Genomic DNA, 144,179 nt, shown 5'->3' on the forward strand with positions numbered 1-144,179 from the left:
AACATGGGTGCCATGCAGAGACCTCTAACATGGCCCAAATGCCCCCGACAACAAGGCCTCAGCCCCAGAAAAATCTCTTCGATATGCCCCTGACAGCATGGCCTCAGCCCTGGCACGGTTTCTGACTCTTCCTTGGACAGCCTAGTAACTCTTGCCCCAGGACAGTCTTTCATTACTTCACCCAGTTACCCCCAGTCCTGCCTCTGTCTCCCCCCTCCACTGCCGTGTTCCACAACCAACAGCCCCCACCCCCAGACTTGCCCACGTCTCACCCCTCCCCGCTGGTCTTGCCTCCCGTGCCCAGCTTTGATGCAGCTTGTGCTACAGGCATCTGATACCTCGCAACAGTGCTGTTAAAGTTAGGCGAAAGCAGGGCCTCCTGACCTCCAAGTCATTGGTAAACTTAAGCTCACCAGGTGCATGCCACTTACATACAGTCAGGAAACAGACCATTTTCTTTAACCACTAGTGAGGCACTTAATTTGGAGGGGTATTGGCCTTTTCATGAGCATTGACAAAATGCAAATGAATGCGAATTTGGTTCCCGACATAGATCAGCAGGGAACTCGGCTCGCCATCAAAGACAGGAGAACCAAATTTGAAACTAATTTCCCTCCAGCGAATCCCACCATAACAAACAGTAAATTCCTCCATCCAGAGTACATTTTGTGCCTTTGCTACTCTCTGTGCTTTTTCTAAGTGATGTTCAACATGGAGGAGCTGTGACTCATTTGTTGAGGGAGGTCAGTTTGTGGTAATTAATGGGGAGTTTCATTTTGATGTTTGACCTTATACCATGAGAAATCATGGGGCTTGGGGTCAGTGTTGAGGACTCTCAAGACCACACCCTCACATCTGTATAACATTGTGCCACCACTTCTGCCGGGTCTGTCCTGCCAGTGGTGCAGGACACACCCAGGGATGTGGATGAAATAGTCCGGGACTTTGGCTGTAAGGTATGCCTGTCAGTTTTGGTATAAGTTCCCAGATGGAAAGTGAGAAGGATTTTGCAGGGTCAACTGGGCAGCGATTGCTTTTGTCATTTTCGATGCCCAGGCCAATGCCAGTTGGTCTGTCCAGTTTTATTCTTCTTTGACCTTTCTGTAGCAATTCAATACAACTGAATGGATTCCTAGATTATTTCAAATGGCTGTTAAGAGTCAGCCAAAGTCTGGAGTCACATGTAGGCCTAACCGGTTAAGGACATTAGTGAACTAGATATGTTTTCACAACAAACCCTAGTTTCATGATCATAATTACTGATACTAGTTTTTTAATTTCAGATTTATTAATTGAATTGAATTTAAATTGATAAAATTTTTAATTGAATTTAAATTCCCCAACTGCTATGGTGGGATTTGAACTTGACTCCAGAGTAGTCCTGACCTCTGGATTGCTAGTTTAGTGGCATCACTGTGCCATTCCTAACAGCTTGCAGAGCAGGGAGAGGGGGAGGATGTGATGTTGGGTATTCAGGAGTTGTGGGAAGGAATTGTGGTAGCAATAGGTAGGTCTTGGGTGAAATTAATTTTGAAATGGGAAGAAACTAGAGAGAGAGGGCAGGGTTTAACATTAGGGTGGATGGGGAAAGCTAGGATTGGAATTAAAAGGAAGGGGTAGAGTAATTGCATCAATAGTTTTGGACTTGGGCCATTGAGCATTAAGAGTCATAAGAAACACAGTAATGATGCATAAGCACTTGGTGGTTTAGGTGAGGGTAGCTGAGAAGGATTGGAGGAGGAGGCTGATTGTAGAAAATAGCTTGGATGGAATGACCTAAAGAGCAGAGGATTGGACAACAACAGGTGGCATTGTATAGTAGTCCCAGTGAAGAATGCTGAGCAGAGCAAGAGAAAAGCTAAGTGTTAATTTTATGAATTCAAGTCTGGGATGGCATTAAGAGAAAATCTAAGAATAATTTACATTTACACAAAGTCTTAATGTAGAAAAATGACCCAAGGAGCTTCCTGGAAGCAGAAAAATGGAGGCTGAAGAAAGAAATAAGGAGTTAAGGGTATTAAATAAGGAGAGGAAGGTGGGATGTGGAAAGGATTTTTAGAATTTTGGGTTTAGGTGACTGACAACATTGCTGTATGTTGCGGTGGGGGGGGGGGGGGCAGTGGTAGAAGGAGGGGAAGGGTACAGACAGGCCAATTTGGTGGTGAGATGGGGTGTAGATTAGAGAGATGGGGTGGCTATGAGGCCATGAAGGGATTTAAGTACCATTGAAAATTTTAGATTTAAGGGATTTTGTAGGACCAAGAGCCACTGTAGGTCAGCAAAGGCCAAAGTCTGAACTCAGTAGGACTTGGTGTGGGATAAGGTTTGGACAGTAGAGTTTAAGATGAGATGAAGTTTATGGAGGATGGAAGGTCACCCAGAAAAGATTTGAAATAGCTGAGGCTGCAGGTAAAAAAAATGAATGAGTGTTTCAACAGCGGATGCACTGAGACAGAGGCAGATAATGATACAGGGTAGAAGTAAATAGTCTTTATGATGGAGAGGATTTGTGATCAGAAACCCAACGTATTACAAATATGCCAAGATTGTGAACAGTCTGGTTCAGCTGAGAAAGTGGCTAGGGAGAGAGATGATATCGGTGGTGAGGATACAGGATTGGTGGCAAAGATATTTGTTCATCATTGTTGGATGGTGGATCTACCTGGTTTTAAGAAGGAATTTGATAACATCATAAACTGATTTGTAAATTGTGTGTCTATTGGATAGATGACAAAGTATTAGGCTGGATCGTTGCATACCTGAAAGATGGGGACAGAAAAATCGGTGCACGGGGAGGTGTCAGTGGAAATGCTTTTTATTTGAAACGAATATATTACTTGGAATAATTATAGAAGTTACAAAAGTAAATTAATACTGTACAAAGTTGAGAGTTTGCATCATATATCTATTATTATATATGCTTCCTTGAGAATGCCAAATGCATCCGGCTTCAGGTAGGATGGTTTTCCATAATTCAGCAAGAATGTAGAAATACATGTATGAGCCCTTCTATCACTAAATCAAATCAAACTTTTTCAACAGAGGATGGAACAGGTGACAATATTAAAAATTACATCAGTAACAACTAAGTGAGTCAAACAAGATGTGTTTAACCTTTGATAAAAGTTCTGTTCTAGGGAATTGGAATGATAATGGACTTCATTTTGTTTTTTTAAATTCTCAACTGTCCATGATCCCACATTTATACGTTAAATAGCAATTTACTGTTAGAACCCAACGAGGGGCCATAAATAATGGAAACAGCAAGGCAGTGAGTAGATGTATGTTTCTAATATTAACTTTTAAAAGGTTTTTATTTTATGTGAAAATATGGGAAATCCCCAAAAGAAACAGTCCAAATAAATACATCATTTACAATCTTCACAGGTGAGTAGCTCATTGCTTGCTAAATTTTTAAAGGGAATACCATATCCAAAAAATTAACAAATCAAAACAACTCATGCCTGTTATGGATAAGCCTATTTCATTAATTAAATGCATAATTGATGAATTGTCCTCAAATCTTTTGATGTAATATATCCTGAATCCAAGATATGGAACAAAAAACACAAACATTATCAATATAAATGTTAATGACTTTAGTTGAGCCCGAAAGACTTGATGGGCATGTGTTTGTGAGCCATGCTTGATGGCCAGATTTAACATTATACTTATCTGCCAGATAAGCATAATAGTAACTGTACATATTGTTGTACAGATTAAAATGTAGTTGACTATCCTTACAGGTTTAGATGAAATTTCAGCCTCAAAGTGAAAACACTGACTTTCATTATATCTCTGCTTAACACCATAATTAATTAGAAATATTGGAAAAATAATCACAGTTGCCACAACCCAAAGGACTACACTAAGCACTAAAGCAATCCACGGTCTGCGAGTCTTTAGATTCTCCCTCTTTTGAAAGACATTACGAAATCTTGTGATGATGATGATCACATAAAGTACAAAGGTTAAGTATATGTGAATGTGTATAACAGCACTGACCAGCTTACAGAAAACTAACCCAAACTTCCATTGTTTAATTATATAGTAAGAAATGCGAAATGGCACAGTTATAAGAAAAATCACATGTGCTACTGAGAGATTGATAATGATAAATGACTTTGAATTCTTGTCATTCTTCAGTATCCGATATAGCATAGCACTGGCTCCAATAACCCCTCCCACAAACACAATAGAGTACAATGATATTAAAACAGACTTCTGCTCTTCATGTGAATCGTGCTGTGTTTCATTTATGCCTGAAGAGTTGGAAGGGCCTTCAATAGACATTGCAAGTTGTTCTGTCGTTTCTGTAGCTGATGAATTTAATTTGCTGTCCAGCCTTCATTAAAACAAAAGTTCTTAAGTTTAGCAACATAGTAATAATTTCACAGACAATTTACTTTCTCATACCAAGAAAAATTCAGTCATTACCCAAATGTGTAGTTTTAATTGAGGTTTTAATTCACCATCATGGCTCAATCTAATTGTAACACCTGAACACATCTTTTGGGAACATCTCAAAGCATTCTACATGTATTGGAATCCTTTGAAATGCAGTAACTGTTATTTAGCACTTCCAGCAGCCATTTTGTACAAGTTAAGATCTTATGGTTTTTTAAAAATGTGGTTATTCATCTCCAGTGTTTACTTGTAAATGCTGAAAACACTCAGCAGGTTAGTCAGCGGCAGGAGTGAGGACATAAGTTAGCAACTGAAACTTTAACTTTGCAGCATTTTCTCTATTTGTTTAGAATGGCCAAATTGTGTTGAAACTGGAAGCACTCCATGTTCTTTGGTGTAATGGGATTCTTGCCATCCACCTGAATCAATAGAGCAGGCAGGTAGGCTTTGCTTTTAGAGCCCCATGAATGACATTCCAGCATTCCCAGAGTATTGCCCTGGAGTTTCAGCATAGATTGTGTGCTAAATTACTGGATTAGGGTATTTACAACTATCTAAGTCAGAAGTGATGAGTTATTGATCAATCTTAGCCTCCTCTTGATGTCCCTAGCATCATAGCTACCAGTCTTCAGCTAATTCGATTTACTCCATGTGATATAAAGAAACATCTGAACACTTTAGATATCACCAAGGTTTTGGGTCCTGACAGCATGCTGGCTGTACTGAAGACTTGTGCTCCAGAACTAGCTGTGCCCCTAATCAAGTTGTTCCAAAATAGCTACCATACTGGCATCTTAGTAACAATGCTGAAAATTGCCCAGGTATGTCCTGTCCACAAAAAGCAAGACAAGCCCAATCCAGCCAATTACTGCCCCATCAGTCCACTCTTATTCATTAGCAAAGTAATGAAAGGTGTCATGGACAATGCTAGCAAGTGACATTTAGCAATAATCTGCTCACAGATGCTCAGTTTGAGTTCTGTCAGGACTACTTGGTTCTGGACCTCATTACAGCTTTGGTCCAAATAAGGATAAAAAAATTCAATTTCAGAGGGAGAGTGACTGCCCTTGACATCAAGCTGGTTTGAGATATTTTTCACCTTGGTGCAGGGTAGGCAACAAACCATGTGGGACTCTTGATCCTACTTAAAAATTATGCCATCTTCCCCCTTAAGTATTGAACCCCCTACCCTTACTACTTTAGGCCTTCCAAATTTGGGAGCCTCCTGCTTCAAGGTCTCATGTCTGCATTCTGGCTGTCTTCCCAACAATCTTTATACTTATTCTTACAGGTAGCAAGTATATTGTGCCTGTTGGATAAGACTAGTTTCTGGATGATTGACATTTTTATTAGTTTGCAGTCCAGACTTTTTTCAAGCATAGGAGAAAATTAATCTTGGATTACTTATATTCAAAGCTTTTATCTACAAATCTCACCATACATAATGGGGTTCATTGGTCCTTGAAAGTGTACAGTGGGTCAGTGGGCATGGAAGTGCCATAGCTTGGTATGGTGGTTAGAGGGGCATAGGGAACATAAGGGGACAAACAGGGTGGGTGGAAGAGCACAGCTTGGCATAGGGGGTATGAGGGAATGTAGGGGGTGGGTGGAAGGGCAGAGCATAGCATAGGGAGCATGAGGGGCCTGAGGGGGTGTGTGGAAGGGCAGAGCTTGACATAGGGGTGTGATGGGTCTGAGGGAGTTGGTGGGGGGGCATAGCTTGTCTTGGGGTCATGAGGGGGACTTTCCAAACTTACCTTTCAAAAGGTTCCCTCATGCATACTAGGGCTTACGACTCTTCTTGAGGGGCCGTGAACCACGACTCTTCAAAAAACTGGTCCAACTCCACGAAAATTGCGGAGGAATAGGACATGTCTATCTCCGCAGTACAGCAGGTCAGGTCAGGAGTGCCGGATGTGGACTTTCAACAGGAATCAGCCCGCACCCTTTGAAGACACTCCCTAAAATTAGATAGCCTGGGAATGCAGTTGGGAATCCCGGAATCAGGACCCGTCTGCCAGGGTCATGATTGATTGTGTAGGACCCCTCTCTAAGATGAAAAGTGAAAATCAGTATTTACTGACAATAATGGATGTGTCTGCCAGGCTTTCTGAAGCCATACTTTTAAGAAATATTACAACTAAGAAGATTGTGGAAGAGTTAATTAAATTTTTCACAATATATGGTTTTCCTAAGGAAATACAATCAGATCAGGGGTCAGATTTCATGTCACAGCTGTTTAAGGAAGTAATGAACAATTTGGGGATATAACAGTTTAAGTCAATAGCTTATCATCCAGAGTCACAAGTAGCTTTGGAAAGATGGCATCAAACTTTAAATACTATGATAAGAATGTACTGTCAGGATTATCCACAGGATTGGGATGGAGGAATTTCATTCTTGTTATTTGCTTACAAAGATGCCCCTATTGCATTGACTGGTTTCAGCCATTTTGAACTAGTTTATGGCCGTGAGATAAGGGGACCACTGAAAATAATTCATGAGAAATTGTTCAGTCAAAATTCAGAATCTATTCTTTTGGACTGTGTATCAAATTTCAGGGAAAGATTGAACAGAGCATGGTAGTTGGCTAGGGAACATTTAAAGATATCACAGTAAGTGATGAAAGTGAAGGCAGATAAGAAAGCTAAAGCTCGCAGTTTTGTTTCTGGAAAGTGTTAGTTTTGTTATCAGTACTAGGTGATTCATTAAATGCAAGGTTTAGTGGGCCTTACAGGATTGAAAAGTTCAGTGAAGTAAATTATTTAATAAATACTCCAGATTGAGGAAAGAAGCAGAGGGTATGTCATGTAAATATGCTTAAAAAATACTTTGACAGGGAAGAGGAACAAAAAGAGGTATTAGTGATGGTGGATGATGAGAAAGAGGTAGAAGTGCAGGACTCTGAAATTGATTTTCCTCTAATCAAATTGGATAATGACCATGTGCTTGAAAATTTAAAAGAAATATTGAATTACCTTCCAAGCAAGTATTAAAGTGATTTAGAAAAGCTGTTGCAGTCACACAAACCTATTTGTGGGAATAAATTAGGAAAAGCAGACTTAGCTGTACACAATGTCTCTGTACAAGTTTCATCTTCAATAAAGCAATACCCTTATAGATTAAATCCGGCAAAGTTATCACAAGTACAAAAAGAAATTGATTTCTTGCTTCAAAATAATATAATTGAGTCAAGCTGCAGTAATTGTGCTGGTACCAAAACCGGATGGAACACAAAGACTGTGTGTGTGGATTATTGAAAGGTGAATGCGGTGACAAAAGCGGATTCATATCCTTTACCACGGTTGGAGGATTGAGTTGAGAAAGTGGGACAATCGAAATTTATCACAAAGATTGACTTGCTAAAAGGATGTTGGCAGGTACCGTTGTCAGACAGAGCAAAGGAGATATTGGCTTTTGTAATGCCAATTTTGTAAAGTCATTCATTTGGCATGAAGAATGTACCTGCAAGATTTCAAAGACTGACAATCAGTGTAATTGCAAGTCTGAGCAATTGTGCTGTTTATATTGGTGATCTAATCATTTTCAGTCAATTGTGGGAGGAGCATTTACAGCATCTGGAAGGATTTTTTTTTGGTTACACAAAGCTAATTTGGTGATGAATTTGGCTAAAAGTGAATTTGCAAAAGCGTAAGTTACATATGTAGGCCATATCATTGGACATGGTAAGGTGGCTCCGAGAGATGTGAAAGTCAAGGCTATCGTGGATTTCCCAGTGCCGACAACAAAACAAGGAGTTTTGTGATTTCTGGGCATGAGTGAGTTTTACTGAAAATCTGTACTAAATTTTAGACAAATGGTTGCTCTACTGACTGAACGATTAAAAAAGAACAAGAAGTTTCAATGGACACTGGAGTGTCAGAAGGCATTTGATAGTTTGAAAACTGTATTAACTGTGACACCAGTATTGGCAGTACCCATTCTGCCAAGCAGTTCAAGTTGGCCGTTGACGCAAGTGACATAGACATTGGGGCCGTACTGTTACAAGAAGATGACACTGGAATTGAAAAACCGATAGGGTATTTTTCAGGGAAGTTGAATGTACAACAGAGAAGATATTCAATGATCGACAAAGAGACCTAGGGTTTGGTGTTAGCATTGCAGCATTTTGAAATTTATGTTGCCAACAATTCATCGGAAACCATTGTTTATGCAGACCACAATCCTTTGAAGTTTTTGTACAAATTTCGAGACAAAACTGCAAGACTTTACAGATAGAGTCTATTATTACAACCATTTAATCTGATTATACATGTTGCTGGCAGAGAGAAACTGTTCATGGATGCATTATCAAGAGTTTGAAGCTTAAAGGAACATTGGACATTAAAAAAGAACCTGGACACCGAATTGGATTCTGTTGATACCAAGGACTTGTATGTATGCATCTGGTAATGTAATCGTGTGAGACGGGTTATTAAAAAATGAAGCCGTCTTTTAGAATTATTACGATTCATTTTTTGATAGGGAGGGAGTTGCCGTGAAGATATTAATGTATATAATGTTATTAGAAATTATTTTAAATTGGACTTGTAGTAGGGTCTGTGGGTGTGTGTGTGTGTGTTTTAATTGGATTAAAACCAGCTAGTCTGGGTGCTTTGATGTATAGTAGTTTTGAGATGTTAACCAGTAAGATAGAGGGTACGTTTGCATTTTGTTGAATAAACCATTCTAAGACTGTGGTGAAATCTTGCACCCAGCTAGGAGACACTAAGCAATATGTTTATATTACTAGTAAAACTGGTACTATGAAAGGGGGTTTATTCTTAGAAGTGGTGGAATTCAAAGGACCTGGTGATACAATGATAATTTACATTCAAAGGGAAGATTAGGTATATACAAAAGAGTTTTGTGTGTGGAAGTCATAGGCATGTAAGATCTAACCCTGTAAGCCTACCATTGTGTCTTCAAAGGAACCAAATTGAAAGAAACCTCATTTTGAATTTGTAAGATAAAATGTGCTTTGCCTGGTGTCTGTTTAAGTCTATGGGTTATTGTTGCCGTGGGAGTGATTAATCACCTGGGAATGATTAAATTAGGGATTTATTTAATAGTAGTTATGGTAGTAATTTGTAGAATTGTGTATGTGTTTAAAATCTTGTTAACTTAATAAATGGATGAGGTTTCACAAAAAATCAAAGGCCGCTTGGCATTTTCACCTGCCCGCCAACTGTAAGGTTAGACACGCAGCAAAAAGATTAATTCAATAGATTCTTAATGGCCTTAATATGGCCTGTTAATTGTCGGCTGGTGCACTGCTAACTCCTGCGTGCGTCTGCTGACCAAAATATCCGTCAGAACACTCGCCCAACATCATTGTGCACGCCTGCCCAACAAGCAGAAGACTCTGCCCCATGATGTAGCTGAATTCCATCTCCCCACTCACAGTAGTCTAGGTACATCCCTTGGAGCTCAGTCAGTTAATCTAACCTCTATAATTGTAATAATGTCATCACCATAGCAGAGAGGAATTTAACTCTGACAACACAGGATAATCTGTGGAGTGTATGCATAGTTCCATATGGTTTTGGCAGCAGTGAAACAACGTAAAGATCATGTCAGGAGCTCCACTCAGCACTAATAGAGCAAACATTGGAAAGCACATGTCCAACTGCACTACTCATCACTGTGGATTCTGCTCAGAAACAATGGAAAGAATATTACAGCCCCTCACTGGCGTACTTGCAGATGGGGGGCCACATAGATAAAACTGTTGGATATTTCAGCCCCAGGACTTTACTCCAGAAACTCCTCGGGGTACTGTACCAGCTGCTTTATCAATGCCCCTTCTCCATCATATTTGTCAGAATTGGAAGTGTTCACTGCACATTGTTCAGATCCATTTGCAATTCCTCACATAATGAAGCAGCCACGTCCACATACAACAAGACCTGGACAACATTCAGGCTTGGGCTGATAAGTGGCAAGTAAAATACACACTACACAATTGCCAGACGATGACCATCTCCAAAAAGAGCCTAACCACCTTGCCTTGACATTCCATGGCGTTACCATTGCTAAATCCCCCATCATCAACATTCTGGATGTCACCATTGGTCAGAAACCTAACTGACCTAGCTGCAGAAATATTGTGGTGATAGGCGCAGGTCAGAGGTTGGGAATTCTGTGGGGAGTGACTCCACCTTCTGACTCCCAAAGCCTTTCTGTGATCTACAAGGCACAAATCAGGAATGTGATGGAATACTCTCCGCTTGCCTGGAAGAGTGCAGCTCTAACAACACTGAAGAAGCACAACACTGTTCAGGAGAAAGCAGCCTGTTAATTGACATCCCATCTAATAACTTAAAGGTCCCATGTGGCAAACTGGTTATATAAGTAAAAGCCTATGGTATCCAAGGGAAAGAGGCAAGTTAGATCCAAAATTGGCTCCGTGACAGGAAACAAAAGGTAATGATAGATGGGTATTTTTGTGACTAGATGATTGTTTACTGTGGGGTTCCAAAGAGCTCAGTACTAGGTCCCTTGCTTTTCATGATTTAATTCAGTGATTTAGATTTTAATGTAGGAGGTATGAATTAAAAGATTACAGATGACAAAATATGGCTGTAGGATTGATGGTGAGGAAGAAAGCTAAAGACTGCAGAAAGACATCAATGGACCGGTTAAGTGGTAGAAGGTAACAAATGGAATTCGACCTGGAGAAATGTGAGGTAATGCATTTGGGAAACATAATCAAGGCAAAGGAAAACACTGTAAATGACAGGATATAGAGAAGAGTAAAGGAACAGAGAGACACTGAAGTGCATTTAGAAACATAGAACGTAGGAGTAGCTCCACCATTCAGTATGATCATGGCTGTTCCTCTATCTCAACTCCGTAATACCGCGCATCAGAATCGGATGAGATGTATCCAAGGGTATTGAAGAAAGTGGAAATTGCAGGGACACTGGCCATAATCTTTCAGCCTTCCCTAGACTCGGGGGAGGTGCCAGAGGACTGGATAATTGCAAACATTACGCCCTTGTTCAAAAAGATTGTAAGGATAAGCCTAGCAATTACAGACCTGTCAGTTTAACTTCAGTGGTGGGGAAGCTCCTGGAAACAATTATTTGGGATAGAATTAGTAGTCTCATGGAAAAATGTGGGTTGATTAGGAAGAGCCAGTATGGATTTCTAAAGGGAAAATCATGTTTAACTAACTTGTTGGAGTTTTTTGAAGAGGTAATAGAAAGGGTAGATGAGGGTAATGCTGTTGATGTGGTGTACATGGCCTTAAAAAAGGCATTTGATACAGTGCCACACAACAGACTTGTGAGAAAAGTTATAGCTCATGGAATAAAAGGGACAGTAGCAACCTTGATAAAAAATTGGCTGAATGATAGGAAACAGTGGATAATGGTTAATGGATATTTTTCAGGCTGGAGGAAGGTTTGTAGTGGAGTTTCCCAGGGGTCGGTATTGGGACCCTTGCTTTTCCTGATATATATTAATGATCTAGATCTTGGTGTGCAGGAGACAATTTCAAAGTTTGTGGATGATACGAAACTTGGTAGCATTGTAACCTGTAAGGAGGACAATGCAGAACTTCAAAAGGATTTGGGAAGTTGGTGGAGTGGGCAGATAAGTGGTAGATGAAGCTCAATGTGGAGAAGTGTGAGGTGATGCATTTGGTAGGGAGAACATGGAGAGACAATATAAAATAAGGGGTACAATTCTTAAGGAGGTGCAAGATCAGAGGAATCCAGGTGTATGTGTGCATAGATCATGGAAGGTGGCAGGACAGGTGGAAAGAGCAATTAATAAAGCATACAGTATCATGGGCTTTATTAATAGGAGTATAGGTTACAAGAGCAAGGAGGTTATGCTGAGCTTATATAAGACATTAGTTAGACCTCAGCTGGAGTATTATGTGCAGTTCTGGGAGCCACACTTTAGAAAGGATGGGAATACATTGGAGAGCGCAGAAGAGATTTACAAGAATGGTTCCAGGGATGAGAAACTTCAGTTATGAAGATAAATTGGAGAGGTTGGAACTGTTCTGCTTGGAGAAGAGAAAGCTAAGAGGAGATTTGATAGAGGTGTTCAAAATCATGACGGGGCTGGATAGAGTAGGTAGGGAGAAACTGTTCCCGCTTGTAAAAGGATCAAAAACGAGAGGGCACAGCTTTAAAGTGATTTGCAAAAGAAGCAAATTTGATGGGAGAATTTTTTTTTCACAGAAGTAGTTTGGGTCCATTGGAATGCACTCCCTGGAAGTGTGGTGGAGACAGGTTCAATCAAGGCACTCAGGAGGGCATTAGATGATTATCTGAATAGGAACAATATGCAAGGGTATGGGGAAAAGGCAGGGCAATAGCACTAGGTCAAAATGCTCTTTTGGAGAGCCAGTGCTAACATGATGGGCCGAATGACCTCCTTCTGCACCATAACACTTCTGTGATTCTGTGAACTATGCAATTCTCTTGACTTTTATTATTTAGGACCATGTATTAATTGAATGTGTCTTATATTTTATAAGTGTATCTTGCTACCTCAACTTCAATACACCAATCATCTCTATGGACTGATTTTATATGTACTTTGTATGGATCTTATTTATGTAGTAACTAAGTTGTTTCTATATTAGTTTAAGGCTGTGTGCCACTCGTACTCTTTTACTATTTTTAATTAACTTGTACCAAGTACTAGCAGTCACTTTAGAAATTCACACCAACAAGCGATTCCTGTAACCAAAATATAGTGATAGGTACCTGCCCTAATGAGAATTCTACAGGATATCTATACACCAATTAGACTTTTGGGACGATGAGTCCAAATGTTAAATTACTGGAGCTTGACATCACACATTTTCTTATCTCAGATAAGCAGCCAATGGAAATATCTTAAGGTACTCCAGTATTTCAGTGGATAGCATAAAATTTAATGAAATAACAGGAAAGCTATGATGAGGGGGATGGGCACACAAGTAACTGATGCATTGGAGGGCCAGACAGGAGACAAGAAATTACATCAGTAGATGACCATCACCCTTAAGAAACCAATCAGAAACTGAGTACGAACCATCCAAACCAATCGGGGACCGATTATGCACTGCCCATGCCAATCAGAGGTCAGGAACGCAACTGATCATGCACATGAGCAGTGTCCAAGAAAGAGTTAAAAAGCACTAGCTTTCAGCTGCCAGGCGTGTGCTAAATTTGAAACTGAAGATGAGAGATTCTTTTCCATTTGGGAGCAGAAGACCACAGAACTGACCCAGAGAGAAAGAAAACCATTTGTCGCTTTGCGCCCTCGGCTGAATCGGGAAGCAAGAGCCACGTTGTGTCAGTAAAGTCACCCCTAGCTTTGTTAAGTATTATTTTTTGTTGCTTAATAAACAACAAGAAGTAATAGGGAGACAATGGCTTAGTGGTATTGTCGCTGGACTAGTAATTGTGGGACCCAGGGCAATGCTGTGGGAGCCATGGCAGATTGTGGAATTTGAAGTCTAATGATGACCATGAAACCATTGTCGATTGTTGTAAAAACCCATCTGGTTCACTAATGTCCTTTAGGGAAGGAAATCTGCTGTCCTTATCTGGCCTGGCCTACATGTGACTCCAGGCCCAAATCAATGTGGTTGACTTTTACATGTCTTTTTTAAAAATTCATTCACAGGATGTGGGCTTCACTGGCTGGGCCAGCATTTATTGCCCATCCCTAGTTGCCCTTGAGCAGGTGGTGGTGAGCTGCCTTCTTGAACCGCTGCAGTCCATGTGGTGTGGGTACACCCAAAGTGCTGTGAGGAAGGGAGTTCCAGGATTTTGACCCAGGGACAGTGAAGGAACGGCGATATATTTCCAAGTCAGGATGGTGAGTGACTTGGAAGGGAACTTCCAGGTGGTGGTGTTCCCATCTATTTGCTGGCCTTGTCCTTCTAGATGATAGTGGTCGTGGGTTGGAAGGTGCTGCCGAAGGAGCCTTGGTGAATTCCTGCAGTGCATCTTGTTAATGGTACACACTATTGCTACTGTGCGTTGGTGGTGGAGGGAATGAATGTTTACGGAAGTGGCACCAATCAAGTGGGCTGCTTTGTCCTGGACGATATCAAGCTTCTTGAGTGTTGTGGGAGCTGCACTCATCCAGGCAAGTGGAGAGTATTCCATCATAATCCTGATTTGTGCCTTGTAAATGGTGAACAGGCTTTGGGGAGTCAGAAAGTGAGTTACTTCCAACAGAATTTCTAGCCTCTGACCTGCTCTTGTAGCCACAGTATTTATATGCCTATTCCAATTCAGTTTCCGGTCAATGGTAACCCCCAGAATGTTGGTAGTGGGAGATTCAGTGTGGTAATGCCATTGAATGTCAAGGGGTGATGGTTAGATTCTGTCTTGTCAGAGATGGTCATTGCCTGGCACTTGCTGCATTCGGACATGGACTGCTTCAGTAACTGAGGAGTTGTGAATGGTGCTGAACATTGTGCAATCATCAGCGAACATCCCCACTTCTGATCTTATGATGGAAGGAAGGTCATTGTTGAAGCAGCTGAAGATGGTTGAGCTGAGGACACTACCCTGAGGAACTCCTACAGTGATGTCCTAGAGCTGAAATGACACACCTCTAACAACCACAATTATCTTCCTTTGTGCTAGGTATGACTCAACCAGCAAAGAGTTTTCCCCCTGATTCCCATTGACTCCAGTTTTGCTAGGGCTCCTTAATGCCACACTCGGTCAAATGCTGCCTTGATGTCAAGGACAGTCACAGTCAAGGAGAGTGTCCGACTAGGCACTTTACAGCCTTCCGGACTGAATATTGAGTTCAACAATTTTAGATCATGTCTCCTCCATCCCCACCCCATTTCCGATTCCCCCCCTTTTTTTTCCAATAATTTATATAGATTTTTCTTTTCTCACCTATTTCCATTATTTTTAATGTATTTCCATCCATTGTTTTATCTCTGCCTTTTAGCCTATTTCGATTCCTTCATCCCACCCCACCCCCACTAGGGCTATCTGTTCATCCTGCTTTCTACCCTTAATTAGCACGTTCCTTAGATAATATCACCACCTTCAACACCTCTTTGTCCTTTTGTCTGTGACATCTTTTGGTTATCTCCACCTATCACTGGCCCTCTATCCAGCTCTACCTGTTCCCCGCCCCCCCACCCCTTAAACCAGTTTATATTTCACCTCTTTTCTATTTTTACTTAGTTCTGTTGAAGAGTCATACAGACTCGAAACGTTAACTGTGTTCCTCTCTGCAGATGCTGCCAGACCTGCTGAGTTTTTCCAGGTATTTTTATTTTTGTTTTACAGTCACTCTCACTTCACCTTGGGTGTTCAGCTCTTTTGTCCATGTTTGAACTAAGGCTGTAATGAGGTCAGGAGCTGAGTGGACCTGGCGGAACCCAAACTGATTGTCAGTGAGCAGGTTATTGCTAAGCAAGTGCCTCATGACAGCACTGTTGATGACCCCTTCCATTACTTTCCTGATGATCAAGAGTAGACTGATGGTGCAGTAATTGGCCAGGTTGAATTTGTCCTGTTTTTTGTGTACAGGACATAACTGGGCAATTTGCACATAGCCGGGTAGATGCCAGTGTTGTAGCTGTACTGGAACAGCTTGGCTAGGGGCATGGCAAGTTCTGGAGTACAAGGGTTCAATACTACGGCCAGAATATTGTCAGGGTCCATAGCCTTTGCAGTATCTAATGCCTTCAGCTGTTTCTTGATATCAATTGGAGTGAGTCGAATTGTCTGAAGATTGGCATCTGTGATGCTGCGGACCTCCGGAGGTCCCCTAAATTGCGGTGTAACTGTCTCTCTGAATGTTCTATCCACGTAGTTCTCTGCCTCACAGATGCACCTCAGCTGCTGCTCAAGCTCTGAAATACAGAGCTCAAGCTTGAACGAGGGCAATTAGGGATGGGCAATAAATGCTGGCCTAGCCAATGATGCCCACATCCCATGAATGAATAAAAATAATTCCTGAGTTACATCATTAGATTGTCTCCTATTGCCTGAATTGTTAAAGTCTCAATAGAACAAATTAATATTGAGTTGAGTGCAGGCTCACAAATTTGGAGGTTAAACACCCCTAAAAAATCTTACACTGCTAAACACAAGCTGCAACTCAAAGCTCCAATTAGTTTGTCCGTTTTTTAAAGCTTTCATCCTCATAGCAACCTCAGCCAGAGTCTAACTTCTCAGATGTCTAATGACCTCATAGCCATGGATTCTAATTATCCCTTTTTCCACAAATCTCTAGTTTTACTTTGGATTTAAAGGAATATCTCAGTATAAGCTTTTTGTCAAGTACAGAGTTCATCATACCACCTCTAACAAGAGAGAATCTAACTATCTCCCCTTGACATTCAACAGTATTACCATCACTGAATCCTCAACCACCAACATGCTGTGGGTTACTGTTGACCAGAAACTTAATAGACCAGTTTTATAAATAAAGTGGCTACAAGAGCAGGTCATCTCTGCAATGTGATTAATGTCCTCCTGTAATTTTTTGCAGTCCTCCTCAGTATTGACCATCTTCTCAGTTTGGTGTCATCTGCAAATTTTGAAATTGTGTTTTTGATTCCAAAGTCTAAATCATTAATGTAAATTGTGAACACGAAAGTATGTCGCTTCTGGCAAGCAACTAGTTTAAGATGATGAGTCAAGCTCATTTACACTTTCTAGAAATGATATACATTCACATACAGGGCCCTGTTCACAGCAAACAAAAAGAATATGTTCAAGCCTTCACGTTTTTTGAATTAGGAGCCTGTAGAACCTGTGGCAATAACTTGGCCCATCAGAAAGGACTTGCCAACCAAACAGCCCCCTTTTCTCCTGTAATATAAATTGTGATTGTTTACAATTTTGCATTCTTGTGTCTGTCCTGATGAGTGTAAGAGGAAAGCTTTGGCAACATATATCTTTTTCTGCAATGTTCGAATATGAAACTGGGTAAATGAAGTTAAGATACGGAACAGCCTTGATCTAATTTAGTGGTGAAACAGACTCAAGGGACCAAATGGCTACCATCTTGTTCCTGAACTCACAAATATAAAAGTGAATCAGACTCTAGTTCCCAATAGCTCAATTTGGGAAGAACATTGCTGGTTGGATACTGAGCAAGAGCTGCCACTCTTGACCACTGTTTAGCAACCTCCACTGGGGAGCTTCATGTATGGATTGAGGGAAGGGTGGGGTCCAACATGGTTATAATTGAGTAGCAGAACATCATTCACTGTCCAAACTCTCACAAGAAGAATAGCTATTAGAATATCAGAGCCAGCTATGTCAATTTTTTTCATTAAACCAGAAGCAGAAGCAAATACAATTGCACAAGAGTGTGCAAGTTGTACATATAGGGAGCACAGGGCGAAACCACAGTAACAAGCACAGCAAAACATGACACTCTATTTGTCTGTTTAAGAATCTAATTCATCTGCACTGAAATCACAAAGTATTTATAATGAGTAAAGGTAAGTCAAATTCCAAATTAAAGTTTTTCTCGAAATACATTGATATAATTTAAAATAATTTATCCTACCAAAATTCTGTCAAAGAAGATCTTGGTACCTCAAATCCAAATGAGTTGATGCTGGTTTTTATCTGCGAATTAAAATATGCAGTGAAGAAAGTCAATGCTGAAATATGGAAGCAGCAGACTGAGGACATTCAGGAAGAGGTGGGGCAAACAATCACCGTACATCAGATAGTTCTTTTAGATTCATGCACCAAAATTACGTCTGTGACTACAGGCTAACAATCGAAGTTAAAAATAGAAACAACCCAGCAGGACATTCGGAGGTTAACCACAAGGTTTAACACTGAAATATACAGATGTACGTACCACTGAAAGCTTCTCAAAAACTTCTGCAAACCAGAAAACTTAAATATGACCTTTTAGGGGAGTATTTTGATTGCAAGCATACTTTAAGATCTTACACACTGGGTTGTATTTCTGAACAAAATATTAGAGTTAACTATCAGTTGAAAAAGAAAAAAAATACAAATGGTAGAAACTTTAAATAAAACCAGAAAATACTGGAAACACACAGAGGGTCAAATAGCATCTGAAAAGGGAAATGATAGCTTAACATTTTAATTTTTGGCCGTTCAAGACAACGAAAGTTAGATAAAAAGAACATTTTTAGGGGGAAATGTAGCAAAAGAAAAGGAACAACAACCAATGCAAGCAAAGTTGGGATTGCTGAGCTCTAGGAAGCTGTGAAAGGGCTGACAAGTTTTCAGGAACTGATGGATAATATGCAAACGTCATATGTTTCAGGAAGTGAAAAGAATAAATAGGAAGTTCACAGCAAAGGTGCCTGCAACAGACCCTCCAAAGTGGAGCTGAATAAAATTGGTTGAAAGAGGCAAGGGAAAGGGGGAATGTTTTGTTTATCAAACAAAGTGAGACAGCGATCTACATTCTCTCCAATGCAATATATTGCTCAGAATAGTAACAACTTTACTGAACCTCTCCACTCCATTTTCATTTGTTCAAGGATGTGGGCAGTGCTGACAAGGCCAGGATTTATTGTCAATCCTTAATTGCCCTTGAAAAGTTGGTGGTGAGCCACCTTTTATGTACAGTTGCAAGTTCATCTGGTGTAGGTATATCCACCGTGCTGTTGGGATGGGAGTTCCAGGATTTTAACTCAGCAACAGGATGGTGAGTCAGGATGGTGAATGACTTGCAGATATTGGTATTTGCATTTACTACCCTAATTCTTCTAGATGGTATACCATATGGGTTTGGAAGGTGCTGTTGAAGGAGCCTTGTTATTGCACTGCACCTTGCAGATGATATGTGGAGGGAGTGAATGTTTAAGGTCATGAAGCCAATCAAGTGGTCTGCTTTGTCTGGACGATGTCAAGCTTCTTCAGTGCTGTAGGAGCTATAGTCATCCAGACAAGTGGTAAGTGTTCCATCACACTCCTACCTTGCGTATGTAGATGGCGTATAGGCTTTGAGGAGTCAGTAGGTGAGTTGCTCACCCAAGAATTCCCAGCCTCTGAAGTGCCCTTGTAGCCATAGTATTTATGTGGCTAGTCCAGTTAAGTTTCTGAATATGTGACTCTGGGCACTGCTCCCACACCCCCTGCTGTGGAACACTCCACTTAACTTCCTTTTCCATTCCCACTCTTGGTTCCTCTGACTCCACCCTTTAATGCAACATCAAAATATTGGACCTGTTGCCTATTGGTAATCAACAGTAGAAGATCTGGCTTGAGCAAAGATATTAGGAAATCTGACCAAAGGTTTTGAGGAGTGTCTTAAAGGAGGAGGAACCAGGCAGAGTCCAGGAGATAAAGCAGTGAGGGAGAGAGTGCAAGACTCGAATGAGGGAGAGTCCAGGGGGTGAAAGAGTGAGAGACAACACGAGATTTGAACATGGGAGAGCCTGGGAGGTGAAACATCAAGAGAGAGCATGGGTGGAATGATCCCAGATTTGCACTAAGTGTGGTAGCGGGCATGAAAAGAGACACTTTACCTGCCGGCCACAATGGCGGTTTTTTGCACCTATTGTCTCCTTCCCGCTGCATCCCACCTTATTAACATGCATTCACAGGAAACACACCGGATCGCTGGCGGGCAGCTTCGGATTTGCCTGCCATGTTGTGATCTCAGAGCTTCCTCGCTCCGGGCACCATTTTTAAAGTGCAGCAGAGTGCTGCTTATTCCATGTCTACAGGCCAGGACTGCTCCAGGCGAAAGATGGCCCCCAAAGCAAAGAAGACAGCAGCCCCCAAATTTAGTGATGCCTCTCTGGGGCGGCTGCTGGATGCAGTGGAAGGCCCCCGCAATGTCTTCCACCCCGCAATGTCTCCTATCCCCGCTCTGGCCACAGGAGGTCCACCAGAGTGACCAATCCGGTCTGGGAGGCAGTGGCAGCAGCGATCAGCGCCACTGGAGCACAGAGGAGGTCAGCCATCCAGTGCAGGAAGAGGATGAATGATCTCATCCGTTCCCCAGGGTAAGTCAACCACCTCATCACTCTCAACTCATACACTCACAAACCCATCACACATCCACAGGGACCTCGCACCTCAAGGGACAACACCACTCACACACACACACCCTCACATCTCCATCTGGCTCATATCATCTCAAGCTCATCTCATCCATGGCTCCACTCACCACACAAACATTCCACACAGTGCCATGTGTCCTGCTCACACTCTCTCCATCTGTTTTCATGCAGGAGAAGCTGGCTCACGGCAGCAGGGAGAGGTCCCAGACCGGCAGGGGGTGGGGGAGGGCAATGTTGAGTGGCCCACATTAGGCGCCTCACTCACTTTGAGGAGTGTGCCATCGCACTGACTGGTGAGGTCCTGGCCTGTGCCGGCAGTGACGTTGAAGTCAGAGGTGAACACCCACGTGAGGATCCTGCACCACATTATCTCTCTCTCAATGCAACTGAGAGTGCTCTCTCTCCTGCTTTTGACTTTACAGCCATGCACTAATTATTTCTACTTTGGTTCACAAGGAGCTCTGCCAAGCAACCGATGCCCTCAGTCAGCCTGTCTCTCAGCTCCATCCAGGTCCTCACCTCCCACCAAGAGCTCTCCATTGAAGAGCTTGAAATAAGCAACCTGGAAGACCCATCACAGCACTTACCCACACCCTCCACCAGCGCAGAGACACACACCTCAATAGGACTTCGATCTAGAGCAGGCTCGGGTTCACAATCTGGTGGTCACCAAACAGACACGTCTGCAGCAGGAGAAGGCAGGTTCGGCTGAGCTCCCCGACATTCGGAGGACTGCTGGATAAGGGGCGTCTGTAAGGTCTAAAATGATGGTCCTCTGGATTCTGCCTTCCAACTCATCATGGAGAGTCAGCAGAAGGTGGGGAGAACATCATGCAGAGCTGTGGAAGCCCTCAACAGAGTGGCATGTGAGTGGAGGAGTGCATCTGCCTGCTCTCTGATGAAGTGGTGCCCACATGTGTGCGCATGGAGGTTTCCATGGGAAGATGGCAATCGCCATGGAGAGCCTAGTCCAGCAGAATGCAGAGATGCACACTGACTGACACTCCATCGCAGTAGCCATGGGTGAGTTCCTGCAGTGGCAACGCGAGAGGGAAACAGGGCACCTCGAAGTCCATCCAGGTGCTCCTTCCCCTCAAGCAGTCAGGCCGGTGTCCTTGGGCACCCAAAGAGAGGAGGAACGGCAGCTGTACACCCCTAGGTCATCCACTCAGGAATCTCAGGCTGTACATTCCCTCAGAGTCCGTTTGCCTGTGACCCCCTCAACCTCATCTTCCGTCATTGCAGAGGGAGCAGCTGGCCCACAAGAGGGCAGCCAGAGCAAGCCGGGGCCCTTCAAGGCCTCGGTCCTCCAGAGGACACACATGCCAAAGATATCAGAGGCAACAGGGCCAACCATTGTACAGGCTATTGCCACCCCTGCTACAGATATCAGGGCAGCACCTAGAAGAAGTAGTAGGCTTGGAAAAGTTAAGAAATTCTGATCACAAGTGGTTGCATCGGTGAACATGTTTTGTCACTTTTTAATCTGAAAATCTATTCACTTTCACTGATTAATATGCAATGTTGTCTTTCAGCTTTATTGACAGGCTAAGTCCTTCCATTGCATCTCCTGGCCCCTCCCAACCAACTATTAGCAGTTCAACTGCATGCAGCCATAACACAAATGATTGTGGAGGGAGAAATGTGGGTGTGGCAAAGCCTGTCAGAGCCTTGTGCAAGCACTCTCCAATATACACGGAGCCTTCATCCATCACACCCATCTTGCTGTCCTGAGCATTTTCAGTGCTGCCAGTTGAGATTCTCTTTCACTTGTCCATCTGAGCTGACCTGCATCTCCAACCACCCACTGATCGCATTCCCATGCAGAACCTGTGCTCATCCAGCAGGAGGCTCCACTCACGATCTTGACAACCATGATCGTAGTGAAGTTTTTGATCAGCTTCCCCATCCTTTCTCCACCCTCAGTCACTCATGCCCTTTTCCCCCATCACTTTCGACCCACCTGGCAACATCACCTTCCACTACTCTACCGTCACCTACCAACCCTTGTCTTTCCAAGATGTCCAGGTGAAAGTGCATGTTTCCTACATTCCTGAGGATCCCACCCCCCTCCACTTTGACCTCCCTGCCTTCCCCTTTCCCTAGTATTTGTGTCTGCTTCTGAATCCCCAACAACACACCCTCATCCTCCCACCCTGCCTGCTCCCTCTGCCCTCTCTCACACCATTCTCTCCTGCCTCGCCCACCCTCAGTTTTTGCTGTCTGCATTGGAGTTCTGCTTTGGGCTGCATTAGAGTGCTTCAGTTGGAGCTTGGTGAGTGAGGGAAGGAGATGATCCTTCCATTTTCTATCTTTTCTCAGTAAGAAGAGCAGTGGCCTTGGTAAGTCGGACCTGGTAAGTATTTCTTCTTCTGTCCTTCATATTCTCTAAACTGGAGGAAGTAAAAGTAAAGGGAGTAATTTAAGGGTAAGTCATGGCAGGGCAGCTCAGTCACATGGAACGCTCCTCCTGTGCAACGTGGGAAGTCAGGGATACGTCCAATCTACTTGAAATCTGCATTTCAGAGCTGGAACAGGGGCTGGAGTCATTGTAGAGCTGAGATTTGCAGCGCTGAGATCTTTGTGGATAGCACGTGCAGTAAGGTGATCACACCGCAGGTAAAGGGTGCACAGGCAGAAAGGGAATGGGTGACTGCCAGACAGAGTAAAAGCACTAGGCAGGTAGTGCAGGAGTCCCCTGAGGCCATCCCCCTCTCCAACAGATTTTCCGTTTTGGATACTGTTGGGGCAGATAGTTTCTCAGGGGAATGCGGCGAGAGCCAAGTCTGTGGCACCATGAGTGACTCAGCTGCATGGAATGAGGGAGAGAAAAAAGAGTGGGAGAGCAATAGTGATAAGGGATTCTATCGTAAAGGAAACAGAGGGACATTTCTGCAGTCGTTGATGTGACACCAGAATGGTATGAGGCCTCCCTGGTCAAGGATGTCATTGAGCGGCTGGAGGACATTATGAAGAGAGAGGGTGGTCCATATCAATACCAATGACATAGGTAAAAAGAGGGATGAGGTCCTGCAAGCAGAATATAAGAAGCTAGGAAATAAATTAAAAAGCAGAACCACAAAGGTAGTAATCTCAGGATTATTCCTAGTGCCACATGCTAGTGAGATCAGAAATAGAAGAATAGACCAGATGAATGCAAGGCTGGGAGATAGTGTAGGAGGGAGGGATTTCAATTCCTGAGGCATTGTGACCACTTCTGGGGAAAATGGGACCTGTACAAGCTCGACAGGTTGCACCCCAGCAGGACCGAGACCAACATCCTCGCAGGGGTATTCACTAGTACTGTGGGGGAGAGTTTAAACTAGAGCGGCAGAGGAACCTGAGTAAGGAGACACAAAAGAGGGAAACAAAGATAGAAATGTAAGTCAGAAAAGTAAAAAGCAGAAGTGGAAGGCAGAGGAAATAGGGCCATTGGACAAAAACATGTGTAAAAATGTTAAAAAGACAAATCTAAAGGCACTGTATCTGAATGCACAGAGCATTTGCAAAAGGCAGCTGAATTAACAGTGTAAATAGATGTAAATTGGTATTGCAATTACGGAGACATGGCCACAGGGTGACCTAGGCTGGAAACAATATTCAAGGCTATTCGATATTTAGGAAGGACAGGCAAAAAGGAAAAGGAGGTGCCAGTGGCATTGTTAGTTAAGGATGAAATCAGTGCGATAGTGAGAGAGGATATTGGCTCAGAAAATCTAGATGTAGAATCAGTCTGGGTGGAGCTAAGAAGCAACAAGGGGCGGAAAACATTAGTGGGAGTTATATAGGCCACCAAACAGTAATGGTAAGGTAGGAGACAATATTAAGCTGGAAATTAGAGATGCATGTAACAAGGTAGCTCCAGGAATCATGGGTGACTTTAATCTACATATAGACTGAGCAAACCAAATGGGCAATAATACTGTGGCGGATGAATTCCTGGAGTGTGTAGATGCTTTTTTAGACTAGTACTTCGAGGAACCAACTAGGGAGCAAGCTATCCTAGATTTGGTTTTGTGCAATGAGAAGGGGTTAATTAATAATCATGTTGTGCGGGGTCCTTTAGGGAACAGTGACCATAACATGATAGAATTCTTCCTTAGGCTGGCAAGTGAAGTAGTCCAATCCAAAACTAGAGTCCTAAATCTAAGCAAAGGGAATTGTGAAGCTATGAGGCGTGAGTTGGCTAAGATAGATTGGGGAACTTCATTAAAAGGCACAAAAACAGAAAATGCTGGAAAAAATCAGCAGGTCTGACAGCATCTGTGGAGAGAGAAAAGCAAAGTTAATGTTTCAAGTCCGAATGACCCTTCTTCATAGTTTTTCCAGCATTTTCTGTTTTTGTTTCAGGTTTCCAGCATCTGCAGTATTTTGCTTCTAACTTCATTAGAAGGCATGATGGTGGATAGGCAATGGCTAATATTTAAGTAACGAATGTATGCATTTCAACAGTTGTATATTCCTTTCTGGTGCAAAAACGCAACAGGAAAAGTGGCCCAACCACAGCAATCAGAAGAACTTGAGGATAGCATTAGATCCTAAGGGGAATAAAGGTGCTGGAAAAAGTAGCAAGCCTGAGGATTGGGAGCAGTTTAGAATTCAGTAAAGGAGGACCAAGACATTGTTTGAGGGGAAAAATAAAATATGAGATTAAACTTGCAAGGAACATAAAAGAGGACTGTAAAAGCTTCTATAAGTATGTAAGATGAAAAAGATTAGTCAAGACAAATGTAGGTCCCTTACAGTCCAAAACAGGAGAATTTATAATTCAGAACAAGAATATGGCAGAGTAATTAAACAACTATTTTAGTTTTGCCTTCACAGAGCAAGACATAGATAACTTCCCAGAAATACTAGGGAGCCAAAGGTCTAGTGAAAAGGAGGAATTGAAGGAAATTAGTATTACTGAAAAAACAGTGCTGGAGAAATTAATGGGATTGAAAGCTGATAAATCCCGATGGCTTGATAATCTACATCCCAGGGTACTAAAGGAGTTGGCCATGAAAATAGTGGATGTGTTGGTTGTCATCTTCCAAAATTCTGTAGATTCTGGAACAGCCCCAGCAGATTGGAGGGTGGCAGATGTAACCCCACTATTTAAAAAAGGAGGGAGAGAAAAAAAAAAACAGGGAATTACAGAGAGGTTCACCTAACATCAGTGGTAGGGAAAATGTTAGATTCTGTTATAAAGGATGTGATAACAGGACACTTAGAAAATATCAATGGGATTAGACAAAGTCAGCATGGATTTATGAAAGGGAAATCATGTTTGACAAACCTACTGGAGTTTTTTGAGGACATAACTAGCAGAATAGATAAGGGAGAACTAGTGGATATGGTGTATTTGGATTTTCAGAAAGTTTCTTAAGAGGTCAGTGTGCAAAATTAAAGCACATGAGATTGGGGGCAATATATTGGCATGGACTGAGAATTGGTTAGCAGACAGGAAACAAAGGGTGGGAATAAATGGGTCTTTTTTGGAGTGGCAGGCACTGGCTAGTGGGGTACTGCAGGGATCAGTGCATGGGCCCAGGTATTCACAATATATATCAATGATTTAGATGAGGGAATCAAACGTAATATTTCCAAGTTTGCTGATGACTCAAAACTAGGGTGGGAATGTGAGTAGTGAGTAGGATGTTAAGAGGCTTCAAGGTGATTTAGACAAGTTAGTGAGTGGGCAAATACATGGCAGATGCAGTGTAATGTGGATAAGTGTGAAGTTATCCACTTTGGAAGGAAAAGCAGAATGGCAGAGTATTATTTAAATGATGATTGACTGGGAAATGTTGATATACAAAGGAGCTTGGGTGTCCTTGTACACCAATCACTGAAAGCAAGCATGCAGGTACATCAAGCAGTTAATAAGGCAAATGGTATGCTGGTCTTCATTGTGAGAGGACTGAGTACGGGAGCAAGGATGTCTTACTGCAGCTGTACAGGGCCTTGGTGAGACCACACCTGGAGCATTGTGTGCAGTTTTGCTCTCCTAACCTAAGAAAGGATATACTTGCCGTAGAGAGATTACAGCGAAGTTTCACCAGACTGATTCCTGAGATGGCAGAATTGTTGTATGAGAAGAGATTGGGCCTACCAGGGCTGTATCCACTGGAGTTTAGAAGAATGAGAGGGGATCTCATTGAAACATATAAAATTCTGACAGGGCTGGACAGACTGGATGCAGGGATGATGTTTCCTCTGGCTGGAGGGGGTGTCTAGAAAAAATGGTCACAGTCTCAGGATATAAGGAAGGCCATTCAGGACTGAGATGAGGAGAAACTTCTTCACTCAGAGGATGGTGAACATGCGGAATTCTCTATCACAGAAGGCTGTGGAGGCCAAGTCCCTGAATATATATAAGGAGGAAATAGATAAGATTTCTAGACTCTAAAGGCGTCAAGGGATAAAGGGAGAGAGCGGGAGTATGGCATTGAGATAGAGGATCAGCCATGCTGATATTAAATAGCAGAGCAGGCTCGAAGGGCTGAATGACTTATTTCTGCTTCTATTTTTCTATGGCCAAGATTTTGCCCTCATTGGGCAGGCTTGGCCGGGGGCGAGTGGGAACAGTCAGGAAGCCGACCACCACCCGCTATTGGGCTGCAACCGTGATTTCACGCTGCAGACCAATTAAGGCTTGCCCGGCATGAAATGCCCGCGGCAGCACTCAGCGCTGCCTATGTGGGGGGGGTTGGAGGACGAGTGGGGAACTTTGCACATGCATGCAGGTGCACGGAGGAGAAACTCCCTGAGGTACAGAGCTGCCTCAGTGAGATGAAGATTTTCAAAAATTAAAAATATAGAATTTAAAAATGCTAAGAAACATGTCCCCTCACGTGACTCTGTCACATGAGTATGGACATGTTATTAATGAAATGTTAAATTTTATATTTAACTTTTAATTGATGTTAGAAACCTAAACATGTCCGTGGATGAGATTTCCTAAAAAATCCAAAGGCCTCTTGGTCTTTTTGCCTGTCCACAAGCCATAAGGTTGGATGGGCAGCGAAACATTGACCTTAATAATTTCTTTAATGACCTTAATAGGCCTTTTAGTTCTCGGTGGGCGCGCTGCCGACTCCCATGTGCACCCGCCAACCAAAATATTGCACAAGTGCACAATGATGTCAGGACGCTTGCTTGACATCATTCCACCTAATTTTACGCTCGTTGGGGTCAGGCACACACCCAACCGACAAGTGAAAAATTCTGGCCTATGTTTCTATGCTCCCCAGGATGCAGTCATTGAGTCTATAGACTCCTCCCTTGTACATTCACTTGCACATCCCCAACCCCCGTACTCCCTCCTACCCCTGGACAGCTTCCCCCCCTCCAAACCCCTTCCTCCCCCATACAGCTGCCTTACTCCGAACCCCCTTCTCCCCGGACACCTCCCCCCTCCATAATCCCTCCTCCCACGGACACCACCCCCCTCCGTACTCCCTCCTCCCTCGGACACCTTCCTTCCCTCTGAATTCTCTCCCTTACACCTTCCTTCCCCTTTACATCTACCTCCCCACTTGCTGCATTCTCCCTGTTACATTCTGCTCCCCCATACTCCCGCCTCCCAACCTCACCTCCCAACACCTTTGTGGCCCCCCCACCAACTTCACCCCCGATACCTTTGTCCCCCACCTCTCAACCTCAGCCCCTGGTACACCTTCCTCTCTCAGTCACTGCTGGACCTTCCTCTCCCCATCCACCACCCCTCCCCAATCATCTGTAGCAGCCCATGGCCGAGACCATGATGTTTAGAAGCAGACCCGAAGCATCAACAGAGACTTTCCACGTTCTGAGAGCTGCTTGGTGGCAGAGCCATGTTCATGAGGATCCACCCAACATTCGATGCACACGTTCCTCCAAAGTCCAGTAACTGTAGTCCGCGATCTGAGCGAGGCCCTAACGTTAAGCCCTGACTTCTGCATGTCACACTTGTTCAGACGTGTTCTGGGAAGGCGTGTTTTCCCACCAGCATAATGGTGGATAGGGCGTGGAGGGCCCATTCCAGTCAGGCCTCATTTTGCATCCCATTAGCAGGCTGACGCTGGCCTCCAGAAAGATTTGCATTCTGCCATGGCGGACACCATTGGATGACCCCGCTATAATTTCATGTCAGCGTGAATCAATTTCTGCCTCTCACGCCAAATTGTCCCACCTCCCCCACCCGCCATGACTTCTGGCGCCAACAGGACTGGACGATTCAGCCCCACGAGACTCAAATCAGGGAGACTCCAGGAATCAAACCAGCGAGAGTCTGGGAGCCAGTCAGAGCTGCGTTTGGAATCAAAAATCAATGTGTGATATCACAAGGAAAAAGGTAAATGATTGGCTGGTGAGCATTTCCTATTTTTCCTATTGATTTTAACGAGTGAATTTCAATCAGGGTAAATAGAACATTTATTAAATTAATTAGAATATAAGCACAGGCAGAGCTAGAGACATTATATGTATTCCATATATGAAGCTACATATATTATACACAGGGCCCTGTTTATTGTAGACAGAAAGAACATGTACACACATTGCGCCTATTTCGTCTAAACAAAATAAATGGCAGCCATTTGCTAACTCATTCCTCAGGGCAGTGTCTTGACCAATCAGGGTCAAGCTGCCTGGTTTAACTTCCAAACAATGCTTGGCAGTTAACTGGCAGTCACCATCACTGTGCATTCTCCATGGCAACACCTCTACCAATCAGACTCCACTTGCCAACCAACCAGCACTCTCTTCTCACCAAGGCGCCTTATATAGCATCTTCCAAACCCACGACCACTACCATCTAGAAGGACAAGGGCAGCAGATAGATGAGAACACCACCACCTGGAAGTTCCCCTCTAAGTCACTCGCCATCCTGACTTGGAAATATATCGCCGTTCTTTCACTGTCGCTGGGTCAAAATCCTGGAACTTCCTCCCTAACAGCACTGTGGCTTTGACTCACCTGCGGGAAGAGCAGTCAGAAAGGCAGACATGTGGAAGATACGTGGAGCGGGGAGAGAATACATGCAGCCCAGGGAGCGCGGCCTACATCACTCACCTGCAGGAAGAGCAGTCGGCGAGACGGACCTGCCAGCTACCCAGAACTGGATCACACTAAGTTCGAAAGGAGAGTGCAAGAAAAACAAATTGTCACATCATAGGAAAGAAGCAATTTGATTGGTTGGAGAAGATACCTGGTGAGTATCTCGTAAGTGTTTAACGTTTATTCTGTTCATAAGGTTTAGAATAAAGTACAAACTGTACTTTTTGGTAAGGTTAATTAAGTAGGGCCAACTAAAATAATTTTCGACTTGGATAAAACAGCGAGAGTTCGGGGGATAAAACAGCGAGAGTTCGGGAGATAAAACAACGAGAGTTCGGGAGATAAAACAGCGAGAGTTCGGGAGGGAAAACAGCGAGAGTTCGGGAGGGAAAACAGCGAGAGTTCGGGAGGTAAAACAGCAAGAGTGGAGAAACAGTTGGGAATTGAAAACAGTGCGAGCATAGAACCATAAACAAGCACACACAAAGTAAGAATTTATAGGCACAGGAGAGGGAGCTGATTTGTGAGTAAGGGCTGCACAAGCTTGAGCTCCATGTTTCAGAGCTTCAGCGGCAGCTGGAGTCACTGAGGTGCATCTGTGAGGCAGAGAACTATGTGGATAGTACATTCAGAGAGGTGGTCACACTGCAATTTAGAGGCAAGGAGGCAGATAGGGAATGGGTGACCACTGACAGTCCAAGAGAAATAGGCAGGTAGTGCAGGAGTCCCCAGAGGTCCTGTTTACTAACCGGTTTTCCATTCTGGATATCAGTGAGGGCATTAGATCCTTGGAGGAGTGCAGCAAGAGCCAAACCCGTGGCACCACGAGTAGCCCAGCTATACAGGAGGGGAGGAAGAAGAGTGGAAGGGCAGTACTGATAGCGGATTCTTTAGTTAGGGGAGCAGACAGGCGCTTCTGTGGCTGTCAATGTGACTCCAGGATGGTTTGTTGCCTCCCTGGTGCTCGGGTCAAGGATGTCACAGAACAGCTGCAGGACGTTCTTGTGGGGAGGACAAACAGCCAGAGGTCATGGTCCACATTGGTACTAACGACATAGGTAGGAAGGGGGAATGTGGTCCTGCAACCGGAATTTAGGGAGCTAGGTAGAAAATTAGCAAGCAGGACCCCTAATGTTGTAATCTCTGGGTTACTCCCAGTGCCATGTGCAAGTGAGTACAGAAATAGGAAGATAAGACAGATGAATCCTTGACTGGAAAGATGGTAGAGAAGGGAGGGCTTTAGATTCCTGGGATACTGGGACTGGCTCTGGGGGAGATGGCACCTGTACAAGCCGAACGGGTTGCATCTGAACATAGCCAGGACTGATTTCCTTGCGGGTCGTTTTGCCAGTGCTGTTGGGGAAGATTTAAACTAACTCAGCAGGGGTGTTGGAACCAGGAGAGAGTATTATAAAGTAATACCAGGGTGCACAGAATGTTGGGAGAGGCAGATAGCACTAAAATAGAGCATAGTAAGTTAATAGATGGAGTCGGATTAAGGGAGCAAGTGCCTGCAAAACACATTCAATTTAGCGGCTGGGGCAGCTTTACATTAGTGAAACCCATCATCAGCAGACAATGCTGCATCTACAGGCGGCCTATTAAAGAGCTTCCTGGTTAAACAGGAAGGCTGGGTATCATGGCCACAACTTTCCCATTCAACTCCATTTCCATTAGCGTAAGACTTGAGAGCACAAAGTGGGCACGGGTGTTTTTCAAAATGATATTTCACTTGTAAATGTTTTATGTTACATTGGTGTTATTTTATTCATGTGTGCATCATTGTTATTTGTTGAGGCTCGCTTAACCAGAGAGCTAAATGTACTGGCATGCAACATGGCTGGCACACATTGATGGTTGCAGGGGTGTCAGGGACATTTCCTTTATTGTGAGTATTGTGTTTTTGCATTCACTCTTTATGAAATGTTCATATTAGTGTCCAGTGTTGTACTTGCCACTGGGACATGGGACAGCTTCGCCTGCCCTGCTATGCATTGTAAAGGACATTGTCCAAGATCAATCATAGCAAGGGTATTTGAAATGTTATAGGTGACCTCAAAGCCTTTTAAAGACTCTGCCAGACAACACCCTGAGATGGACACATTTGGGTAGTACTGCCATCACCCTTTAGGCTCCTCATTTTCTTACCTTGACTGACTGTCCCCCACCACATCCAGGATCCCAGGCCCTTCCCACTTCACTCCTCCATGCCCTTGACCCCACCCTCTGTGGTTCCCTGGATCCCTCTTCCAATCATGCCCCTGATCCCACTCCACAAACCCCCTCACCACTGACTCACCCTTGCCAGCTCCGAGCCTCCATACAAGTGTACATTCTCCTGCTCCCCTCTCTTGTGCTGTAGAGTTAAACAAGGAGAGCCGCTGACTTTACACACAATTGCACAAAGCCGATAGGTACACACCACCTTTAAACAATTGGTGAATCCGGTACCACAAGATTCTCATGTGCCACTGACTTTATCTTGAAGGCAGGAATTTATTGAAAATTGTTTCACGTTAATAAGTATTCATGGCGTGCGAGTGTATTACAAGAATGAAACCAGCGCAGGCCAGCCTAATGCTCAATACACTGCAAAAACATAGCTGACTTTATATCTATCTCAACCTGCTGTCAGGAAATCAAAATTTTGCATTCCACCTAATTAAGTTACTCCACAAGCTACATTTCCCACCCTTGTAGGCCCAATAAAATCCCCCACCACCCCTTACCCAAACGATCAGGGAGAAAAATCAACAGCTATCCAGAGAGGTTTGAGTGAATTAAGAAAAGCATGCATGGATTTGTAAAAGTCAGAACACATTTAACTAATTTGATATAATTCTTTGATGAAGTAACGGAGAGGTTGATGAAGCGAATTCAGTGGATTTTGTCTATATGAATTTTAACAAAGTGTTTAACAAAGTACCACATAAAAGGCTGGTTAACAAAATTGAGGCTCATGGAATAGAAGGGCTAGTGTCAGCTTGGATAAAAAAATGGGCTTAAGGACATAAAACAGCAAATTGTGGAAAATGGTTATTTTTCAAATTGGAAGGGAGGTAGACAGTGGTGTCCCTAAGTACTGGGACCACTGCTTTATTTGAGAGAGAGAGAGAGATATATATATACATATATATATGACTTAGATATTGGAATACAGAGTAAAATGTCAAAATTTGAGGATGATACAAAACTTGGGAGGGGTGGCAACAGTGAAGATGGCATCAATTGAGTGCAGCAGGATTTGAATAAATTAGGAGAATGGGCAGACAATGGCAGATACAATTTAACACAGAGAGCTGTGAGGTGATGCACTTTGGAAGAAGGGTTAGAGAGAAGCAATGGAGAATCAATGGCACAGTTCTAAAAAGTACAGGGATAGAGACTCTGACGATCCAAACGTATAGATCCTTTAAGGTGGCAGGACATATTGAGAGGTAGTTAGCAAAGCATATGCGATCTTATGCTTCATAAATAGAGGTACTAAATTGAGTACAAAAACAGGAAGTTATACTGAACCTGCATAAAGCTTTGGTTAGGCCACAACCCGAGTAAATATTCAGTTCAAGTCGCCAGCTGAGATGGTCCTTGAGGGGTTATAGAGGAAATTTACCAAAATAGTTCCAGGAATGAAAGGTTACTTTGGATATGCTGGATTTTTATCCTTGGAGCAGAGGAGATTGAGGGGAGATTTGAAAGAGCTGCACAACATTATGACAGGTTTGGATATGGTAGACAAAGAAAAACTGTTTCCATCAGCTAATGGTATAAGAACATAAGAAATTGCAGCAGGAGTAGGCCATTCAGCCCCTCAAGCCTGCCAGCCATTCAATAAAATTATGGCTGATCTGCCCCAAGCCTCAATTCCTCTTTCATGCCAACTCCTCACAGCCCTCAACTCCCCGATATTTCAAAAATCTATCTACCTCCTCTTTAAATACTTTCAGTGATCTATCCTCCACAATCTCTGGGGTAGAGAATTCCAAACATTCACTACCCTCTGAGAGAAGAAATTCCTTCACATCACAGTTTTAAATGAGTGTCCCTTTATTCTGTAACTATTTCCCCGAGTTCAGGATTCCCCTACTAGTGGAAACATCTTCTCAACATCTACCCTGATAAGCCCCCTAAGAATCTTGTGCGTTTCAATAAGATCACCCCTTCTAAACTCTAATGAATAAAGATCTAACCTGTTTATCCGTTCTTGAAAAGTCAACCCCTTCATCTCAAGAATCAGCCTAATGAATCTCTTTTGAACTGCCTCCAATGCCAGTATATCCTTCCTTAAATACAGGGACCAAAACTGTACACAATACTCCAGGTGTGGCCTCACCAACACTCTGTACAGTTCCCTATTTTTAAACTGCAAACCTCTAGCAATACAGGCCAAAATTCCATTTGCCTTCTTAATTACTTGCTGCACCTGCATGCTAACTTTGTGTTTCATGCACAAGGACTACAGATTTAAGATTTTGGAGAAGAGATGCAGGTGACATTATAGAATCATAGAATGGTTTGAGCAGAGAAGGAGGCCATTCAGCCCATTGTGTATATGCTGGATCTCATGTTATGACTGATGTAGTTGGTAAAGCGAAGTTATTTAAAAATCCCATAGGGAAACTTTAAACAACTGTCATAATCAACAATTTTAAGTGTTATGTTTGAGATGTGACTAAACTCAGGAATCAGACCACTAGTCTTCAAGGTTTTACATTAACTAATTGAAACATTTTATTAATTTACACCAGTTAAAATATTTGTACACATGGCTGCAAATTACTACCATCATGACTTCTAATAAATTCCCAAACTAATCTTCAAAAAGGCAACAGCAACCTATAGACTTAACCAAAACACCAGGCAAAGCATTTTTACCATACAAATTCAAAATGAGATTCTTTTCACTGTGGAGCCAGTTGGAGGCTTACAGCTGCCTTTTCATCTTACATTGCCTCTCCCTGCACACCTGAAAACTACTGAAGTTATACCTACTATCACTGATTGAATTCAAATTCTCATTAGACCAACAACCTCTTTGAACTTCACCATTTAACAATAAAACCCCTTTCACTTTATCAATTTTATTAGTAATATAAACATATTGCTTGGTATCTGTTAGAAAGATGTCAAGTTTTCATCCCACTTCTTGAATGCCCTTTTCAAAAAAATGCAAATGCATGCTATCTCTCTTCCATATCAAAACTAGTACCTATCAAAGCACCCAGACTAGTTGGTTTTAACCCAATTAAGACAGACCTGCAGACCAAACCTCTACTTTAAAAGAAAAATATTTTCCAAAATATTGTATACATTAATAGCTTCATGACACTCTGAAGGAACAATTTATATAGTACCATTCCCCCGCATACTCCTTATAGCTCTGTACCTTCTTCCTTTTCAGATAATAATCCAATTCTCTTTTGAAAGCCTCGATTGAACCTGCCTCCACCACATTCTCACACAGTGCATTACAGATCCTAACCACTTTCTGAGTGAAAAAGTTTTTCCTCATGTCACCATTGCTTCTTTTACCAATTACCTTAAATCTGTGCCCTCTAGTTCTCAATCCTTTCATGATTGGGAACAGTTTCTCCCTATCTACTCTGTCCAGACCTCTCATGATTTTGAATACCTCTATCAAATCTCCTCTCGACCTTCTCTTCTCCAAAGATAACAGTCCCAACTTCTCCAATCTATCTACATAACTAAAATTCCTCCTCCCTGGAACCAAGCTCGTGAATCTTGGCTACACCCTCTCCAACACCTTCATACTTCAGTTGAGGCCAAACCAATGTTTTACATAGGTCTGTCATATTTTACTTGATTTTGTGCTCTATGCTCCCATTGATAAAGCCTAGGATGTTGTATACTTTATTAACATGCCCTGTGACCTTCAATGATTTATGCACATATTCACTCAGATCCCTCTGCTCCTGCACCCCCTTTCGAATTATGCTTGTGATGTGTTACAGATCACTCAGGGCATCTGATTTGCTGTCGAAACGTGCACATTTACATGCATATTGTAATCTGGAGCTATGAATGGTGATGGTAGAAGCTCCAACTTCCTTTTCATCACATGGCTGACCAGGAATCTCTCCCGCTCTTACCGCCTGCCATTGGGGTGTGTTGGAAGAATTTGTAAGTTGATTACCAATCTGTTTGGAACGCAGCTCCCTTGGCCATCAAGTCCTGGATTGTGACTCAAATCTGGAGCCTCTGGCTGTGAGGCAGAGGATTCTACCCATTGCAGCACAAGACCTTCTTCTTTAGAATTGTGCCTTTTGTTTGATATTGTCTCTCTGCATTCTTTCTACCAAAGTGAATCACATCACACTTCTCTGCATCAAATTTCATTTCCCATTCGCCCTCCAATTCCATCAACCTGTCTATGTCCTTTTTAAGTTCTACACAGTCCTCCTCACAGTTCACAGTACTTCCAACTTTTTGTACTGTATGCAAATTTTGAAACACGGAGCACTCACCATAAACCTTCCTCCATACAAAAAAACAACTATTAACCACCACTGTATTCTGTCTACTGTATTCGCGGCTCTCAATGTGGTTTCCTCTACATTGGGAAGACTAAACGCAGACAGGGTGACCGCTATGTGGAACACCCAGTCTCAGTCCGCAAGCATGATCCAGACCTTCCTGTTACTTGCCATTTCAACACACCACGCTGCTCCTATGCCAAATGCCCAATTTAGGCCTGCTGCAATGTTCCAGTGAAGCCCAATGTAAACTGGAGGAACAGCACCTCATCTGTATAGGCATTTTATAGCCTTCCGGACTTAACATTGAGTGCAACAACTTCAGACCATAAACTCTCCTCCCACTTGACCCCATTTGTAATCCAATTTTTTTTTTTGTTTAAAAATTTTTTTTTATTATTTTGTTTATTTGTTCATTTTTAAAAATCTTTTTCCCCCCAACGCCACCCCACAGGGCCATCTGTCACTTGTTTCTATGTTGTTCTTTCACAGGGTGCTGACCCTTGTTCTGCTATTAACACCTTCTGCTGTATTACCTTTATACCGCTATCAGCAACTTCTTTACTTTTCACCACTACAATTAGCACTCCCTTTGTCTTATGACCATGACATCTTTGTCAATCTCTCCTTAGCTTTCACCTATCCCTGACCTTCTATCTCATTCCATCTGCTCCACCCCCTCTTAAACAGTATAAAATCCATCATATTTCTACTTCTCTTTAGCTCCGAAGAAGTCATACAGACTCGAAACATTAACTCTGTTTCTCTCTGCACATATGCTGCCAGACCTGCTGAGTTTTTCAAGCATTTTGTTTTTATTACATTAACCACTTCTCTCTGTTTCCTGTTACTCAGTCAATTTTGTTTCCATTTTGCAACTGTCCCTTTTATTTCTTGAGCTCTAACTTTGCTCACATCTGTTGTGTGGCACTTAATCAAATACCATGTCAACAGCATTACTCTCATTAATTCTCTCTGTTATCTCATCAAAAAACCTAAGCGAGTTAAACACAATTTGCGTTTAACAAATCCATGCTGGCTTTTTTTTAACAGCATGTAATAAGGACCGGGAACTTGCTGCCTACAAGAGTGTGGGAGCAGAAACGATTAATGATTTCAAAAGGAAATTGAATGGATACTTTAGGAAAATAAACTTGCAGGGTCACGAGGATAAAGCGGGGAATGGGACTGACTGGATTGCTCTAGAGAGAGCTGGAATGGACTCGATGGCTTCTTCTGTGCTGTTGTGACACTGTGACTGATTAAGGAGTTGCAATGTGCCAACTCTACCAGGAGATTGAGATGTGCAAACTGTAGCATGATATTAAGCTGTGTCAACTGTGCCAAGAGACTGGAGAATGCCAACTCTGCCAGGAGGTTAGGCTGTGCAACTACCAGCAGGTTGGGCTGTGCTAATTGTGCTGAGGTTAGGTTATGCCAACTATAGCAGGCAATTGGATTGTGCCAACTGTACTCATACAAGATTGTACCATTTTTACTGAAGTTGAGCAGAGCCAGTTGTGCCATAAAACTGTGGTAACTGTATCAAAAGCTTGGATTATGCCAACTGTACCAGAAGTTTGGGCTTTGCCAACTGCACTCTGAGATTAAGCTGTGCCAACAGTGCTGAGATTCAAAATAAAAACAGTATGTGCTGGTAAAACTCAACAGATCTGGCAGGACCTGTGGAGAGAGAAACAGAGTTAACATTTTGAGTCAAATGAGATGCTTCTTTGGAACCATGAGATTCAGTTGTACCAATTGTACCAGAGAATGCACTATTCCAATTGTATAAGAAGATTGGGCTGTGCCAACTCTCCTTGCCCCTTAGTTGTGAGGAGGTGGTCCCCCCAAAGTGGACAAAAATTAAGATTCTTCTGTTTTTCTCCATCATTGTATTGACACTTTCAATCTCTGCCTTTGGGATAGAGCACTGTGGCCCTTAATTATAGCCGCTATATGACAAGCATGCTGGCATTTTGCAGCTTTAATCTCCATTGTCCAGATGATGGGTGAAACTGCAGGAATATGACTGGGGCAGAAGAAATGCCTATCACTGGGCAGAATGTCACAGAGTGGCGCGAAACACACAGAAATTGGTACCACCATTTGCTAACTAGATTATGTCAATTTCAGCAACTTAACAGCAACTTGCATTTATATAATGTCTTTAATGTAGTAAAATGTCCCAAGGTACTTTTCAGGAGCGATCATCAAATAAAAATAGACACTGAGCCAAAAATGGAGATATTGGGACAGGTGACCAAAAGCTTGGTCAAGGCAGCAGAAAGAGAGGCAGAGGGATTCAGGAAGGACATTCCAGAGCTTAGAAATTACAATTTCTAAATTAATAGCTGCAAATATCTACTACTTTACAGGGAAAGTGAGAATAGATAGAACCATTAAACTAAGTAATCAGTGGTGTAACAGCAGGTAAGCCAATACTCTGCTGTACTTTTCCTTTGTACACTAATATTCTGGCAGCTCCAGTAACTGCATCCAACACCACATGCATGAATCTAGGTCAATGTCATTGCCTTTGCAAACATAGTAAATCCTCATTTAAAGTTGTAGCTGCGTTCCCGAAAATTGCGACTTTAAGGGTAGAATTTTTCTGTTGGCATTCAGGGAGATGGGACCCGCTCGCCGATGCATAAAATGATGGAGGGTGACATCAGGTGGAACTCCCGACGTCACCCTGCATCATTTACATTTTCAGCTCAGCGGGCGCGCAGCTGACTTGGCTGCACGCCTGCCAACCTGTCAACAGCCTATTAAGGCCATTAAGAAACCAATTCAGCTTATTAATGGACCTGCCGGCCAACCTTAATGTTGGCGGGCAGGCCGGGAGCCCAGCTGGGCTTGTGAAAAAACATGAAACCTCCACTGGCGGGATGAGGCTTCATGAGGGTTAATAAATGTTAATGAAAGATTGCAATTAAAGTTATGGACATGTCCCAACTCATCTGACTGTGTCACATGAGGGAACAGAGCAGGGAAAATTTTTAAACTCCTTTATTAAAAGTTTCAAAACAGAGCGGATTTCCCTGAGGCAGCTCTTAGACTCAGGGAGATCTGTGCGCTCTCTCGTGCGCATGCGTGAAAGAGCGCACTCCTGGCTGAGGGAATCCCCCGCCCCCCCCCACCCGCAAAGTGAGCGCATAGTGCTTCCTGGCAGACATCATGCTGGGCGGGCCTTAATTGGCCCACCCACATAAAATGGCAGCACACCCCCGACTGCGGCCGCCAATCAGGAGCCCGCCCACTCCCACTCTTCCCCCCCCAACGGGGGGATAGTTTTTCCCTAAGTGAAATGACTTTATGTGAATCAGATTTTTCCATTAAAACGAATGTAAAAGATGTACATATGTTCTGTAGGACTTTTCTCATTAAAAAAAATTAAAACGTTATACCTTGTAAGTTGAAGTACTTTGCCAAATTCCTCAATTGCTAAATGGTATAACTTTTAAAATAAAATTTAAAAAAAAACAAAAGATATATGATAATTTCCTACTTACCTCCCACTTGCTGTCAATCCTGCTTTCTGAATCTCCCATTTGCCACACATCCTACTCCCTGACCCTGCTGGTTTCTGCGAGCCCTTCCTTTCGCCAATCCTCCCTCTCCCTGACACACCCTCTTGCTGCTGACCCTCCAACTTGTGGCCTCTGCCTCTCCCTGATCCAACCTCTCGCCAAATCTCCCGCTCCCCTCTCCTGAATCTACGTTCCCATTCATCATCCGGATCCAATCCGAAGCCGGAGCCCTGGGATTGTACAAGTGCAGGTCCATCCTGATGGTGCAGAGGCTGTTATAATCCGTTTTTTTTTAATGCTCCCTTGCGCCACTTCCCTTTCCTGGACCCTCGCTGTGAGAGAGAGGCAAGAGGAGCAGCTTTGACTAAAGCCTTTGACTCAAATCATTTTAAAAAAAGAACTCTGTGATGTATTTGGCCTTGAATATTGCAAGGAGGAAGATGAATTATACGGGGCTAGTGGCTTTTTGAGAGGCGACCTTCGAAATAAGTAGCTGCAGCAACGCTAAGACCCGGGGGACATGAATGCAATGAGTGGTGGAAATGCGCGCAGCAGATAGCAAGAGTCATCTCAATATTAAAGCAAAATACTGCAGATGCTCAAAACCTGAAACAAAAACAGAAAATGCTGGAAAAACTCAGCAGGGGTCTAGCAGCATCTGTGGAGAGAGAAACAGAGCCAATGTTTCGAGTCCGCATGACCCTTCTTCAGACTGAAAAGAAGTGGAGATTATACTGTTAAAGTCAGGTGGAGCTGGATAGAAGGCCAGCGATAGGTGGGGACAAAGGAGGGATCAAGGAGTCATCTCAATCTTGGTTTCACATTGTACTGGGGTTGGGTGGGAACAAAGGGAATTGAGAGAGGGTTAGGAGGAGGACAGTGGGTGGGGTCAGGGTATGGAAATGTGCATTGGGAAGAGCCGGGTGTGCAGTGTTTTTTCCAGCCTGGAGTGGGGATATTCAAAGGTCTCGTAGGGCAGCTCATAGGATCTAACTCTAAGGATGATACTGGGAGGGTCTACGCCCTCAACAGGGATGGGGATAGGCTCAGGGCAGAAAGTTGGCATATCCACTTCCATAATGACAGGGTCCAGAGTGAGGGGGAGGGGAGGGGGGAAGTTCAAGGGTTAAAGAGAAAAACCAAACAGCGATAAAAGCAAAAAAATGCGGATGCTGGAAATCCAAAATAAAAATACCTGGAAAAACTCAGCAGGTCTGGCAGCATCTGCGGAGAGGAACACAGTTAACATTTTGAGTCCATATGACTTTTCAGAACTAAGTAAAAATAGAAAAGAGGTGAAATATAAGCTGGTCTAAGGGGGGCGGGGGAGGGTAGGACAGGTAGAGCTGAGATGTTGGGTGGGTCAAGGATAATGAGGACAAAGTGGAAGGTGACAAGGGGACGGTATAGGCTCATGGGTTACAATTTGACAGTCATTTGCACACATGTCCAAAAACTTACTTGCAGCCGCCAGGAGTGCAGATTCAAGTGGGAGGAGGCCAGCGTGGGTTGGGTGGAGTTTTGGGTGTGGACACTGGGAGCAGTAGAAAATCTCACTGCTCAGCTGCTGTATGGATGGACACAAAGGTTCTCATCTCACTGCCCTTGTCACACAGTTTACTTGGTGGAATACCTATGGGTGTCACACACCCAATCTTCCTACAACCTCTGGAGCAAGAGTAGAGGATGCAACATAGGAATGCTCTTGCCAGTCAACAGCTGAGGCCACAAGCCTGCAGGAAGCAACACCAGAGGGAGAAGGTGATCAGGAGGCAGCCATCCAGGGAAGGTCACTGGCACGTCAGCATATCTTCAGCTCACGGGCAAACTACCTCCAGATTTTTTTGTTTGTTTACAACATGTGGGTGTCACTGACTGGCCCAGCATTTATTACCCATCCCTAGTTGCCCTTGAGAAGGGGCTCGTGAGCTGGTGAGCTGCCTTCTTGAACCGCTGCAGTCCATGTGGTGTAGGTGCACCCACAGTGCTGTTAGGGAGGGAGTTTCATGATTTTGACCCAGCGACAGTGAAGGAATGGTGATATATTTCCAAATCAGGATGGTGTGTGACTTGGAGGGGAACTTCCAGGTGGTCGTTTTCCCATGCATCTGCTGCCTTTGTCATTGTCTAGGCGCTAGATATCACGGGTTTGGAAGGTGCTGTTGAAGGAACTTTGGTGAGTACTGCGGTACTTTTGTAGATATTACACACTGGTGCCACTGCATCGCTAGTGGAGGGAATGAATGTTTAAGGTGGTGTATGGGCTGCCAGTCAAGTTGGCTGCCTTGTCCTAGGTGTTGTCAAACTTCTTGAGTGTTGTTGGAGCTACACTCATCCAAGCAAGTGGACAGTATTCCATCACACTCCTGACTTGTGCCTTGTAGATGGTGAACAGGCTTTGGAGGGTCAGGAGGCAAGTTACTTGCTGTAGAATACCCAGGCTCTGATCTGCTCTTGTAGCCACAACGTCCAGGAGATGCTGCCAGAGATGCCTAAAGCTGTCCTGGGAAGCGGTCACCAAGATTTGCCAGATCCTGCAGCATGACCTGTAGCCCATATGGATTTGGCAGCAACCCCATGCCTGTGGCATTCAAAGTGACTGCAGCACTCAACTTTTTTGTCACTGGCTGCTTCCAGGATTCCTAGGCTGATGTGTGGCATTTTTCAGGCTACAATACACAGCTACATCAAAGAGGTAACCAGCTCCCTCTCTGTCATGCCAATGAGTTCATTAGGTTCATCACAGATGATGACAGCCAGATGGCCAGTGAATCGGCTTCTCTGTTATCACTCATTCCCTAGAGTGCAAAGGGCAATTGACTGCACTCGTGTTGCCATTAGAACTTCCTATTAACAGCCAGTGGCAAATGTGAACCGCAGGGGATTTCGCTCTCCAAAGTTCTAACTGGTTTGTGACCACAGGCAATGAATCATGCAAGTCTGTGCTTGCTTCTCAGGGAGAATCATGCGGAACTCACAACTTCCTGAGCTTTTTGCAGTCTCTGCCCAGATTGAAGGTGGAATTTTCCAATGGAAATACACCCCTGCCATGTAATTGCTTATGTTTCACGTGCCCGCCACCACCATTTCAAATTTTCATGTGAATTGCGTAGGCGCTAGTTCCTGACACAAAAACCATGATGGCACTCACTTATGGCTCCACTGTTGGGAACGGCGCACCACACCTTAAATTCCTTCCTATGTCTCTGGATTATTAATCCAGCAAAATTACCGTTATGCTACCGTACACTATCAGAGCATCTGCTGTGAGCACTACCAGAGAAGTAGTGAATAAAGGACACAGCACCTGTATGTTATGCACCATTTTTGTACACTATCTTCCTCAGCCTTATGGTACTTCCTGTTTCAGTCCCTTCACTAACTGCATCTGCAACAAAGAAGGAAGTGAACTAAAGCTAGTGAAATGTCTGCCAAAAAACTTAGAATGGAGTTTGTCTAGCTACACCACAATGAAGGTGATGGCACAGGAATTGGTCATTCAGTTCCTCAAACTTGTTATGGCATTCGATAGATCCTAACGAACCAAGAATGTTATCAAATGGGAGGTCACTTTTCTTTATACTTTTAGTGCACAACTGAAGGACCAAGTAGGCTCAGAAGGGAAGCAGCTGTAAACTGTATTCTGGGAATATTACCTACTGGTAGAGTGATAGTTGGGGAAAGGTGGGGTAGAGTAGATGGTGCTGGTGCTACCGGACCTATGGTGCAGTGGTTATGAGTTGTAGGGGGTGGTGGTATGTGTCAGCTTCACCTCTGGCTTCTGAGCGATCCAAATTGCTCCCACTCCCTGGGTTCTAGATCTTGGACTTATTTGGGGGTTGTGACAAAGTGCAGCCGACAACTGGTTTTGGTGCAAGAGAAAAACTGGGTTTATTGAAGGCACAAATGAACTTATAACATTAGGATTACACAGAGACTACACAGATCTACAATGTACACTACTAATCCCCTTACCTTTGTCCCACCCCCAAAACTAACTAAATTGTACTAGGAAAGGTCAAGGATCATGCTCACCAACCAAGGCTCCTTGACAGTTTGAAAATCCAGCCAGGTAAACCAGTTGCATTTTTGGGGTACGCTCTTTGTGTCCTCTGAGGCCTGCCATCCCCACGTGATCCTGGTCTGTGGAATCTGCAAAGGTTCTTCAGTTGGGTGGAGGGCACGGTTGTGGGTGGTTGATCTTCGTGGAGGGCTGCGGTTGCGGCCTTGTTGTCTTCAGTTGAGCCTGCCACCCCGTGCCCCTTGCTGTGATGTTGCCTGTGGGCCTGCAAACCTCTAGATCTCCTTCCTCCGCTTGGCTCAGCTCCCTGCTTAAACTCTGCTTAAACCACTCACCCTCCTGTGTCAGCTTCCTCTTCGTAACAGGTGGCCCAGTTATAATATTTTTTTTAAATTTCTTATCTCAATCCAAATCAAGGTTAGTGCTTTGTCTGATTTTGGTGGGCTTCCCCAGGTGATTGTTGTCTCATTGCTTTTAATGGGCTCGCATGATGTTTATCATTGTCTTCCTGTCCCTGTAACTAGTCTTGAACTGAAAGCCATTGTACATATGAAGTATTGATAGGTTTGCATAATCGTATTGATTGCTGCCTTCCTGTCTTAGTACTTAGTAGCGATTATTTATGCAAGATTTTGATGGGCTTTAGTTTCGTGTAAGATTAAGTCTTTCTCAGGGTTGATTGTTTTAAAGGGAAAAATGCGTATTCTGTCTCCTCTCGTTGTCTGGTTCCAGGCAACAATCCACACTGCACTCAACAAGCCCGGGCATGTCCAGTCCCAGGCCTTCATGGGCCTAGCCTCCTGTCTGCAGGATTCTACACTTAACTCAGCAGTTGGGTCCTCTGCCATAAAAGTCCAAAAGTCATATCTTTGTTGAAGATATGAAAAATGTGGGAATTTTGAGAACCCTTCAGCGTTCAATCCCTCCATGACAAGTTATGAAATTAAACTCAATAAATCTGGTAATATGTGGGCTGGCATCAGACAAATATTCTTTTACATTGTTAGAACGTTGTAAAAGACCAACTAGTTACTAATGACCTTCAAGGACGTACTCCTGCATCATTGCCTGGTCTGGTCTAATGGTGACTTATCCTGTTATCATGGTCTATTATCAAGTTCAATTTACAATTGATTATCACAGTGCATTGATTGTGTTTATCTACGCATACATGTGTATATATTATCTATACATATATAATAAATGTTTATATATAATCAAGACAACATCTTTATTTGGATCATACTGATATGAATGAATTTTGTTATCAGTTCAAGAAACAATTTTTGCCAATTACAGCAGTTTTACCATTTTCTGTCATGTTATTGGGCTTTGATGAAGAGCAGAGGGCGAGGGGAGCTCATTTTAAAAAGAGAGCGGAGAGCGAGGGGAGTTCATTTTAAAAAGCACATGGAGAGCGAAGGGAGTTCATTTTAAAAAGAGAGTGGAGAGCGAGGGGAGTTCATTTTAAGAAGCACATGGAGAGTGAGGGGAGTTCATTTTAAAAAGAGAGCAGAGAACAGCTGATTGGTGAGTGGGAATGTTGAGTATTTCTAGTCTTTAATGTAAAATTAAGGTGTTAACTTTTGTGTTTAGGTCTTTATTTTTTCTTTCCTAAAAATAGCTTGTTAAGTATAAGATTGATACAGGTGTAAAAATTAATAAAAATTGTAAAGAGCAAGGATACTAGAGTAACTAATTAATAAATTGAATAAAATAAGATAGCAATGGTAGGACTGGTGATGTGTTGCTGCTGCAGCATGTGGGAACTGCTGGACACCAAGGAGATCCAGGGCAAACACATCTGTAGTAAGCATTTGCAGCTCAGAGAAGTTTGGATCCAAGTTGAGGAGCGGAATCCGAGCTGCAAACATTGTGCCACATCAGGGATGGGGAGCGTTACCTGGACACTTTCCTCCAGCAGGTGGTCACGCCCCTCAAAGTAGGTAATTCAAACTTGGACTGTGATCAGGGACAGGAGGATGTGATGCAGGTGAGTCAGGTATGGGGACTCGGGGGTAGCGTTGGAGGCTCCTCAGCCTCTGCAAATGTCCAATAGTTATGAGGTTTTTGCAAGCTGTGTGGATGAGAGCAGGGGACTGTAGGGAGGATGAACGAACTGACCACAGCACCTTGGTATAGGGAGCCATTTAAGTGGGGGAGGAAATAGGAACGTAGTAGCATACAAAACCTTCTGAACCAGGGGCAAAACTCAGCTGAACTGGCACCTCAAACTTGAAGAATGAATGGCATCTGGTGGAGTTGGTTCACTGAGTATTGAACCCATTGTTATCAAACTACTGAAACATGCTGAAACTATCCTTCAGTATTCACACCTCTTACAGCAACTATTGTTTCACACCATATTTTATTACTTTCAATACTTGCACTATAAAGGATAGGTTGGCAGTACAGAATTTAAATATTGCTGAAAAGAGAGACATGCTCAAAAAGCTTTTCACCTTGAAGTCATCAGGACAAACAGAAAAATGCCAAATCCAAAGGAAGCAACTGAGAAAAGGATGCAGATTGGTTGGGCAGTCAGCTCTGATTGATCAAGGTGTCGCCATGGAGAATGCACCAGGGAGGTTTATTCCCCTTGTTTTTGTTTAATTAAAAATGGTGCAATGCCTGGATTTGCTCTTTATGCATGCAGAGAACATGGCCCTACATACGAATATATGTAGCTTCTAGTAAGCATGAGTCGGCTACGTTGCAAGCCTGATGGATATTCATGTTATGGATAAAGATTGACACTGACTTGAAATTGAATCAGAAAGTGGCTGATTTCTCAGTAGGCAGCCAACAGGAAGATAAGCACATCAAAACAACACATTGCAGTCAGAGCTAAAAATACTTCATTAGTGATATTTAAGGGCAATGAGCAAGGATGAGTCACAGCTTGGTTTATATAAAATGACCTAAATCCAAGGTATGGAACAAAACATATCATAACCAATATAAACAACAATGTCTTTCTCTGAGCTTCAAATTCTTGCTGCTTACGCAGGTTATCTTGGTAACGGATCACCAATTGTACCAGTATGCCAACTTGGATGGCAAGTAAAATAGCAAAAGTTGTTAACACAATAATAACAGCAAAGTAGTTCATAGTCTTAGTATATGAGGAGGGAATTGTAACCATGAATTGAAAACATTTCTTCCCATCCTGGTTTGAGCTGTCAAAATATGACAGAAACAATGGGAAAACAGCAAGAAGCACCAGTGCCCAGAAAACCAGGCTGGCAGCACTCACATGCCAAGGTTGGTAAAACTGCATTGTCTTCTTTCCTCGAAAGAAACTGATTATCCTTGTGATAACTATGGCCACGTAGAACACGAAGCACAGGTACATGTGAGCGTGTGTCATTGCATTCACCAGCTTACAAAAGATTTCACCAAACTTCCACTCACCAAGAGCATAATAGGAGATGCGGAAAGGCACAGTTAGGAGAAAGAATATGTGCACCAATATAAGATTAGTCACGGCAGTGGATGTCACAGATTTTCCGTCAGTTTTTATCTTCCAAGTCATGATGACCGCTCCAGCAGTACCTCCCATGAACTCAGTGGCGTACATTGCTATTAAAACATGGTAAATGGGTCCAGGTAAATTGCAGGAATGTGAGACATTGGGGGTGCTGTTTGTGTATGTTCCTTTGATGGATCCTATATTATTCATTACTGAATTGTTCACTTTTTCTCCAAATCCTTCAAGATAAAAAGGAACAGTGTTTAAAATGGCCACAACAGACTGTTCATTCCTGGCCTCTGGCCTATCTGGACCCTCCTCTTACTGGATCCTCGCTTACCCCCATGCCTGCTGTTAGACCAATCCTTCTCTTAGGCTGCATAGTAGAATTCCTTCCCGACCACCATCCAGCCACCAGCCTCTCCACTTCCCTCTTTAAAAATATTTTCAAACCCCACTTTTTCCACCAGGCTTTCCATCCTTGCTCCTAAACTCTCTGTCGCTCAGCATTAGGGTTCTTAACTCTCCTGCTGTCCCACTGTGCTAGAATCACATTGCTTCATTGTTACTTGTGAGAATGATGACATCAGGACCAACAAGAACTGCCTGGAAACTCAGAGCGCAACTGGGGAAGGAAGATGGAGAGAGAAAGAAACAGATCATGTTCTGTCTCCTCTGAGTTCACTGCCCTTCATGTCAACCCTAAATCTTTCCCTCACCAACCTATATTCACGACCACCCCTTGACCTTGCTATCTCATGCAGTCTTGCTAGATCCATCATATCAATTACAGATAAGGCCATCTCTGATCATTTCTGTGAATCATTTACTACTGACATCCCACTTCTTCACCCAAACCTACCTCATTCTGTATCTGTCCCTGGAAAAAGCCATCCTTCAATTCACAATTTACAACTGTACTTTCAAAATCCCAACTGTTTAATCTTTGACCCTCTGTTCACCATGAGATTTCTGCAGCTACTAATTTGCTCAACCAAACCTTCAATTCTTTCTTTGATGCCTTAGTCCCCAATAAAACCATTGCTCTCTTTCCCCACTGCTGTTCCCCCTGTTAGGGCCTTAATTTCCGCTCCCTTAAGTCTAAGGGACACAGACTTGAAAGGGTATGGCAGACAATTGGTTTAGCCATCCACACCTTGTCCGCTAAAACTGCTCACTACTCCAAGATCATTCTGTAAGTTAGAGTTAACTCTTGAGTTCTTTTCTGTAATGCAAACAATCTTCTTAAAACCCTCTCCTATTCTCCCATGTCCCCTCCACCCTCACATCAAACAATAAGTGCAATGAGCTTATGGACTTCTTTGTCACTAAGATTGAGACCATCTGATCTGTTGCCTTGCCTGCATCCCTCCATTCCACTTGCCCATCTAGCAAAACCTATTCTATGCTCTTCCCTGCCCTAGCTCTGAACTCATATCTTACTCTAGTTTCTCTCATATCTCCCCTCTCACTCTTCTGAACTCTAGCAGATACAAACCTAACCTGTCCAATCATTCCTCATAAGACAATCAACCCATTCCAGGTATTAGTCCTTAATAGTCCTTAAATAAGGAGGCCCATACTGTACAGAGAGAGCAGTCTCATGCTCTCTCTGAGCTCATCTTGTCCATGAGACTCACTTCCTGCTGCCTTGATCCTACTCCCACTAAGCTGCTGATCACCCAACTTCCCCTCCTGGTTCCCATGTTAGCCAACATTATTAATGGTTAAAAGCAAAATACTGTGGATGCTGGAAATCTGAAACAAAAACAAAAACAGCTGGAAAAACTCAGCAGGTCTGACAGCATCTGCGTAGATGAATACAGTTAACATTTCGAGTCCATGTGACTCTTCATCAGAACTGGTTCCAGACCACATCTGGAGTACCGTGTACAGTATTGGTCTCCTTATTTATGGAAGGATGTAAATGAGTTAGAAGCAGTTCAGAGAAGGTTGACCAGACTAATACCTGGAATGGGTGGGTTGTCTTATGAGGAAAGGTTAGACAGGTTAGGCTTGTATCTGCTGGAGTTTAGAAGAGTAAGAGGTGATTTGATTGAAACATATAAGATCCTGAGGGGCCTTGACAGGGTGGATGTGGAGAGGGTGTCTCCTCTTGTGGGAGAATCGAGAACTGTTTAAAGATAAGGAGTTGCTCATTTAAGACAGAAATGAGGAGAATTTTATTTTCCCTCAGAGGGTCAATAGTCTTTGGAACCCTCTTCCTCAAAAGGCGGTGGATGCAGAGTCTTTGAATATTTTTAAGGCAGAGTTAGATAGATTCTTGAAAGGCAAGGGGGTAAAAGGTTATTGGGGGTAGGTGGAAATGTGGAGTTGAGGTTACAGTCAGATCAGCCATGATCTTATTGAATGGCAGAGCAGGCCCAAGGAGCCAAGTGGCCTACTCCTGCTCCTTATTTTGTGTGCTCATGTGTATGTATGTAGGTGTTGTCCCTGTCTCCTTTAAATCTGTCTTCATCACCAGTTTCAAAAAATCCTTGTCCCTACCATCCCATCTCCAAGCTTCCTTTGCTCTCCAAAACCCTAGAGCATGTTGTTGCCTCCCAAATCTTCCCCCGAATTCCATGTTTGAATCCTGCAATCGGGTTTCCACCCTCGCTACAGGACCAAAATAGTTCTTATTCAAAATCACAAATGACATCCTATGTGACTGTGACAAAGGTAAACTTTCCCTCCTCATCCTTTTCATTCTGTCTGCAGCCTTTAACACAGTTGACCACACCTCTTCACTGTCATCCCTGGGTGGGACTACACAAACTTGGGTCCATTCTTAACTAATTTAACCATGGTTTCTCTTCCTGCTCACGCACTTGTACCTGTGCTGTTCCCCAAGGACCTATCCTTGTCCCCCTCCTATTTCTCCCCTATATACATTTCCCTGGGCAATATCATCTGAAAACACAGCATTAGTTTTCACAAGAATGCTGATGACAACGAACTGTACCTCACCACCACTCCTCTCAAACCCCTCCACTATTGCTAAATTATCAGACTGCTTATCTGACATTCAGTACTGGATGAGCAGAGATTTCATCCAATGAAATATTGGGAAGACTGAGGCCATAGTTTATGGTCCCCACTCCAAATTCCATTGCCTAGTTGCCGACTCCATCCTTCTCCATGGCAACAGTGTAAGATTAAACAGTCTGTCTGCAATCTTCGTGTCACACTTGACTCCTAGATGACCTCCCAAACTCATATCCACCCCATCATTAAGAGCGCTTACTTCCACCTCCATAACAAACGCCCGACCTTGCTTCCGTCTCAGCTCATGTACTGCCAAAAATCTCAATCATATCTTTGTTACCTCTAGACTCAGCTACTCCAATGCAATCCTGACTGGTTTCCCACATTCTAAAAGACGTCTCAAGACATGCTTTACAGTCAATGAAGTACTTTTAATGTGCAGCTACTGTTGCAGTGTAGGATACACAGCAGCCAATTGGCACAGTAAACTCCCACAAATAACATTCTGATTTTTTGTGATGTTGGTTGAGGGATAAATATTTCCCAGGAAACAGGAGAGAACTCCTCTGTTATTCTTTGAGATAGTACCATGGGCACTTTTACTTCCAGTTGAGCAGGCAGATGGGGCCTTGGTTTAATGCCTCATCTGGACGATGGCACCTCTAACAATGCACCATTCCCACAGTACTGTATTGAAGAGTCAGCGTAAATGTTTGTGCCCAATCCCTGGAGTGGAACTTGAACCCAGAACTCTGCGACTCAGAAGTGAAAGATGCTGCCAACTGAATCACAGCTGTCACTTTCTACCCTCCATTAACTTGAAGTCACTCACTGCTGTCCTTGTCTTAACACGCACCAAATCCTTTTCACCTATCACTCCTGTGCTCACAGACTTACATCAATTCCCAGTCAAGCAGTATTTTGATTTTAAAATTCTCATCCTTATTTTCAAATCCCTCTATAGCCTTGTGCCTCTCCATCTCTTACTTTCCCACAGCCCCCTGATTCTTTAAGATATATGTACTCCTCTAATTCTGGACTGTTTAGCCTCCCCGATTTTAATTGCACCACCATTGGCGGCCGCACCTTTAGTTGCCTAGGCCCTAATCACTGGAATGCCCTCCCTACACCTCTCTGCATCCCTACCTCCCTTTCCTCCTTTAAGACACTTCTTAAAATCTACCTCGTTGACCATCTGACCATTTTGGTCATCATGTGGCTTGGTGTCATATTTTGTTTTATATTGCTCCTGTGAAACACCTTCAGATGTTTTATTACATTAAAGTTACTATATAAATATAAATTGTTGTTGAAACATGAACTGGGGAGAGAGTGTGTAAAATACAAACTGGGGAGAGAGAGAAAAACACAAACTGGGGAGAGACAAAGAGAGCAGAGAAGGCTAAGAGGAGATTTGATAGAGGAATTCAAAATCATGAAGCGTTTAGATCGAATAAATGAGGCAAAACTGTTTCCAAGGGCTAAGAAGGCACAAATTTAAGTTGATTAACAAAAGAACCAAAGGCAAAATGAGGGGAAAATAATGTACACAAGAAGTGATTAGGATTTGAAAATGCACGGTCTAAATGGGGTGGTGAAAATTGATCCAATAATCAAAAGTGTTGGTGAATTAATAATGCAGTAACTGTAATTATAGAATTAGAATGCATTAATATGTCAATCATCCAACAACCTCAAACACAAATCTAGCTATTTTAATCAAATAAATTTTAAACAATTTTACTTGTATTCCCAGATTCCCAGAAAATTGATTTCCAGCAATGCTCAGAGCATTGGGTCAAAGATGTCGGTCTTATCTAGCTACTCTCAATATGTGTAATCAACATGCACAATATCTAAACACAGACCTTCGCTAAACCTATTGGTATCTTCAATTCAACTTTTACAACTACTTATATTTGTATAGTACCTGTATCTTTGATGTAGAAGGCACGACTGAGGAGAAACATTAAAAACTGAAAGCCAGTGGAGTGTTGAAGAAATCTGTAGCTGAATTTAAGGGCCACAGACGCATGACTAATTATTCATCCTGTGCATCATGTCACTGTAATTTTATTCACAACTTAACAAGAATGCAAGTCACTCTGTGTGAGAACAGGAAATAGAAGGAACCCACATTTCAACAGTCTACGTTGTTGTTGAAGTTAGTTAAAAGAGAACAATTGCTTGCAATGGGGAAGTGCAGACTGTCCCTCTCAAAAATCAATTTTCTAACAGAAAATCATACCCACCAACAAAAAACTCCAGGCTAACAAGCCAAGTTCCCTCGAGAAGGATCAGAAACTTATTCAATGTGCAGAGAGCAGATGGCATATATCATATAAAAGCTGAGTGGAAGGATTAACCAACTACAAGCTTAGACAGCCTTCAACCAGTGAAGCTTTGGAATTAACCAGCATGTTTGTGTGAAAACAAATTACTATAAAAGATTAATTATTACAAAACTGATATATTTAAAAGCAGCAATATTTATTTAAAGGAGAACAGTAGTGCACTCATTTGCCCGGTGGCCTTAAATAAATAGAGAGGTATCAGTAAACACAGAGATAAAAACAAAAAACTGTGGATGCTGGAAATCCAAAACAAAAACAGAATTACCTGGAAAAACTCAGCAGGTCTGGCAGCATCGGCGGAGAAGAAAAGAGTTTACCTTTCGAGTCCTCATGACCCTTCGACAGAACTAGGTGAATCCCAGGAAGGGGTAAAATATAAGCTGGTTTAAGGTGGTGGTGGTGGGTGGGGGGGTTGGGTTGGGTGGGGGGAGAGAAGGGGGTTGGTGTGGTTGTTGGCAAAAGCAGTGATAGAAGCAGATCGTCAAAAGATTTCACAGACAGCACAACAAAAGAACACATAGGTGTCGAAGTTGATATTATCTAAACGAATGTGCTAATTAAGAATGGATGGTAGGGCACTCAAGGTATAGCTCTATTGGGGGTGGGGGGAGCAGAAAAGATTTAAAAATATTTAAAAATAATGGAAATAGGTGGGAAAAAGAAAAATCTATTTAATTTATTGGAAAAAAAACAAAAGGAAGGGGGAAGAAACAGAAAGGGGGTGGGGATGGAGGAGGGATGTCAAGACCTACCTAAAGTTGTTGAATTCAATATTCAGTCCAGAAGGCTGTAAAGTGCCTAGTCGGAAGATGAGGTGTTGTTCCTCCAGTTTGCGTTGGGCTTCACTGGAACAATGCAGCAAGCCAAGGACAGACATGTGGGCAAGAGAGCAGGGTGGAGTGTTGCAATGGCAAGCGACAGGGACTCCCACAGCTACCTTGACTACAGCTCCTCACACCCCGCTTCCTGTAAGGACTCCATCCCATTCTCTCAGTTCCTTCGCCTCCGTCGCATCTGTTCCGATGATGCTACCTTCAAAAACAGTTCCTCTGACATGTCCTCCTTCTTCCTTAACCGAGGTTTTCCACCCACGGTCGTTGACAGGGCCCTCAACCGTGTCCGGCCCATCTCCCGCGCATCCGCCCTCACGCCTTCTCCTCCCTCCCAGAAACATGATAGGGTCCCCCTTGTCCTCACTTATCACCCCACCAGCCTCCGCATTCAAAGGATCATCCTCCGCCATTTCCGCCAACTCCAGCATGACGCCACTACCAAACACATCTTCCCTTCACCCCCGCTGTCGGCATTCCGTAGGGATCGTTCCCTCCGGGACATCCTGGTCCACTCCTCCATCACCCCCTACTCCCCAACCCCCACCTATGGCACCACTCCATGCCCACGCAAAAGATGCAACACCTGCCCCTTCACTTCCTCTCTCCTCACCGTCCAAGGACCCAAACACTCCTTTCAAGTGAAGCAACATTTCACTTGCATTTCCCCCAACTTAGTCTACTGCATTCGTTGCTCCCAATGTGGTCTCCTCTACATTGGAGAGACCAAATGTAAACTGGGCGACCGCTTTGCAGAACACCTGCGGTCTGTCCGCAAGAATGACCCAAACCTCCCTGTCGCTTGCCATTTCAACACTCCACCCTGCTCTCTTGCCCACATGTCTGTCCTTGGCTTGCTGCATTGTTCCAGTGAAGCCCAACGCAAACTGGAGGAACAACACCTCATCTTCCGACTAGACACTTTACAGCCTTCCGGACTGAATATTGAATTCAACAACTTTAGGTAGGTCTTGACATCCCTCCTCCATCCCCACCCCCTTTCTGTTTCTTCCCCCTTCCTTTTGTTTTTTTTCCAATAAATTATATAGATTTTTCTTTTTCCCACCTATTTCCATTATTTTTAAATATTTTTAAATCTTTTCTGCTCCCCCCACCCCCACTAGAGCTATACCTTGAGTGCCCTACCATCCATTCTTAATTAGCGCATTCGTTTAGATAATATCACCAACTTCGACACCTATGTGTTCTTTTGTTGTGCTGTCTGTGACATCTTTTGATGATCTGCTTCTATCACTGCTTTTGCCAACAACCACACCAACCCCCTTCTCTCCCCCCCGCCCCCCACCTTAAACCAGCTCATATTTCACCCCTTCCTGGGATTCACCTAGTTCTGTCGAAGGGTCATGAGGACTCGAAACGTCAACTCTTTTCTTCTCCGCCGATGCTGCCAGACCTGCTGAGTTTTTCCAGGTAATTCTGTTTTTGTTGTGTGATCAGTAAACACACTCTGTCTTGATTCCAGAACCTGCTGTTTAGAAGGATCCTCAATCAAACTAGTTTCAGCATCCTTGATGTAGTTCCTAACACGTGGTGCAAAGTACTTGGAGAGGCCATATACTGGAAACACCATAATGATGAATTGGTGGTGTTCTGTGAACAGAAGGGTTAATCTAGGTGTCAGTCTATCAATCTGTAACTCCCACCCATACACACACACACACTCTCTCACACACACACACACACACACTCCCACCCACACCCTCACACACTCTCACTCCCAACCACACCCTCACACACACTCTCACTCCCACCCATACCCTCACACACTCTCACTCCCACCCACATCCACACACACACTCTCACTCCCACCCACACCCTCACACACTCTCTCACTCCCACCCACATCCACACTCAAACACTCACACTCTCACTCTCACTCCCACCCACACTCACTCACTCCCACCCACCCACATCCACACACACTCTCACTCCCATCCACACCCTCACACACTCTCACTCCCACCCACACCCTCACACACTCTCACTCCCACCCACATCCACACACATTCTCTCACTCCCACCCACATCCACACACACTCTCACTCCCACCCACACCCTCACACACTCTCACTCCCACCCACATCCACACTCACTCTCACTCCGACCCACATCCACACACACTCTCACTCCCACCCACACCCTCACACACTCTCACTCCCACCCACATCCACACACACTCTCACTCCCACCCACACCCTCACACACTCTCACTCCCACCCACATCCACACACACTCTCACTCCCACCCACATCCACACACACTCTCACTCCCACCCACATCCACACACACTCTCACTCCCACCCACACCCTCACACACTCACTCCCACCCACATCCACACACACTCTCACTCCCACCCACATCCACACACACTCTCACTCCCACCCACACCCTCACACACTCTCACTCTCACCCACATCCACACACACTCTCTCACTCCCACCCACACCCTCACACACTCTCACTCCCACCCACACCCTCACACACTCTCTCACTCCCACCCACACCCTCACACACTCTCACTCCCACCCACATCCACACACACACATTCCCACCCACATCCACACACACACACTCCCACCCACACCCTCACACACTCTCACTCCCACCCACACCCTCACACACTCTCACTCCCACCCACATCCACACACACACACTCTCACTCTCACTCCCACCCACATCCACACACACTCTCTCACTCCCACCCACATCCACACACACTCTCTCACTCCCACCCACATCCACACACACACACACTCCCACCCACATCCACACACTCCCACCCACACCCTCACACACTCTCACTCCCACCCACATCCACACACACTCTCTCACTCCCACCCACATCCACACACACTCTCACTCCCACCCACATCCACACACACTCTCTCACTCCCACCCACACCCTCACACACTCTCACTCCCACCCACATCCACACACTCTCACTCCCACCCACACCCTCACACACTCTCTCACCCCCACCCACACCCTCACACTCTCACTCCCACCCACACCCTCACACTCTCTCACTCCCACCCACACCCTCACACACTCTCACTCCCACCCACATCCACACACACTCTCACTCCCACCCACATCCACACACACACACTCCCACCCACATCCACACACACTCTCACTCCCACCCACATCCACACACACACACTCCCACCCACATCCACACACACTCACTCCCACCCACATCCACACACACACACTCCCACCCACATCCACACACACACACTCCCACCCACACCCTCACACACTCACTCCCACCCACACCCTCACACACTCTCACTCCCACCCACATCCACACACACTCTCTCACTCCCACCCACATCCACACACACTCTCTCACTCCCACCCACATCCACACACACACTCCCACCCACATCCACACACACACTCCCACCCACATCCACACACACACTCCCACCCACACCCTCACACACTCTCACTCCCACCCACATCCACACACACTCTCTCACTCCCACCCACATCCACACACACTCTCACTCCCACCCACATCCACACACACACTCCCACCCACATCCACACACACACTCCCACCCACATCCACACACACACACTCCCACCCACATCCACACACACTCTCACTCCCACCCACACCCTCACACACTCTCACTCCCACCCACATCCACACACACTCTCACTCCCACCCACACCCTCACACACTCTCACTCCCACCCACATCCACACACACTCTCCCACCCACATCCACACACACTCTCACTCCCACCCACATCCACACACACTCTCACTCCCACCCACATCCACACACTCTCTCACTCCCACCCACATCCACACACACACTCCCACCCACATCCACACACACACTCCCACCCACATCCACACACACACTCCCACCCACATCCACACACACTCTCTCACTCCCACCCACATCCACACACACTCTCTCACTCCCACCCACATCCACACACACTCTCTCACTCCCACCCACATCCACACACACTCTCTCACTCCCACCCACATCCACACACACTCTCTCACTCCCACCCACATCCACACACACTCTCTCACTCCCACCCACATCCACACACACTCTCTCACTCCCACCCACATCCACACACACACTCTCACTCCCACCCACATCCACACACACTCTCTCACTCCCACCCACATCCACACACACACACTCCCACCCACATCCACACACACACACTCCCACCCACATCCACACACACTCTCTCACTCCCACCCACATCCACACACTCTCACTCCCACCCACATCCACACACACACTCCCACCCACATCCACACACACTCTCACTCCCACCCACATCCACACACTCTCACTCCCACCCACATCCACACACACTCTCTCACTCCCACCCACATCCACACACACTCTCTCACTCCCACCCACATCCACACACACTCTCTCACTCCCACCCACATCCACACACTCCCACCCACACCCTCACACACTCTCACTCCCACCCACATCCACACACACTCTCTCACTCCCACCCACATCCACACACACTCTCACTCCCACCCACATCCACACACACTCTCACTCCCACCCACATCCACACACTCTCACTCCCACCCACATCCACACACACTCTCACTCCCACCCACATCCACACACTCTCACTCCCACCCACATCCACACACTCTCTCACTCCCACCCACATCCACACACACTCTCACTCCCACCCACATCCACACACTCTCACTCCCACCCACATCCACACACACTCTCACTCCCACCCACATCCACACACACTCTCACTCCCACCCACATCCACACACACTCTCTCACTCCCACCCACATCCACACACACTCTCACTCCCACCCACATCCACACACACACACTCCCACCCACACCCTCACACACTCTCACTCCCACCCACATCCACACTCACTCACTCCCACACACACTCTCACTCCCACCCACATCCACACTCACTCGCTCCCACCCACACCCTCACACACACTCTCACCCCCACCCACACCCTCACACACTCTCTCACCCCCACCCACACCCTCACACTCTCACTCCCACCCACACCCTCACACTCTCTCACTCCCACCCACATCCACACACACTCTCACTCCCACCCACATCCACACACACTCTCACTCCCACCCACATCCACACACACTCTCACTCCCACCCACATCCACACACACTCTCACTCCCACCCACATCCACACACACTCTCACTCCCACCCACATCCACACACTCTCTCACTCCCACCCACATCCACACACACTCTCTCACTCCCACCCACATCCACACACACTCTCTCACTCCCACCCACATCCACACACACTCTCTCACTCCCACCCACATCCACACACACTCTCTCACTCCCACCCACATCCACACACACTCTCTCACTCCCACCCACATCCACACACACTCTCTCACTCCCACCCACATCCACACACACTCTCTCACTCCCACCCACATCCACACACACACTCCCACCCACATCCACACACACTCTCTCACTCCCACCCACATCCACACACACTCTCTCACTCCCACCCACATCCACACACACACCCTCCCTCCCACATCCACACACACACCCTCCCTCCCACATCCACACACACTCTCTCACTCCCACCCACATCCACACACACTCTCACTCCCACCCACATCCACACACACTCTCTCACTCCCACCCACATCCACACACACACACTCCCACCCACATCCACACACACACACTCCCACCCACATCCACACACACACACTCCCACCCACATCCACACACACTCTCTCACTCCCACCCACATCCACACACACACCCTCCCACCCACATCCACACACACACTCTCACTCCCACCCACATCCACACACACTCTCTCACTCCCACCCACATCCACACACACTCTCTCACTCCCACCCACATCCACACACACACTCTCACTCCCACCCACATCCACACACACACACTCCCACCCACATCCACACACACACCCTCCCACCCACATCCACACACACTCTCTCACTCCCACCCACATCCACACACACACACTCTCACTCCCACCCACACTCACTCACTCCCACCCACATCCACACTCACACTCTCACACTCTCACACTCACACAGTCACACTCTCACACTCACACAGTCACACTCTCACACTCACTCCCACCCACACACACATACACACACTCTCTCAATCCCACACATGCACTCAGCAGTCAGCTTCTTCCTCCATACCCCACCCACGACTTGCAGCTTGGTTCTGCAGCGGCTGACTCTCAGACTTTGCAGCTAGTCTCTCCTTCCCAAGGCCCCAGCCCTCGGAGCCAGCCTCTGCTCGCCGGGACCCTGGCACCCCACTCCCCCACACACTGCTGTCCGGGCTCTGGTTGGGGGTGCTGAATCTCTGCTCTGGCAGCACTATCCCACTGGTTAGGGAGCTGCCACTGGCTTGCAGGCCTTACAGTGAACAACACGGAGATCTGTTTAACTTTTTTGATTGGTTGGTCTGGCTGCCTGTCAGTTTATTTGCCCCTTGGATCTGTTCCACCATTCAGTTAGTTCATGACAACTAATATAATTCCTATCTATAAAAACCAGCCCAGGGAACTATAGGCCAATGAGTTTAATGTCAGTGGTAGGAAAGATAGTGGAATCATGAATCAAAGAAGTAATCCAGGGCAAACACTGGCATGATCCAAAGCAAACACATCTGAAGTAAGTGTCTGCAGCTTGAGGAGCTTTGGCTCAGAGTCATTGAGCTGGAGGCCGAGCTGCTGATGTCGCAATGCATCAGGGAGGGTGTAATAAACTTGGATGCAGGACGGGTTTCTCGTAAGAAACAGTAAACTTTATTTACAGATTCCAGGGGCAGGATTTTGCCCTTGGTGTGTGGGATTGGCAGGGCTGGGTGAGGGCAGTCAGGAAGCTGCCCGTGATTGACAGCACACCGCAATTTCACGCTAGCAGGCCAATTAAGGCCCGCCCAGTGTGATACGCGAGCGGCAGCACTGCCTGTGGGGGCAGGGAGAGGAGTACGAGCAGGTCTAGTGCAAACATCGCACATGTGCACACGAGTGCTGAATAATCTCCCTAAGGATGGAGCTGCCTCAGGGAGATGAAGAATATATTGAAAAGATTATTAAACAACAGAAAAATTTAATGAAATATGTCCCCTCATGTGACTCTGTCACATCAGCAGGGACATGTTTTTAATCAAAAATTAAAGTTTATATTTAATTTGTATTTGATTTTGGAAACCTCATCTCGCTTGTGGATGACGTTTCCAAAAAAATGCAAAGGCCACTTGGCCTTTTTGTTATGTTGAACGGGCAGTGAAAAATTAAGCACAATTGATAACTTAATGGCCTTAATAGGCCTTTAAATTGTCATCGGACACGCTGCCAGCTTCGGCGCAGCCTGTTAACCAAACTATTGCGTGACTGCACATTGACGTCAGTACACTCGACCAACATCATCGCGCACCATTTCACGCTCACCGGCGAGCTAAAGATACTGCCCCAGATGAGGCTACATGCCTGTTCCAAGACCAAGGCTAAAATCCTCTGCTCCTAAGATTCCCTGTACTTAGGGCTGATTCGAGTGTACAGTCGAATGTACAGCCTGTACAGTAGCAGAATGATAGCAAGCTGCTTATAAAACAGAGAGTAGGGGGTTAAAGGTAGTTACTCGGACTGACAAATGGTGGAAAGTGGTGTTCAACAGAGATCAGAACTAGGACCACCATTATTCACTATTTACATAAACAATTTGAACTCAGGAATCAGAAGTATAATTTCAAAATCTGCTGATGAAACCAAATCTGGAGGTATAATTAATACAGAGGAGGACTGCAAGAAAGAGAGAATTATATAGAATATACAGCACAGAAACAGACAACTCAGCCTCACAAGTCCAGTCAGCATTTCTACTCCATCTGAGTCACCTCCCATCCTGCACTGTCTTATCTAACTCTATCAGTATAACCCAGTATTTCCTTCTCCCTCGTATTCCTATCTAGCCTTTTCTTAAATGGATGTATACAAATTACTTCAACCACTGTCTGTGAGAATAAGTTCTATCTTCTCACCACTCTCTGGGCAAAGAAGTTTTTTGTGAATTTCCTATTTGATTTCTTAGTGACTATCTTATATTAGTTGCCTCTAAGTTTACTCTTCCGCACAAATAGAAATACTCTCTATGACTCTATCAAAACCTTTCATAATTTTAAAGACCATTAGGACACCCCTCACCCTTATCTTTTGAAGGGAAAACAGCTCCCTTCATTCTTCCTGATAAGTATAACCTTGCATTTCTAATGTCATTCTTGTAAATTTCTATGCACGCTTTTCAGTTCTTCTATACTCTTTTATAATGTGGTGACCAGAACTGCATGTAATACTGCAGATGTGGTCTGACTAACATTTGATCCAATTTAAATGTCTATACTTTTATACGTTTATATCATCCATATTTTTCAATTCTATCACTTTAGAAATAAACCCTGGTGCTTGGTTTGCTTCTTATTAAACTGCTTAGCAATTTTTAGTGTTTTTATTTGTAGCCCTGGATCCCTTTGCTCTTCTAACACATTTAGATTCTTAATTTCCAGGTAATATGTGACGTTCTTATTTTTCTTACCAATAATTTGTTGCAGTCTTTCTCAGGACTAACTACCCTCCTAATAAGGTATCATCCATTACAACAGTGACAACACTTGAAAAGCATTTCATCAGCTGTGAGGTTGTGATAAGCGCTAAGTAAATACACACCTTTCTTTTCATCTGCAAATTTAGAAATTGTGCTTTTAATTCCAATGTCTAAATCACAAGCTGAAAAGAAATAGGAGGAGTGGACCATTTGGTCCTTCTAGCATGCTCCACCATTCACAATGATCATGTTGACCTGATTATGGCCTTAACTTTACTTTCCTGCTTCCCCCCACCCACGTAACCCTTGACTCCCTTGTACGTCAAAAATCTGTCTAACTCAGCTTTGAATATATTCAATGACTCCACTGCAGTCTGGGGTAGAGAATTCCAAAGACTGATGACCCTCTGAGAGAAGAAATTCTTCCTCATCCCTGTTTTAAATGGGAGACACCTTATTTTGAAGCTGTGGCCTCTAGTTCTAGATTGCCCCAGAAGGGGGAACATCCCCTCAGCCTCTACCCGATCAAGCCCCCTCATAATCTTTTATGTTTTAATAAGATCACCCCTCTTTCTTCTAAACTCCAAAAAGCATAGACCCAAACTGCTCAACCTTTCCTCACAAGACAAACCTCTTCATCCCAGGAATCAGCCTAGTGAACCTTCTCTGAACTGCTTCCAATGCAAGTATATCCCTCCTTAAGTAAAGAGACCAAAACAGTATTTTAGGCCGGGATTTTCTGCACTGATCAGGACGGGCTTGTTCAATGGCAAGATCAGAAATCCCCCAAGAAGGCCCTAGGCACATTTCCCGATGACATAAATCAGGGAAGCGATTGTCCCCGTCTCCCTGTCAATGGCCAGCTGCATTTCCTGCCATCGGACATCAGGAACTTAATTTGAATATATTTGCGTATCATTGTGGCCACACACCAGAATCACCTCCCCACGTCAAATTCAAACCCCGTCTCAGCGAGATATTAGAACAGTGTGATTTACAACTGCCTTTAAAAAGTGAGCAACTGGTGACTTGAACTTCAAGGGGAACTGGGATGTGAGTGCACACAAATTAGCACAGCACTTGCAAGGATCTCATTGCAAGGAAACAGTTCCATGGGTTCAGGGGGGTGGTCACAGGCAAGTCTCCACAATGGCTTCTTCATGACTGTCTTGTGGTGCCATGGCTAGGGCATCAATGCCAGAGAGAAGGAGACCTCGGGGCTAGGGCATCAATGCCAGAGAGAAGGGGACCTCGGGGCTAGGGCATCAACGCCAGAGAGAAGGGGACCTCGGGGCTAGGGCATCAATGCCAGAGAGAAGGGGGCCTCGGGGCTAGGGCATCAATGCCAGAGAGAAGGGGACCTCGGGGCTAGGGCATCAACGCCAGAGAGAAGGGGACCTCGGGGCTAGGGCATCAACGCCAGAGAGAAGGGGACCTCAGGGCTAGGGCATCAACGCCAGAGAGAAGGGGACCTCGGGGCTAGGGCATCAATGCCAGAGAGAAGGGGACCTCGGGGCTAGGGCATCAATGCCAGAGAGAAGGGGACCTCGGGGCTAGGGCATCAATGCCAGAGAGAAGGGGACCTTGGGGCTATGGCAACAGTGCCGGAGAGAAGCAACCTCAGAGCTAGGTCAACAGTGCAAAGGGGAGTCATGGCAGCATAGATTGAAGGTTATACACTAACACATGCTTGGGTGCAGGGTGGTGGGGGAAGAAAACAGCCAGGCAAATGGAAAAACGTGTCAAAGACGAGCACTCTTCCGCAGGCAAGACTGTCTAGCCTGAACTCAATAGACATGCATCTGTGCCCTCTCAAGCTGCACTAATTCCTGAGACTACCAATGATTGCTCCTCTACTTTTAACCCTTCTTGCGCAGACTTTGAAATTGAATGAGTGCTATGGTGCTGCAGAACCACTGGACAAATGGGCAAGCTTGAGGATTCCCTTGGGAAAGTTGGTCATGGAACACTGACAGAAGGGTGTGTTCCTAATCTCTTGCATTATGCTTAAGTCTTTTTTTAATTCATATATGGGGTATGGGCATCATTGGCTAGGCCAGCATTTATTGCCCATCCCTAATTGCCCTTGAGAAGGTGGTGGTGGTGAGCTGCCTTCTTGAACCGCTGCAGTCCATGTGGTGTAGGTACACCCACAGTGCTGTTAGGAGGGGAGTTCCAGGATTTTGACCCAGCGACAGTGAAGGAATGGTGATATATTTCCAAGTCAGGATGGTGAGTGACTTGGAGGGGAACTTCCAGGTGGTGGTGCTCCCACATGTCTGCTGCCTTTGTCCTTCTAGATGATAGTGGTCATTGATTTGGAAGGTGCTGCAGTGCATCTTGTAGATGGTACACACTGCTGCTACTGTGCGTCAGTGGTGGAGGGAGTGAATGTTTGTAGATGGGGTGCCAATTAAACGGGCTGCTTTGTCCTGGATGGTGTAGAGCTTCTTGAGTATTGTTGGAGCTGCACTCATCCAGGCAAGTGGAGAGTTTTCCATTACACTCCTGACTGGTGTCATGTAGATGGTGGACAGGCTTTGGGGAGTCAGGTGGTGAGTTACCCACCTCCGACCTGCTCAGTAGACATTGAAAAGTAACCGTCATGGTCCAAGCAAACCAAGAAAGTTAGGACAATGCCTGTGCCTGAGATGAGAGTTCAGGATGCAGTCGAATGGCCGAAGCTGTCGCCACTCGGTCATGTGATGTGGGGCGGTGCTGGGTGGGGTTTTGGCCAATCATCATGCACACTAAACACTGGCCGTCCATATGATGGCCACAGCTCTCCAGCATCTAAAAGGGCCTTGAGAGGCAGCCACAGGCGATGACTTGGCCAAGAGTGGTCCTTAGGAAACAATTACTGACTCTCAAGTCCCTCCCTTTGATACGTCGATGTGGGCAGTAAACTTGATGTGGGGGGGGGGGGGGGATGATTCTAGCGAACAGGCCTTACAATTAGATGCGGTGACCTCACTCCAGATAATAGAGTATATCCCAATTCTGTTGTGATCTTCAGCCAAGCACATTGGAAATGTATTAAAATGACGTCCCCAACATGCAGCAGCGGGAAACACGGCCCCCCATTGACGGGTTGGAGCGGACAATCGCAAACTGTTTCACACTGGCGTGAAATCGATTTTTGGCCTTCTCACCATATTGTCCAGTCACGCCTGCCGTGACACCCGACGCCAAGGGGGAGGGAAAATTCCAGCCCATATCCTGTGATATGAGCTTTTCCCTAAAGAAGGTAATGTTTAGTATGTCAAAGGATTGAAGTAATAAAATTCACATGAATATAAAGAAATTATGTGATTCTATCCTTAAAGATTTTAATAAATTTTAAAAATAATTTGTACACAAAACAATAGTTTTTGATTTTATTAGAAATGTAATGAACACAGCTTCAATTATTAGAAATGTAATGAACACAGCTTCAATTATTAGAAATGTAATGAACACAGCTTCAATTATTTACAGTCCAGCATTTTTTTTTCACAAAAGTAAAAATGCTAATTTTTAGCTTTTTTCTTATCTGCCTCACCAACTACAGTCAGCTATATAGAAAAGCTACATTTAAAAATAGGAACCCCCTTTGTACAAAGCTGATGTCTGTGCTCACTGTCGCATGAAATGTAGCCACGTTCAGGACCTGAACTGGTTTGAAAATACAATATGGTGACCTCACTCCAGATATTAGAATATATCCCAATTCTGTTGTGATCTTCAGCTAAGCATGTTGGAAAGGTCATGCTGATGTGCAAGTTCAATGAAGCTAAAGCATGTCTGCAAAATGGTGAGAGGAGAAAGCTGACAGAAAATAAATTACACTCCTCTGTCTTCACTTGCCAGTGACCTAATTCAAATTCACAAAGCTCATTTTTTCCCCCATGTTGTTGACCAGCGGTTTTATATGAATCCTTTTGAACTTCCTATTAGCATCATGCTAGTCATCTTCATACTCTATCATATACACCATGTTAAAAATGCCAATTTATTTTTGAAGTAACACACCATAAAATAACAACCCAAGAGAGCAAAAGGAAAACCAGTAAAGGAAATGCAACAACTTGAACTGATCCATATTCCAGTTATTTCCAAAGGCATTGCACATAGGGAGTCAAAGGCTAAGGTGATCTTCAAATTTTTCAATTGACCATGGGAAGGTGGGGCACCATGAGGATGGCATGTCAGACAACCAATGATGGCAGTGTAAGGGCAGGGAAGTTTTATTTTGTTCATGGGATGTGGGTGTTGATCAGGTCAGCATTTATTACCCATCCCTAAATGCCCTCCGAACTAGTGGGCAACTAAGAGTCAATCACATTGTTGTGGGTCTGGTGTCACATGTAGGCCAGACCAGGTAAGGACAGCAGATTTCCTTCCCTAAAGGACATTAATGACCAGATGGGTTTTTACAACAATCGACAATGGTTTCATGGTCTTCATTGACTTTTAATTCCAGGTTTTCATTGAATTCAAGTTCCACCATCTGCCGTGGTGGAATTCAAACCCGGGTCCCCAGAGCATTACCCTGGGTCTTTGGATTATTTGTCCAGTGACAATACCAATACGCCATCGCCTCCCCCAAAGAGTTAGGAGGTCATGTGATGAGACCTCCAGGAATACATCCAACCAGAGATGGCAATCCTAATTATGAACCTGACATCTATCATTTGCATCCTTTGCCAATTTTATCATACTCTCTATCTCCTTCATCATCCATGTCTGTCATACCTTTCCCCTCTTTGGAATGTACCTCGAATGTACCTGAATCACCTTTATAAAGGCAGCCCATAGTTCTGATACAGTTTTGCCTGCCAATCTTTGATTCCAGTTTACCTCAATCCACTCTGTTCCCATCCCACTAAAATTGGCTCTTGCCCAATTAATTAATTTTACTCTGGATTGCTCCTTGTCCTTTTTCATAGCTAACCAGAACCTTCTGATACAATAACCAATAAGGCAGACTCACACCAGCCACTCAGCGCCAGAGGTATTGCCAAAGCGACGCTCCTTTTTCCTTTAACACTTATAATAGTTTGTGTAAAATTGAGAACACTGCCTCTGCACATACGCAGGAAGTGCCCCCCTTAGTGTTGCAGCATAAGTAAACACAGCCAAGTTTAAATGAAAACAAAAAATAATTAAAAACTGACTCAAAGGTATGTACAGACTAAGATAATATAAGGACCAAAGATGAAAAGCTAGGATAACTAAACAAGTTTCAAAAAGTAAGAGATTGTCCAGTAATGTCAATTCAGCTGAGTAAACAACTCCTAGACCCAGGTTGGTGATTGGTTACTGAATAATAGAATTATTTTGCTCTCTAAACTCGACGGGTGGTGTAAACTAGAAACTAGAAACCTATAACTAATAATTAAATTAATAGTTTGTAGTTTAGAAAGAACTAAAAATAAACCAAGTGAATTAATTAGATAAAACTTTAATTCAGTAAATATATAAGCCAAGGTTAGAATGAGTTGGCAGTGCAGACCTTGTGGTGCATCTGCAGCTTGTGTAAATTTCTGGAAAGCAGCATAATCTCAGGACACTCCACCTGCTGTGCAGCTTGAGGAACTTCAATGCAAGAGTTGTTAGGCTGGAATTTGAGATGCAGGTACTGCAGAGCATTGGAGAGAGGGAAGAGTTGCAGAACACTTTTGACCCAGGCGGCAGTCACACCTCTTAGGCTAGATAATAGTACAGGTTTGGTTAATGATCAGGGACAGAAAGGTGCGATTACACCTCAAGCAGGCAAATAGACTGCAAATGTAGTGCTGAAGGAACTTCCACCCCCTTATCCAACAGGTGCAAGGTACTTAGAATCATAGAATTGTCCCAGCGCAGACTTCCTGTCTTCTATCTGCAAGAGCAACTCAACTAGTTCCCCTGGTCGACCCTTTCCCCATAGCTCTGCAATTTTTTTTCTCTCAAGATAATTACCCAATTCTTTTTCGAAAGCCATGAATGAATTTGCCTCCACCAAACTAAGGCAGGAGATTCAAAACACAAGCTACATGAAAAAAAGGATTTCCTCATATCGCCTTTAATCCTTTTGCCAAACACCTTAAATTAGTGTCTCACTGGTTCTTGAACCTTCTGCAATGGGAACAGTTTCTCCCTATTCTGTCCAGACCCCTCATGATTTTGAGCACATCTATGAAATCTCCTGTCAACCTTCTCTTACCTAAGGAGAATAGCCCCAGCTTCTCCAATCTATCCACATTACTGAAGTCCCTCATTCCCCTGGAACCATTTTCATATGTTCTTTTCTTCCTCAATTGTGGTGCCCAGAATTGGACACAATACTCCAGTGAGGGCTGAACAAGTGTTTTATGAAGGTTCATCATAACTTCCTTGCTTTTGTACTATTTATGTCATATTATAACCTGTCCCTTTAAATACTGGTCTGTAGCTGCTCTTTTTTAAACTTGTCCATTTTTTAATGGAAGGCCTGCTAAACCAAACACCTTGGTCTGGACGGGCACAGCTCACTTAGTGGCACATTACCGCATCCCACCCCAGAGCAAGGGTGAGCCAAGGAAATCAGTTCATCATTTCTCATAACTTTCAAATGCCATTCAGACAGATATATGGTGACAATGGAAACTCTCAGATGAACTGATATTATCAGCTCAGAAACATTCTACACAGATCTTTCACCTGCTGTATAATTCTGGTTGAAGGAGAGAGTAAAATTATAGGTCACTAATCCAAGTGAGGAGATGAGGAGAATTTTTCTCTCAGAGGGTTGTACGACTTTGGAACTCTCTGCCTCAGAAGGTGGTGGAGGTGGCGTCAGTAAATATTTTGAAGGCAGAGGTAGCTAGTCATACGGACTTGAAACATTAACTGTCTTCCTCTCCGCAGATGCTGTCAGACCTGCTGAGTTTTTCCAGCTATGTTTTTTTTTTGTAGCTCGTTTCTTGTTAGGCAAGGGAACCAAAGGTTATCGGAGTTAGACGGGAATGTGGAAATCGAAACACGAGAAGATCAGCCATGATCTTACTGAATGGTGGAGCAGGCTCAAGGGGCTGAATGGTCTGCTCCTGTTCCATTTCTTATGTTCTTATATGTTCTTAAGTCACACATTATCCCAAATTGAACATGTATCACCATTTCTGCATTGTTGCTGGGTCAAAATTCTGAAACTCCATACCTAATAGCATTGCAGCAGCACCAATTCAATACAATGGATTTTAAAAAATAAATAGAAATCAGTTGTGATAAAATGAAATCATGTTTCCTATTTTTTTTAAACTTCTCGCTGATTCTTATTTCATGTTCAAAAACACATTGCAATCTAGAAAAGTTAATCATGTGCCATGGATATCAGTGTACAAATCAATCTTTGAAGCCTTGAAAAATTCCTCCAAAAACAGACGTTGACTTATATGTCAAGTATAAAAGTGGACCACTGGTGTGGATGGCTGCTATCTTTCTAATTCACTACCCAGGATCTGATACGTGTGACCAAGTCTTAAACTCCTATACATCTATGCAACACAGTCAGTTCACCTGCTTGATCCCTTGCACCCAGCTATAAAGATACCAGTAAACAAAACATCCATTTCTGGGGTGAAAAATTGAGGCTGACTAATAATGCAAGTATACATGACTGAAAAATATATTGAGTATTTGCAAAAAGCATGATTTTTGGGGATGAAGAAATTGGGTCAACTTGTATTCTGCAATCCATTGTAAGAAAAGGCATCATTACATGCAAATAGAAAAAAATCATTCTGAATTCCACATGCTAAATTCAAAAAGTTGGCTTACCTCGAGACCTGGAAGCAAAGCAGAAGTGCACTTAACGTCAGCTTTCTGGCTGCACATTGACTAAGTGAAAAAATAAAAGCAAGTTAGAACTGAAAGATTTATTTTCTGCCAAGACCCAGACCAGAGGAAATACATGATCTAAAAAGGGGTATTGGTTTTAGCACATGTTAAAATATCTACTTTAGTTAAGCGGAAGAGAGTTCTTAAAGATAGGTGCTAACACTTACAGTTTTAACAACAATAATGTTCAGAAATATGAAAAAAACACTACAGTATGTGCTTCTGGAGGAGAATAACTTTTAGTAGAACTTCTTGCTGTTTCTAACATTCAGGGGTGTTATAAACTTGGACAGAATTTAAAACCTCATCTTGGTCATGGTCCTGGGTAAGCCCACAAGATCTGACTACAGCTGAGGCCTTGCTGGGTTCCCATTCCATTCTCCAAATAGCATAACTCTAAATTTCTTGGTGGCTTATTCACTGATCCCTATTTATGGTTGAAGTTGGTACTATATAAGTTGACCTTTGAAGCCTCAAAACATCCCTCCAAAAGTGGGGATACGTCAAGATAAAAGTGAGCCACTGGTGTGGGTGGTCGCTATCTTTGTCGTTCGCCACGTGAGATCTGTTCTGTGTGGGTGAGTCTTAAATTCCTGCGCATCTTTGTAATACAGCACACATTGCCTAGTTCATCCCTTGCACCCAGTCATAAGGTACCTGTGAGTAAAACATCTATTGGGGGGTGAAAAATTGAGGCTGGCAACTAAGGCAAGTATAGAATAACGTGGCTAAAAAGGGTCGGCGGGGGGTCAATTTATATGCCAAGTATATGCAAAAACATTATTTTTGGGGCTGAAAAACGGTCATCTTATATGCCTTGATCTACAACACATTTTGGGTTTTTGTTTCAGGTATTTTCTCAGTTTCAGCATCATGGACCACTGATCTTTCAAGCCCTACAATCCAGAATATGCTATAACCTGGTATCTAAGTAAATGCAGTCTGATCTAAGAATAACAACAGTGAACTCTCATTCTATACACCAGCTAGTGGAATAGAACAAAAGAACAAAGAAAAGTACAGCACAGGAACAGGCCCTTCGGCCCTCCAAGCCTGTGCCAACCACATTGCCCGTCAACGAAAACATTTTGCATTTCCGGGGTCCGTATCCCTCTATTCCCATCCTATTCATGTATTTGTCAAGCTGCCTCTTAAACACCACTATCGTACCTGCTTCCACCACCTCCTCTGGCAGCGAATTCCAGACACGCACTATCCTCTGCGTAAAAAACTTGCCCCGCACATCTCCTCTAAAGTTTTCTCCTCTCACCTTAAATCTATGTCCCCTAGTAATTGACTCTTCCACCCTGGGAAAAAGGTTCTGACTATCTACTCTGTCCATGCCACTCATAATTTTGTAAACTTCTATCAAGTCGCCCCTCAATCTCTGTTGCTCTAGTGATAACAATCCAAGTTTCTCCAACATCTCCTCGTAGCTAATAACCTCCAGACCAGGCAGCATCCTGGTAAACCTCCTCTGCACCCTCTCCAACGCCTCCATATCCTTCTGGTAATGTGGTGACCGGAATTGCAAACAATATTCCAAGTGTGGCCTAACCAAGGTTCTATACAGCTGCAGCATGACTTCCCAGCTTTTATACTCAATACCCCTGCCAATGAAGGCAAGCATGCCATATGCCTTCCTGACTACCTTATCCACCTGCGTTGCCACTTTCAGTGACCTGTGGACCTGTACACCCAGATCCCTCTGCCCGTCGATGCACTTATGGGTTCTGCCACATTCCCTTCTGTGAGAAATAGACTTAATGCACTTATGTTGCAAAACATGTCACAGCATCAAACATGGTCAGCAGTAACCTAAAAACTAAAAAAAAATTGCTGTTGGCTAGAAATATGGAATCTGAATTGCTAGTAAGCAGACAGAATCACAGAACCACACAGGGCAGAAGAGGCCCTTCGGCCCATCGAGTCTGCACCAACACGTGAGAAACACCTGACCTACCTACCTAATCCCATTTGGCCCATAGCCTTGAATGTTATGATGTGCCAAGCGCTCATCCAGGTACTTTTTAAAGGATGTGAGGCAACCCGCATTCCAGACCCTCACCACCCTCTGGGTAAAAAAGTTTCTCCTCACATCTCCTCTAAACCTCCTGCCCCTCACTTGAAATGATGTCCCCTCGTGACTGACCCTTCAACTAAGGGGAACAGCTGCTCCCTATCCACTCTGTCCATGCCCCTCATAAGCTTGTACACCTCGATCAAGTTGCTCCCTCAGTCTTCCAAGTAAATTCCAGTCCAAGCTCCTGTGAAGTCACAGCAGCAAAAGGCACCAAACATCTGCACCTCCTGTAATAATATGAAATAATTCAAAGGATCTTTCTCTTACTGATACTCTGATCTTTATCTTACAATCCTCCTTAGGAGTGTTTCATCGATATTTACATAATTGGTCTAGGGAGAAAAGCTGGTGCAATCAATTGTGTTAAGAAAACTGGCCATTTAAAATTTAAGTCTGTCTCCTGAGGCATTGCTAGCAGGCAACTAATAAGAGCTGTTGTGTGGTGTATTCCCATCCCTGCTCCTTGTTCTGATTTATCTGCCTGTTATTTGGCTATGGATCTGTTAACCTATGTCACGAAAGTATAATAATTCTGATAATATTATTGTGATTTATTGTATAGGTAGGTTAATAGTGGGTTTGGATAGTTTGTGTGTGTGTGTGTGTGTGTGTGTGTGTGTGTGTGTGTGTGTGTGTGTGTGATTTAACTGAATTGGAGACAGCTGCTCTGTAGGCTTTGACTCATCAAAAGAAGCTAGGTAAACATGACTGAAGTTTTAGAATATGAGGCGAGAAGAATTTGCATTTTTACATAAATCAGGGCAGTTTAAATTTCAAAGAGATGGTAGGATGTTACACCTAGCCAGAGAAACTAAGCCAAGCAGTGTGTTTATTTTTTGCAAATGTTACTGATAACATTAGCACCATGAAAAGATTTATAAGAAAAGTAAAGTTCCAAAGACATGTGGGAACAATGGGATTTACATTAAAGGAGAGAAACATTTATAAAGGAAGTTGAAGCTGTGTGTCAGGGAAGGCATTGTAAGATCTACCAGAAGTATGAAAAGCTTCTGCAATTTGTGCATCAAACTTGCTGTCTACAAAAGCGAAGCTGGGAAAAGTCACATTGAATTCTACTGTCCAGGGTATTGTGTTGATTTGCTTGGATCTGTTTAAATCTATTTTTTACCATTGCCTTTGCAGGGGTGTAACTGGAAGCCAGATTAATTAGGGGTTTTAGGAGTTATTATTGTAGTAATTTGTAGAGCTTTGATAGTGTTTGAAATCTTTTCTTTTGTTAATAAATGTTTAATTTAGCTTTCTAAAAAAATCTCGAAAGTCTTGGTAGACTTATTACTACTGAATTCAGGGCACACAGCTCGAAATAAATACAAATTTCAAAATTGTTGGACCGTGTGATCAAGTTTCCCTCGTAGATTTGACCGCCTAGCACACATCATTTGCCACGTCATAACACCCAACTCATTGTTTGTGGGAAAATGCGACAAGTGCTATCCAGACACTAAGAACCACATTCCTGCCTGCTCAAGCTTACAGCTAAAATCAGATAGGGAATTAAAATCGAATATACTTTAGTTATTTAAGATGAATGTTAAAGTAGGGTGAGGCATTGTGGCCCAGTTGTAGCACTCTTACCACTGGGCCAGAAGCACCAGGTTCAAGTCCCAATAAGTTCATAGTGTGGCCAAGCAGGTTGATTATCAGCCTGTGAGTCCTTCCAATTTGCCTGATGGCAGGTGGTAAGATTGGGTGAGATGACTGGTCAGGCATACTGCATAAGGCAATGGCAAACCACTGCAGCACTTTGCCAAGAATAATCATGGACCAATTCAATGAAAATCCCTAGTCACCAATGCCCTCTTAGGACTTGGTACCAGGAGGAGTTGGTTTGAGTGGCAAAGTATCCTTAATAGCATTTCTACTCCAGCATTAACGGATTTTACAACGTCATAATTGCATGAACTTAAATCTTCCTTAAAAATGCCTGTCTTAGTGAGCTCAGTACTTGGTTAATACTACCAAATCTTTACTGGTGGTAGTGATACAAGATTACTTGAAAAAGAACTTGGTTTAAAGATAACTTGGAGACAAATTAATAAGTTTTCTTTATAAGTTATTTTTGTACAGTTATATTGCCAAACTATTTTTTTTTTTAAAGAAGTATTCTTTGTAATCAGTGGGCACAAATATATTACAGGAATCAATTCTGTGAAGACAGGAAATAAAATGTCCTGGGGAAAATCACGTCATGCTGCAGAAACACCCAATGTCCTATCTGTCTCTGAATACTGCCGTAGAACCATAGAAAAGTTACAGCACAGAAGGAGGCCACTCGGCTCATCTTGTCCATGCCAGCCCGAGGACACCCAGGTGCCCTTTCTAATCCCACATTCCTGCACCCGACCCATAGCCCTGCAGCTTACAACACTTAAGGTGCAGATCCAGGTACTTTTTAAAAGAGTTTAGAGCTTCTGCCTCTACCACCAACTTGGGCAGCGAATTCCAGACACCCACTACCCTCTGCATAAAAAAGTTCTTCCTCATGTCCCCCTACACCTTCTGCCACTTATCTTGAATCTATGTCCTCTGGTTCTAGAATTCTCCACCAACGGAAACAATTTTATCCTGTCCACTCTATCTATTCCCCTCATAATTTTGTACACCTCAATCAAGTCACTTCTCAGCCTTCTTTGTTCTAAGGAAAATAACCCCAACCTATCCAATCTCTCCTCATAGCTACACTTTTCTAACCCTGGCAACATTCTTGTAAACCTCCTCTGCACTCTCTCCAGAGCTATTACATCCTTCCTGTAATGTGGTGATCAGAACTGCTCACAATACTCCAGTTGTGGCCTCACCAGTGTTTTATACAATTCCAACATTATATCTTTACTTTTATATTCTATATCTCTGCCAGTGAAGCAGAGCATTCCATATGCCTTCTTTACAACCTTGTCTACTGGAACTGCTGCCTTCAGGGACCTGCGTACTTATACGCCAAGATCTCTCACTTCATCTACCCCTCTTAGTATATTCTCATTTATTGTGTAATCCCTGTAACTGTTTGACCTCCCTAAATGTATGACCTCATACTTCTCTATGTTAAAATCCATCTGCCACTTTACCACCCACCCCACCAACCCATCTATATCATTTTGGAGATTATGGCTATCCTCTACACTATCCACTACTCGGCCAATCTTTGTGTCATCTGCAAATTTCCCCTTCGTGCCCCCCACGTTGACATCCAAATCGTTAATATATAACACAAACAGCAAGAGTCCCAACACCGAGCCCTGTGGAACACCACTTGAGACAACTTTCCATTCGCAAGGGCATCCATCGACCATTACCCTTTGTTTCCTGTTACAAAGCCAACCTTTTATCCAGTTTGTCACATTACCCTGAATCCCATGGGCTTTTACTTTCCTGACCAATCTACCATGTGGGACCTTGTCAAATGCCTGACTAAAATCCATGTACACAACATCCACTGCGCTGCCATCATCAACCCTTCTTGTCATTTCCTCAAAGAATTCAATCAAATTTGTGAGGCAAGACCTTTCTTTAACAGATCCATGCTGACCATCCCTGACTAGTCCATGCTTTTCCATATGACAGTTAATCTTATCTCTCAGGATAGATTCTACTAATTTGCTCACCACCGATGTAAGACTAACTGGCCTATAATTGTTCGGCATTTCCTTTGATCCCTTTTTAAACAATGGAACTATGTTTGCATTTCTCCAGTCCTCCGGTACCTCCCCCGTATCTAGTGAAGATTGGAAAATCATCCTCAGAGCATCTGCTATCTCCTCCCTGACTTCCTTCAGCAGCCTCGGAAACAATCCATCTGGCCCTGGTGACTTATCAACTTTCAAGGATTTCAACCCTTCGAGTACTTCCTCTCTCTTTATGACTATCCCGTCCAATATCTCGCAGTGTTCCTACTGGACTACTATATCTACATCCTCCCTTTCCTTTGTAAACACGGAGACAAAATATTCATTCAAAACCCTTCCCATAGGCTCTGCATCCACACACAAGTTTCCATCTTCATCTCTGATAGGTCCCACTTTTTCCTTAACTGACCTTTTAGCATTAATGTATTGGTGAAATATCTTTGGGTTATCTTTAACTTTACTTGCTAATCTTTTTTCATGCCCTCTCTTTGATTTCCTTATTTCCTTTTTTACTTCGTCCCTGCACTTCCTATATTCGTCTAGGCTATCTGCAGTGCTTAGTTCTTTGTGCCTATCGTACGCTTTCTTTTTCTGTTTGATCTTCCTCTGTATTCCTCTAGACAACCAGGGGGTCTAGATTTGGAAGTACCACTCTTATTTTTGTAGGGGACATGTCTAGTTTGTACAATTAGGCTCTCGCTTTTTAGTGCTTTCCTCTGGTTTTCCACTGTTTTATCCTCCAGCAGCACTGTCCAGTCCACCTCAGCCAAGACCCTTCCCATTTCTGCAAAATTTGCCTTCCCCCAGTTCATGACTTTTATTCCTGCCTTATCTCAGTCCTTTTCCGTGGTAATGCTAAATCTGACTGAATTGTGATCGCTGTCCTCGATATGGTCGCCAACTGTCACTTCACCCACTTGCCCTTCTTTGTTCCCCAAGACTAGGTCTAGAATTGCATCTCCTCTCGTTGGGTTTGTCACCAATTGGTTGAAAAGATTTTCCTGGACACACTGCACAAATTTTTCTCCCTTATATTGTTTGAATCCCAGTTGATGTTAGAATAGTTGAAGTCTCCTACTATTATTGCCCTCTTGTTCTTACAAGCAGAAATTTGCCTACATATATTTGTTCTTCTATCTCCCTTTCACTATTTGGGGTTCTGCAGTATACTCCCAGTAGTGTGACTGCCCCTTTTTTATTACTAAGCTCAATCCATAAAGCCTCGTTTGTTGACCCATTTAGTATATCATCCCTTCTCACAACTGGAATTGATTCTTTAACAATTAGTGCTAACCCCTCCTTTTTTATCTCCTACTCTATCATGTCTGAAGACTCTGTAACCAGGGATATGAAGCTGCCAGTTTTGTCCCTCCTTTAGCCAGGTCTCCATTATAGCAATGACATCCTGCTGCCATGTGTCTACCTGTGCCCTTAACTCATCTACCTTGTTTGTAATACTCCTTGCATTGAAGTGTAAACAGTTTAATCCCATCAAATTCCCTTGCTGGACACTTTGTAAACTTTGCTTCTCCTGAAACTCCATGTCTATCACAACGTCCCTAGCTAATATTCTACCTCCATTTTTCTGATCTGAATCTGACCTATCTGATCCTACTCCTGGGATCCCATCCCCCTGCCACACCAGTTTAAATACTCCCCAACAGAATTAGCAAAAGACCCTGCAAGGACACTAGTCCCAGCTCTGCCTGGGTGCAGACCATCCGGTTTGTACAGGTCCCACCTTCCCAATAACCGGTCCCAGTGCTTCAAGAATCTGAATCCCTCCCAGCTACACCATCTCTCCAGCCACATGTTTATTTGGTCTATCCTCTTATTCCTGCTCTCGCTAGCATGTGGAACTGGGAGTAATCCTAAGATTACTACATTTGAGGTCCTGCATTTTAATTTATCTCCTAACTCCCTGTATTGAGCTTGCAGGTCCTTATCCCTTAGTTTACCTATGTCGTTAGTACCAATGTGTACCACGACCACTGGCTGCTTACCTTCCCTCCCCAGAATGTCCTGCAGCCGCTCCGTGACATCCTGGACCCTGGCACCAGGGAGGCAACATACCATCCTTGATTCATGTTTGAGGCCACAGAAGCGTCTGTCTGTGCCCCTAACTATTGAATCCCCTATCACTATAGCCCTGCCACTTGTTTTCCTCCTGCCCCTCTGAGCAGCAGAGCCACCCACGGTGCCATGAACTTGGCTGTTGCTGCTTTCCCCTGAGAGGCCATCCCCCCCCCAACAGTATCCAAAGCGGGATATCTGTTAGAGAGGGGGATGACCACAGGGGACTCCTACACAACCTTCCTGAGTCTTTTACTGTTCCTGATGGTCACCCATTCCCTTTCTGCCTGTGTAATCTTCACCTGCGGTGTGATCACCTCGCTAAACTTGCTATCCACGACTTGCTCAGCATCGCAGATGCTCCACAATGAGTCCACCCGCAGCTCCAGCTCTGAAATCCAGTTAGCTAGAAACTGCATTTGGACACACCTTCCACACACATGGTCACCAGGGATGCTGGAAGCGTCCCTCATTTCCCACATCCTGCAGGAGGAGCACATCACGGGTCTAAGTTCTCCTGCCATGATGTCGCTCTCGATTAAGCTAGTTACTCCCTTAAAAAAAACGTTAGCTTTGGGCCTTATTTATGTTAGCTAGGAACCTTGTTTCTTGACCAATTATACTTGTACAGTACTACTCTATACTTTTTATTTTTTTTTAGCTCTTGCCTCAGTATTAAGCAATGAATTACTTTAATAGATTGAAAAAAAAAAACTCAGCAGGATTTACTCACCAATCAACTGCTTTCTTTTTAAATCCACTTTGGAGTAGTATGTTTTGCAGGTCTGGTGCACTCCTGAAGGTACTGCCTCTCCCTCTTTTTTTTGGTTTGAGGAGGGAGGGATGGAAACACTACATCAATGTAATGTTTGGAGCTATTCCGTTCTTTGACAGCGGGTCCTCCTCGATCCCCTTCTGAGTTGTGGTGACTGCGCTGACTTCTCTCAGAATGCTTCTCAGTAACTTCTCACTACTGCCCCCTGTTGGACTGCCCTTGAACTAAGTTCAGGCAGAGTCAAAACTGGAATCTTAGTAAACTGCAATATTTTAAAAAAATGAGGCTGTCCCAAAGCAAGCTGCAAGAAATAACTTTCCAATATGTGAAGAATTCTTTCCAGTATCCTGTCAATATTTATCCCTCAATCAATTGCACAAGAATAAAAACAGATTATCTGGTCACCACCGATGTGCTATATAAATGCAAGTCTGCCTTTTTAAATAAACAGCCCTAGATCTTCAGGTCAGTGACGGGTCAATAATCACTGGAACAAAATGCTAGAATTAGTTCTTCTGTAAAGCCACATCAAAGCACTGTTCCTCATTTAGAAGCTGATCAACTTTCTGCGCATTTCACACATTTACCAACAGAGAAGTGGATCTTCTGCCACATTGAGCATTGGGACTTTGGTCATGTGTGACTGAATTTTCCATATGGGGTCAGGACCTTCACCTTAGCATTTTTTGAAAACAGTCACAGGATATAATTTATCAGAGGTTATCCCTAATTGGCTGGAGGGCAGGTTTGACAGCCAATCAGGGTCAGCTGACAAAAGAAAGAGGTGGCCTAATTTAAAGTGATGAACGTGGCTGCCATATTGGAGCCCTTGGCAAGGAGAGTGAGGAGCAGGGAAGGAAGGGGCCAGACACACATGGTAGGGCAGCCCCAAGGTTCAGTGATGCCATTCTTGAGGTGATGCTTGACATGGTGAGAGGTGATAATGGCGTGTGATTAATAATTTTGAATGCACAAGCTCTTCCATTGACGGAGAGAGTGGTCAACCTCATGCAGAGCTACTTGCAGTAGCACATGGAGTGGATGCAGGAACAGCACAGAATGTGTATGCAGCGCAAAATTATATATCACGCAAACTCATGATTGGGCCTAGACTGTCACTTTCAGCCCTGAAAAGTGCCCAGTCTACCTCAGATTACCCTGGAAGGCAAAGTATCTAAAACATTTGAGCAACAGGTGAAGCTAGCTGTTTCATGCTGCTACTGTGCAGTAGCAACCCGTGTGGTATTCACCACTAACAGGATGCTGCCGTCAAACCAAAAAGACGTTCTGCCTATCACACAAATGAGTAATGTGGTAGATGAATTTCAGTGTCGGTGTGATGTAGGTATGTAGGCCGTACACTCAAAGACTGGTGGATTGTATCAAACAGCAGGTCCCAGCCTCCGTTCACAACGGGCAGAGTGCGATGTTTTACCTGCCGCGTGCAATGTCAGCTATTCACGCCATATCATCCCAAACCTGCCGCATTAATGTGTATTCCCAGGAAACATGCCATTTCCATGGCGGGCAGGCTCTCGTCACCTGCCACACCACCACCTCGCCGCTTCAGCATGCCGGGTTCCAGCCATGCACGCACCTCTCGGTGCTTCCAGCCCAGGACTGCTGCAAAGAAGACATGGCCCTAAAAGGCAAGAATACTGCAGCCCCCAGGTTCAATGATGCTGTCCCTTGAGCGCCTTTTGGGTGCAGTGGAGGTCGGCCGTGATGTCCTGTACCCTCGCTCTAGCTGCAGGATGGGCAGCAACCTCACTAATCTGGCTTGGGAGGTGGTGACAGCAGTGGTCAGTGCTAACATCCTTCAAAAGACGACAGCCACCCAGTGCCGCAAGAGGATGAATGATATCCGTTCTGCCAGGGTAAGTCACTCTTCCCATCACACTCAACTCACACACTCACAAACCCATCACACATCCACAGGGCCCTCAATCCCTGCCAGTGCAAGGGACATCACCATTCACTCTCTCTCACTCACCCTCATTGTCCTCATCCCGTCCATGGGACCACTCACCACCCACACATGCCAGGCACACTTATCAGCTGGCCTGGCAGGCATTCTGCTTACACTTTCTCCATCTCTATCCATGCAGGACAAGCTGGCACACAAGAAGAGGGAAAGGTCGCAGACTGGTGGAGGAATGCCTGAAATCAAGGCCGTGGATTTTGAAAACAGAGCCATCCAGCTGGCTGGCGATGATATGGACCAGTCCTGTGCTGATGGTGAGGTTGGCGCTGCTCTACCAAGTGAGGATTCAGCAGTGCAACATCCATCAGATGACCATGCTGTGAGTGATGTGTCCTCTTTCACAGGCCATTGTCATGCACATCTGGGAAACAGCCAATGGAGCCCACAACCCAGAGCCTCCAATCAAGCCCCAAAGAAACCTCTGAAGAGGAATCTGGAGGCACCCTCCCTGAAGTCCCATTATAGCACTCACCCACACCCGCCACCAGTGCAGAGACACAATCTCGGTGGGACCTAGCTTTAGAGAAGCCTCGGGATCACAATCTGAGCACATCACGCTGTCTGATCCAGTGGCGGCAGGGACTTCCCAGATCCCCACTCGGAGGACTCCTGGAGGCCAGAAATTTGCTGAGTCCGAGTCAGATGACAAGCCCCTGAATTCGGTCATGTCACTGTTTCTGGAACTGTAAAGGCAGACTCCAGAACATCAGGAAGCAATTTCCACTGCATTCCTTAGATTGCAAGGCATGATGGAGGACTGCGTCTGCCCCCAGGTTGAGGTGACAGTGCCGACATGCCAACGCATTGAGGTCAACACTGGTAGTATGGTGGCCGCCATGGAGACCTTGGTCCAGGACGTGGCTACTGCACTGCTGCGCGGGCTGAACTCCATTGCAGACATAATAGTTGGCCTCCAAAGGTGTGCTCGCGGGATGGATGCGGGGCAGTTTGATTTCACACCAGCTACCCCTTCTCTTTAAAGAATCAGCCTGGTGACTTCAGGCACCTATAGGGAGGAGGATCAGCAGGTGACTCCGGGAGTGTCCAGCCCATCCAAATCCACGCTTCCTGTGACCTCAGCAACACCAGCTCCACAGGCCGAGGAGGGTGTCACTGCCACACAGCAAGACCCTGAAAGCAGGCCAGGGCCCTCCAGATCTCAGCCCTCCAGAGGACACCCGACAGGGTCATCACAGACAGGGTGTCACAGTCAGCAGGCTGCCTCCACCTCCGCTATGGATGCCCGGGGAGCACCAAGACATAGTGGCAGGGTTAGGAAAGACAAAAAGATATAGTTGCACAGCCTGGTTACGGGTGTTGATCACTTGTACATACTGCTCACTGTTGTCAAAAAACTTCCAAGAATGTTACCCTGCCTGTGGATCCTTGTTCTGATGAGCAGTGTTCTTGTCACTCAGGTGTGAAACCTTTCTGCATAAGATAAAACGCAGGTGTCTCAGTCCAGGGCCTCTTCCCTGTGCTCTGTGTGGCCTTTAGACCAAAATGATGGTCCAGCCTCACACTCCCTGGACATGTTACTGATGCCTGCACCTTGATGGTGCTGGTCATCGCTGCCAGAATGTCGTGGGCAGGAGTCAGAGTTCCATCATTCTCTCTGTGCGCTCTCAGCACCTTTAAGGTGGGCTTGCCCCCATCTCTTCAGCATCTGTGACCAGTGACACTGTGCTCCTGAAGGGTTCGAATGCTGAAGGCGGGCAATGGATCAGATGCTTCTAAAATTTCATGGCTGCTTCTCTATGATATGACCCTGAACACAGAGCGCAAGCGAACGGCCCTCAGCTAGACAGGAGTCAGACATTCACAGAGGCTATGTGAAGATCTATGGAGTGTCCTCACTGTATGTCATTATCATCCTCCAATCGAGCGACTATTAGGGCCCCCATTGCATCTCCGTGACAGGAGCATTCTCACAGAGGGTAATTGCGCAGCCCTAAGCCAGACTGGAGTCAAACGTTCACAACTATGATGTGAGGATCAATGGGGACACCTCACTGCATGTCGTCATCATCCTCCACAAATCTGGCAGAGGACCCCTCAAGTGCGCCTGCCTCATCTGGCCAGTGTGAGGGCCTCATCCCCATCATTGCCTTCGAGGACCTTCTCACACTCATACCCATCGGCATCCTCCTCGTTGGAGGAGACCTCCAGCTCCTCCATCTTGTCCTCATCCAGCTCCTGTCCCCATTGCCATGCCAGGTTGTAAAGAGTGCAGCAGGCAATAATGATGTGTGACACCCTCTGCCGACTGTATTACGGGGCTCCACCAGACCAGTCCAGGCACCAAAACCTCATCTTCAGTATGCCGATAGTCTGCTCCACCAAGTTGCAGCATGATCCTTGTTATACCATCGCTCTGCTGCAGTCTGAGGCTGCTGCACAGGTGTCATCAGCCACATCCTCTGCAGGTAGCCCTTGTCCCCAAGGAGCCAGCCCTACAGCGTCTGAGGACCCTGGAAGATGTCAAGTATCTGTGACTGACTGAGAATTTAGGAGTCATGGACACTCCCTGGAAACCGTGTGCCGACCTGCAGAATGTGTTTCTGGTGGTTGCAGACCAGCTGCATATACAGTGAATAGAATCCCTTACAGTTGACATAGTTGACCGTGTGTTATGACGGAGATCTGAGCACCAAGTGAGTGCAGTCGATCGCACCCTGCACCTGTGGGAAACCCAAGATCTGGGCAAATCCAATTGGTCTTGCATCCTGGATGTCCCGTTCCCAGGCAAAATGCACAAAGTTGTGTGCCCACACGAAGGTGGCATCCATAACCTCATGGCTGCATTTGTAGGTGGAGGTTGGTGAAATCCCAGAGGTCACCTGTGCAGCCCTGAAAGGAGTCACTGGCATAGAAATTAAGGGCCGTGGTCACTTTCACAGCCACTGGAAGTGGATGCCCTCCATGTCCCCATGGCACCACATCCTGCAGTAGCTGGCAGATGTGACCGACCAGTTCCCTATTCATGCACAGTCTTTGGTTGTCGGTCACCTGCAGGAATGAAAGGCGGCATCTGTAGACCTTGGGTGTGGCTAGGTGCTGACCAGTGCCAGCTCGCTGTGGCTCTTCAGCGGCGTGTGCAGGACCCCCAACCCCTTCTTCCAGATGGTGGTGCTTCTCCTTCTGTGCAGCCAGGCACCTCAGTCACACTCTCCTCCATTGTCTTCCTGCTCTGGGCCATCAGGTATACAGCTAGTTCACCAGGCTCCATAGTCCTGATGTAGTCCCCCTGCAGGATGAAAGAGAGACACGTGGTTAGCATGGGTGTACTAAGAACCTGTCCTGGTTATGTCTGAAGGCCCCTTAATGCATCCTGGAGAGTGCTGGCCTCCACTTGGATGGCCACAGATTAGTGCACTGCATGGCTCTCTGAAACCCCACCCACCTCCGCCCCACTCCACCCGACCAATTGGCGATGCTTTGCCCATTGGATTGCATGTTGTGCTTTCAGCTCAGGCACAGGCATTCTCCTGAACTGTCTCAGCTGCAGAGGAATGGAAACTTTATACAAGGTTTCCCTAGTGCCTGGCTGCTTCCATTTCCCACCACCCCACTACCCTGCACATGCTTGTACGCTACCTTCAACCGCAGAGCAGCCCTTGCCCTCTCCCCAACGCACCGCAACCGCAGAGCAGCCCTTGCCCTCTCCCCAACGCACCGCAACCGCAGAGCAGCCCTTGCCCCCATCATGCTTCAACCACAGGAAAGTCCTTGCTCCCGCCATCATGCTTCAACCACAGGAAAGTCCTTGCCCCCGCCATCATGCTTCAACCACAGGAAAACCCTTGCCCCCGCCATCATGCTTCAACCACAGGAAAGTCCTTGCCCCCGCCATCATGCTTCAATCACAGGAAAGCCCTTGCCCCCGCCATCATGCTTCAGCCACAGGAAAGTCCTTGCCCCCGCCATCATGCTTCAGCCACAGGAAAGCCCTTGCCCCCGCCATCATGCTTCAGCCACAGGAAAGCCCTTGCCCCCACCATCATGCTTCAACCACAGGAAAGTCCTTGCCCCCGCCATCATGCTTCAACCACAGGAAAGCCCTTGCCCCCGCCATCATGCTTCAACCACAGGAAAGCCCTTGCCCCCGCCATCATGCTTCAGCCACAGGAAAGTCCTTGCCCCCACCATCATGCTTCAGCCACAGGAAAGCCCTTACCCCCGCCATCATGCTTCAACCACAGGAAAGTCCTTGCCCCTGCCATCATGCTTCAACCACAGGAAAGTCCTTGCCCCCGCCATCATGCTTCAACCACAGGAAAGTCCTCGCCATCCCCACCAACGCACCCCCAACCTTGAAGTCCAACAGGTGACCCGGCAAGCACTGCACAATGTTACTATGTACTCACCTCCGAGTTCCCTTCAAAATGCATCCCGCCGAATGCACGCCTTTTATATGCTGTTGTGATACACAACGGCGTGGGCAGACGAACCAGTGGGGGGGGGGATGATTCCGGCTGGGCGGAGCAGATGATCGTAAACTGGTTTCACGCCAACCAATTTTTGGCCTTCTTGCCATATTGTCCACTCACACCACTGAACACGCCCAACACCAGTGGGCATGGACAATTCCATCCAAAATGTCCAACACTAGACCTGATTCTGCAATTGGACATTTGCTAAATAATCCAGTGTGCTAAAAATTATGCAGGCAACCAATTTGAGATTGTTAGTTGGAGATTGCAGTGTGGCACAGTTGTGCGTACTGGAAGCTACATATATTAATACACGGGCCCCTGTTCTTTGCAGACAGAAAGAACATGTACACATATTGCGCCTGTTTCAGCTAAATAAAATAAGTGACAACGATTCGCTGACTCATTCCTCAGGGTAATGTCTTGACCAATCAGGGTCAAGCTGCCTGGTTTAAACTTCAAATAATGCTTGTCAGTTACCTGTCAGTCACCATCACTGGTGTATTCTCCATGTCAATGCCCCTACCTATCGAGTCCACTTGTCAACCAATCAGCACTGTCTTCTCATACAGAATTGTTGTTTTCCCCTTACATTGGAGTTTCTGGAATGTGTTAAGGATGGTTTTCTAGAGCAGTATGTCGAGGAACTGATTAAAGAACAGGCTTTTTTTAGATCTTGTATTATGTAATGAGAAAGGGCTAATTATTAATCTTGTTGCAAAAGAGCCTTTAGGGATGAGTGACCATAACGGTAGAATTTTACATTCTGTTTGAAAGTGACGTAGTTCAATCTGAAGCCAGGGTGTTACATTTGAACAAAGGAAATTATGCAGGAATGAGGGGCAAATTAGCTGGGGTAGATTGGGAAAATACATTAAAAGGTATGTCGGTGCATAGACAACAGACAGTCTTTAAAGAATTATTACATAGTTTACAGCAATTATACATTCCTTTAAGGCACAAAAACTCAAAAAGTCAATCACCGTGGCTAACAAAGGAAGTTAAGGATTGTATAAGATTAAAAGAAAAGGCCTATAAAGTTGCCAGAAATAGTGATAAACCTGAGGATTGGAAGGATTTTAGAATATAGTGAAGGAGGACCAAGAAACTGATAAAGGGAGAATAGAATATGAATGTAAACTAGCAAAAAACATAAAAACGGACTGTAAAAGCCCCTATGGCTACATAAAAAGGAAACATTTGGCTAAAGACAAATGTGGGTCCATTACAGGCAGAGTCAGAAGAATTTATAATGGGGAATAGAGAAATGGCAAAGAAGCTAAATTATTACTTTGTGTCTGTCATCACTGAGGAAGATACAAGAAATCTCCCAGAATTAGAGATCCAAGCAACTAGGAAGAATGAGGAATTAAAGGAAATTAGTATTAGTAAGACTGTATTGGAGAAATAAATGGGACTAAATAAAAAGTTGATAAGATCCTGGGAGCTGATGATGTACATCCCAAGGGGTTGGAAAAGCTAACAATGGAGATAGTGGATGCATTGGTGATCATCTTCCAAAATTCATTAGATTCTGGAATGGTTCCTGCAGATTGCAAGGTAGCAAATGTCAGCCCACTATTTAAGAAGGGAGGGAGAGGGAAAACAGGGAACTACAGACCTGTTAGCCTGACATCAGTAGTAGGAAAAATGCTAGAATCTATTATAAAAAAATGTGATAAGTGGACACTTGAATAATAATGATCTGATTGGGCATGGTCAACATGGATTTATGAATGGGAAATCATGTTTAACAAAAGCTGCCGGAGCCTTTTGAGGATGTTACTAACAAAATTGATAAAGGGAAGTCAGTGGACATAGTATACTTGGATTTTCAGAAGGCTTTTGATAAAGTCCCCCACAGAAGGTTGGTTAGCAAAATTGAAGTACATGGAATGGGAGGTAACATATTGGCATGGATCAAGGATTTCTTAACACGCAAAAATCAGAGATTAGAAATAAACAGGTCATTCTCGCATTGCCAGCCTGTGACTAGTGGGGTACTGCAGGGATCAGTACTCATCCCCCAGTTGTTCACAATATCATTATGATCCCAGCTGAGATTACCCCCAGACAAGCCTGATCCCAGGGTGGAACCCAGCTTGATAAGTCCTAACATTTATTTGTTTGTTTAAATATGTGGGGAGTAGCTACTGAACAGAGTCACAGGATTCAGCTGATGAACTTCAAACAAAATAAAACATTTATTCAACAAGATGAACTATATTACAATACTCCTTCACCCACAACTATACCTTTACAGATATATACAGATTTGTAAGGATAACACAAGTTATAAAAGCTATCTTATACTCCAATGTTCAAAGTAAGTACGCAGTCCATGTAAACTAATAAGCAACTGGTAGTCAGACACATCACACTCTGAAACCAAGTGGGAGATGCCACCTCAAACAAATGCTATGGGTCTCTCCTCAATTCACAAAATCACACAGTGCAGAAGAGGCCCTTTGGCCCATCGAGTCTGCACCGACATGTCAAAAACATCTGAACTACCCACCTAATCCCATTTACCAGCAATTCGCCCATAGCCTTGAATGTTATGACGTGCCAAGTGCTCATCCAGGTACTTTTTAAAGGATGTGAGGCAACCCGCCTCCACCACCCTCCCAGGCAGTGCATTCCAGACCGTCACCACCCTCTGGGTAAAAAGACTTTTCCTCACATCCCCTCTAAACCTCCTGCCCCTCACCTTGAACTTATATCCCCTCATGACTGACCCTTCAAATAAGGGGAACAGTTGCTCCCTATCCACCCTGTCCATGCCCCTCATAATCTTGTACACCTCGATCAGGTCGCCCCTCAGTCTTCTCTGCTCTAATGAAAACAACCCAAGTCTATCCAACCTCTCTTCATAACTTAAATGTTTCATCCCAGGCAACATCCTGGTGAATCTCCTCTGCACCCCCTCCAGTGCAATCACATCCTTCCTATAATGTGGCAACCAGAACTGCACACAGTACTCCAGCTGTGGCCTCACTAAGGTCCTATACAACTCCAACATGATCTCCCTACTTTTGTAATCTATGCCTCGATTGATAAAGGCAAGATCCCATATGCCTTTTTCACCATCCCATTAACATGCCCCTTTGCTTTCAGAGATGTATGGATACACACGCCAAGGTCCCTTTGTTCCTCAGAACTTCCTAGTGCCATGCTGTTCATTGAATACTTCCTTGTCAAATTACTCCTTCCAAAGTGTATCACCTCACATTTTTCAGGGTTAAATTCCATTTGCCACTTATCTGCTCATTTGACCATCCCATCTATATCTTCCTGTAGCCCAAGACACTCAGTCTCACTGTTAACCACCCGGCCAACCTTTGTGTCATCCGCAAACTTACTAATCCTACCCCCCACATAGTCATCTATGTCGGTCATATAAATGACAAATAATTGGGGACCCAGCACAGATCCCTGTGGTACGCCACTGGACACTGGCTTCCTGTCACTAAAGCATCCTTCTGTCATCACCCTCTGCCTCCTATAACTAAGCCAATTTTGAATCCACCTTATCAAATTACCCTGTATCCCATATGCATTTGCCTTCTTTATAAGTCTCCCATGTGGGACCTTGTCAAGGTCTTTGCTGAAATCCATATAAACTACATCAACTGCACTACCCTCATCTACACACCTGGTCACCTCCTCAAAAAATTCAATCACATTTGTTAGGCATGACCTCCCTCTGACAAAGCCATGCTGACTATCTCTGATCAAACCTTCCCTCTGCAGGTGGAGATAGATTCTCTCCTTCAGATTTTTCTCCACCAGTTTCCTTACCACTGACGTGAGACTCACTGGCCTGTAGTTCCCTGGCTTATCTCTACAACCCTTCTTAAATAGCGGAAACACATTAGCTGTTCTCCAGTCCTCTGGCACCTCCTTGTGGCCAGAGAGGAATTAAAAAGTTGGATCAGAGCCCCTGCGATCTACTCCCTTGCCTCCCTCAGTAGTCAGGACATAAATCATCCGGACCTGGAGATTTGTCCACTTTTAAGCCTGCCAACACCTCCAATACCTTGTCACACCCTATATCAATTTGCTCAAGAACCTCGCAGTCTCTCTCCCTGAGTTCGATTCCTTCATCCTCATTCTCTTGGGTGAAGACGGATGTGAAGTATTCGTTCAACACTCTACTGATGTCCTCTGGCTCCACCCATAGATTGTCCCCTTGGTCCCTTATGGGCCCTCTTCTTTCACTGGTTATCCTCTTCTCATTGATATACTTGTAGAATATCTTGGGATTTTCCCTACTTTTACCAGCCAGAGCTTTCTCATATCCCCTCTTTGCTCTCCTTCTTAAGCTCCACTAATGCCTCCGCTGATTTGCTTCCCTTGTACCTGCTAAAACCCTCTCTTTTCCTTCTCATCATAACCTGAATACCTCTGGTCATTCATGGTCCTCTGGGCTTGTTACTCCTTCCTATCACCTATCAGAGGGAACATGTTGAGCCTGTACCCTCCCCATTTCCTTTTTGAACGTCCCCCACTGCTCCTCTGTAGATTTCCCCACATGTAACTGTTCCCAGTCTACCTTGGCCCGATGCTGCCTTATTTCACTAAAATCCACTCTCCCCCAATCCAAATTATTTTTTGCAACTTGTCTATTTCTTTGTCTGTAACAAGCTTAAACTGTACCATGTTATGGTCGCTATCACTAAAATGCTCCCCCACCACCACCTCAGCCACCTGTCCAGCTTCATTCCCCAGAATTAGGTCCAGCACTCTGCCATCCCTTGTTGGACCCTCTATATATTGACCTAAAAAGTTCTCCTGTACACATTTCAAGAAATCCACTCCATCCAAGCCCTTAACACTATGTCTATCCCAATTAATGTTGGGTAAGTTGAAATCACTTAATATAATTTATCCTATTGTTATTTTTTTTTTTTTTACACACCTCCACAAATTGTGCACATATTTGCTCCTCAATTTTCCGTTGACTATCTGGGGATCTATAATAAACACCTAACAATGTGGTTGCCCCTTTTTTATTCCCAAGCTCTACCCACAAAGCTTCATTTGATGCCCCCTCCAAAATATCATCTCTCCTTTCTGCAGTAACTGACTCTTTAACTAATAATGCAACGCCTTCTCCTCTTTTACCCCCTCCCCTGTCTCGCCTGAAGATGCTATATACCGGAATGTTGAGCTGCCAATCCTGCCTCTCCCTCAACCACATCTCAGTGATGGCTACTATACCACAATTCCACGTGTCAATCTTCACCCTTAACTCATCTGTTTTACGTGTAATACACCTAGCATTAAAGTAGAGGCCATCCAACCTTGCCTTACTCCCTTGAAACTTAATGCAGCTGTACTCCCTCTGACTTGATTGTTTTACTATATTATGATGTGTCCCTATTCTACTAGCATTCTGTGTCCCCTCCCCCTGCTGAATTAGTTTAGACTCCTCCCAACAGCACTAGCAACCCCCCCCCCCCCACAAGGATGTTAGTCCCGCTCTGGTTCAGATATTGACCCTCTCACTTGTACAGGTCCCACCTTCCCCAGAAACGGTCCAAGTGATCCAGGAATCTAAAACCCTCCCTCCTGCACCAATTCTTAAGCCACATATTCATCTGCGCTATTCTCCTATTTCTGAGCTCGCTAGCACGTGGCACTGGGAGTAATCCAGAGATTACAACCCAAGAGGTCTTGCTTTTTAGTCTGCTGCCTAACTCCCTAAATTCTTGATGCAAAACCTCAGCCCTCTTTCTATCTATGTCATTGATACCAACATGTACCATGACCTCTGCATTATCACCCTCCCCCTTCAGGATGCCCTGCAACCGTTCAGTAACATCCCGGACCCTGGCACCAGGGAGGCAACATACCATCCTGGAGTCACGTTGACGGCCACAGTAGTGCCTATCTGTTCCCCTGAGTCCAGAATCTCCTATTACTATTGCCCTTCCTCTCTTCCTCCCTTCCTGTACAGACAAGCTGCTTGTGGTGCCAGAATCTTGGCTCTGTCTATACTCCCTGCAAGAACCAGCACCCACATCAGCCTCCAAAATGGAATACCGATTTACGAGCGGGACCCCAGGGGACTCCTGAACTATCTGCCTGTTTCTCTTGGACTGCCTGGTGGTCACCCATTCCCTTCCTTCCTCAAGTCCCTTCAGCTGCGGTGTGACCACCTCTCTTAACGTGCTATCCACGATGCTTTCAGACTCACGGATGCTCCCCAGTGTCCCCAGCCGCCGTTCCAGCTCTGAAACCCGAGCTTCCAGGGAGCTGCAGCTGGACACACATCCTGCACACACGCTGGTCCTGGGTACTGGAAATATTCCCAGCTTCCCACATGCAGCACGAGGAGTACACCAGGCTTTGAACTCTCCTGCCATGACTTATCCCTTTAAATTAAACCTTTTAATTTAATTACTCTAGGGCCCTTCTTTCCTGATCCTCGTTACCACAAAATATATAAACTACAAGCCACAAAAAGACATTAAACTATAAGCGATAAAAGTAGTAAATACTTACCCGACCTTACCCACTACTTGTCAGTCACTCCTTTCCCTTGTAGCCTCTAATGCTGCAGCAGGGCAAGACCACTCTCTGAAGATTTAAGAAGTTGGATAGCAAAGAAAAAATGCAAAGAGCACCTCTTTCCTTCTGCACTGACTTCCCACTGTGCACCAAATTGCCAATACCCACACTGGCTGTGTCTCACTCAGGATGAGGTGTCTCCCCTGTTCATGTGCAAGCACACTGTTTACCCAGACACTTTTCACATCATGAGCCAACTGGTCTCACCGCACTTCGTCTTTCACATGAGGGTTTCCAATCTTCACTCTCCAAGACCTCGCCTTGGAATCTTCTCCCAAACCAATACTTTCTCTCCGCAAGGGTTCACCGCCAGGGTTTTGAACTCTCCTTCCAATGTTCCTCTCCCCTGGGTTACCACATGCATTCAAGCTGTCTTCCACGGACTCTCTCTCTCACGCACTCAGCCATTGACAGTACCACTGCTGCTTCACATGCCCAGAGCAAAGAGTTACAGACCTTCAGTTGTCTGAAGTTTGAATCCTTTCTCTCTGCTCCTCACTCTTAACTTCACTTAACAGGACCTTTTCTAGGTTCCTGTTCTTCCTTTGACTGGAAGGTCTTCTTTCCCCTCTTCCGCTCCCCTGGATTTTTGGAGTTTTTCTTTAGCTTGGGACTGGCTCTCTGTCTCTTCCAGGTGGCTTCAGTTTGGCAGCTGTCTTCAAACCAGCTGAACTCCAGCAGCTTCCAAATCAAACTGCTGTCTTTCTTGTGTGTGTGTCTGTGGGAGAGGCCTGCCTCTCTGCCCCCTGTTGCCAGGCAAGAATCCAATTCTTCTACCTTGGTTTGTTTACCTTAGCTTAAATCATAAAACTCTCATTAGAAATGCAGGCACCTTTTTAAAGTGAAAATAAAACAAAATTTGACCTTTCTTAACATACAGATACAGAAATACAAATCAAACTTAAACTTTAAAGGTATAACTCATTCCTGACACCCACAAAATACAAATAAAGCTTACTTAAACTATCTCTATTTTCTAACAATATATATCAATGATTTGGATGTGGGAACCAAATGTAATATTTCCAAGTTTGCGGATGACACAAAGCGAGGTGGGAATGTGTGTTGTGAGGAAGATGCAAAGTGGCTTCAAGAGGATTTGGACAGACTTAGTGAGGGCGGGGGTTGGGGGGGCAAGAACATGGCAGATGGAATATAATGTGGAAAAGTGTGATGTTACCATCTTTGGTGGGAGGAATAGATGTACTGAGTATTTCTGAAATGGTGAGAGATTAGAAAGTGTAGATGTACAAAAGGACTTTAGTGTCCTTGTCCATAAATCACTGAAAGCCAACATGCAGGTTCAGCAAGCAGTTAGGAAGGCTAATGGTTTGAGTACAGGAATAGCAAAACCTTGCTTCAATTGTATCGAACCTTGGTTAGACTGCACCTGGAGTAGTGTGTGCAGTTTTGGCCTCCTTACCTTAGGAAGAATATTATTGCCATAGAGGGAGTGCAGCGAAGGTTCACCAGACTAGTTCTGGGGATGGTGGGACTGTCTTGTGAAGAGAGTTTGGAGAAACTGGGCCTGTACTCTCTAGAGTTTCAAAGAATGAGAGGTGATCTCATTGAAAGCTACAAAATACTTAAAGGGATAGACAGAGTAGATACAGGTTAGATGTTTCCCATGGTTAGGGAGTCTAGAACCAGGGGGCACAATTTCAAAATAAAAGGGAAGCCACTTAGGACCGAGATGACGAGATTTTTGTTTTACTCAGAGTGTCGGTGAATCTTTAGAATTCTCTACCCTAGAAGGTGGTGGAAGCTCAGTTATTGAGTATGTTTAAAGTAGAGACTGACAGATTTCTAAATGCCAATGACATAAAGGGATATGGGGATAGTGTGGGAAAAAGGCACTGAAGTGGATGATCAGCCATGATCATACTGAATGGCACAGCCGGCTCAATGGGCTAAATGGCCTCCTCCTGCTCCTATGTTTCTATGTTCCTATTCAAAGTTGTGTATTTTAACTTATGTGTTCTCATAATCAGAGCAAAGTGAGTACTAGAGCTTGCAGTTCTACTGGGTGAGTAGTGCTCAGGTGAAAAAGTGCCTGGACCACAAGTGCCCTCCCATTCACATCATCCTGAAGAGGGCTTGGATTCCTGACGTAGGCCTGGCCAACCGCTGCACAGCATGGGCACTGTTTTCCTCTTCATCTTCCTTCTCCTTTTCCTCACAGGAACTGTGTTGATCTAGAGCTTCACCCTCTTCAAGGTTCACACCCCTCTGGAGGACTATGTTATGGTGAGTGCAGTGGTCCACCACAATTCATGAGACCCTTGCAGATGTGTACTGCATGGTGCCACCCAAACTAGTTCAGGAACCATAACTACATCTTAAGAAGCCTGCTGGCCTGCTCTATGGTGGTTCTTGTGAGCAGATGGCTTTGGTTGTAGCTCCTGTGTGCCTCCGTCACATGGTCTCAAAGTTGTGAGTAGCCATCTCTTCAAGAGATATCCCTTGTTCCCCTGGAAACCATCCACAGAATCTCGGTGGTGACATGAAGAGCAGTGGCACCCTCTACTGGCAGAGGATGAGAGTGTCAGGTCAGCTTGAATCAATCAGTTCTGCTGAAGGGTCATGAGGACTCGAAACGTCAATTCTTTTCTTCTCCGAAGATGCTGCCAGCCCTGCTGAGTTTTCCCAGGTAATTCTGTTTTTGTTTTGCATAAAACCTTTGTTGCGATTGCATACCAGCTGAACTCTTATGGACTGGAAGCCCTTCCTATTTCTGAATCTCACTGGCTACTCATTCAGTGCCTTGATGGTCACATGGGTGTGATTAATGATGCTCTGCACCTGCAAGAATCGAGCGATGGAGCCGAATTCCACTACCCTTTGTGCCCGCGAGGCCCCATTTGTTTGAAATTGTATGTACTGTCCAGCTCTGGCAAGTAGAGCATCAGTGACTTGTGCAATGCAGTGTTGTGCTACTTGAGAGATGCCACCAAGGTCGGTTGCTGCCCATTGTAACAAGCTGGACCCTCAGGGCCACAGTGACTTCAACCACTCGAGACAGGTCACAATGACCAGAACAGCATTGTCTGAGGTCTTCCTCAAGGAGGGCACAAATCTCAGATACCATTTGCCTGGTATAGTTCCTGTGAGCCATAGTTTACTATGACAATGATTTTGTGATTTTTCCAGGTAACTTCATCTTCAGCATTACACTCAATACCAAGTATATGGCCTTCATTGGCCCTCGATCCTCTGCCCTCCTCTTGCCTAGGGCTCAGTATCTGCTCCTGAGGGTGTTGTCCCTCATCTCTATCTCCAAGTGCCTTAATGCCCATCCAGTTGTTGTCTTGCTTGCTGTCAGCTACATTCAATGCTTATTGGATCCCCCTATTATCATCCCACAATCCTAAGAGGATCACAACCTCAATCAACTGAGCACACAAAAACCACTTTGAAGCTCTAAAGACGAGTCATATTGGACTTGAAATGTTAGCTTTTTTTCCTCACTCCACAGATCCTACCAGAGCTGCTGAGCTCTTCCAGTGTTTTCTGTTTTTATCACAAAAAACACTTTCTCCACTACTTCTGCTCATCTGACATCATTGTGTGCCAATAAATTAATGTTCCCCATGAGCCTCTCATTGAATGGCAGTTATGACTGGTTCTCCATTGCATTGGCACCCCCTTCTCCTTGACCTGATCCAGATCCAGCATGGTTTTTTGTTTACAAAAACATATTTAATGTCCTTTAGATCCCACAAGTACAAATAATAAAGTATTTACAAAAATAGCAGATTGCGCTTCAAACGATTCAACCAATTGACATATTCTACCAGAAAAACTAAGGACAAAAAATTCAAGGGCTCAAAATGTTGTACGTGCTGTCTCCGCAACGTTCTTTTCCATGTCTTCAGGAATACAGCAGTCTTCACTATACTCGCTCTAAGGCTTCCAGCATGATTACGCTGTTCCCTGTGATAACCTCCATGCCAAGGTTATTTTGCTGGCCCCCAGGTGCCATCTCGACAGATTCATCCATGACAAGATTCGTGAAGGGATCAAACCCACGCAGAATCCTTGCACATGTCTCCCACCATTCAGTTTGAGTGACAGTTTCTTGTCCATGAACTTCTTGAGCTTGGCGGATGGGCTTTGCTCATGTTTCTCAGCGAGGTTGCTTTTTATTTCTCTCTTTCTCTCTCTCTCAGCTCCCGCCTTTCCTCAGATTACAAACCAGCATTTAACAAGCTGACAAGCTCATTAACAGCCTTAATTGGTCATTGCTCAGAATCTGGTCGTATCCTGGGTGCCACATTCACTCCTTGTCACAAACATCACTGACCAATGGAACAACATTGGGAAATTACATGCTCTTCCGTCTCAGTTCCCATCCCATTTTGGCCACCAAAATTTTGTCCATGACCTTTCTCACCTGCTGCCTGTGTTGCAATTTTCCTCAGTGAAATTCTGCACAAGTTTCCCCAATTAGCTGCTGTGCAAACTCTGGCTAAAACTGCAAACAGCTTCTGGCAAGTTTCTGACAAAGCTATGGCAGATCAGGAGGACCTTTCCGAAATTCTATGTCTACCCCTTTCCGTCTGCCTCTCGATGTCTCTCCTTATTTCTTTTGTCCCTTTTACCCTTTCCTTTCAGATAGAAGATGGATGTTGGAACAGGGGGAGGTGGGGGGTGCAGTTGAAGAACAGGAGGTGGGCAAGAACACCAGGGAAATAGTGCCATAGTATCTTTTACATCCACTTGAGGGCTCAGTTGATAGCACTCTTGCTTGAATCAGAATTAGGCCCAAGATCCACTCCAGGGTTTGAGCACAAAAATTTAAGATGACATTAAAACTGAGCACTGAACTCTTAGCGATGCAATCTTTCTAGGTGAGATGTTAAACCAAGGCCCTGTCTGCCTTCTTAGACAGATGTCAAAGATCCCCTATCCCACTTTAGTAGGCCCTGCCCAATATTACAAAAAAACCCAGATCTAGTTATTGTCACTTTGTTGTTTAAGATCAGTGTGCAAGTTGGCTGCAGTCCCCTTCTCACCAAGTGACTATACTTCAAAAGCACTTTAGTGGCTGTGAAGTGCTTTGTGACACCCTAATCCTTGCCATCATAATAGTGAACCTATGCTGTCATCCTTCAAGGCCAATATATCCTTCCTGAGGTGCACTATCCAAAATTGACTAGTACTCCAAGTAGAACTGGATTAAATACTAAACAACTGGAGCCATTTTTTTGGATTCTGAGCCCGCGGAGATAATCAAACGATCAAGTAGTTTTTGTGATTTAAGTTTACACCTGTGCACTAGCTTTTAGTGGTGTTTACATGGACATGAAAATCCCTTGGTTCTTCCACAGCTCTTGCCTATTAAAAAAATCCAATTTGTCTCTCAAATCTGATGATCTCTGATTTCACATGAAGTTCATCTGCCATAAATTTGAACACTTTTGTCCTTTCATAACTTCCTGCTTACATCTAAACAACTTGCTGTGCCTCCTAACTTGTGTTATTTGCAAAAGCTTGGATATACAACTCACTATTTCTTTCATGTTAAAAGCTGACAGCCCCATTCTAGGGAACACATCCCACCAGACAATATTCCTTTATCCACACTATCCCCCCAACACTCAAATTACCAATTTAATTCACAAGCACTCTTCTAGTTATGTCTTTGGACTTTCCAATCTGGTCTGCCTGAAATCTGTTCATAGAAACAGAAAACTTACAGCACAGGAGGCCACATGGTCCATCAGGTCTTCATCAGCATTTTCCAGCTCTATCTGTAACCAGGTACATTTCAAATGCGATGAAGGTTTTTGCCACCACGATCCTTTCAGGTAGCAAGTTCCAGATCCCTATCATCCTCTGGGCAAAAAAATTTCCCCACCGTCCTCTAATCCTACCAATTACTTTAAAATCTATGCACCCACCCCACCCTTCCCCGCCTCTGGTTATTGACCTCTCTATTAAGGGGAACAGATTGGATACGAAGACCTAGCTAGGCCCCTAATAATATTATACACCTCATCTAAATCTGCCTAGGCCTTATCTGTTCCAAAGGCGGCAACTCTAAACTAAACAATCTTTCCCTCAGAGCCAAAATTCTTAGTCCTGGCAAACATCCTAGTAAATCTCCTCTGTACCTACTTCAGTGAGATTACATCTCTACTATAAAATGTGGTGACAGAAAATGTATGCTGTACTCTAGCTGTGGCCTAACTACGGTTTTGTACAGCTCTAGGATAAACCTTCCCATTTTCATCTTCTATGCTTTGGCTAATGAAAGGAAAGGGAAATTAGGTATGGGCAATAATCGTTGGCCCTGCCAGCATCACTCACATTCCATGAATGAATCTTTTTATTCCATGTGCCTTCTTAATTACCTTACCTACCTGAACTGCTATGATCAGGGATCTGCAGACATATACTTCAAGGTCCCTATGTATTCCTTTGTTTTGACTATCCTCCCAAATGCATTAGCTCACACTTCTAATTGAAATCCATTTGCTGCTTTCTGCCCTCTTGACAATGTTCCTGCTAAGCTGTGTGGCCATGTAGCAGCCTGCAAGACACCGCACACATCTTGGTTTGTGATTAAGTGTCTGCATGCAGTCATGCCAAAAATTTAAAAAGAGACAGTGCAATGTGAAAGGCCACCAGCTACATGAAAAAAAAGTGCTGACCAGACCATTATATCTTCCTGCAGTCTACAGATTCCTTCCTATCAACTAGGTAATGAGGCCAATACTTGCATTGGAGGCAGTTCAGAGAAGGCTCACTAGATTGATCCCTGAGATGAAGGGGTTGAGGAAACCTTGAGCTGGTTGAGCCCATATGCATTGGAGTTTAGAAGAATGAGGTGATCTTATTGAAACCTAAAATTCTGAGGGGGCTGGACAGGGTAAATGCTAAGAAAATGTTTCAGCTTGTGGGGGAATCTAGAATGGGGGAAACAGTTTCAAAATAAGGGGTCTCCCATTTGAAGACCGATGATGATGATGATAAATTTCTTCTCGGAGCACTGAAAATATGAAAGCCACAATACACAGAAAGAAGGACATAGTAGAGTCCTGTGGAATCCCATTGGAAAAACAGTCTTCTGAAAGAAAATATCCATTGACCATAACATTTTTCTTTCTGTCACTGAATCAATTCTGGATCAACTTATCACTTACCCTTGGAATCCATGGACTCTTATTTTTCTGACCAGTTTGCAATGGGGGTCCTTATCAGAAACCTTGCTAAAACCAAGTAGATTACAAACATAAAAACAAAAAAACTGCGGATGCTGGAAATCCAAAACAAAAACAGAATTACCTGGAAAAACTCAGCAGGTCTGGCAGCATCGGCGGAGAAGAAAAGAGTTGACGTTTCGAGTCCTCATGACCCTTCGACAGAACTTGAGTTCGAGTCCAGGAATCAGCTCTTTCCTGGACTCGAACTCAAGTTCTGTCGAAGGGTCATGAGGACTCGAAACGTCAACTCTTTTCTTCTCCGCCGATGCTGCCAGACCTGCTGACTTTTTCCAGGTAATTCTGTTTTTGTTTTCGATTACAAACATTCTATTCCTGCCATCCATGGACCTTACACTGCACCATCATCTGAGAATAGCTCTTTTGGCATGCTAAATTGGACAAACTATAGCAAATAATCCATTCAATTAATTTAAATTCAATACCCATTATGTCATTTAGCTTTACCTAGATTGAGGAACAAAGGGGAGTGCAGTATTTACATGAAAATTATTTCCTTCTTTGTAAACTAAAATAAAAAACAAACCATGACATAATTTTTAGCTGAGGATGCAACTAAACTTGGGCATGAGGTTTAAGAAACTCGTTTTAAGGTCTATTTGTAAGTGCCTTGTTAACTGATGGGTTGAACCGAGTTAAAAGAAAGCTCTGAAGAAGTCATAGGGACTTGAAATGTTAACTCTGTTTCTTTCTCCCCAGATAGTCAGACCTGCTGAGTTTTTCCAGTGTAAAAGAATGCAAGTTATTCTATAGATTCCCAGTCAAGTATTTTCACTACTGAAGAACCTTTCAAAAGTTTACCACATTTGCTCATTTTAACTTGTGTTTAGGAGAGCAATTGTTAGAGACAAGAAGCCAAATTGTAACAAAGGTCTGGGTAAAGATGAGAAATTATAAAGGCAAGAAGTCACTTGTGGGAGTGTGTACAGGCCACCTAACATTAACCACAAGGTAAGATGGGGTCTAAAAGGAAGAAATAATGGGAGCTTGTCAGAAAGGTATGTCAATAATCATGAGGGATTTTAATCTATATATAGGCTGGAAAAATCAGATGGGCAAAAGTAGCCTAGATGAGGAATTCATAGAATATTTTGTTAAGACTGAGCAGTTGGTAAAGCTGAGTTATTTAAAAATTCCAGAGGGAAACTTTAAGCAACTATCATAACCTATATTTTTAAGTGGTATGTTTGAGATGCAACTCTAAATTCAGGAACCAGACCACCAGTTCAAGAGGTTTTATATTAAACTAAATTAAACGTTTTATTAAGTTACAACACAAACACATATACATGGCTACAAATTACTACTATCATAACTTTTAACAAATTCTCAAACTAATCTCCATTAAGGCAACGATATCCATAGACTTAACCAGACACATGACAAAGCATTATCACCTTACGAATTCAAAATGAGGTTCTTTTCACTTTGGTTCCTGTGGAGACAGTTGGAGGCTTACAGCTGCTTTGATCTTACATTGCCTCTGCACTCATACACAAAACTGCTCTTGGTTATATACAGCACATCTCATTGAATATAAATTCCCATTGCATCACCAGCCTCTTTGAACTCCACCTCTTCTAACCATAAAAACCCTTTTATAGTACCAATTTTATCAATAATAGACATATTGCTTGATCTCTGCTAGTTGGTGCCAGATTTCACCCCACTTCTTGAATGCTCTATTCAACAAAATGCAAATGCACCTTCATTTCTCTGTTTAGATCTCAAACCTAGTACACAAAGCACCCAGACTAGCCAGCTATATGCATTATATACATTAATAGCTTCATGACATCCCCCCGCTATTGAAAAATGAACCATCATAATTCTAAAAGACAGCTTCATTTTTAATAACCCATCTCACAATACCAGATGCATGCATTAACATAAAAATATATATGCACAATCCTTGGCATCAACAGAAATCACTCCAGTGTCCAGGTTTTTTAAAAAAAAATGTCCATTTTCCTTTAAGCTTCAAACTCTTGAATTTTGCCGTTGGTGAGCAGGGGCGGGGCCTGCTCGCCGACGCACAAAATGACATCATCCCGCCCCATTTAAATCTTCAGGAAGGCATGAGCGCAGCAAAATCAGCTGTGCGCCCGCCGACCTGTTAATGGTCAACTGAGGCCATTGACAGGATAATTAAAACAATTGAAGGACCTGCCCGTCCAACCTTAAGGCTGGTCGGCAGGCCAGGAGCCCCAGCGGGCTTCTGAGAAAACAGGAAACCTCATCCACAGGCGGGATGAGGTTTCATGTAGGGTTTAAAAAATCTTTAATAAAGTTTTAATGAAATTTATTACCATGTCCCATCTCGTGTGACATTGTCACATGAGGGGGACATGTTAAGGATTTTTTAATTTTTCTATTTTTAATGTTTGAACTTTCAGCGATCTCCCTGGGGCAGCACTTAGCCTCAGGGAGATGTGCGCTCTATCGTGCGCATGCGTGAAAGAGCCCACTCTCGCATTTGGGGAATTCCCCCGCCCACACAGGAAGCGCATAGCACTTCCTGCCGGGCGTCACGCTGGGCAGGCTTTAATTGGACCGACCACTTAAAATGGCGGCAGGGCCGCTTCTCCGCCAAGGATCGGCTTCCCGCCCGCCGGAGATTAGGTCAGGTCTGTCCGCCCGGTGGGCAGAAAATTCTGCCCTTGATAACACATCTGCGAACAGTTTCTCTCTTCCAGCAAATGTATAATCCGTAGATTAAATGGTTGTAATAATAGACTCTATCTGTAAAGTCCTGCACTTTTGTTTTGAAATTTGTCCGAAAACTTGAAAGGATTGTGATCTGTATAAACAATTATTTCCGATGAATTGTTGGCAACATAAATTTCAAAATGCTGCAATGCTAACACCAAACCCTAGATCTCTTTGTCGATCATTGAATATCTTCTCTGTTGTATATTCAGCTTCCCTGAAAAATACCCTATCGGTTTTTCAATTCCAGTGTCATCTTCTTGTAACAGTACAGCCCCAATGCCTATATTGCTTGTGTCCACGGCCAACTTGAACTGCTTGGCATAATGGGTACTGCCAACACTGGTGTCACAGTTAATACAGTTTTCAAACTATCAAATGCCTTCTGACACTCCAGTGTCCATTGAAACTTCTTGTTCCTTTTTAATCGTTCAGTCAGTAGAGCAACCACTTGTCTAAAATTTAGTACAGATTTTCAGTAAAACTCACTCATGCCCAGAAATCACCAAACTCCTTGTTTTGTTGTAGGCACTGGGAAATCCATGATAGCCATGACTTTCACATCTCTCGGAGCCACCTTACCATGTCCAATGGTATGGCCAACATATGTAACTTACGCTTTTGCAAATTCACTTTTAGCCAAATTCATCACCAAATTAGCTTCTTGTACTTAAGTAAATAATCGTTCCAGATGCTGTAAATGCTCCTCCCATGTTTGACTGAAAATGATTAGATCATCAATATAAACAGCACAATTGCTGAGACCTGCAAATACTTTGTCAGTCTTTGAAATCTTGCAGGTACATTCTTCATACCAAATGAATGACTTTAAACTGATATAGTCCACTTGGCATTACAAAAGCTGATATCTCCTTTGCTCTCTCTGACAACAGTACCTTCCAATATCCTTTTAGCAAGTCAATCTTTGCAATAAATTTAGATTGTCCCACTTTCTAAATGCAATCTTCCAACTGTGGTATAGAACATGAATCTGATTTTGTCACTGCATTCACCTTTCGATGGTCCACACACAGTCTTTGTGTTCCATCCGGTTTCGGTACCTGTACAATAGGTAAACTCCACTTGCTGCAACTAAACTCAATGTTATCATTTTGCAGCATGAAATCAATTTCTTTTTGTACTTGTTGGATTTAATCTATACAGTTGTTGCCTTATTGAAGATGATATTTCTATACATACAGCATGTATAGCTAAATTTGTCCTTCCCAGCTTATTTCCACAAATAGGTTTGTGTGACTGCAATAGCTTTTCCATATCGCTTTGATACTTGCTTGGAAGGTAACTCAATATTTCATTTAAATTATCCAGCAGCCTCTCATTATCCAGATTGATTAGAGGAAAATCAATTTCAGAGTCCTGCACTTCTACTTCTTTCTCGTCATCCACCATCACTAACGCCTCTTTTTGTTCCTCTTCCCTGTCGAAGTACATTTTAAGCAAATTTGCATGACACACCCTCTGTTCCTTTCTTCTGTCTGGAGTATTTATTAAATAATTTACTTCACTCAATTTCTTTTCAATTCTATAAGGCCCACTAAATCTTGCATTTGCTTAGTACTGGTAATAAAACTAACACTTTCTCTCCAGAAGCAAAACTGCAAATTTTAGCTTTCTTATCTGCTTTCACTTTCATCATTTGCTGTGATATCTTTAAATATTCCCTAGACAATTCACGTGCTCTGTTCAATCTTTCCCTGAAATTTGATACGTAATCCAGGAGAGTCATTTCTGAATTTTGACCCAGCAATTTCTCATTCATCAAATTCAGTGGTCCCCATACCTCATGACTATAAACAAGTTCAAACGGGTGATTAGGAGCATTAGGAGTGTCTGATAGCAAATAACAAAAATAGAATTCCTGTATCCCAAACCTGTGGATAATCCTGACAGTACGCTCTTATCATCGTATTTAAAGTTTGATGCCATCTTTCCAAAGCTCCTTGTGACTCTGGATGATAAGCTGTTGACTTAAACTGTTATATCCCCAAATTGTTCATTACTTCCTTAAACAGCTGTGACATGAAATTTGACCCGTCATCTGATTGTATTTCCTTAGGAAAACCATATCTTGTAAAAGATTTAACTCCTCAACAATCTTCTTAGTTGTAATATTTCTTAAAGGTATCACTTCAGGAAGCCTGGTAGACACACCCATTATTGTCACTAATTACTTATTTCCACGTTTAATCCTAGGGAGGGGTCCTACACAATCAATCATGACCCTGCTAAAAGTTTCTTCAAATGCTGGTATTGGGATTAAAAATGCCGGCTTAATCACTGCTTGTGGTTTTCCTGTTAGTTGACATATATGACAGGTTCTACAGCATTTGACCAAATCCCTGTGCAATCCTGGGCATAAAAAATCCTCTGTATCTTTTCTTGTGTTTTCATAATTCCTAAATGTCCCCCCATTGGAATTTCATGAGCAATCCTCAGAATCTCATTTCTATAACCTAATGGGGATAACAGTCTGATGCACCTCCCTCCAGCTTTCACTTGCTGAAACATAATCCGTCCTCCACTTTCTCATCAAAATACCTTCTTGATGATAACATACTGGAATACATTTTGCTTCTGTTTCTGAATGAGCTTTCTGATATAACTATTTTAATTACAAATTATTTTTCTGTAATTCCACTAACCTCTGAGTTAAACACTTCAGCTGAACTGTCCTGTATTCCTAAACAAAAACAGAATTACCTGGAAAAACTCAGCAGGTCTGGCAACATCGGCAGAGAAGAAAAGAGTTGACGTTTCGAGTCCTCATGACCCTTCAACAGAACTAGGTGAATCCAAGGAAGGGGTGAAATATAAGCTGGTTTAAGGTTATATTGGAAAAAGATAAAAAGTGGTAAGGTGAAAGGAAGGTAGGTAGTCAGGAAAGAGGAGTAGTTGGAAGTTCCCAGGATGTTTTTTCTCTCAATAAAAAAGGTGCTGAAGGCAGAAGTGACATTTGAAAATTGAGGTGTTTTCATTGTAATAAAGTGAGGCACACAAAGTCAGTGTGTTGGAAATTGCAGGAAAAATCCGTTAGAATTGGTTTAAGGTGTGTGTGTGTGTGTGTGTGGGGGTGGGGGGGGGCTTGGGTGGGGGGTGGGTTGGGTGAGGGGAGAGAAGTGGAGGTATCTTTGTCCTGTATTCCTTCCTCCTGAACAATGTTATCAAATACAGTGTCAGCTAATTCAATTTTGGCACCACCTTCTTGCCTTTGAACTGCCTGCTTATCTCCTTCATCTTGTTCTTCCCTATGAGCCTTTGACCTCATTACAATACAATCAGGAAACAATCCAAGATGTTCCTTCTGTAACACCTCTGTTGAAACCACATGCACAGGCTGCTCAACTACCATAGGCATCATCCACATTTGCGATCCAGCTATATCATTATTCTGAATAAACTGAACTTCTGCAATGGGCAATTTTTCCACCACTCCATTTATAACTTCACCTGTCTTCCATTTACTCTTTAAATTTACCTTCAACAATGGAATATATTTAGCATCTCCATGAACCCCACTTATTATTACCTTCTCCTGCAATACTCCCTTTGAACAACAAAAACCACCATCTCACAACATTAAGGATTGACTAGCCTCTGTGTCTCTCAAAATTTTAACATCGTTATCTACACTACTCTGTACACCTGGAAAGACTTTCCCTTCACATACAAAACCTTTAAGCATTTCTGGAACCTGCTCCTCAGAATTCTCAAGTTGTGAATACATTCCCACTTTTTTACCTTTCACTGATTCTCCGTTTCACCTATACACAAACCACTGCTTTCTCCTGTGCCTGAAACTCAGAACCCACAGTACATTTACTTCCTGAGTTTTTCTGTATCCCAACAATTCTAACGGATTTTTCCTGCAATTTCCAACACACTGACTTTGTGTGCCTCACTTTATTACAATGAAAACACCTCAATTTTCAAATGTCACTTCTGCCTTCAGCACCTTTTTTATTGAGAGAAAAAGCATCCTGGGAACTTCCAACTACTCCTCTTTCCTGACTACCTACCTTCCTTCCTTTCACCTTACCACTTTTTATCTTTTTCCAATTTGAAAGGGTGATGAAGATAAGGTTTAGCTCTATGAACTAACTCAATCACCAGCTATCGCCGCTGCTTGTCTTACAGAATCAACCCTCTGTTCGTCCATAAGTTCTTACTACTGAAGGGATTGAATCTTTAAATTCTTCCAAAAGAATTACTTCCCTAAGAGTTGCATAGGTTGTCTCTATTTTTAATGCCCATATCTACCTTTCAAAATTACTTTGTTTTACTCTTTCAAACTCAATATAAGTTTGGCCAGGCTGTTTTCTCATATTCCTAAATTTCTGCCTGTATGCTTCAGGAACCAAATCATATGTGCTCAAACTAGCCTTTTTCACCACATCATAATTCACTGATATTTCATCGGATAATGAAGCATATACCTTATGTGCCCTACCTAACAACTTAGACAGCAATAGAAATCAGAAATCAGAGTTCTAAATTGGGGGAAGGCCGATTTTAATAAGATCAGATATGATTTGGCCAGAGTGGACTAGGAGCAGCTACTTTTAGGTAAATCAATGTCAGAAGAGTGGTACTCATTCAAGAAGGATACAGGGAGAGTAAAGGACCAACATATTCCAGTAAAGATAAGGGTGGGACCAACAAATCCAGGGAACCCTGGATGTCAAGGGGTATACAGGATTGGATAAAGAGAAAAAGGGAGGCTTATGGCAGATACCAAGGTCTCAAAACAGTGGAAGCCCTAGAGGAGTATAGAATGTGTAGGGGGAAACTTAAAAAGGAAATTAGGAGAGCAAAAAGGGAGCATGAAAAAACATTGACAGGTAAAATAAAGGAAAATCCAAAATTATTTTACAAGTACATTAAGAGTAAGAGGATGACTAGGGAAAGGGTAGGACCCATTAAGGACCATTGTGGTAATTTGCGTGTGGAGCCGGAATACATAGGTAGGGTTCTAAATTAATACTTTGGTTCGGTGTTCACAAGTGAGAGGGACAACGTGGGTATGGGCTGTGATAATAATTAAAGAAATTAGCATAGAAAGGGAGGAGGTTCTAAGTGGTCTGGCAGGCTTAAAAGTAGATAAATCTCCAGGCCCGGATGAAATGTATCCCAAGCTGTTGAGTGAGGCAAGGGAGGAGATAGCAGGGGCACTGGCAATAATTTTCAATACCTCTCTGGCCACAGGAGAGATGCCAGAGGACTGAAGGACAGCCAATGTGGTACCGTTATTCAAGAAGGGAGGAAGGGATAAACCAGGGAACTACAGGCCAGTCAGTCTAACCTCAGTGGTGGGGAAACTATTGGAAGCAATTCTGAGAGACAGAATTATTCTACACTCGGAGAGGCAGGGATTAAACAAGGATGGTCAGCATGGTTTTGTTAAGGGAGGTCATGTCTGACCAATTTGATTGAATTTTTCAAAGAGGTGACCAGGTGTGTAGATGAGGGCAATGTATTTGACATAGTCTACTTGGACTTCAGCAAGGCTTTTGATAAGGTCCCGCATGGGAGACTGATAACAAAGGTAAAAGCCCATGGGATCCAAGGCAATTTGGCAAATTGTATCCAGAATTGGCTGAGTGGCAGGAAGCAGCTACTTGTTTGACCTGTGCAGAGTCAATGGGCCGAAGGGCCTTCTTCTGTGCTGTAGACCCCTATGACTCTCATAATAATGTCCAGTTTTCCTGTGGCCATTTCATCCGTTTAGTTAGTTTCTCAAATGAAATAAAGAATGCTTCAATATCTTGTTCCTCAAACTTTGGAAGAGCTTGTACAAATCTAAACATATCCCCACTGGGTTCTACTTTAGAGATAAATCCTTCCTCACCCACTGGCATCTCTTTTTTAACTGCCAACATTTTCAGTTGGAATTCTCTCTTTTTCTCTTTCCTCCTTCTCTATCTTCACCATTTCTAATTCCCTTTTAAAAGCCATTTCTCTGTCCTTTGTTTCGAGTTCAAGCTTTTTCATTTGCATCTCACTACCTCCAGCTGTGATGCACTACTGTCAGCTTTCACTTCCAACTGCAGATGCTGTGCTATACTTTCAACTATATCAGATTTCCTAGTTCCTGCAGGTAAGCCCAATTGTAACTTATCTGCCAATTTTGTTAACTTACTTTTCTCCAACCCAATCAGAGTTCTCTTCTACACCCAGACAAATCTTAGCAATTGCCAAATCTCACCACTTCTAAAATATCTCACCAACTCCTGAATTCAAAGTGCTCCTCGTACTCGTTACCTCAAGATTCACCAATTCTAAACCAATCAAGGAATTAGAAATATTTTTATCCCAGCAAGATCCCTCGATTGTTATGACACTATGGTTGGTAAAGCTGAGTTATTTAAAAATTCCAGAGGGAACCTTTAAACAATTGTTATAACCTATATTTTTAAGTGGTATGTTTGAGATGCAACCCTAAATTCAGGAATCAGATCACCAGTTCTCAAGAGATTTTATGTTAAAACTAAATGAAATATTTTATTAAGTTACAACACAAACACATACACATGGCTACAAATTACTACTATCATAACTTTTAACAAATTCCCTAACTAATCTCCATTAAGGCAACGACATCCATAGACTTAACCAGACACATGACAAAGCATTATCACCTTACAAATTCAAAATCAGGTTCTTTTCACTTTGGTTCCTGTGGAGACAGTTGGAGACTTACAGTTGCTTTGATCTTACATTGCCTCTGCACTCACACACAAAACTGCTGGCTTATATCCAGTATCGGTTATATCCAGCTCATCTCACTGAATATAAATTCCCATTGCCTCTTTGAACTCCACCTCCTCTAACCATAAAACCCCTTTCATAGTACCAATTTTATCAGTAATATAAACATATTGCTAGGTGCCAGATTTCACCCCACTTCTTGAATGCTCTATTCAACAAAATGCAAATGCACCTTCACTTCTCTGTTTAGATCTCAAACTTAGTACACAAAGCACCCAGACTAGCTGGCTTTAATCCAATTAAGACACACCCACAGACTAAACCTCTATTTTAAAAGAAAAACATTTTGCTATTAAATATTAATAGCTTGACAGTTTTCAGGATAGTTTCTTAGAACACCACATTTTTGCACCAACCAGAGAGCAGGCTATACTAGACCTGGTATTGTACAAGACAGGACTAATTAATGAAAAAAACAAAAAAACTGCGGATGCTGGAAATCCAAAACAAAAACAGAATTACCTGGAAAAACTCAGCAGGTCTGGCAGCATCGGCGGAGAAGAAAAGAGTTGACGTTTCGAGTCCTCATGACCCTTCGACAGAACTTGAGTTCGAGTCCAGGAAAGAGCTGAAATATAAGCTGGTTTAAGGTGTGTGTGTGGGGGGCGGAGAGATAGAGAGACAGAGAGGTGGAGGGGGTTGGTGTGGTTGTAGCGACAAACAAGCAGTGATAGAAGCAGATCATCAAAAGATGTCAACAACAATAGTACAATAGAACACATAGGTGTTAAAGTTAAAGTTGGTGATATTATCTAAACGAATGTGCTAATTAAGAATGGATGGTAGGGCACTCAAGGTATAGCTCTAGTGGTTTTTTTTTTATTTTATATAATGGAAATAGGTGGGAAAAGGAAAATCTTTATAATTTATTGGGAAAAAAAAAAGGGGGGAAACAGAAAGGGGGTGGGGATGGGGGAGGGGACTCACGACCTAAAGTTGTTGAATTCAATATTCAGTCCGGAAGGCTGTAAAGTCCCTAGTCGGAAGATGAGGTGTTGTTCCTCCAGTTTGCGTTGGGCTTCACTGGAACAATGCAGCAAGCCAAGGACAGACATGTGGGCAAGAGAGCAGGGTGGAGTGTTAAAATGGCAAGCGACAGGGAGGTTTGGGTCATTCTTGCGGACAGACCGCAGGTGTTCTGCAAAGCGGTCGCCCAGTTTACGTTACTAATTAATGACCTCATAGGGAAGGTGCCCCTAGATAGCAGTAATTATAATACTGAATTTTATATCCAGTTTGAGGGAGAGAATTGCGGGTATAAGACCAGTATTTTAAACTTAATTAAGGGCAATTATGAGTTAGTGAAAGCAAACTGACAAACTAGTTTAAAGGATAAGTCAATAGAGATGCAATGGCAGATATTTAAAGTGGATATTTCAGAATATACAGAATAGATACATAACAACTAGAAAGAAATATTTCAAGGGGAGGACCCACCATCTGTGGTTAACTAAAAAAGTTCGAGAGAGTACCAAACTTAAACATATAATTGTGCAAAGATGGATGGCAGGTCAAAAGATTGGACAGAAGATAAAAAACAGCAAGCTAGATTAAAAGGTTAATAAAGGAGGGAAAAGTTAACGTACAAAAAAAAGCTAGCTAGAAATATAAAGACAGATAGTAAGAGTTTCTACAGATATTTTAAAAAGAAACTAGTTAACAAAGTGAGCATTGGTCCTATAGAAAGTAAGTCTGAGGAATTAAGATCAGAAAATGAGATGGCAGATGATTTGAATAGATACTTTGCACTGTTCTTCACTATAAAGAATACAAGTAACATCCCAGAAATAGTTATAAATCAGGAATTGGAAATGAGGGAGGAACTTGAGAAAATTACAATCACCAGGGAAGTGGCACTGAGCAAATTGTTGGAACTGCGGGCTGACAAGTCCCTGGGTCCTGATGGATTTCATCCTAGAGTCTTAAAAAAAGTGGCCGAGATAGTTGATGCGTTGGTTTTAATTTTGCTTTTAATTCATTAGATTCAGGGAAGGTTCCATTAGATTGGAAGGTAGCTAAAGTAACTCCTTTCTTCCAAAAAAAAAAGGGAGACAAAGCAGGAAACTACAGGCCAGTTAGCTTAATATGTCATAGGGAAAATGTTAGAAGCTTTTATTAAAGACATTATAACAGGGCACTTAGATAAATTCAAGGAATCAGGCAGAGGCAACATGGCTTTGTGAAAGAAAAATCATGTTTAATCAATTCATTGGAGCTCTTTGAAGGCATAACAGGTGCTGTGGATAAAGCAGGCCCAGAGGATGTACTGCACTTAGATTTCCAGAAGGCATATAATTATTTTCCACAATGATGTGGCATCTTAAGGCTCATGGTGTAGGGGGTAACACATTAGCTATAAATACAAAGACAGATAACAAGGGTTTTTATAGATATTTTTTAAAAGTGTTAACAAAGTGAACATTGGTCCTATAGAAAGTGAGTCCGGGGAATTAATAATAAAAATGAGATGACAGATGAATTGAAAACTATTTTTTAAAAATTCATTTACGGGGTAAGGGAATCACTGGCTGGGCCAGCATTTATTGCCCATCCCTAATTGCCCTTGAGAAGGTGGTGGTGAGCTGGCTTCTTGAACTGATGCAGTCCATGTGGTGTAGGTACACCCACAGGGAAGAATTTGAGAGTTGACGAGCAGGGGCGGGGCCCACTCGCTGACATGTAAAGCGACACGCGGTGATTTCGCATCATTTGGATCATCAGTTCGGTGGGCGCACAGCCGACTTGGCTGTGCATCCAAAGACCTATTAAGACCATTAAGAAAGTAATTAAGTTTAAGAATACTGCCTGTCCAACCTTAAGGTTGTCGGGCAGGTGAAGAGCCCAGGCGGCCTTCGCATTTTTCATGGAACCTCATCCATGGGTGGGCAGGATGGGGTTTCACAAAGGGTTTATTAATTAAATTAAAAATTTTGAAAAAATTCATTGACACATCCCAGCTCATGAGATACAGTCACATAAGGGACATGTCTTTAAAAATTTGAATGAAGAAAAAATGTTTTAACTTTAATCTGAGGCACCTCTTTGCCTCGGAGGTTTCTGCACTCTTTTGCGCACATACACGAAAGAGCACAGGCCCTGACTCAGGGAATCGGAATCGCCCAACCCCACTCCACCCACACAGGGAGCACTCAGCGCTTCCAGGCACGTGTCACACTGGGTGGGCCTTAACTGGCCTGCCCATGTAAAATGGCAGCGTGGCCCCAATCGAGTTCACACCCGCTCCTGCCCAACCCCCCTGACAGGGGAAGTTTCTGCCCACAGTGTTGCTCGGGAGGAAGTTCAGGATTTTGACTCAGTGACAGTGAAGGAACGGCGATATATTTCCAAATCAGGCTGTTGAGCAACTCGGAGGGGAATTTCCAGGTGGTGGTGTTCCTGTGTGTGTGCTGCCCTTCTCTTGCTAGATCATAGCAGCCATGAGTTTGGAAGGTGCTGTCTAAGGTGCCTTCACGAGTTCCTGCAGTATCTCTCATAGGTGGTACACACTGCTGCCATTGTGCATCCGTGGTGGATGGGCTGCCAATCAAGCGGGCTGCTTTGTCCTGGATGGTGTCAAGCTTCGAGTGTTGTTGGAGCTGCACTCATCCAGGCAAGTGGGGAGTATTCCATCACTCTCCTGACTTGTGCCTTATAGTTGGTGGACAGGCTTTAGTGAGTCAGGAGGTAAGTTACTCACTACAGAATTCCTAACCTCTGACCTGCTCTTGTAGCCACAGTATTTATATGGCTAGTCCAGTTCAATGTTTGTTAATGGTAACCTGCAGGATGTTGAGTCAGGCAGCGATTGCAATGCCATAGAATGTTAAGGAGTGATGGTTAGATTTTCTTTGCCTGGCACTTGAATAGCACAAATATTACTAGTCAGCCTAAACCTGGATATTGTCCAGGTTTTGCCACATTTGGACGTGGACAGCTCCATTAGCTGAGGAGTCACGATTGGTGCTGAACATTATGCAATCAGCAAAAATCCCCCCTTCTGGCCTTTATGATGGCAGGAAAGTTGCAAACGAAGCAGCTGAAGGTATTTGGGCCTAGGATGCTACCCTGAGGAATTCTTGCAGTGATGTCCTGTAACAGATGATTTTGCATCAGTCATCACTATAGGAGGATACAAGTAACATCCCAGTAATAGCTGTAAATCAGGAAATGGAAGTGAGGGAGGAACTCAAGAAAACTACAATCACCAGGGCAGTAGTATATAGCAAACTGTTGGATCCTGCTAGTTGACAAGTCCCCAGGTCCAGATAGATTTCATCCTAGAGAGTGTGTTAACAGTAGTGGTAGGTGAGATGGTTGATCTGGTCTTAATTTTTGAAAATTTTAGATTTTGGGAAGGTTCCATTAGAGTGGAAAACAGCAAATGTAACTCCTTTATTCAAAAAGGGAGATAAAGCAGAAAACTTCATGCCATTTTGCTTAACATCTGTTTTCCCTACAAAAATGTTAGAAGCTATTATTATAGCAGGGCACTTAGAAAAATAAAATCAAGCAGAGTCAACATGGTTTTGAGAGAGAAATCATGTTTAACCAATTTATTGGAGTTCTTTGAAGTAATGTTTGTTGTGGATAAATCAGGCCCAGGGGATGTACTGAGATTTCCAGAAGGCATTTAAGGTGCCTTCAAAAAATGTTATTGTGGAAAATAAAGGCTCATGGTATAGGTGTAACTTATTGGCATGGTTAGAAGATTGGCTGGTTAACAGGAAATAGTAGGTATGAATGGGTCATTTTTTGGTTGGCAAGATTAAGGAGTGGTGTGTCACAGTATCAGTGCTGGGTGCCTCAACTTTGTACAATTTAAATGACAAAAGGATTAAGGGTTTGGTTGCTAAATTTGCTGCTGTAACAAACATACATCAGAAAGTAAGTTGTGAGGAGAACATAAGGAGGTTACAAAGGGATTTATTAGACTAATACCAGGAACTGGTAGGTTGCCTACTAGTGTAAGGAGTTATGAATCCTAGTTTTTGAAAGATTAAAAGCAATATCCCCTACCTGGACTCAAAGGATTATGAAGAACAGTTACTGTGAACATGTAAAGACTTAGTTTTTTTTTTAAAAGAAAAAACCACCTGATGCCTCAAAGCAGTTTGCAGCTAATTAAACACATTGGATTTCCAACATTATACGAATGACATACAGCCAATTTGCACACAGCAAGCTCCCATAAAGAGCAATGGGATTATTTTAGTGATGTTTGAGGGACCGGCCAGCTCAGGGAAAATAACTTCCCTGCTCTTAGAAATGGTACCATAGGATATTTTACACCTGCCCATGGAAGACAACAGAGCTTCATTTAACATTTCATTGGAAAGACTTTCAACAGTGCATCATGCCCTCAGTACTGCACTGAGTGTCAGCCTTGATTGTGGCATTGAAGTCCTGACGTGGGACTCAGACATAGAACCTTGTGATTCCAGAGGTCAGCATGCTATCACTGAACAATGGCTGGCATGATGCATATTGTTGCTGAGTAAAGCCTAGATGAAAATCAGTTTATAGCCCCCTTGATGCACTTCAATGTGGATCAAGAGCAGGACGACAGCTTCTATCCAGACTCTGCACAAGACTCATTAGGCTTTTGAAAGAGATTATGGTATATCCTCCCCAAGACATTAAAAAAGGGAGAAGCTTCAAAAGACCCCAAATCCTTGCCCAGTGTTTCCAAGTTGCCACCCAAACAGAAAACAAGTTTTTGAAAAATGTTGGAAGCTGTTCAATGATCTGTCTGCATAATGTGATTCTTCAATTAGTTATGGCATTGCAGTTACTAGGGGGAATCAGTAACTGGAGATTTTTCACATTTCTTACCAACCATTCACAATTAAATCACTAAAAATGTTATGTTACCAACAACCTATTACATTACTGCTCTAGTCTGAATCAGTCATGTAATTAACTGCAACCAATGAGATTGCTAGAAAGAAATAAAATGGCCACATTGTTAGTGGTCAATAACATTGCAATCACTAATTTCAGTTTGAAAACATACACATTCAAAAACCATTAAAGAATGCAGTTGAAATACTAGTTTTTTTTAAAGAAGCCTACAAAAGCTCCCTGCTATAGAATTAATACATTGCTTTGACAATATAAAAATCTCAATTTTGGAATCAATAGTTTAAACAGAACAGGACACCATTCACTGCAGTTTCACCTGTTTATTCTCTTCAACCAGTGTTTAAATCACTCCATTGTGCAGGCACTTAAAATAATTGTATTTTTTGGAATGTATTGAATGCTCTTGTTGACCCAGGTGCATCAAATATATGATTTTTTTAGCAGTTTCTTTTTAGTCCTTCCTCTTCTCAGTGCATTCCCTAGAATACAAGTGGGGGGGGGGAAGGTCATGTTTTATAGATGGTCCATTGCTGGTTCAGCATTTTTTTTAAATAAACAAACATTTTAAAATGAAACTTCAGAATGCAAAAGTTGACCATAAAATTTCCTGAACTTTTGCAAATAACTTATCATTCAGGCTCAGGTACAATTATTGGAAATCCTCACTTGGCAATTAACTTACATCACATGAAATGAAAAGTCTACTTAGTGTTAGAATACAGAATTAACAAAATAGTGCAAATTGATCACCTTGAAATCCATGCAAACAGGATGAATCCCAAGTCTCCATTTCATTAAACTCATGTGCGCTTCTCTTAACAGGGACTGGTTTGCAGATGGCTTTGACTTTTTGTTTCTGTTTCTCTAGGAAGAGGAAAATATTTTACATTGTATTTTATGGGTATCATTCAAATTGCATCATCTAATTCCACAAATGGGAGATGTTCCTCAGCTCCAAAGAATGGTCACTCATTCAGACTAGACTTATGGCTAGTGAGTACAGACCAAGTACTAGTCTAGATGTAAGACATCACACCCATTCATGGTTTCAGAATGTCAGCTCACCCAAAATGGCAAATGGATAAACTTGCCTTGGGAAAGGATGCACTGGATTGATTCTGGGATGGAAAGGTTGTTTGTTTGAGGAAAAAAGTGGGCCAGATTTGGGAAATCTGAGTAGAGGCAAGGCAGAAAAGGTACTAAAATTATAAAACAGACCAATAGGAAGGGACAGAGTACACAATCTAAGAGTAAATCAGCAGATAAGGCTAGAGGTAAAAGAAAGCTGCACAAAACTAAAGGTTCTGAATGAAGGTAGCATTTCAAAACAAAGCAGATGGCACAAAGAAATAAGCACAATCTGACAACCTTTCAGGACATGGCTGCAAGATGAGATTAGGACTGGAATATTGAAGGGCACATGACATTTAGGAAAGACAAGGAGCTAGGAAAAGGTGCAGGGGTGGCTCTGTTAATTAATGATGGTATTAGCACAAGAGAGAGGATGACTCAAGTTCAGGAAACCAGGATGTGGAAACAATTTGGGTAGAGATGAGAAATGATAAAGGCAAGAAGTCACAAGAGTGGTGTACAGGCCCACTAACAGTAACCACATGGTAGCACAGGGTATAAAAGTGGGAGCTTGTCATATTCATCTGGCATTTTAATCAACATATAAATTACAAAAATCAGATGAGCAACAGATAGCCTAGATGAGGGTTTCCACCTGTTTTCAGGATAGTTTTAGAGCAATGCATTCTGCTGCTAACCAGGGAGCAGGCTACACTAGACCTGGTATTTTGCAACAAGATAGGATTAAGGATTTCAGTGAAGGTGCCTATAAGCAATGGTCACAATATGAATTGAATTTTACATTTAAGTTTTGAGGGAGAGAAGACTGGGTCTAAGACTAGTATTTTAAACTTAAATAAGGGCAGTTATAAGGACATGAAAGCAGAGCTAGCTAAAGTGAACTGCCAAAGTAGGTTAAGGAATAATAGGTCAATAGAGATGCAGTGGCAGACAGTTAATAGAATTTTTCCAGAATGTACAGAATAGATACATTCCAACACAAAAAAATTCCACACAAAAAAATTCTAAGGGGAGGACCTGTGGTTAACCAAGGCTATCAAACTTAAAATGTATATAATTGTGCAAAAACAGATGGCAGGTCAGAAGATTAGAAAGAATATAAAAAACAGCAAAGAAATGAATAAAGGAAAAATTAATGAGAAAGCTAGCTGGAAAAGTAGTGACAGATAGTAAGAGTTTCTATAAATATTTTAAAAAGTTAGAGAGCTGGTCCTATAGAAAATAAGTCTGGGAAATTAATGGAAAATAAGGAGATGGCAGATGATTTGAACAGTTATTTTGCATTGGTCTTCACTAGAAGATACAAGTAACATCCCAGAAATAGCTATAAGTCAGGAAATGGAAGAGGGAGGAACTCAGGAAAATTACAAGCACAGGTAAATTGTTGAAGCTTTATAGCTGACAGGTCCCTCGGCCCTGATGGACCTCATCCTAGGGGCTTAAAAGAAGTGGCTAATGAGAGACAGTTGGTGCATTGGTTTTAATATTCTAAAATTCCTTCGGTTCAGGGAAGGTGCCATTAGATTGGAAAATAGCAAATGCAACTCCTTTATTCAAAAAGTGAGGGAGACAAAGCACAAAACTACAGGCCAGTTAGCTTAACATCTGTCATAGGGAAATTTGTTAGAAACTATACCTCGAAGGGGAACCAGGGGATGTACTTTGATTTCCTGAAGACATTTGGTAAGGTGCCATATCAAAGGCTATTGTGGAAAATAAAAGCTGTGTTGTGGGTAACATTTTAGCATGGATAGAAGATTGGTTAGTTAAGGAAACAGTAGGTATAAAAAGGGTCATTATGATTGGCAAGATGCAAGGAGTGGTGTGACTCAGGGATCAATGTTGGGGCCTCAACTTTTTACAACTTATATAAATGACTTGGAGGAGGGACTGAAGGCATGGTTACTAAACTTGATGACACAACGATAGATGGGAAAATAAATTGTGAAGGAGGATATAAGGAGGCTAAGAAGGGATCATAGATAGGTTAAATGAGGGGGCAAATATCTGGCAAATGGCATATAATGTGGGTATGTGTAAAATTGCCCATTCTGGAAGGAAGAATAAAGTATATTATCTAATTGGAGAGAGAGATTGCAGAGTTCAGATGCAGAGGCATTTGTGCATCCTAATGCATGAATTGCAAAAGATTAGTATGCAGGTACAGCAAATAATTAGGAAAGCACAGAATGTTGTTTGAGGGGAATTGAATACAAAAGTAGGGAGGTTATGTTTCAGTTATACAGGGCATTGGTGAGACCACATCTGGAGTACTGTGCACAGTATTGGTCTCATTTAAAAAAAGGATGTAAATGCATTGGAAGCAGTTGAAAAGGTTTACTAGACAAATACCTGAAATCAGTGGGTTGTCTGATGACAGGTTGGACAGGCTAGGCTTGTATCCTCTGAAGTTACATTCCACTTAAGAGTAAGAGGTGACTTGATTGAAAACAGACAAGATCACAGGGTCTTGACAGGGTTGATGTGGAAAGGATGTTTCCTCATGTGGAAGAAATTAGAACGAGGGGTTAGTTTACAAAATAAAGGGGTCACCTATTTAAAGGCAGATGAAAATTTCTCAGGACATGGGAGTTTTTGGAACTCTTCCAAACAGTCTTTGAATATTTTGAAGGCAGAGATAGATTCTTGATAAGCAAGGGGGTGAAATGTTATGGGGTAGACAGGAATGTGGAGTTGAGGTTACAATTGGATCAGTCATGATCCCATTGAATGGCAGAGCAGGCTTGAGGTGCCAAATGGGCTGCTCCTAATTTGTAAGTAACTATGTCTGAGTTACAAATGAGAATTGACCTTTTATGACCAATGCAGTTGGTCAAGCAGAATTATTTTTTAAAATCCCAGAGGGAAGCTTTAAACAACTGTCATAACCAATAATCTTAAGTGTTATATTTGAGATGCAACTCTAAACTCAGGAATCAGACTAGTTTGAGGTTTTACTTTAAACTAAATGAAACATTTGATTTACACAGATTAAAATATATGTATAACTTAAATTCCCAAACTAACCTCCATTAAGACAACAGCACCCATAGACTTAACCCAACACCAGGCAAAAGCATTTTTACCTTAAGTTCAAAAATGAGATTCTTTTCACTGTGGAGGTGGTTGGAGGCTTGCAGCTGCCCTTTGATCTTACATTGCCTCTGCTCTGCACACCCGAAAACTACTGAAGTTATACCTACCACCACTGATTGTTGATACAATCTCTTTGAACTTCACCTTTTAAAAACAGTGAAACCCTTTCATAGTACCAATTATTAGTGAGATAAACATATGGCTTATCTGCTAGAAAGCCATCAAGTTTTCACCCCACTTCATGAATGCTCCATTAAAAAATGCAAATGCAGCTGTTTACATCTCAACCTAGTACATCAAAACACCCAGACTAGCTGGCTTTAATCCAGTTAAGACACACCCATAGAGTAAACCTCTTTTCAAATAATATTTTCCAAAATATTATTTACATAATAGCACTTCATGACAATCTAATTGAAACAACTCAAGAGGGCTTGACAGGATAGATTCTTAGTGTACCGATTTCCTTGGCTGAAGAGGCTAGAATGAAAGTGCATTGTTTTAGGTCAGTCATTTAGGACAGAGATGGAGAATTTATTCAGCTAGAGGATTGAGAATCTTTCGTTGAAAAACCCCAGAAGGTTGTGGATGCCCAGTTGAATATATTCAAGACAGAGCATTAGATTTTTGGATTCCAATGGAATCAAGGGATAGGGTTGGAAGGGGAGTTGAGATTGATGATTAGCTCAGAACTTAAAATGGTGAAGCAGGTCATATGGCCTACACCCATTCACTTGTAAGTGAGATAGGAAGTTTTAAAAAGTTATTGCTGCTTATGTGGGGAATAGAACACTACAATCTATTGCTCTTGGCCTCTCATTTAAAGACATACAACTGACCAAGCTTGTGGCCCAAAATTGTTAGACTTCTCCTTTCCACCACCAGCTGATGCCCCCTTAAACATCTGGGATGAGTAAATGAAAGCACAAGCAAGTGCTTAAATGAACAATAAAAGGTAATATAAATTGCTGCTGGAGGATTGAAAAGGACCTTAAAGACTTCAATAATATTAATGTTTATGCCAGAAATTGTGACCTCCCCTAATGTATTATGCTACCCCACCTTACTAGAATCAAAAGGAAATGCTTGGTCATCAGCACCATGCTAGGGGTTTAGGGGTTCGCAGACCTGCAGGGGGAAAGACAAGGCCAGGTACAGCAACACCAGCTCCTGGAGGAGACAGATGGACTCCTGCCCCTTTCCAGACACAGGGTCTCCTTTCTTTTCCTCCCCCCCTCCTGACCTTCTCTGCTGTCTTCCAGTACACCCCCCCTCCACCAAATGAATCATCCTGAAACTAGATACTTGCAGCAGAATGCTAAAGCTGCACCACCAGGCAGGTTCAAATTGTGGTAATCACCAATTAGGACAAAATTGAAGGCTGAGACCAGATGTCTTATTACTACAGCACTCATTTAGTGCCCATCTTCTCCAAAAGATGTTTTACATTTTTTAAAATTACATGGGTTAAAGTATTGCTTTTAATTGTTAGATAGTAAGTAAATAACATCAAGTTATGGCTCAGTGCAAACACCACACAGGTGGCCAGCAAAGCAGTGTGGAGCTAATGCAATTTTACTGTAAAACATTCAAGTGCTTTGAATCTACAATATATTCCAATTGTTCTTTCCTTCTGTCAGTGCTCCTCAATCTGCATTGCACATTTAAAGTTCCTACCAGGAGCAGCAGCTATAAATCAGAACTTTTACTGTTGAATAATGAACAGTGTAGAACCAACTCAAGACCTGTTGATGAATTTGACTACAAAAATTATAATATGAGCATATTCTTACCATGTTCTGCATCATGTGATGGAGTGGCCGACTTGGGCTTAGCACCAACTTTATTCCAGTATTCATCCACAGACTCTTCACTTTCATTTTGCACTTTTCACCAAAATAACAGTTGTCATTATTGAAGATATTTATGCAAACCATACAATCTTTAAAAGTAGCTAATTATTTTCATTTTAGACCTTAGGAATTGCTGATTTACAACCAGCTTCTAGAGGAAGGAAACTTCCAAATGACATGAATGTAGGCAAGAGGATCTGAGTCCACTTCAGAAGTGTCCGTCATTTGTGTTAATATTCATTTTTAATGCATTTTCAGACTAGCCATCTATTTGTTATTTGCAAATTCTACTTTATGTAACTTATTCAAGGCCATGTCCAACTATAGCAATGGTTAGTCTTTACATAAAAATTATTAAATCAGGCAAGAAATTTTTAAACTGAAACATTTCAGACTGCAGACCAATCGGCTTAATATGCATGCTCGAATGCAGAAGTCACAATAATCAAGTAATATTTTTGTACTAATGAAGATCAGATAAATTCAAGCTGGGACACTGGAAAATGTTCCAGAAAAGAGATTTGATTAAAAACAGTAAACAGGAATGAAATAAAAGATTCAACATTTAAGATTAATGAAGTTTAAAAAAATGGCGCTGAAAGTTCCCAGAAACTTGTTTCCGAAGTAAATCGAATTATAAATTCAACGAGAATCCTAGAGTTTCCAAATAAGAGATAGAGATGATAGGGTTCGATACGGTAGACTTAGAAGATGCTTCCGCGCGTGTAGGGGGAAGGGAGGGAGAACCTAAGCAAGATAGTCACTAAATAAAAATAGGGAATTCAGGACTACTTTGACTACATTTTGGGAAGTGCTACCCCAATAGCAGATGCATTGAAGGGGAGGTTCGATGCACAAGGAGGGCGGTGGGGAACATTAACGTTATGGGAGTATTGCGCTCAAGGAGGGGGAGAAGGCTTTCGAGGGTCTACAGATTCGAAAGTGGTACCAAGGGTTTTGGTTGGGGGGGGGGGGGGGGGGGGGTGGTGACGACTTCAGTCGCGAGGGACTTACTGGATTTGTTCTCCCTGCGGCAGAGATAAGACCCAGCATAGCTCGGAGGGTCATTTTGCCTCCTCCTGCACTAAGCTTATCGAATCAAATCTAAAGATTCTATTTCTAGCCAGTGGAAATCGGGTTATATGTTAGCGGCCGGTCATTCCTCTATCCAATGTAACGTTACAACATGCATTACAGCAGAGAACCGGACCTTACCGCTCACAGCCTTTCGTGTACATTTCCGCTTCTTTCCCTCCTCTTTGCGTTTACGTTCTGGTTTGGCGGTTTGCCCCGATTTCTGACGCTGGTCTTCGTTCCCCGCCCTATTTTGCTCTCGTTGGTTAACAGGATATTTAGCGGCGTCCAATACCTTTCTCTTTCCTTTGGGTTTTTCTTGTGGCCGATTGGATAACTGGACTGAGATTTTCGATGGTTTCCGAAGTATTTTCTTCCGGGAAAGTGCAGCCAGCTTCGCTTTTTGGGAGGGACCTGCCTTGGAATCATTGTCCCGATCCTCTGAAGCCTGTTCGGAATCGGAGGAATATCGAGATTTTTTGTTTTTGTTTGGACTGGTGGATTCTCTGGAGATCCTGCGGCATTTTCGCCGTCCGCCGCTCATTGAATTCCCACCAATGAACTGATCTTTGAAATCGTCTTTCTCCGAAAGGGCGTCGCTACCAACATCCCGATTAGCCGAGTGATTTTCACACGATTGGTTGTCGCTCTTTGCTTTTAAAAGTGTTTCTCTTTGGCAGGCACTGCAAACTCTCTTCTCAGATTCTCGATTCTGCCCATTTCCGCCAATTTGAGCATCGGAGACAGACCGCGCCTGGCGGACGGGCGGAGCATGTGGGTTAGACATCAGGTGAGTGTATGAGACCTGGTTTCTTGCAGGCATGGCATCAAAGAAGTCAAAAGACGATTCCTCATCTTTGGAAGACATTTCTTCAAAAGAGCCATCGAGGACTCTTGGCCGATCTCGTATGGGTTGAGGAAGACCGTTTCTCCAGCGATAACTTCGCCCTTGATTCTGTAACCAAGCCAACACATTGGCAGAAGGTACGTATTCTTCAACAGACTCGAGAGAACCATCACTCTTTGATAATTCACACATTGCCTCGTCATTTAAGGATTCTGAAATAATCAGGTGTTCATTTTCTTTGTTCCTCGTTTCCTTTTCTCCATTTTTATTAAGTCCACTTGGGCTCCTGTGGGGTAAAAGTTTCTCGGGCGCTTCATGTAGGAATTTTGTTGGAAGCTTGAGGCTTTGGTTGGTTTCACATGGCGAGGTTTCCACTTCACCAGCGGCGGCTGCTCGGCTGGATACTTCATCTCCTATTGCTTTAGATTCATGTGCTGTTTCTCGACGCTTGTTGGAATCCAGCAACATCTCTCGAGTGTCTAGAATCGAGTAGTCTTTGCGAACCTCGGTTTTCTGAGTCATGTTGTCTGTCTCAAACGGACCATAAAAGGGAACTCCACCCTCGCACGCACTCACAGACCACACTTCACATTGAAGACGATCTTGTGTCTTATTTGGTGCAGGATTATATATGGGAACTGTGGCTTCAAACGACCGCCACACATTTATAGAAGGTGCTCCCTCATTACACTCTATCCTTATCTTTTCCTTTTGGAACGCGTATGCACCCGGCTCGGCACTTTGAGCTGCCAATGCAGCGCTGCTCTCTTCCATCTCATTTGGTTCACCTCGAATTTCTTGGCGAGAGCCCCTTTCTTGGGCAAGTACAGTTGTACTGCCCGAAGTAGTTTCAATATCAGAAGACTTTGGGACTCTTATCTCGGCAGTTTGACTATTACACTCCACAGTTTCTGTCATAACTGCCCCTTTCCTTCGATCTGGATTGGTCTCGCTGTCCGTCTGTACTTCCGTATTAGTCACATTTTTTCGAAAAGGATAGTGTCTGAATCGTGCAGAATGATAGAATGTTGGGCGAGTGACGAGAGAAGAATTAAAAAAGGGTCTTCTATAGTTCGTGTGGGTAATTGGTGATTGTGGGCCATAGCTTCTTGGATATGGCACATGACACACGGGATAATATAAACCGCCACCAATCTCTTAACAGAAAAGACAACAATCAAATAAGGTATATTTAAACAATCTAGACTCTGGTATTACCAGAAGCTGACTATCCCTTTAAAAAAGAAACTTAAAACATGTTTAAGTTATAATCTAGTAAACAGTAACACCACAAAACTATGTTATACTAAAGAATCTCAGTCAAGAGATAAGTGAAAACTTGGGAAAGTTTAGAACAGAGCAACCATTTCCCTTTCATCCTACAATAACCACTCTAAAGAGATGACTATTTCCTCCTGCCTTACATGGGTCCAGCATATCTATTACATCGCATTGAAGACAAGTTTTGAAAGCTGTCGGATTTAAGTGGGATGAGGGGGGTTCGAAAACACAAACTAGAAAAGCCAAAATATGTTATTTAGTAGCAGAAACCACGGACACGATTTACACGAATACATTGGAAAGGCGGTGTCACATAGGAGGTTTTTGATGCCCATAACAAGTATTGATCCGCCATAAGTGCCACCACACTAGCCAGGAGGGAAAAAAGTTATTTTCCCTTTGCTAAATGAAATCAAGTTTGCTTTCAAAAGTTAACTTTTGCAATTTAACTTCCCAAACGGCAGCCGTTCACACTGGGACTACTCAATGCGCACTAACACCACCATGGTCTTTTACTGGAGCAGCGATCATCAGCAACGCGATTACCTAAATCCCAGGATAACAGTTAAATGATTCCCCGGCGATCTTTCCTCCTCCAACATTACGAGTGGACCAATTGATATCAGTAGCTATTCACAGGTCAGACTCCAACCTGGGGCATTGAGGAACTAGAGCACTGGGCCACTTAGCACATATTAAGTCATCGAATTATCAATGGCACTTATTGGAAATGAATAACTTGATAATGAAAAGGCATTGTTTAAATTGTCAAATTTAAAACTAAAGACACCAACCATGCGACCTGCAGTTACAAGTGAAAGTGAATCAGATACTACTTAGACGCAGCCACTGACCTCTTCGCGCTTCTGTAATTGTACGAGAATTACCTACTTACCGACTGTCGGGTAGAAGTACGGATGGAAAGCGGGAGGGTGCATGAACTGGGACACAGGAGGTGTAAACATGTGTGGTGCTGGCATTGGTTGGAAAAAGAAAGGCCGGTTGTGGTTAGGTACGTGGCCATCTTCTGCCCTGTGGCCGGTTGGTGAAGAATTCATCGCGATTGGCAACAAGCAAATAATTAAAATTAAAATACAACTGGCTAGTATCGGTGGCAGATTCATCGGAGCACCAACTGCAAAACAAAGACAGCATTTACAAAGCTCGCAAAATTACTCTACAAACACACCATGTTCCCACTTAGCATAGCCCCTGCTTTTCGGAAAGTTAAGAGCAGAATCTCGATATTCCCTACGCGATTTAAGATTTGAAACTGTTCCATAAAGCGGTCACCTACCTAAACTACAAGATCCCTATTTAACCCAAAAGTCGGAAAGAAAAGAAACAGTAACTTTGAAAATTTCCATGAGCCGACTCTTTACATTGGCACTGTTACTACACCCTGAGTGAAACCAGCTGCTTTCTCTCCCATCACCTCCCCGAACCATCCATTTATCAATTAAAGAGCAACAGGCAGCCAGTCAGGAGAAGCCGTTAATTCCACATTGGCAGCAACAGGTCTGAAAGCGCCACTCCCCCTTATTGGGCTTGGCTTTATAACCCGTTTAATGTAGTATTTATTTTGCTCGGGGTTTTGGGTATTTTTGTATCATCATCTCCTTTAGCAAGAAAAGCACATTGGTGAAAATATTGAATGTTATATGGTTTAAACACTCATCGTCAACGTGTGTGAAAAAAGCCTAAATGCTTTCTGTAATTGAAATTCCTTGTTATCAAAATTTGACAATGGTAGTAAACTATACAATTAAATCAAAATAGGGATAATTAGAAACACTGTGATCTTTAGTTTTCTTCTTATATGTATCCTCAGCTCAAACGCGTTATAAGATGCCGTAACCAGGAATTCACCCATTGATTCTCCGTAGCAAAAATCTGTCTTGATAAAGCAGCCAAATCCGGTCCCCACGTTTTAGTTTGTGATAGTGCAGTTATCCTGTGTTTGATGAAAATTTACACAAAAAACTTATTCTTTAGAATATCAAATATACCGTAGGGAAAGTTAGCTAGCACAATAGACTACCGTTCATTGGCTATTAACATACCCCATATACAGTTTAAAATTCTAGTGCTTGAAGTACAATGAATTTTAATAATCCAGTGCTCTTTGAATTGAACAAAATGAATGCTGTGATATCTTGGCTCCAACAGGTGCACAGACTCAGGAGAAGCATGCCATTTCTGTTACACTTCCCCAAACTTTGATTCTCAGGACGCCATCCTAAGCCTGATAATCAGCTCCTACTCTTACATTGAAGTCCCTCGTCGCAATGAGCTTGTTCTCCTATGGAGTATTTGCAGTAACTCTGTCCAGGTCGTCATAGAATTTGTCCTTGATATCCTCAGGACTAGTCATTGTGGAAGACTGCACGTAGTTCTGGTGTAGAGAATTTTAACTTGAGGAAAGATTGAATAGGCTGGGGCTGTTTTCTTTGGGGAGGCTGAAGCTAGATTTAATTGAGGTGTATAAAAATATTAGGGGCTCAGCTAAAGTGGATAGGAAAGATCTATTTCCTTTAGCAGAAAGGTCAATAACTGGGGGCATAGAGTTAAAATAATTGGTAGCAGAATTATAGGATAGTTAAAGATAGATATTTTCACCCAGAGGTTGGTCGGTGTCTGCCACTCACTGCCTGAAAAGGTGGTAGAGGAAGAAACCTTCACTACATTTAAAAAATACTTGGATGTGCACTTGAAGTGCCGTAACTCACAAGGCTATGAACCAAGAGCTGGAAATTGGGATTCAGCTGGATAGCTCTGATTCAGCCAGCATGGACATAATGGGCTGAATGACCTCCATAGTCTCTGCAGCTCACTTTGAATTCCGTCAGGACCCCTCAGTTCCAAACCTCATTACAACCTTGGTCCAAACATGTATTAAAGAACCGAATTTTAGAGGTGAGGTGAGGGTGACTGACCTTCCCATCAAGGCCGCATTAATCTGATTGCAGCATCCAGGAGTCCTACTAAACTGAAGTCAACAGGGACCAGGGGAAAGTCTTGAGCATTTATTTCCCACCCTAACTGCCCTTGAGAAGGAAGTAGTGAGCCAAGTTCTGATAAAGAGTCATTCGGACTCAAAACGTTAACTGTGTTCCTCTCCACAGATGCTATCAGACCTGCTGAGTTTTTCCAGCTATTTTTGTTTTTGTTTCAGATTTCCAGCATCCGCAGTATTTTGCTTTTACCTTCTTGAACAGCTTCAGTTGATGTGCTCCAGGTAATCCGCTATACAGTTCAGGAAGTAATTCCTGGATGGAGTATGACTTGAAAGGGATCTTATAATTGTGAGTGGTAGTGTTCCCATGCAGCCATTGCCATTACTCTTCTAGGTGGTAGAGGTTGCAGGTTTCAAAGCAGCTGTTGAAGGAGGTTTGGTGAGTTGCTGCAGTGCATTTTGTAGATGGTACTCACACTGCTGCTACTGTGCGCTAATGGTTGAAGGAGTGAATGTTTAAGTTGGTGAATGAAGTGCTGATCAAGCAGGGCTGCTTTGTTCTGGATGGTGTCAAGCTTCTTGAGTGTTGTGGGAGCTGCACTCATCCAGGCAAGTGGGGAGTATTCCATCACACTCCTGATCTGTGCTTTGTAGATGATGGACAGGTTTTGGGGAGTCTGGAGGTGAGTTACTTGCCATAGAATTCCCAGCCTTTGACCCGCTCTTATTGCCATAGTCTTTATATGGCTAGTCCAGTTAGGTTTCTGGTCAATGGTAACCCCTAATATGTTGATGGTGGGGATTCAGTGATGTTAATGGCATTGAACATTATGATAAGATGGTTAGATTCTCTCTTGTCGGAGATGGTCACTGTCTGGCACTTGTGTGGCATGAATGTTAATTGTCACTTATCAGTCCAAGCTTGGATGTTCAGGTCTTGCTGATTGAAACATATAGGATCCTGAGGGGACTTGACAGGGTGGATGGAGAGGATGTTTTCTCTTGTGGGAGAATCTAGAACTAGGGGTCACTTTAAAAATAAAGGGTCATCCATTTAAATTGGAGCTAAGGCAAAAAAGTTTCTTTCAGAGGGTCGTTAGTCTTTGGAACTCTCTTACTGAAAAGGTGGTGGAAGCAGAGTCTTTGAATATTTTAAGGCTGAAGTGGATAAATTCTCGGTGAGCAAGGAGATGATAGGTTATCAGGGGTAGGCAGGTGCAGATTTAAGGTTACTATCAGATCAGCCATGATCTTATTAAAAAGCAGAGCAGGCTTGAGGAGCTGAATGGCCTACTCCTGTTCCTTGTTCATATGTTCATATGCATGCAAGCGTGGTCTGCTTTAGTATCTTTGTGTTTGCAAATGGTATCGAACACGCTACAATCACCAGTGAACAACCCCACTTCTGACCTTATGATTGAGAGAAGATCATTGAAGCAGTTGAATATGGTTGGGCCTGAGGAACTCCTGCAGTAATGTCCTGGGCCTGAGATGACTGGCCTCCAAAAATAAGTTGTGCCAGTGAGTCACCACTTGCAGCTCTCTCTATAACCTACCCTCTAAAGTTTGTTTGTTGTCAGTATTTGAGCTGGTGCTTGTGAAAGTGAGATTGAACACATCTGTAGGAAGGCTGGGCTCCTCTTCCTGTACTAGCTGAGAGGTACCAACATTCTCAGAGGCTGAAATGAAAGTGATTTGAGGGAGACCCGTGAGAATTGAGTGTCAAATGCATTTGCGGTTTGTCATGCAGAGTGAGTGGGGTGAGGAAGAAGTCTGAAGAAACAAGAATTGTATTTAAAGAAGCCCTGTGTGACATCTGCTCCAAGGTCACCTGTAGCCACAGCCTTTGTTCTGGCCCAGTTTGTTGGTTTAATCTTCCCTGGAATCAGTCCATATGTAGGAAATTAGTTTGGAATTTTGTTCTCCTGACTTTTAAGGTGGGCTAAAGGCAGATTGACTTTCCTGCTGATCAGTGTCAGGAACCATATTTGCATTCATTGCATCTGATTATTGTTCATTAAAAATATAACTTGCCGGAATCATGTCCTTCCTCCAAATGTAAGTGCTGCACCAATGGATAATTAGAACAGTCTGTTTCCTGGCTGTACAAGTGGCGTGCACCTGGAGACCTTCACTTCACCAGCAACTTCGAGGTACGCAGATGCTGCTTTGGCTTACCTTTAACAGCAGTGTTGCGAGATTTCGGTGCTGGTCAGAGGCTCCACCAAGGCTAGTGCATAGGAGGCAATACCAGTGGTAAGGGGGAAGACAGAAGCATGAGTGTGGGAGGAGGAGTGAGTGGAGCACGGAAGGGAATCGGGGAAGGCAGAGTCTTCACTTGGGAGGTAGTGAGTGGAACACAGGAGGGAAGTGGGAAGGCAGAGACATGAGATTGAAAACAGCACAAGTGGAGAGGCAGTCGGGAGATTGAAAACAGCACAAGAGGAGAGGCAGTCGGAGTCTGAAAACAGTGCGAGTTCACAAAGTGAGCATTGGTCCTATAGGAAGTAAGTCTGGGGAATTAAAAATGGAAAATAATGTGAGGGCAGATGAATTGGACATCCCAGAAATAGCTGTAAATCAGGAAATGGAAGAGAGGGAGAAACTCAAGAAAATTACAATCACCAGGGAAGTGGCACTGATCAAATTGTTGGAGCTGCGCGTTGACAAGTCCCTGGGTCCTGATGGATTTCATCCTAGGAAGTGGCTCACAGATAGTTGGCACGTTGGTTTTAATATTCCAAAATTCACTAGATCCGAGGAAGGTTCCAATGGATTGGAAAGTAGCTAATGTGACTTCTTTGTTCAAAATTGGAGGGAGACAGAAAGCAGGGAGCTGTAGGCCAGTTAGTTTAACATCTGTCATAGAGGAAATGTTAGAAGCTGTTATTAAAGGCAACATAACAGGGCACTTAGATAAATTCAAGGTAATCAGGTAGAGTCAACATGGCTTCGTTAAAGGGAAATCATGTTTAACCAATTTATTGAGGTTCTTTGAAGAAGTAATAGGTGCTGTGGATAAAGGGGAACTTTTGGATGAATTGTACTTAGATTTTCAGAAGGCATATGATAAGGTGCCTCATCAAAGGTTCTATCAGAAAATAAAAGCTCATGGTGTGGGGCAGTGACTTTCACTATTTTTCAAGCAAGGGCCACTTTAGCAAAGCAACCTGCAATCGACTATTATAATGAAGGCCATTGCCTGATTCACAAAGGAAGAAAGAACATTAATTGAAAAGCAGAATACATTGTTCTTTTTGAGGATTGCAAGCTTGAAGTGGACTGACTTGGCCTCACCTCAGTGCTAGGGTGAGGAATTTACCTACAGAATGTGCTTCTCTCTGCCAGTGAGCTGGTGGTGCAGTCCTGTACACTGCATCCTACTGTGATGGTGGCTGCCCCCTCCCTTGAACACTTCCAGTAGCCGACTTCATCGAAATGCCTGGTGGCACTGTCAAGAAGATATAATAATTCTCATAACGTTATTGGAATTTATTGTAAAATAGAGGAATTATGGGATGTGTCATGTGTCTATATGTGCCTGTGTGAGACTTAATTGAATTAGTCTGGGTACTTTGATCTAAGAAGAGAGGTTAGGTTTGAAATGTTAATTAGGTAAACATGGGGAAGTTTAGAAACATAGGTGTCAAGGGAACATTTGCATTTTGAAATAAACAGACTGGATTGTTTTCAAAGGAGGGGTGAAATGTGTCACCTAGCCAGTTGAAGTTTAAAAACAGTGTGTTTATTTTCCCAGAATTGTACTAAGTGCGCTAGTGGGCAGGTAAAATGGAGTCTACCCGCCAATGAAAATAGCGGGTTTTCATGCTGTATCTTCCCCAGCCCGCCTCTATATATTCACTCCCGCAAAACACGCCCCTTCCATGGCGGGCAGGCTCTCATTTGCCCGCTCACCATGACCCTGCTGTTCCATCACACCGACCACCATCTTTAAAAGACAGATGCCAGCAAAGTGCTCATCGCCACCAGCTCACCACCACTGCCTGGGAGACATGGTCAGCAAAGGTAAAAAGATTGTAGCCCCCCTCTTCAACGATGGCAACTGCTGGATGCTGTGAGGCCCGACAGAATTTGCTTTACCCACGCTCTGGCCGCAGGATGGGTAACAATGTCACCAGCCCGGCTTGGGAGGCGGTGGCAGTGGTGGTCAGTGCCAATGCCCTGCAGAGGAGGACAGCCACCCAGTGCCACAAAAGGATGAATGATCTCCTCCGTTCCCCCAGGGTAAGTCACTCTTTTCATCACTCCCAACTCACACACTCACAAACCTATCACCCATCCACAGGGCCCTCACTCACTGCCAGTGCAAGGGACATCACCATTCACTCTCTCACACTCACCATCATTGTCAACTCACACCATCATTGTCCTCATCCCGTCTATGGGACCACTCACCACCCACACGGGTCAGGAATACTTATCATCTGGCCCAGCAGACATCCTGATACACTCGCCCCATCTCTATCCATTCAGGACAAACTGGCTCACAACAGGAGGGAAAGGTCACAGACAGGTGGAGGGATGCTGGAGATCAAAGTTCTGACAGAATTCAAAAACAGAGCCATTCAGCTGGCCGGCGATGACCGGGACTGATCCTGTGCAGACGGTGAGGTCGGTGCTGCTTTACCAAGTGAGGATCCAACAGTGCAACATCCATCGGATGACCATGGCATGAGTTAAGTGTTTTCTTTCACAGGCCACTGCCATGTGCTAATTATCCCCCCTTGCTTTTACAGGCATATCTGGGAAACAGCCGACAGAGTCCACGACCCGGAGCCTCCAGTCAAGCTCCGAAGAAACCTCTGAAGAGGAATCTGAAGGCCCGTCACAGCCTCACCCATACCCTCCACCAGCACAGAGACACACACCTCGGTGGGACCCAGCTTTAGAGTAGCCGCGGGATCACAATCTGGTGAGCACATCGCACTTTCTGATCCACAGCATGTGGAGGCAGGGACTTCCCAGGTCCCCAGCACACCAAGGGCTGCTGGAGACCAGACCATTGATGACAAGCCTCTGGACTCAGTCATGGCACGGTTGCTGGAGCTGCAAAGGCAAGCTTGGGAACATCAGGAAGCGATGTCCACTGCACCCGTTAGATTGCAAGGCATGATGGAGGAGTCTGTCCGTCTTCAGGCTGAGGTGATAGCGCTGGCATTGCAATGCAGCAAAGTCAACACTGGCAGGATGGCAGCTGCCATGGAGGTCTTGGTCCAGATTGTCACTCCTTCACTGCTGTGCAGGCACTACATCACTAATGCTATAGTTGGCCTCCAACAGTGTGTACGCGAGAGGGGTACTGTGCAGCTCGATCTCACTCCAGCTACCCCTTCTGCTCACAGAGTCAGCCAGGGGCCCTCGGGCACCCATAAGGAGGAAGATCAGCAGGTGTACACTCCGGGGCCATCCATCCAGGTGACTCTGGGAGTGACCAGCCCATCTGAATCCCCTCTTCCTGTGACCTCCGCAGATCCAGTTTCACAGGCCAAGGAGGGTGTCACTGCCACACAGCAGGACCCTGAAAGCAGGCCAGGGCCCTCCAGGTCTCAGCTCTCCAGAGGACGCCCGCCAAAGTCATCACAGACAGGGCGTCACAGTCAGCAAGCTGCCTCCACCTCTGCTGTGGATGTCCGGGGAGCACCAAGACGTAGTGGCAGGTTCAGGACAGTTAAGGAGAATTAGCTGCACAGCCGGAGCACGGGTTTTAATCATTTGTACAGAATATTCACTATTGTCAATAAATTCCCAAGAATGTCTCCCTGCCTATGGATCCTTGTTCTGATGAGCAGTGTTCTTGTCACTCAGATGTGAAACTTTTCTGCACAAGATAAAAGGCAGGTGTCTCAGTCCAGGGCCTCTTCCCTGTGCTCTGTGCAGCCTTCAGACCAAAGTGATGGTCCAGCCTCACACTCCCTGGAAACATTACTGCTGCCTCCACCTCGGCAGTGCTGGTCATTGTTGCCAGAATGTAGTGGGCAGACACCACAGAGTTCTCTCATTCTCTCCGTGTGCTCTCAGCACCTTCAACATGGGGCTGGCCCCCATCACTCCAGCATCTGAGACCAGTGATACTGTGCACCAGCTCCTGAAGAGCTGAGGTGTTGAAGGCAGACACAGCATCAGATGTATCTAAAGTTTCATGGCTGCATCTCTGTGATGGCCCTGATCATGGAGCGCAAGCAAGCTGCCCTTGGTCAGACAGGAGTCAGACATTCTCAGAGGCTGTGTGAAAAACTATGGAGTGTCCTCACTGCATGCGATCGAGCAACTATTAGGGTCTCGACTGCATCTCGATGACAGGAGCTTTCTCACTGAGGATTTTGGTGCTGAGATAAGCCAGACTGGAGTCAAGTATTCACAACTGTGATATGAGGATCTATGGGGACAGCTCACTGCATGTCATCATCATCCTTTACAAATCTGGCAGCTATGAGGGCCTCCTGAGTGCATCTGCCTTGTCTAGCCAGTGCAAGAGCCTCATCCCTATCGTCTTCACCATGGAGGACCCCCTCAACCTCATCCCCGTCGGCGTCCTCCTCATCAGAGGAGATGTGCCGCTCCTGCATCTCCTCCTCAGCCAGCTGTTCACCCTGTTGCAGCACCAGGTTGTAAAGGGTGCAGCAGACAATGACGTGCTTGCACACGAACAGGGGAGAGAGCTCATCCTGAGTGAGACACAGCCAGTGTGGGTATTGGCAATTGGGTGCACAGTGGGAATTCGGTGCATAGGGGAAGAGGTGCTCTTTGCATTTTTTCTTTGCTATCCAACTTCTTAAATCTTCAGAGAGTGGTCTTGCCCTGCTGCAGCATTAGAGGCTACAAGGGAAAGGAGTGACTGACAAGTAGTGGGTAAGGTCGGGTAAGTATTTACTACTTTAATTGCTTATAGTTTAAGGTCTTTTTGTGGTTTATAGTTTGTATATTCTATAGTAACGAGGATCAGGAAAGAAGGGCCCTAGAGTAACTGATTTAAAAGGTTTAATTTAAAGGGATAAGTCATGGCAGGAGAGTTCAAAGCCTGGTGTACTCCTCGTGCTGCATGTGGGAAGCTGGGAATATTTCCAGTACCCAGGACCAGCGTGTGTGCAGGATGTGTGTCCAGCTGCAGCTCCCTGGAAGCTCGGGTTTCAGAGCTGGAACGGCGGCTGGGGACACTGGGGAGCATCCGTGAGTCTGAAAGCATCGTGGATAGCACTTTAAGAGAGGTGGTCACACCGCAGCTGAAGGGACTTGAGGAAGGAAGGGAATGGGTGACCACCAGGCAGTCCAAGAGAAACAGGCAGGTAGTTCAGGAGTCCCCTAGTGTCCCGCTCGTAAATCGGTATTCCATTTTGGAGGCTGATGCGGGCGCTGGTTCCTCTAGGGAGTGCAGACAGAGCCAAGATTTTGGTACCACAAGCAGCTTGTCTGTACAGGAAGGGAGGAAGAGCAATAGTAATAGGGGATTCTATAGTCAGGGGAACAGGCACTACTGTGGCCGTCAACGTGACTCCAGGATGGTGGGTTGCCTCCCTGGTGCCAGGGTCCGGGATGTTACTGAACGGTTGCAGGGCATCCTGAAGGGGGAGGGTAATAAGGCAGAGGTCATGGTACATGTTGGTATCAATGACATAGATAGAAAGAGGGCTGAGGTTTTGCATCAAGAATTTAGGGAGTTAGGCAGTAGACTAAAAAGCAAGACCTCTTGGGTTGTAATCTCTGGATTACTCCCAATGCCACGTGCTAGCGAGCTCAGAAATAGGAGAATAGCGCAGATGAATATGTGGCTTAAGAATTGGTGCAGGAGGGAGGGTTTTAGATTCCTGGATCACTGGGACCGTTTCTGGGGAAGGTGGGACCTATACATGTGGGAGGGTCAATATCTGAACCAGAGTGGGACTAACATCCTTGCGGGAGGGTTTGCTAGTGCTGTTGGGAGGAGTTTAAACTAATTTTGCAGGGGGAGGGGACACAGAATGTTAGCAGAATAGAGACACATGATAATACAGTAAAACAATCAAGTCAGAGGGAGTACAGCTGCTTTAAGTTTCAAGGGAGTAAGGCAAGACTGGATGGCCACGAGTATTACAAGTAAAACGGATGAGTTAAGGGTAAAGATTGACACGTGGAATTGTGGTATAGTAGTCATCACTGAGATGTGGTTGAGAGAGGAACAGGATTGGCAGCTCAACATCTCAACATTCTGGGATGTAGAATCTTCAGGCGAGACAGGGGAGGGGGTAAAAGAGGAGGAGGCATTGCATTATTATTAAAGGAGTCAGTTACTGCAGTAAGGAGAGATGATATCTTGGAGGGGGCATCGAATGAAGCTTTGTGGGTAGAGCTTGGGAATAAAAAAGCAGCAGCCACATTATTAGGTGTTTATTATAGACTCCCAGATAGTCAGAGGGAAATTGAGGAGCAAATATGTGCACAATTTGTGGAGGTGTGTAAAAGCAATAACAATAGGCTAATTATATTAGATGATTTCAACTTTCCCAACATTAATTGGGATAGACATAATGTTAGGGGCTTGGATCGAGTGGATTTCTTGAAATGTGTACAGGAGAACTTTTTAGGTCAATATGTAGAGGGTCCAACAAGGGATGGTGCATTGCTGGACCTAATTCTGGGGAATGAAGCCAGACAGGTGGCTGAGGTGGTGGTGGGGGAGAATTTTAGTGATAGCAACCACAACATAGTACAGTTTAAGCTTGTTATGGACAAAGAAATAGACAAGTTGCAAAAAAAAAATTTTGGATTGGGGGAGAGTGGATTTTAGTAAAATAAGGCAGGATCTGGCCAAGGTTGACTGGGAATAGTTACTTGCGGGGAAATCTACAAAGGAGCAGCGGGGGATGTTCAAAAAGGAAATGGGAAGGGTACCGGCTCAATATGTTCCTGCTAGGATGATAGGAAGGAGTAGCAAGCCCAGTGAACCATGGATGACCAGAGATATTCAGGTTACGATGAGAAGGAAAAGAGAGGCTTTTAGTAGGTACAAGGGAAGCAAATCAGCTGAGGCATTAGTGGAGTACAGAAGGTGCGGGGTGGAGCTTAAGATAGCAATTAGGAGAGCAAAGAGGGGATATGAGAAAGTTCTGGCTGGTAAAAGTAGGGAAAATCCTAAGATCTTCTACAAGTATATCAATGAGAAGAGGATAACCAGGGAAAGAGTAGGGCTCATAACAGACCAAGAGGACAATCTATGGGTGGAGCCAGAGGACATCGCTGGAGTGTTGAATGAATACTTCACTTCTGTCTTCACCCAAGAGAATGAGGATGAAGGTATTGATCTCAGGGAGAGAGACTGTGAGGTTATTGAGCAAATTGATATAGGGAGTGACAAGGTATTGGAGGTGTTGGCAGGCTTAAAAGTGGACAAATCTCCAGGTCCAGATGATTTGTATCCCAGACTACTGAGAGAGGCAAGGGAGGAGATTGCATGGGCTCTGACCCAAATTTGTAATTCCTCTCTGGCCACAGGGGTGTGCCAGAGGACTGGAGAACAGCTAACGTGGTTCCGCTATTTAAGAAGGGTTGTAGAGCTAAGCCGGGAAACTACAGGCAGTGAGTCTCACGTCAGCGGTAGGGAAACTATTGGAGAAAATTCTGAAGGAGAGTTTCTATCTCCACTTGGAGAGGCAAGGCTTGATCAGGGATAGTCAGCATGGCTTTGTCAGAGAGAGGTCATGCCTAACAAATTGGATTGAATTTTTTGAGGAGGTGACCAGTTGTGTAGATGAGGGTAGTGCAGTTGATGTAGTTTATATGGATTTCAGCAAAGTATTTGACAAGGTCCCATATGGGAGACTTATAATGAAGGCAAAGGCTCATGGGATACAGGGTAATTTGATAAGGTGGATTCAAAATTGGCTTAGTTGTAGGAGACAGAGGGTGATGACAGAAGGATGCTTTAGTTACTGGAATCCAGTGTCCGGTGGCGTACCACAGGGATCTGTGCTGGGATGCTTTAGTTACTGGAATCCAGTGTCCGGTGGCGTACCACAGGGATCTGTGCTGGGTCCCCTATTATTTGTCATTGATATAAGTGACATAGGTGACTATGTGGGAGGTAGGGTTAGTAAGTTTGTTGATGACACAAAGATTGGCTGGTTGATTAATAGTGAAGTTGAGTGTCTTGGGCTCCAGGAAGGTATAGATTGGATGGTCAAATACATGGCAGATGGAATTTAACTCTGAAAAGTGTGAGGTGAAGAATTCAAAGAACGGCATGACACTAGGAACTTCTGAGGAACAAAGGGATCTTGGCGTGTGTGTCCATAGATCTCTGAAAGCGGAGGGGCATGTTTTTGGGATGGTGAAAAAGGCATATGGGACACTTGCCTTTATCAATCGAGGCATGGATTACAAAAGTAGGGAGATCATGTTGGAGTTGTGTAGAACCTTGGTGAGGTCAAAGCTGGAGTACTGTGTGCAGTTCTGGTCACCACATTATCAGAAGGATGTGATTGCACTGGAGGGGGTGCAGAGGAGATTCACCAAGATGTTGCCTGAGATGAAACATTTAAGTTATGAAGAGAGGTTGGATAGACTTGGGTTGTTTTCATTGGAGCAGAGAAGACTGAGGGGCGATCTGATGGAGGTGTACAAGATTATGAGGGGCATGGACAGGGTGGATAGGGAGCAGCTGTTCCCCTTAGTTGAAGGGTCAGTCACAAGGGGGGACATAAGTTCAAGGTGAGGGGCAGGAGGTTTAGGGGAAATGTGAGGAAAAACTTTTTTACGCAGAGGGTAGTGACGGTCTGGAATGCATTGCCTGGGAGGATGGTGGAGGCGGGTTGCCTCACGACCTTTAAAAAGTACCTGGATGAGCACTTGGCACGTCATAACATTCAAGGCTATGGGCCAAGTGCTGGTAAATGGGATTAGGTATGTAGGTCAGGTGTTTCTCATGTGTCGGTGCCTCTTCTGCACTGTGATTCTGTGATGCATGACGCTCCCTACAGACTGTATTACGGGGCTCCACCAGACCGGTCCAGCCATCAGCACCTCATCTCCAGCATCCCGATGGTCTGCTCCACCAAGTTGTGAGCTGCTGCATGAGCCTCATTATAGCGTCGCTCTGCTGCAGTCTGAGGCTGCTGCACGGGTGTCATCAGCCACGGCCTCTGCAGGAGCCCTTGTCCCCAAGGAGACAACCCTGCAGCTTCTGCGGACCCTGGAAGACTGCAGGGATCTGTGAGTGACTCAGGATGTAGGCGTTGTGCACACTCCCTGGAAACCGTGTGCTTACCTGCAGGATGCGTTTCTGGTGGTCACACACCAGCAGCACATTCAGCGAGTGGAAGCCCTTGTGGTTGATGAAGTGCACCGAGTGTAGCGATGGAGACCTGAGTGCCACATGAGCGCAGTCGTTCACACCCTGCAGCTGTGGGAATCCCGAGATCAGGGTGAATCCAATGGCCCTTGCATCCTGGCTGTCCCGGTCCTGGCTAAATGCAGAAAGTTGTTGCCATGGAGAAGATGCATCTGTGACCTCATGGATGTATTTGTGGGTAGCGGATTGTGAAATCCCACAGGGGTCACCTGTGGAGCCCTGAAAGGAGCCACTGGCATCGAAATTGAGCGCCATGGTCACTTTCACAGCCACTGGCAGTGAATGCCCTCCATGTCCCCTTGGCACCAACTCCTGCAATAAGTGGTAGATATGAGCCACCAGCTCCCTAGACATGCACAGTCACCGGCGACACTGGTTCTCAGTCATCTGCAGGAATGGCAGGCAGTGTCTATAGACCCTGGGTGTCGCTAGGAGCTGACCAGCCACGGCTCACTGTCACTCCTGGGCAGTGTGTGCGGGAGCCCCTGCTACCCCTTCTTCCTAAGGCTGCTGCTCCTGCCTTTGTGCGGCCAGGAGCCTCAGTCGCTCTCTCCCCCGTCTTCTATGTTCTCTGTAGGTCGTCAGGCATACAGCTAGGTCACCAGGATTCATGATCCTGACATGGTCCTCCTGCAGCATGAAAGAGAGAGAGAGAGACATGGTTATCATGGATGTACTTAGCACCTTTCCTGGCCCTGTGTGACCCCCCCTTAATGCTTCCCGGAGAGAGCTGGTCACTCCTCGGATGGCCAGAGATGAGTGCGCTGCATGGCTGCCCTGTCAACCTGCGACATGGGGGACATTGGTCCAAACCAGGATGCTGAGATTGCGAGGGGCTGTGAGCACCTCCAGCAGTGACCTCTACGTGGCCAGTGTCGGCGAGGAGATTGTACAACGTGTGCAGTCCAACTGGTCCGTGGTCCAATAAAGTGGTGGCGGACTCAGTCAGTGCCGGGGCAGGGGAGGTGGGTAAGGTATGGAGCACTTGGGGGCCCTTTGGTACCTCTGCTATGCTTGCATGGGCAGACAGGCTAGGAGCCTGACCCCAGTCATATCCCTGTGGCTGCGCCTGATCTGTTTCAGTTGCAGAGGCATGGTCAGTTTATACAGGTGTCCCTAATGCATGGCCACCTCCCTCGCTTACCCTGCCCCCACATCAACTGCCTGTGCGTGGGATGCAGCACCAGGTCAGCACTTGACTGCTCCCCCCAACCTCAGTCGCTTCTGAGACCGGCCAGCACTTGCCCACAGACACCTCCACCCCTCAGCAGTCACCTGCGGGGCCAGGCATCAGTTTCCACTCCCACCCGGCGCCCCTGAGGTATGTAAACAACAGGCAAGTTGTGGTGAACACTGCTGCTCACTCACCTCGGTTCCCCCAAAGTGAAGGCCACCAAGTGCATGTCGTAGGCATGCTGTTATGAAACATATTGGACCATTGAATGTTTGAGGACTCTGGGTCTATGCTCGATGGAGTTTAGAAGAATGAGGAGCGATTGGATTGAAACTTACAGAATACTGAAAGGCCTGGATAGAGAGAACGTGGGGAAGATGTTTCCATTAGTAGGAGAGACTAGGACCTGAGGGCACAGCCTCAGAGTAAAGGGAAGACCTTTTAGAACAGAGATGAGGAGAAACTTCTTTAGCCAGAGAGTGGTGAATCTATGGAATTCATTGTCACAGAAGGCTGTGGAGGCCAGGTCATTGAGTGTATTTAAGACCAAGATAGATAGGTTCTTGACTGGTAAGGGGATCAAAGGTTATGGGGAGAAGGCTGGAGAATGGGGTTGAGAAACTTATCAGCCATGATTGAATGGCAGAGCAGACCCGATGGGCTGAATGGCCTAATTTCTGCTCCTATGTCTTATGGTCTTGATTAGGGGAGTTATAAGTTATCATAGTAGTAATTTGTAGATCTATGTATGTATTTAAAATCAATTCTCTTATTAATAAAAGTTTAGTCCAGTTTTGTAAAAACCTATGAGACTTAGTGGCCTTATTACTACTGAATTCAGGGCACACACCTCGAAATTTATACAAATTGAAAATCCCTCTGGGATTTAAACAACTCAGCATTTACCATCTGCTGTGTCATAACAAGCACATCCCCGGGTGGGGGCAGCTCAGGATTGGCTCAGTCCTGAAGCAGCGGATCCGTTCCTTGGGCCTGAATTTTTCCTGCATCGGGCAGGCTCAGTGGGAGCAGGTGGGATTAAGGTGCATGCAGCCTAAGATGCGAGCGGTAGCACTCAGTACTTCCTGTGCAGGCTGGGGAGGAGGGAGAGTTGGGGCCAGTGCTCATGCGCGCAAAAGAATGCTTCGACCTCTCTGAGACACAGAGCTGTTTCAGGGAGATTGAAGGGCTTTTAAAATAAATAAATAAATGGATTTCAAATTTAATTAAACCTGTCCCCTCCTGTGACACAGTCACATGAGATGGTACATGTTTTTATATTTCAGAAATTTTTAAAATTTAATTGATTAAAAAATTTAGGAAACATCATCCCACCAACTGTAAGATTGGATGGGCAACGTAAAGTTGAACTTAATAACTTCATTAGTGGTTTTATTGCCCTTTTAAATATCGGCGGGTGCGAAGCCAACTCCAGCGCGTGTCCTCCAAATGTCATTTTAAATGCCGGTGTGTCAGGCCTGCCCCTGCATGCTGATTGTAAAATCCTGGCCCTGGATACAAACAGACCTCCCGTTCACACTCACTCGCAGTCCCACACACAAACACAAACACTCTCAGTCCCACACACACACACACACACACACACACACACACACTCTCATCCCCATACACACACTCAGTCCCACACACACAAACACTCTCAGTCCCACACACACACAAACACTCTCAGTCCCACACACACACACACTCTTATCCCCATACACACACTCTCAGTCCCACACACACACATTCTCAGTCACACACACACACACTCACTCTCATCCCCATACACACGCACGCAGTCAAACACACACACACACACACACACACACAGTCTCATCCCCATACACTCACTCTCAGTCCCACACACACACGCTCACACACACACTCACTCTCATCCCCATACACACACTCTCAGTCCCAGACACACACACACACACACACTCTCATCCCCATACACACACTCTCAGTCCCACACACACATACTCTCAGTCACACACACACACACTCTCATCCCCATACACACACTCTCAGTCCCACACACACACACACACACACACTCACTCACTCTCATCCCCATACACACACTCTCAGTCCCACACACACACACACACACTCTCATCCCCATACACACACTCTCAGTCCCACACACACACACGCTCACACACACACTCACTCTCATCCCCATACTCACACACTCAGTCCCACACACACACACACACACACACACTCACTCTCATCCCCATACTCACACACTCAGTCCCACACACACACACTCTCAGTCCCACACACACACACACACTCACTCTCATCCCCATACACACACATTCAGTCCCACACACACACACACACACACACACACACACACACACTCTCATCCCCATACACACACACTCAGTCCCACACACACACAAACACACACACACACACGCACTCACTCTCATCCCCATACACACACACTTAGTCCCACACACACACACACACACACACTCACTCACTCTCAGCCCCATACACACATTCTCAGTCCCACACACACACTCACTCTCATCCCCATACACACACTCTCAGTCCCAAACAAACACACACACAAACACACACACATTCACTCTCATCCCCATGCACACACTCTCAGTCCCACACACACACACATACACACACAGTCTCACTCTTATCCCCATGCACACACTCTCAGTCCCACACACACACACATACACACACAGTCTCACTCTTATCCCCATGCACACACTCTCAGTCCCACACACACACACACACACACACTCACTCTCATCCCCATACACACACTCTCAGTCCCACACACACACACACTCTCAGTCACACACACACACACACTCACTCTCATCCCCATACACACACTCTCAGTCCCACACACACAAACACTCACTCTCATCCACATACGCACACACTCTCAGTCCCACACACACACACGCACACACTCACTCTCATCCCCATGCACACACTCTCAGTCCCACACAAACACACACACTCACTCTCATTCCCATACACATACTCATGGCCTCACACAAACACACACACACACTCACTCTTATCCCTATACACACACTCAGTCCCACACAAACACACACACACACTGACTCTCATTTCCATACACACACTCTCAGTCCCTCATAAACACACACACACTCACTCTCAGTCCCACACACACACACACACACACACTCACTGTCATCCCCATACACACACTCTCAGTCCCACACAGACACACTCACACACACACACTCACTCTCATTCCCACACAAATATACACACACACACACACTCACTCTCAGTCCCACACACACACACACACACACTCACTGTCATCGCCATACACACACTCTCAGTCCCACACACTCACTCACTCTCATCCCCCTACACACACTCTCAGTCACACACACACACACACACACACTCTCATCCCCATACACACACACTCAGTCCCACACACACACACTCTCAGTCACACACACACACACACACACTCACTCTCATCCCCATACACACACACTCAGTCCCATACACACACACACACACACACTCACTCTCATCCCCATACACACACTCTGAGTCACACACACACACACACTCACTCTCAGTCCCACACACACACACACACACACACGCTCACACGCACACTCACTCTCATCCCCATACACACACACTCAGTCCCACACAAACACACACACACACACACGCACACTCACTCTCATCCCCATACACACACACTCAGTCCCACACACACACACACACACTCACTCTCAGCCCCATACACACACTCTCAGTCCCACACACACACACACACTCACTCTCATTCCCACACAAACATACACACACACACATACACACACACTCACTCTCATTCCCACACAGACATACACACACATACACACCCACTCTCAGTCCCACACACACACACACACACACACACACACTCACTCTCATCGCCATACACACACTCTCAGTCCCACACACACACACACTCTCAGTCCCCCACACACACACACACACACTCACTCTCAGTCCCACACACACACGCTCACACGCACACTCACTCTCATCCCCATACACACACACTCAGTCCCACACACACCCACACACACTCACTCTCATCCCCATACACACACTCTCAGTCCCACACACACATACACACTCACTCTCATCCCCATGCACACACTCTCAGTCCCACACACACACACACTTACTCTCATCCACATACGCACACACTCAGTCCCACACAAACACACACACACTCACTCTCATCCCCATACACTCACTCTCAGTCCCACACACACACACACACACACTCTCATTTCCATACACACACTCTCAGTCCCACACAAACACACACACTCACTCAATTTCATCCACATACGCACACACTCAGTCCCACACAAACACACACACACACTCACTCTCATTTCCATACACACACTCCCAGTCCCACACAAACACACACACTCACTCTCATTCCCATAGACACACTCTCGGCCCCACACACACACACACACACACACACACACACTCACTCTTATCCCTATACACACACTCAGTCCCACACAAACACACACACACACTGACTCTCATTTCCATACACACACTCTCAGTCCCTCATAAACACACACACACACACACACACACACTCACTCTCATTCCCATACACACACTCTCAGTCCCACACACATCTGGTTGGCAAGATGTGATGGATGGTGCGCCAGAGGGATCCGTGCTGGGGCCTCAACTCTTTATAATTTATATAAATGATTTGGATGAAGGGACCGATGGTATGGTTGCTAAATCTACTGATGGCACAAAAATAGGTAGGAAAGTAAGTTGTGAAGAGGACATAGGAACATAAGAACATAAGAACTAGGAGCAGGAGTAGGTAATTAAACCCCTCGAGCCTGCCCCACCTTTCAATATAATTATGGCTGATCTCATTTTGGCCTCAACTCCAATTTCCTGCCCTCTTCCCATAACCTTTCAACCTGTTACTAATTAAAAATCTGTCTATCTCCTCCTCAAATTTATTCAGCGTCCCAGCATCCACTGCACTCTGAGGTAGTGAATTCCACAGATTCACGATCCTTTGAGAAAAGTAATTCCTCCTTATCTCTGATTTAAATCTACCACCTCTTAGCCTAAAACTATGGCCTCTCGTTCTAGAGTGCCCCACAAGGGGAAACATCTGCTCCACATCTACTTTGAACTAAGGAGGCTATAAAAGGATATAGAATGGTTAGGTGGGTGGGCAAAGATTTGGTAAATCAAGTGTAATATAGGAAAATGTAAGGTTGTCTATTTTGGCAGTACAAATAAAAATGAGGTGTGTTATTTAAACGGTGAGAGATTGCAAAGCTCTGAGATGCAGAGGGATCTGGGTGTCCTAGTGCATGAGTTGCAAAAGGTTAGTATGCAGGTGCAGCAAGTAATTAGCAAAGCTAATAGAATATTGCAAGGGGAATTTGAAAGCAAGAGTAGGGAGTTTGTGTTTCATTTATACAGGGCATTAGTGGGACCGCATCTGAAGTACTGTATACAGTATTGGTCTCCTTATTTAAGGAAAGATGTAAATGCATTAGAAGCAGTTCAGAGAAGGTTTACTAGATTAATACCTGGAATGGGCAGGTTGTTTTATGAGCGAAGGTTGGACAGGCTATGTTTGTATCCG

At 44.1% G+C, this 144,179-nt stretch overlaps 1 protein-coding gene and 1 pseudogene across 4 annotated transcripts; both read right to left on the bottom strand.

The window, feature by feature from the left end:
• Positions 1-2,799: 2,799 nt before the first annotated feature.
• Positions 2,800-121,130, bottom strand: LOC121279302 (probable G-protein coupled receptor 141). 4 transcript variants are annotated; one of them, XM_041190441.1, is made up of 7 exons: positions 121,036-121,130; positions 119,761-119,853; positions 114,530-114,643; positions 69,569-69,628; positions 17,923-17,984; positions 7,386-7,437; positions 4,300-4,345 (listed from the first exon to the last, which is right to left on the bottom strand). In XM_041190441.1, the coding sequence occupies exons 2-6, from the start codon at positions 119,845-119,847 to the stop codon at positions 7,428-7,430; spliced, it is 333 nt and encodes a 110-aa protein (XP_041046375.1). In that variant the 5' UTR covers positions 119,848-119,853; positions 121,036-121,130; the 3' UTR covers positions 4,300-4,345; positions 7,386-7,427. The 4 variants fall into 4 exon arrangements, 3 of the variants coding, with proteins under 3 accessions (XP_041046374.1, XP_041046375.1, XP_041046376.1); XM_041190440.1 differs by lacking the exon at positions 7,386-7,437 and having other exon boundaries at positions 2,800-4,345; XM_041190442.1 differs by lacking the exons at positions 4,300-4,345; positions 7,386-7,437; positions 17,923-17,984 and adding an exon at positions 47,116-47,196.
• Positions 95,089-95,317, bottom strand: LOC121279303 (annotated as a pseudogene).
• Positions 121,131-144,179: the final 23,049 nt, after the last annotated feature.

The sequence above is a fragment of the Carcharodon carcharias genome, chromosome 6 (assembly GCF_017639515.1).
Source record: "Carcharodon carcharias isolate sCarCar2 chromosome 6, sCarCar2.pri, whole genome shotgun sequence".
In the NCBI taxonomy this organism is placed as follows: domain Eukaryota; kingdom Metazoa; phylum Chordata; class Chondrichthyes; order Lamniformes; family Lamnidae; genus Carcharodon; species Carcharodon carcharias.

What these genes read in the sequence shown, in the direction of transcription:
- LOC121279302 (XM_041190440.1), bottom strand. Translation starts at nt 119,847, where the DNA reads ATGAAAGTGAAGAGTCTGTGGATGAATACTGGAATAAAGTTGGTGCTA. An exon ending in ATCACATGATGCAGAACATG is followed by an intron (nt 114,644 to 119,760) that starts GTAAGAATATGC and finishes TCCTCTTCCTAG; the next exon opens with AGAAACAGAAACAAAAAGTC. An exon ending in CTTTGCTTCCAGGTCTCGAG is followed by an intron (nt 17,985 to 69,568) that starts GTAAGCCAACTT and finishes TTTAATTCGCAG; the next exon opens with ATAAAAACCAGCATCAACTC.